At 46.5% G+C, this 107,958-nt stretch overlaps 5 protein-coding genes, 1 long non-coding RNA gene and 2 other non-coding genes across 15 annotated transcripts; 2 read left to right on the top strand and 6 right to left on the bottom strand.

The window, feature by feature from the left end:
• Window positions 1-6,098: 6,098 nt before the first annotated feature.
• Window positions 6,099-6,227, bottom strand: LOC116277759 (small nucleolar RNA SNORA40). Its single transcript, XR_004187228.1, has one exon. It is a non-coding gene; the product is annotated as a small nucleolar RNA SNORA40 (small nucleolar RNA).
• A 1,736-nt stretch (window positions 6,228-7,963) lies between these two features.
• TRNAT-AGU (transfer RNA threonine (anticodon AGU)) lies at window positions 7,964-8,032 on the bottom strand. Its single transcript has one exon. It is a non-coding gene; the product is annotated as a tRNA-Thr (tRNA).
• Window positions 8,033-13,285: 5,253 nt separating this feature from the next.
• Window positions 13,286-18,059, top strand: PCSK1N (proprotein convertase subtilisin/kexin type 1 inhibitor). Its single transcript, XM_072955792.1, has 3 exons — window positions 13,286-13,490; window positions 16,879-17,351; window positions 17,704-18,059. The coding sequence occupies exons 1-3, from the start codon at window positions 13,377-13,379 to the stop codon at window positions 17,894-17,896; spliced, it is 780 nt and encodes a 259-aa protein (XP_072811893.1). The 5' UTR covers window positions 13,286-13,376; the 3' UTR covers window positions 17,897-18,059.
• Window positions 18,060-19,010: 951 nt separating this feature from the next.
• On the bottom strand, window positions 19,011-22,873 carry ERAS (ES cell expressed Ras). The gene is made up of 3 exons (XM_072955791.1): window positions 22,830-22,873; window positions 22,542-22,641; window positions 19,011-19,993 (listed from the first exon to the last, which is right to left on the bottom strand). The coding sequence occupies exons 1-3, from the start codon at window positions 22,838-22,840 to the stop codon at window positions 19,250-19,252; spliced, it is 855 nt and encodes a 284-aa protein (XP_072811892.1). The 5' UTR covers window positions 22,841-22,873; the 3' UTR covers window positions 19,011-19,249.
• A 934-nt stretch (window positions 22,874-23,807) lies between these two features.
• Window positions 23,808-43,177, bottom strand: HDAC6 (histone deacetylase 6). 7 transcript variants are annotated; one of them, XM_015247276.3, is made up of 29 exons: window positions 43,062-43,177; window positions 41,813-41,935; window positions 41,602-41,730; window positions 41,377-41,465; window positions 39,190-39,274; window positions 39,046-39,086; window positions 38,219-38,315; window positions 37,976-38,073; window positions 36,880-36,984; window positions 36,687-36,755; window positions 32,174-32,300; window positions 32,003-32,068; window positions 31,854-31,913; window positions 31,684-31,773; window positions 31,253-31,359; window positions 31,096-31,163; window positions 30,676-30,847; window positions 30,464-30,592; window positions 30,152-30,320; window positions 29,687-29,820; window positions 29,101-29,169; window positions 28,818-29,010; window positions 27,272-27,421; window positions 25,652-25,826; window positions 25,129-25,541; window positions 24,940-25,044; window positions 24,661-24,807; window positions 24,436-24,564; window positions 23,808-24,231 (listed from the first exon to the last, which is right to left on the bottom strand). In XM_015247276.3, the coding sequence occupies exons 2-29, from the start codon at window positions 41,903-41,905 to the stop codon at window positions 24,163-24,165; spliced, it is 3,378 nt and encodes a 1,125-aa protein (XP_015102762.1). In that variant the 5' UTR covers window positions 41,906-41,935; window positions 43,062-43,177; the 3' UTR covers window positions 23,808-24,162. The 7 variants fall into 7 exon arrangements, with proteins under 7 accessions (XP_015102762.1, XP_015102766.2, XP_031528300.2 ...); XM_015247280.3 differs by lacking the exon at window positions 43,062-43,177 and adding an exon at window positions 42,663-43,024; XM_031672440.2 differs by lacking the exon at window positions 43,062-43,177 and adding an exon at window positions 42,663-43,024 and having other exon boundaries at window positions 41,602-41,727.
• Window positions 43,178-48,115: 4,938 nt separating this feature from the next.
• LOC116277753 (uncharacterized) lies at window positions 48,116-59,566 on the top strand. The gene is made up of 3 exons (XR_012067461.1): window positions 48,116-48,382; window positions 49,821-50,018; window positions 59,443-59,566. It is a non-coding gene; the product is annotated as an uncharacterized lncRNA (long non-coding RNA).
• GATA1 (GATA binding protein 1) lies at window positions 49,359-56,179 on the bottom strand. 2 transcript variants are annotated; one of them, XM_072955966.1, is made up of 6 exons: window positions 56,099-56,179; window positions 52,058-52,296; window positions 51,168-51,548; window positions 50,916-51,061; window positions 50,283-50,408; window positions 49,359-49,878 (listed from the first exon to the last, which is right to left on the bottom strand). In XM_072955966.1, exons 2-6 carry the CDS (start codon window positions 52,275-52,277, stop codon window positions 49,507-49,509), a joined length of 1,245 nt encoding a protein of 414 aa, XP_072812067.1. In that variant the 5' UTR covers window positions 52,278-52,296; window positions 56,099-56,179; the 3' UTR covers window positions 49,359-49,506. The 2 variants fall into 2 exon arrangements, with proteins under 2 accessions (XP_072812067.1, XP_031528307.1); XM_031672447.2 differs by lacking the exon at window positions 56,099-56,179 and having other exon boundaries at window positions 52,058-52,487.
• A 5,187-nt stretch (window positions 59,567-64,753) lies between the features above and the next one.
• On the bottom strand, window positions 64,754-72,654 carry GLOD5 (glyoxalase domain containing 5). Its single transcript, XM_006213450.4, is given in 6 exon segments — window positions 64,754-64,879; window positions 65,879-65,982; window positions 65,985-66,033; window positions 68,525-68,662; window positions 71,835-71,903; window positions 72,637-72,654. Coding segments are annotated over 6 exon segments (504 nt in total).
• Between the last annotated feature and the right edge of the window lie 35,304 nt (window positions 72,655-107,958).

Genomic DNA, 107,958 nt, shown 5'->3' with positions numbered 1-107,958 from the left:
ATAAAATGATCTTTCTCTTTAAGATAAATAAAACAAGCAAGCTCTTCATGTGGATTTCTGCCCTTCTGTTCTAAGGCATCTCTTGAATTAACAATCTTCTTTTAAATTGAAGTATAGTAAGTTACAACATGTCAATTTCTGGTGTGCAGCATAATATTTCAGTCATACATATACACGCATATACTCACTTTCATATCCTTTTTCATTATAGGTTACAAGATATTGAATATAGTTCCCTGTGCTATACAGAAGAAATTTGTTTTTTTTATCTATTTTTGTATATAGTGGTTAATATTTGCAAATCTTGAACTCCCAATTTATCCCTTCCCACCCCTTCCTCCTGGTAACCATAAGATTGTTTCAAATTACCAATCTTGCTCTTGGCAAAATTTCCCAAAGTGGTTACTGCAATCCCAAAATTTCCCTGGTGAAATTTTGCCAGTTAGAGAGATAAACATATGTGTTGACATTGCAATGAGAAAACATGAAGGAAGCAAGTGCTTGGCCTGGAAAAGTCAGTTTTATTTTAGTTTATTTATTATCTTTAAAATTTAGGTATAGTTGATTTACAATGTTGTGTTAGTTTCAGGTGTACAGCAAAGTGATTTTGTTGTATATATATATATTCTTTTTCAGATTCTTTTCCATTATAGGTTATTACAAGATATTGAATATAGTTCCCGGTGCTATATAGTACATCCTTTTTGCTTATCTAGTTTATGTATAGTAGTTTGTATCTGTTAATACCATCTAATTTCTTCCCCCCACCCCCTTTCCCCTTTGGTCACCATAAGTTTGTTTTCTATGCCTGTGAGTCTGTTTCTGTTTTGTAAATAAGTTCATTTGTATTATTTTTTATTTTTTATATTCCACATGTAAGTGATATCATATAGTATTTGACTTTCTTGAGGCACAATTTTCGACTAAGATCCCCTGAGAATTGCAATGTTCCATGAGGGTGGTGCTTGTGTGACTTGGTGTCTCCAAATTTCAGCCAAAGGCCAATTGTCACCAATCATGGGCCAAGAATAAAAACCTTCCTGATTCTGGGTAGATGAAACTTAAACAAAACAATTCTCAGGGATACAAAGACAAGACTGAGGAAGAAGTTCACATAAGATATATTTTTTTCCAATTTTTTTAGTGATGAAATACACATAACATAAAATTTACCATCTTAACCATTTTTAAGTGTCCAGTTCAGTCGTATAAAAGACATTCATAATGTTTAACTATCACCACCATTTATCTTCCTAACTCTTTTCATCTTGTGAAACTGAAATTCTGTACTCATTAAACAATAATTCCCCATTTTCCCCTCTCCCCAGCTCCTGGAACCCACCATTTTACTTTCTGTTTCGAAGAAATTGACTCCTCTAAGTACCTCATATAAATAGAACCTTACAGTAGTTGTCTTTTTGTGACAGGCTTATTTCACTTTGCATAACATCCTCAAGGGTCATCCATATGGTAGCACGTGTCAGAATTCCCTTCCTTTTTAAAGCCAAATAATATTCCATTGTATGTAAATGCCACATTTTGCTTATCCCCTCATACACCCTTGGACACTTTGGTTGCTTCCACGTTTCTGCTCTTGTGAATAATGTTGCTAATGAGCATAGGTGTACAAATATCTCTTCCAGACCTTGCTTCCACATCAGATTTTCTGATATTGATCCAAAGCATGTTTGTCCGAAGGATGGATGCTGATCTGAGAAGAACTTTTGACCCCTTGAGCCCCCAGGACCAGCTGGAGAATAGATGTATTACAGAACATGCTCATTCTGTCCCTATAGCTGTTTCCTTTTGTTGTAAAACAACACTCAGATATGTGACTAAATATAAGACTCATACTATACAAGCGCACAGAACGTAGGAACAGGTGGTAGAAAGATAGAAAAAGCATTGAGGGCTTGACCTGAATGTCAAGGAAGCCTCCATTCTTGTAAATGCCTGTCAGTTATAAAACAATGGGGAGGGGGTGGGTATAGCTCAGTGGCAGATCATCTGCTTAGCATGCGTGAGGTCCTGGGTTCAATCCCCAATACCTCCAAAAAAACCAAACAAACAGACAAACCCATCAGGAACACCGTAGTCAAACCAAGTTGGGTTTACTGACTTGCTGCAAATGAGGGAGACCACACACTATGGGGAGCCATAGAGTATCTGAAAAAGGGATGCTAGAAGTAAGTTATTGGATTTGAGCTCATGTTATGTGGTTTTGTCATTTTCAGTGTACAGGTCGTGAACTTATTTTGTTAAACTTATTTCTAAGAGTGTTTATTCTTTTTGAGGCTATTGCAAATGGAATTGTTTTCTTAATTTCATTTTTGGATTGTTCCTTGCCGGTATATGGAAATACAATTGAATTTGGCGATACTGATCTTGTATCCTGAAGCCTTGCTGGTCTCATTAGCTCTAATGGTTTTGTTGTGGATTCCTTAAGATTATCCATGTGCAAGATCATGTCATTTGCAAATAGAAAGAATTTCAGTTCTGCCTTTCCAATATGAATGCCTTTTATTTCCCTTTCTTGCCCAGTTGCCCTGGCTAGCACAATGTTAAATAGACATGGTCAAATGGTCAAGGGAACAGCCTTGTCTTGTTCCTGGTCCTTGGGGGAAAAGCTTTCAGTCTTTCACCATTAAGTATGATGTTAAGTTCTTTGATACATCCTCTGCTGGGTCTTAGGATGTGTGAAGGGATTGGTAACCCCTTCTCCACCCAGGATGGAAGGGCTCCAACAATCTTCAGAGAAGGTAAGCTTGGTTCTAGTTACCTTTTCTTTTCTTTTTTAAAGAAAACGATTTAATTTTTAAATTTATTTTTGGCTGATTTTTATTTTAGGGTTTTTTTTGGGGGGGTGGTAATTAGATTTATTTATGTATTTATTTATTATTATTATTTTTTATTGAGTTGTAGTCAGTTTACAATGTTGTGTCAATTACCAGTGTAGAGCACAATTTTTGCAGTTATACATGAACATACATATATTACTTGTCATATTCTTTTTCACCATGTGCTACCACAAGATCTTGTATACATTTCCCTGTGCTATACATTAATTAATTAATTAATTAATTAATTAATTAATTTATTATTTTTAATGGCAATACTGGGATTTGAACCCAGGACCTTGTGCATGCTAAGCATGCGCTCTACCACTGAACTATATGCTCCCTACTTGGCTGATTTTTGCACAAGGAAGTTTCAACTTCTCAGCCTTTTCCCCTGCCCAGGACTGCAGACCCTGAGTGGCCTAGATTGATCTGCAATCCCTCTCATTACCACATCCCTCCTTCCCCCAACCCTCTTCCTCCAGGGTCTGTCCATTTGTTACTGGCTGTGCTGGGGATTGGCGCCCAGGTGGCATGAGATTCCACTTGTGTAGAACTTTATTGGGTAAAGATTAGTTTCTTTTTTTTTTTTGGTGGGGGTGGGAGATGAAGATTAGTTTCTTGTGGGAAAAAATGTATGATGTTAGCTGTGGGGTATTTGTCCTTTATCAGGTTGAGGAAGTTCTCTTTTACTTCTAGTTTGTTGCTGATATGTTGATTCATGAATAAAAAAAAATGAAGGGGTGTTGAATTTTGTCATGTGCTTTTCCTGCTTCTATTGAGATGCTCATGTGGTTCTTGTACTTTATTCTATTGTTATGGTCTATTACATTAATTGATTTCAGATATTAAGCAACCTTACATTTCTGGAATAAATCCCACTAGGCCATGGGGTATAATCCTTTTTCTATGTTGTTGGATTTTGTTTGCTAGGATTTTGAAGAGGATTTTTGAGTCAATACTCATAAGGGATATTGGTTTGTGCTTTTCTAGTGTTGTTTTTGGTTTTGTTTTTGGCCTCATAGAATGAGTTGAAAAATGTTCTCTCCTCTTCAATTTTTGGGAAGAGTTTGTGAAGAATTGCTATTAATTCTTCTTTATATGCTTGGTAGACTTCCCCAATGAAACCATCTCAATCTGAGCATCTCTGTGGGAAGTTTTAAAATTATTAATTAATAATTAATTTAAATTATTTTGAATTAACTTCGATAGTATACAGAAAATTTGCTCCAATATAGCTCGGTTCCTTCTCTCCTCCTTTGCCCTATTATCGTCACACAAATGACATCTTTATACAATTGTAAGTCCACCAAAAGTTTTATAATTATTGCTTTATGCAGTTCTCTTCTAAATCAGATAACAGAAGAAAAGAATTACAAAATACATATTTATACAGTCTTTTGTATTTCCCCCTGTAGTTACCCTAGCCAGTGTTTTAACTTTTTCATGTGGATTTTTTGTCTTGTTTTTTGGTGGGGAGGTAGTTAGGTTTATTTATTTATTTAGTGGAGGTACTGGGGGTTGAACCCTTGTGCATGCCAAGCACACACTCTACCACTGAGCTATACCCTTCCTCTCTTCACGTGGATTTGAGTTATCATCTGGTGTCCTTTCAATTCCACTTGAAGTACTTTCTTTAGTATTTCTTGTGGGTCAAGTCTGTTTAGTGATGTTTTTGTTTACTAAACAAAATGTCTTTACTTCTCCCTCACTTAAAAATTTTAAAAATTGCTTGTGGTAAAATACACATAACATAAATTTTCTCCTTCTTTTTTTTTTTTTCTCTTCGAAGTTGCTGAGTATTTATTTAGTCCCGAGAGCAGTGTGGAATCAGACTGGAGACAGGAGTGAGTGGTCCTGTGTAGGTAAAGGGGCATTGGGAGCCAATGGAACAGTAGGCTGGGGTCACTGATTGTCAAAGCAGAGGGTGGGACCCTGGAGTTGGGGGAGGCCAGGTTGCACCCCTCCCCCAGGAGTCCCTGGGGCTTCTACCTGGTGGGGGAGTTGGAAAGTTATCATGATTGACATAATAGAGGGGGAGGGGAGACAGGAGTGGGTGGGTGGGGGTGTTAGAGTTCAAAGAAAGCTTAAAAGAGGGCATGGGTGTGGCTTTGGCCAGGAGTCCGGGGTCAGGGGCTTGAGGTGAAGGATCAGGGTGCTGGCTGTGACCTCACTTGGTCAGGGGGCTGCAGGGAATGCCATTGGGTAATGGGCCACCAGGGGTTGGCCAGTGTGTGTGCCCAGTGCCAGAGGCCAGCCCCACTGGCTGCCACTCCTATGGCCACCCTCCCAATGGCCACATTCTTGCCCAGCTTTTTGTAGTTCAGCAGAGTCAGCTCCACCTGGACCTTCTGGACATGGTCACAAGGCACCTCAAAGCTGAAGGTCTCAGTGTAATAGGAGTTCAGAATCTTCTTCTCCTCCTCCACCTCCTCCTCCTCCTTCTTCACTTTTTCTACAAAAAGTGTAAAGGTTTTTTTTTTTAACTGTGTAACATAGGCAGAATTATTTAAGTCAATAAATTTTTTAAGAATTTCACATGTTCTGATTCCTTCCACTGCCCATCACCTTGGTTCCTCCAATGTTTGAGTCATAATCTTCTAGATAGGCCTTTCAAAAAAGAATTTTTGCTCAATCAACAGTTGTCATGTCAGTCAGACCATAATTCTTTTAGTTGGGCTTCCTTGATCCCCAGTGGAACATGGACACACTTCAAAAACTCAGCACCTGTAATCTTTGGGATCCAGTTTCCTCAAGCAGTTTACTTTAGGGCTATATTTGGGGTCAGAAAAGATGGATCTGCCTGGTTCTGAATTTTAAACACCCTCTAAACATGCATTAGCGGGGAGTGTATAGCTCAGTGGTAGAGTGCATGCCTAGCATGCATGAGGTACTGGGTTCGATCCCCAGTGCCTCCATCAAAAATAAATAAATAAATAAAACTGATTACCTCCTTCCACCAGAAAATAAAAATAAATAAAAAATAAACATGCATTGAGTTCAAATAGTATTTACTCCTAAGCTTATCACACCCTGGAAGAGTACTGATCGTTGGGATATGCCAATACCTTTTTCAAAGTCCAGATACTGTATTCAAGATAAAAGCCATCTTTGTGTCATGTGAACATTAAAATTAGAGTATTAGATCAACATAGCTGATGATTTCTCATATCTTATGCTTTTAAATTACCAATTCTATAGTCCTAGGAGAGCAATCTTTATGTTTATCAGCACCCCATCACTTGAATCTGTTTTAGGTATCACATTCCTTCTTATATGTATCAAAACTCATACTGAACAATGAATTCTGGAGTTGCAAAAGGGGATTTATTTTTGCACCTGTCTACAAGTCTTTGTCCACAGATTAAACAAAAAGCAAACACAAGTGCTACAGAGTGTTCTGCTTGATGATCATTTTCTTCTTCTGCACATTTTCCTGCCCTGCAGCAGGTGGACCTTGACATATGGATCTGACATCCCTCCTACATCCATCTTCTTCAGGTTTTTAGCCTCCAGGATGTTTTTTATTGAAGTAAGTCAGAGATAAATTGGGAGTTCCAGATTTGCAGGTACTAACTACTACATATAAAATAGATAAACAACAAGGTCCTACTGTAGAGCACATGGAACTATATTCAATATTTTGTAGTAACCTATAATGGAAAAGATTATGAAAAGGAATATATGTATGTATATGTATGACTGAAACATTATGCTGTACACCAGAAATTGACACATTGTACAGTGACTATATTTCAATAAAAAATTAATAAACAAACAAAATTTTCTTTCAGATCACTAATTCTGTCTTCAGTGATGCCCAGTCTATGTATTCAGCCCTGTGTCTGCTGACTGCTCTTTTCATAGCAGCCTCTTTGTTTTGTTTTGTTTTGTTTTTTAAGATTCTCCTTTTTTAGAGCAGCTTTAGGTTCACAGCAAAATTGAGAGGAAGATACAGAGACTTTCCAATATCCCTTGCCCCCGCACATGGCCTATTCTTATTTTATGAGTGTATTATCATCAACGTTTAAGAAGTTTTCATACCCCTTTGATTATTTTTGTTTCCTCTCATTTTTTTCCTGTTCCATTTGTTCCTAGTCCTTCTGTTTTGTGTCACTGGTTATTCTTAACTCAATACTTTTCCCATACTTACTGAACCCCTACTGTATTCCAGGCATGGGGATGCAATGGTAAAGAAATCGAAGACTGTCCCTGTGAAACTCACCTTGTAGCTGGGGAGACAGTACATAGAGCAATAAAGGGGAGTGATTAAGTGCTATAGTGAAAAATAAAGCAGACTATAGAGACAGAGAACTTTATGTAGAAACATCAAGGAAGTCATCTATGAAGGGGTGATTGCTGAACAGAGACCAGAATGAAACACGGGAACAAACCACATACATACAAAGTGAACAGCAGGTGCAAAGACCCTGAGGTTGCAAACGTGTTCGACTCGGATATAGAACAGAAAGGAGGCGAGTGCAGGTGCAGAGTGAGTGAGGGGACAGCAGTGGGGTGGGAGGTCAGAGAGGTAAGAAGGTCTAGGTCTCACAGGGCCTTGTGGGCCAGAGGCTTTATGCAGGACCGTGGACTTTATTTTTTATTCTGATGGGAGCCAGGGAGGAGTTCTGAGTATATAAGGGACATTACTTGAGTTAGGATAGGATCCCTCTGGCTGCAATGAGGAAAAGAGACGGTAAGGGGGGCAAGGAAGGAAGCAGGGAGACTAGTTAGGGACCTTCTGACACGGTCCAGATGGCTGCTGGCGGTGGAGGCGGTGAGAAGAGGTTGGGTTATGGATCTGCTTTAAAGGTGGAGCCAACAGTATTTCCTCAGAGACTAGCTGTGGGGATGAGAAGAAGAAAGAAGTCAAGGATGCTTTTGTGGTTTTTGACCTGAGATGCTGGGTGAATGATGGGGGAGACTGAGAGAGGAGTAGAGTTTTTGTTTTTGTTTTTGTGGTGGAAGGGCAGGCCTTGGGGGCAGTCAATCAATAGTTCCATTTTGGGGGGAGTTAACATTGAGATGCCTATTTTTTTGAGGTTTGATTTTTTGAGGGAGTTAATTAGGTCTGTCTCTCTGTCTGTCTATCTATCTACCTATCTGTCTGTCTATCATTTATTTAATGGAGCTACTGGGGATTGAACCCAGGACCTCGTGCATACTAAGCACGTGCTCTACCACTGAGCTATACCCTCTCCCTGAGATGCCTATTAAACACCCAAGTGGAAATGTTGAAGAGGCAGTCGGATTTTGAATCTGCAGAGGCCCGGGCTAGAGATGCGAATTTGGGACTAACAGTAAATAGATGCTATTTAAAGGAATAAGAGTGACAGCTCTGGAGGAGCTCATACTGGCAGTTAAGTGCTCCCGCCTGAAGCAACACAGGCCGCTTCCACTCAGTCGTGGGGAAGTACAATCCCACCATGTTCCATGGTCCTGGAAGGGAGAAAGAAATGAAAATCTGATAATCGTAGTAAACAGCAGGAATGAGCACCACAGAGAGCCAGTGGACTTGCTTTGACTTCCACAAAAGTCCATCTCCATTCCTTGTATGTAGGTGGTGGTTCACTGAGCTCTTTTTTTCCCCATATGGCTTGATTCCATCTGCAATATCTCTCCTGGAGAATGCCTCAGAGTATCTGGTCCCTTGATGACTTTTCTTGAAAAGCACCACTGACGATTTTCTTCTCAGCGTATTTTTTGGGGTTGCTTTAGGGGGATTTGGGGAAGGAAGGGAGGCAGATGTGTGTGTTCATTAAACCATTTTGCTACACTCTCCCAGAAGGCTTCAAAATACAGCAAATCATGGTGGTGGGGGGGTCGTATAGCTCAGTGGTAGAGCAGGTGCTTAGCATGCACGAGGTCCTGGGTTCAATCCCCAGTACCTCCATTTAAAGATAAGTAAATAAATCTAGAAATATACAAGATTGATTTTAAAAAATACAGCAAATCAGAACAAGTCGCTGCTGTGCTTCGGGCTCACTGGCCGTACTTCACTTCTAAGGATGCCCCATGCTGCTTCTTACCTTAGATCCTTTGCTTGTGCAGCTTCCTCTGCCTGAAATGCTTTTCCCTTATACCCAACTCCCTGGGTAACTCTTCCTGGACCTTTAGTTCTCAGCATAGATACCCTTTCTCAGGGGGGATTTTCCCAAGCCCCCTCCTACCATGGGATACTTGACAACTCTGTTTGTCAAGGCTTCATTTGATTGAATACCGCCAGATGACTATCCAGAATGGTGGCTCAAGCCCAGACTCTCACCAACAGTACCTGGAGGTTCATATATCCTCACATGCCTGCCAACACTTTCTGTGATTCAACTTTTTAATTTTTGCTAATATGAAGGATGTAAGGGAATATTGCCCTTTTTAAAACATTTGCACTTCTTTAATCATTAGTAAAATTGAGCATGTTTTCATATGTCTGATAACCTCATGGGTTTCCTTCTCCTTGTGTGATTTGTCTGTTCCTATCCTTTGTCCATTTTTCTTTGGGGTGCCTATCTTTTTCTTGCCAATTTCTCAAAGTCACTTTTATATTCTGGATATTTAACCTCTTGTGAGTTCAGAGGTAGCAAATATATGTTCGCTGTTATATCTGTTAACTTTGTGTGTAGGGTCTTTCATTAAACAGAAATTGTAAACTTTTGTAGGAGGGGAGGTAATTAGGTTTATTTATTTATTTAACGGGGGTAGTGGGGGTTTAACCCAGGACCCCATGCCTGCTAAGCACGTGCTCTACCACTGAGCTATACCCTCCCTCCTTGTAAATGTTGATTATATATTTCAGTTAGCATTCTTCCTTGTGATTTGTGCTTTTGAAGTTTTGTTCAAGGAGCCCCTCCCCATCACTAGGTCACACTGTATTTTTTTTCTGTTAATTTATGGTGTTTCCTTTTACATGACAATCTAACCATCTGGAGTTATTGTTTGTGTATGGTGTGAGGTAGGGCTCTTACTTATTTTCCTCCAGTTTTCCAAACACCTTTCTGGCCTTAGAACACATTCTAATACCTGGTAAGTAAAATCCACCTTCTTTATTTCTTTTTCAGAATTGATTTAGCTATTCACAGACCTTTATTCTTTTATAAAGATATTTATTTATTTATTGAGACATATAATCTACATACCATAAAGTTCATCATTTTAAAGTGTACAATTCAATGGTTTTTAGTATATTCACTAAGTTGGGCAGCCATCACCACTGTCTAACACCAGAATATTTTCATCACCTCAGAAAGAAACTCTGTACCTATTTGCAATCACCCCCCATTCCATTCCCTTCTCCCCTCAGGCCCTGGCAACCACTAATCAACTTTCTAACTCTATGGATTTACCTATTCTGAGCATTTCACATAAATGGAATTATGCAATATGTGGCTTTTTGTGTCTTGCTTTTTTTCTTTTTTTAATTGAAGTATAGTTGGTTTACAATGTTGTGTTAGCTTCTGGTGTACAGCATAGTGATTCAGTTGTATGTGTGTGTATATATACATATATATATATTCTTTTTCAGATTATTTTCCATTATAAGTTATTATAAGAAATTGAATATAGTTCCCTGTGCTAGACAGTAGGTCCTTGTTTATCAATTTCATGTATAGTAGTGTGTACATGTTAATCCCAAACTCCTAATTTATCCCTCTCTTGCCCCCCTTTCTCCTTTGGTAACCAGAGTTTGTTTTCTATATCTGTGAGTCTATTTCTAGTTTGTAAATAAGTTCATTTGTATCTTTTTTTTAGATCCCACATGTAAATGATCTCATATGATATTTGTCTTTTCTTTTTAAATATACTACAGCTTCTAATTTTTTAATAGTCATTTTACAATGTTGTGTCAAATTCCAGTGTAGAGCACAATTTTTCAGTTATACATGAACATACATATATTCATTGTCACATTTTTTTCTCTGTGAGCTACCACAAGATCTTATATATATTTCCCTGTGCTATACAGTATAATCTTGTTTATTTATTCTACATTTTAAAATCTCAGTTTGTCCCTTCCCACCCCTCTGCCCCCTTGACAACCACAAGTTTGTATTCTATGTCTATGAGTCTGTTTCTGTTTTGTATTTATGTTTTTTTTAGATTCCACGTATGAGTGATTTCATTTGGTATTTTTCTTTCTCTTTCTTGCTTACTTCACTTAGAATGACATTCTCCAGGAACATCCATGTTGCTGCAAATGGCGTTGTGTTGTCGGTTTTTGTGGCTGAATGATATCATATAATATTTGTCTTTGTTTGATTTACTTCACTTAGTGTGATCATCTCTAGGTCCACTGGCTCTTTTCACTTAGAATATTTTCAAGTTTTATTTATGTTGCATCATGTATCAGTATTTAATTTGTTTTATGAATGAGTAATATTCTGTTGTATGAATATACCTCATTTTGTCTATTCATTCATCAGTTGATAGACATTTGAGTTGTTTCTATTTTGGGGCTGCTATGAAAAGTGCTACTTTTAACTTTCATGTATAAGTTTTGTGTGGACTCTTTATATACATTTAAAAATAAGTTTTGTTGATTTTTTTAAATAGTCAGCTGAGATTTAAATTGAGATCGTATTGAAATTATATATTAATTTGGAGATCATTGAAACACTTATAACGTGAAATAGTCTCATCCAAGAGCATAAAACGTGTCTTCATTTATTCATTTATTCAGATCATCTTTTATAACTTTAAATGAAGTTTAATATTTTCTCTATAGAAGAACTTATCATCGCATTTATGCTAGTTTTCTATTGCTGTGTGACAAACTCCTTGGCTTAAAAGAACATACTTACAGCATTATATCACAGTTTCTGTGGGTCAGGAGTCAGGGTTCTTAACTGGGTTCTCTGCTTAGGATCTCACAAAGCCGAAATGAAAGTGTTGACTAAGGCTGTTGCTTGACTGGGGAAGGATCTGTTTCCAAGCTCACTCCGGCTGTCGGCAGAATCCAATTCCTTATGGTCGTAGAACTGAGGATTTCAATTTCTTGCTGGCTCTCAGCTGGAGGCCACCCTCAGCTCCTAAAGACCACCTTCTGTTCCTTGCCACGTGAGGTTTCCCAAAGTGGCCACTTGCTTCATTAAAGCCAGCAGGGGAGTAGGAGTTGCCTCACAAGTTGACCATTTCAACCTCATTTTTAACATAATTATGTATATGTAATTACATATATCTGATCACCTTTGGACATGCACACACTCAGAGGAAGGGGATTACACAAGGATGTGAACACCAAAAGGCAAAGATCATGGAAGCCATCTTAATTGTGTGTCCACTACACCATGCTTGAGTATATAATCTTCAGATCCTTAAGGGGATGTGTATGAGGATTTTCACTGTAAAGTTGTTGTTTGTAATACTGAAGAGATAGAGGCAGTTAGAATCAATAGATTAGATTCCCAGCAACATAAATCAATATTTCTTTTTTTCACTTTTAATTTATGCGATTTTACCATACTTTGCTTTAATTCCAAAATGAAAATATCTTTATTTTTTTTTCATCTGAATAATAGTAATACATATTCATTGAAACTTTGTTTTTCAGACAGCAGAGAAGAGTGTAAAGGAGAAAGTGATAAACCATTAGTTATCTTCCCTGGTCTCCAGAAATAATCACTGACATGCCCTTCCCAACATTTTCTTCCCCTATGGATACACAAATTTTACCAAAATTTTATTTCCTTCCATGTATCGTTTTAAGTGGCTTGAAATCCTTTTGGAACAATATATGAGTAAAATCAATCTATCTATGTATTTATTGAAAAACAAGTAGATATAGGCAGCAAAATAAAGACAGAGACAGGAGGAGGGTTGTAGAGATGAAAGGAGAGAAAGAATCAGGCAGGGAGAGACAGATGGGAGTGGAAGACAGAGCTGTGGGTGCGTAAGTTCGAAAAAGAAACAGAGCTATGGAGAGAGGAAGATACTGGCAGAGACAAGGAGAGGATAGAAATGAACTTTTATTGAGCTCCTACTGAATGTCATTCTTATTAAACCTTCAGAGCCACTCTGGGGGTCAGTTACTATTAATCCCTTTATGCAGCTAAAGGGCTGCGCTTAAGAATGGTGAACTGACCTATGCACAGTCACACCACCTGGATTGAACCCATCATCCTGTAAAGGCCCTGGTCCATAGACCATCCGTAACTGTTTATCCAATAAACAAAGTCATACATCTCCTCCCCGAGGAAGGAGAGGTGGGGACCAGACCCGCATTCCACTCCACTGAGTCAATTTTTTTCTCCTGTCTGCTGTGGAGACAGCAAGGTCTGTTGCCCTGGCAACTGCCCTCCGACTGCCATGGCAACCGCCATCGAAGGCTCCAGCTCTCCACCTTGCCCCTTGGGCATCTCCATGGAGACGGGCGGGATGGAGGGGCTGCAGGAGTTCCAAGGCTGCGCCTGCGTAGAGTGGAGGGAGGGGGTGAGCAGGGTTCCCTGTCGTGCGCAGCCGCAGAGCATCTCAGCTCTGCCCTCTCGCCCAGGCGCTGCGCATTTGCCAGCCAGTCCGCCCGTCCGGAGCCCGGCTCGCTGGGGCAGCATGGCGGGGTCGCCGCTGCTCCGCGGGCCGCGGGCCGGGGGCGCCGGCCTTTTGGTCCTGCTGCTGTTGGGCTGGCTTGGGCCACCTCCCGCGCTCTGCGCTCGGCCGGTAAAGGTGCGACTCGGGTTAGGCGCTGGGTGGGGGTGGGGCGGAGGATGCTACCCGCAAAGGTCGGTGCCCGGCCACTGGCCGCTCATCCTCGCTGGCCTCAGCTCCTAGGACGTGTGGAGAGATTGGCCAGGGTGGCCCGAGGACCAGCCGCCAGTCCGTGTCCAGGCCATGCCAGGCTCTTGGGTGTGCGGGTGGCAGTGTCAGGGGCTCGACCGGCAGCCGCGCCCTGCCCATCCCTCGGCACCCAGCGCTGGGCCGGGCCTCGCCCCCCCCCCCCGCCCCGGTCTGTGGCGCTGTCCATGGGACTAGGGCGCATTAAGGCAGGGAGTGTGGCTATCGGTATGTGCGCACGTGATGGGATGACAGGGGCGTGAGGGTGTGCTGTGTGTCCCTGTGTGTGTCCTTTGATGTAAGCGCTTCCAAGCGTCCATAGAAAGATGCCATTGTGGGTCCGGGTGTGCAGTGTGTGATGCTGGGCGTGCTTCTGAGTGTGACTTTTCTCAGTGACATCGTGTGTTTGTGAATCCTATGGTGATGGCGTGACTTATGGGCGTGTCTTTCTGTGTGTATCTGTCTGTGTGATTTCGTTTTTGTCTAGGAGGGAGTGGTCTTTGCATCCCCGAGCGCGCATCCCATTTTGGTTCTGTTGAACTGAGGGACTAGGATTTTGTATGTGTGTTCATGAGGCTGTTCCTCCCTGTTTCTTTGTGGAGCTGTGTCATTCTGGGGAGAGGAGCCATGATGTCTCTCTCTGCTGCATTATGTCTTTAAGGGTGGTGCGTGCTCTTGCGTCTGGATAGCTTGACGATTGTAACTGCATGAGCGGCCCTATGCGTGAACATGTGCAGGTCCTTGAGTGTGAATGTGGCAGTGTTGGGTTGCATATGTGATATCTTAAGGCCTGTCAGTCCATATGAATGTGTGTGAGGCTGTGATTGATGTGTGTGATTCCCTGGGGTTTGAGGGGTGGTTGGTGTCAAGGGCATTTGGAGCATATCCTCCTCTAATGAAGAGTTCAAGGCTGTTTGTGTCAAGGATGGGTTTTTTAAAAAAATTAAATAATATCCATATGACATAATATATTTAAACATGTATGTACAACGTAAGGCATAATGATAAAATAATCAACCCGTATGTGTACCCATAACTCAGCTTAAAAAATTGAGCATGACCAATAGACGACCCTGGGTGCCCCTCTCCATGGCAGCCCCTCTCCTCAGTCATTATCCTGTATTTTCTGTTCATTATCCCCCCCCTTTTTTTTTTTGCAGCTTATCACATATGTATCTCTAAACAATATCTTCTCTAGTTTTTCCTCACAGAAATGGAATCATACTGGGCGTCTGGCTCCTAGTAGTCACTAGGGGTCACTAGGAAGTCATCGGGGTGTCTGGTAGTCGCAGACAGTCTGCAGTGGAATTCTGCGATTTTTTCTTTTTCTTTTTTCTTTTCCGCTCTACATTGGTTGTGAGTTTCATCCACACTGAAGTATGTGGCTGTAATTCATTTCTTTTTATAGCTGCATAGTATTTTGTCTGATGAGTGTATCACCAGCATATGAGTATGTCATGGTTTACAGATGCATTCTCAGTACATCAGTCCACATTTGGGTTGTTTCCAGGCTTTTTTTTTCTTTTTTCCCTCTCGCTTCACTTTTATGAATAGTGCTGCTGCAGTTTTTCATGAATTTGTGTCCAGTAGTATATGTGCAAAAGCTACTCTGGGGTGTAACACCCCAGGAGTGGGGCTTAGGCTGTATGCATCTTCTTAGGCATTGCCAAATTGTTCTTCAAAGTTATTTTGGCACTTGAATTCCCAGCAGCAGTGTCTGAGAGCTTCTGTTTTGTTGTTTTTTTTCCTACATCTATGTCAGCATTCAACATTATCAGACTTTTAAATTTTGGCAGTCTTTGGACGTATTTTGCATAGTGTATCTTACTGGCCTAGTGTATCTAACTTGCATTTTCTTGATTTCTAATGAGGTTCATTATTTTTCATGTTTAGTACCTGTTTTGGTTCTGTTTTTGTGAAATACTTGATCATCAATTTTGCACATTTTTGTATTAGTTTGGTTTTCCCTTACTGCTATTTAGACATTCTGTATATATTGGACACTAATCTTTTTTGTTTGTTTTTTGGGGGGGAGGAGGTAGTTAGGTTTATTTATTTATTTATTATGGAGGTGCTGGGGATGGAACCAGGACCTCGTGCATGCTAAGCATGCTCTTTACCACTGAGCTATATCCTCCCCCCGGACACTAATCTTTTATTGACTATTTGTGTTATAGGTATCTTCTCTCACTCTGGTTTTACTTTTCATTCTTTTTACAGTGTCTTGGGATGAAAAGAAATTCTTAACTTGAATGTAGTCAAATTTAGTTCTCTTTTCCTTTCCATTATCTTCCAATTTGGATCACTTGTTCCTGCATGATTTATTGAAGGAGTTGGTCCTGTCCCCACTGCTCTGCAGTGTCTCCTCTGTCATAGCATATGTCAGTATGTGTGGATCTGTTTCCAAGCTCTGTTTAATCCTATTAGTTCCTTCTGCTGTATTGAATCTGCCATTTAATTTGCCCATTTAATTTTTAATTTCATTTAAAATATTTTTCTAGGTGTTCTAGAGGTTTCTTTTTCAGATCTTCATGATCGTTTTAATGGTCTTTCATCCCTTTCTCATATTTTTGATACGCTCTTTTATTTCTTTGAACTTATTGAAATTGTTTCATAACTGCCTGAACTGAAAATTAGTCATTGGGCAATTTATTTTACAGATAGACTTGCACACATACCAAATGATATATGAACAAGGTTGTTCACTCCAATATTATTTATAAGAATAGCAAAAGAAACATCTGTTGAAGACTGGTTAAGTAAACTATTGGACATCCATATCAAAGGGATTCAGTGCAGAAGGAAGGGAGAGAGAGAGAGAAAGGATGCTCTTAAGGTACTGATGTAGGTATAGATTCTAAAAAGCAAGGTGCAGAACAGTCCACTACCTTTTGGATAAAATAAGTGGACAATAGGAAACTATAAAATGCAAGCACAGGTTCCCATTGTCCACAGCATTAATATAGAAGAAACTACAGCTGTCATATCTACCATCGCCACTCCTATAAGGAAACCTGGTCTTCAGCAGCCGCTGGGCAAGTTCTGAGTCACTAGGAAATAGTTGTGGGTGGGGAATCTAGGGGTCTTTGGTGGTCCTAAGTGTGTCTGGAGATACTTCGGGCTCTCCATTGGCCTTAGGGGTGTCTGAGGATATTTGAGGGATCATATGCCTTTGGTAGCATCTGGGGATATTTGAGGTCCATGGAGCCACCCGGGTTGGGGGTCCCTGGCCTGACAGATGATGACGACTTTTCCTTCCCACCACGTCGTCTTTCCGCAGGAACCGCGCAGCCTGGGCGCAGCCTCGCCGCCCTTGGCGGAGGCCGGTGCTCCCCGGCGTTTCCGGCGGGCAGCGCCCCGGGGAGAGGCGGCAGGGGCTGTGCAGGAGCTGGCGCGGGCGCTGGCGCACCTGCTGGAGGCCGAACGGCAGGAGCGGGCGCGGGCCGAGGCGCAGGAGGCCGAGGATCAGCAGGCGCGCGTCCTGGCGCAGCTGCTGCGCGTCTGGAGCGCACCCCGCCCCAACGACCCTTCCCTGGGCCTGGAAGATGACCCCGACGCCCCCGCCGCGCAGCTCGCCCGCGCTCTGCTCCGTGCCCGCCTAGACCCCGCTGCCCTCGCAGCCCAGCTTGTTCCCGCCCCTGCCCCCGCCGGAGCGCTCAGACCCCGGCCCCCAGTCTACGACGACGGCCCCACGGGCCTGGATGTGGAGGACGCCGGCGACGACGCGCCGGACGTGGACCCCGAGCTGCTGAGGTACCCCTGCAAGAGGGGGTCGGGGGCGGGCGCCAGCATCCTGGGAGGAGGGCGAGGAGCTGCCGGGGGGCTGCTTCAGGAGGTGGAGGTGCGAACCACTGGGTCCTGCGACCCTAGGAGGGACTTTGGTTCTGGACCCAGAGTGTGGGGGCAGAGATGACTGGGCGGGAGGACGAGTGGGAGTCGGGGAAACTAGTTTCAGGAATGGGAGGCGGGGACCTTCATCTCCTGAAAGCAGTGGGACGCCTGGGTGGGAAGGAGGCTGCCAGGTTCCCAGGCTGTAAGCGGTTGCGCGCCACTTAGGTCCTAGGGCCGGGGCGTTTTCACTGAATTCTGCTATGCTCCCCTGCAGGTATTTGTTGGGGCGGATCCTCGCGGGAAGCGCGGACTCCGAGGCTGTGGCTGCCCCGCGTCGCCTCCGCCGTGCCGCGGACCAGGATCTGGGTCCTGAGGTGCCCCCTGAGGGCGTGCTGGGGGCTCTGCTGCGTGTAAAGCGCCTGGAGACCCCCGCACCCCAGGCCCCCGCGCGCCGCCTCTTGCCCTGAGCACCACCTGGATCCTGCGCACCCTCCCGCCCAGGACCGCCCGACCCCTGACACCCCGACTGCTCCTCCCGCACGTCGAGAGCGGCTTATCCCGCCAGCCACTGTTGCTGCCCTCGAACCCCAAGATCCCCACCCCCACAATAAATATGATCTGAAGCAGCTACCTGTTTGTTTGTGTGAGTGGCGGTGTCGGGGCGGGGGGTGGGGTGGTGGTGGACTGGGTGGTGCTGGCTGCCCTTAGATGAGGGAAGAGAGTCTCTGCCCTTGATCCCCCACTTTTGAGACAACTCCCCTCCCAGCCTGTGCCTCTCCTCACTGGGGAGGTATCCATATGTAGAATGGCAGTGCCCACACAGATTCTGTGCCCCGTTTCTAGGCCTCCTTTAGGAATGAAGAGCCCAAACGGCTTTGAGGCGACTTTCAGGGCTTGCTGCAGCATCTTCCGAGGGTCCATCCTCCTAAGGACCAACTAGGTGGTCAAGGGGAGGCTGTTAATGAGGCATGAGAGTAGCGCTTGGGCTTGGGCCCGCATGTCCATAGCCACATCCGAAGGCCCCCTGAGATGGGGAGGGGCTACTGACCGGAAGCGAAAAGGGAGCGGGCTGCAGGCTGCAGGCTGCTCTCCCAACCTGGTCACCTCCTGGCAAGGTAAGAGGATAAGATATATTTTATGTTTGTCAGCTTGATGTATGTTTAAGTATTTAGCTATATAATACAGGGGCCACTCTATCAGTACTCTTACCCTAGCCCTGAAGATTATCAGTTGGTGTGGTGGTAAATGGCTTGTGGTCATGGCCTTTCCACTGGCAATTCCCTCTGCCCCCTTGTTATCTCCAAGTTTTTCCTCAAATGTCACCTATGTAGTCAGGCTTTCCTTGGCCTCTCTGTCACCGAATTACTTCACCTGCCTTTAACACAAAGTCTTTATATATATCTACAAGGGCAGCAATTTGTAGTGTCTTGCTTGACTCTACATCTTTTGTACCTCAAACAGGGCCTTGCACACAGTGGGTTCCCCCACATTTCCTGAATGAAAGAATTCTCACAATTTAAGTAACATTCTCTCCAGTCTCATTCCCACCCACATAACACTAGGCATGGAGGCAGCTTTGAAACTTGAGAACACCATTTATTTAAGTTTGCACAAAATCTCTCAACTTGACATAACATAACCAACACACTACAACTCACATTGTCAAAAAGCCCATCACCAAATGAAAACCTCTCCAGGAGAGGGTCCATCTATCCCCAGTACACCAACAGTGTCCCACACAGCTACTTGCTCTGGGAGTCTCATGTGAAGGAACCACCACCCTGGTTTGGGAGAGGGTCCACTTTTCTAGACCAAAATCTTCAGGCCACAGAGCAGCCACAGCGGCACATGGCCTTATGGTGCCGGGCTTTATCCCCACCTGGCCCTGTCATGGCCTCCTTTGCCATGGCCTCCCGGACTCTTTGGATCTCATGGATGAGCAGGGAAAAGGCCTCCTCCACACCTTGGCGTGTCTTGGCTGAGGTCTCCACGAAAGGGGCCCCCCAGCTCTTTGCGAGGGCTGCAGCCGCGGCATGAGCATCTCCGGTGGTGGTCACCAGGTCACACTTGTTGCCCACAAGGACGAGGGGCTGGGTGTGGTGAGGGCCCCAGGTGGCCCGCATCTGCTGCAGCTGGGCTAGAGACGAGGGGTCATCGAGGGCGAAGACACCCAGCACACCATCCCCAATCGCCACACACTGGTCACGCAGCGCCCGATGAGTGGCCTGCCCTGCCGTATCCAGCACGTTCAGAATGCAGCCTCCGTGGTCCAGGGCCATCTCCTTCCAGTAGGAATCCTGGATCGTGGGGTCGTGGTCTTCCACGAAACACTGGTGGTTCAGCTGGATGGTCAGCGCGCTCTTGCCCACACCACTTGCGCCTACCACCACTGCCTTGTACTCAGGCAGCTTTTTGCCAACACCCCTGGAGGGTGCCCGAGCCCTGTGGCTCTGCTCCTGGGAGCTGGGGCTCCATGTGCCCAGGCCCAGATCAAACATGCTCGGCTTTGTTGGCAGCGCCATGCCCCCAGTGGGCAGCTCAGGGAAGAGATGTGGATGGCAGGCCTGCAAGCAGGAAGAGAAGAAAGACAGCAGGGGTGAGGTGGGGCAGGAGGTTAGGTGAGACCATTTAGTGGCAAAGGGACTGCTGGGTGTCATTGAATCAACCTTTACTGAGTGTGTAGTGTGTGCTAATCACCTAAAATACTATTATTTATGTTGTTTATTCTCTCATTCCCTTTTCCAACATAAACTGTGTGAAGGCAGGGACTTTTTAAAAAATATGTTTTGACAGAAATAGACTCACAGACATAGAATATAAACTTGTGGTTGCCAAGGGGGCGGGGGGTGGGAAGAGATAGACTGGGATTTCAAAATTGTAGAATAAACAAGATTATACTGTATAGCACAGGGAAATATATACAAGATCTTATGGTAGCTCACAGAGAAAAAAATGTGACAATGAAAATATATATGTTCATGTATAACTGAAAAATTGTGCTCTACACTGGAATTTGACACAACATTGTAAAATGATTATAAATCTATAAAAAATGTTTAAAAAAATAAAGTTTTGAAGAGTGATTTATGTAGGTTTTTTTTTTGTGGAGGAGGGAGGTAATTAGGTTTATTTATTTATTTTTAGGGGAGGTACTGGGGATTGAACCCAAGACCTCCTGCGTGCTAAGCATACGCTCTAACACTTGACCTATACCCTACCGCCCCGTCCCCGACAGGGATTTTTAAAAACAGCTTTATTAATTTATATACTGTAAAGTTAATCTAGCCAAGGTGTACAATTCAATGCTTTTTAGTTCCTTCATGGAGTTGTGTGACAATCTCCATAATCTAATTTTAGAACATTTCCATCACCCGGAAAAGAAACCCCTCCTCCACTAGCAGTCCCTCCCCATTCCGGAGGGAGGGCAGGGATTCCGTCAGTTTTGATTTCAGATTGTGTCACTGTTGGATCCCAGCCCGGCACGGTGCCAGTCATAGTTTATCCTGAGCAACATTCCTGCCCCCAGGGAGTTTATGTTCTAAAAGGTGGGGACAATAAACCAAATCCGTAAGCAAATTATGAGGTCTGTTAGCCATTATCATTGCAATTTAGTCTTTATTACTCATGCAACACACAGCTATTGAGAACCTACTGTGTGGCAAGGACAAAAGAGGTGGGGAAAAAAATAAGATAACAAACCCCGTCTCTCAGGAACATGACATTCTAGTCAGGAAGACGGACGGACGGACAACAGCAAAGTTTCAGCAGTAGGTGATAAGCCTTGGGAGGTGCTGGGTTAACGTTAGGCATTTCTATTATAATTTAATTTTCTTTCATTAATTGAAGGATCTTCCCGCTCGCCAGGCATTGTGATGGGTGCGGGTGGGGGGCGGGGATAGGGCCCGAGAACAAAATAGACTAAAGTCCCTGCCCTTGGGGGGATTAGATTCTGGAAGTGAGAAAGAGACAATAAACAAGATAAGCAAGTAAATTACCATGTAGTTAGAAGAGGATGGGCACCCAGCAGGTGCTCAATTAGTGTGCACTATTAATAGCAAGTCACCATTAACGCATTCAATACACATCCTCGTCTCGGTTCGGTGTGTGGCCTCAGGAAATGCATCATAATAGCCGAGGTCCTAGTCTCCCGGGAAGCCCTGGGGCAGTGGCATCTGGGGTGGCGAGGGGAGGGGGGAGGTGTCCATGGAGGGTTCGGCCGAGTTTGGGATCTGGGGTCAGAGTTGGGGGGCCGGGTCCCAGGTGGGGATGTTGCCCACGCTGGCCCAGAAAGGAGGGGGCCGCGATGGGGAGATGTGAGCTGGGGACAGAGCTCAGGCGTTGCGCCCTGTGTGGGGGCATAAGATGTGGCTGTGAGGATAGCCTGGGTGAGAGGGAGGCACCTGCAGGAGAGGTGGATCTTGGGGACATTCTGAGACGGGCCTGACTGGGTGGCTGAGGGACCGGAGGGTGGGGAGGGGTCCGGACGGCGGGAGACGTGAGGCGCCCTGACCCGGGGCCGGGGCGGGCTGGGCCGGGTACGGGGCCCTGGCTCTGGGCGCCAGCGGCCGGGAACCAAGAGCCCACCCGCGCAGCGGCGGGGACCGGCCCTGGGTCACACAGCCCATTGCCAGGTGGCACGGGAACTGCGGGGCCAAGTGCTCGCGGAGCATCGTCGGGAACGCCTTCCCCACGGCCCGGGTCGGGTCGCCCGGACCCAGTCCCTGGTGTCGCCTCCCTGACCTCAGGGAAGCCCACCCCGAGAGTGGCCTCTTCCACCCCGTCCAGGGTCGGCCCGGACCCCGCACCACGTCGGTCACGCATCCCCTGACTAAGTCCGGGTGGCTGGCTGGCGGGGAGGGGGGACCGAGTTTCACCCTGAAACCGAGACCCGGTGCTCGGCCCAAGCCTCCCTGCCCGGCGCCCACACCCTCGCCAAGGCGGGTTCTTATAATGGCGGCCCTCGGGGGCGGGAAGAGGATGGTGGTCCCCGAGGCGGGGAGGCGGCGGGGGAGGGGTCCCCTCACTCACGACCTAGGCCGCACTCCCACAACCCTGAGTGGAAAGTCCTCCCAGATCGAGGCCGGGGCTGGGGGCCCAGGAGGCCCAGCTCACCTCTGTCCCGGGAAGGCTGGTGTCGCTGGGACCCGAACTCGCCGCCGCTCTGACAGGACTGACAGGGGAGGAGATGCTCGCACCTCTTCCCGGCGGAGGACTGCGGAGGAGGAGGGAGTGCGCATGCGCGGCGGGCTGCCCTCAGGCCCCTCCGGCGGGAGCACCCCCGCCCCCAGGTGAGCGCCGGGTCACCGCCCGCCCGCAAGTGTGCGCCAGGTGGTCTCGCGATGCGTCGTGAGCACGGACTCCTCTGTGTGCCCCCTGCATCCTGCTGCACTTCTTCCTTACCTTGCCCCCATCTGGGACGGGATTTCGTGTTTTTAGTGTGTGGAGGATGTCAGATTTTTGACCTGAGTGTCCAGACTTTGTGAAATGTTTGGAGAGGGCCTCTGAGGCCCCGGAGTTTGCACTGCCTCAAGCAGGCTTTTTGGTAGCTCGGGAGAGGGTTGTATCCATTCCTGGAGGGAGAGAGTTGCTAAGAGTTACTCTGTAAAGGCAGAAAAGAACCTGATTTGAGGTGGATGCGTCTCAAGCTAAAACATTTCTTAAGACTCCCTTGCAGCTATGACAGTCATGTGACACAGTTCTGACTAATGAAATGTAAGCAGGGGTTGTAGGGCAGGGACATCCAGAATGCTCCTTCAAAGGAGGATGACTGAGCTGGCCAGCAGCCTCCTTCCCTTTCCCCAGTCCCCTAGTCTTGATTGGGTGGGGCTCTGGTGGTCATCTTGGGGTCATAGGGTAGCCATGAAGAAAAGTCCAGGAAACCTCAGCCCAGGCTCCTTTGAGTTGCCAAAGTAATTCTTATTATGTGGGAGAAATAAAACCCCCAAATTATCCTCCAATTCCCCACCCTTGCTCAATAGTAGGCACTTCCCCCAGGAAGCTACCCATGACCACCAAATCTAAGTATGTTAAACCTGGACCCTTGTCCCTCCAGTCCCCAATCAAGACAGACAGATGGGGAGACTGAGGCCTAGTGACGACACTTTGTGATAGTTTTCTTGCCTTCCGAGCCCAGAATGTAGCTGGGACTGGCTGTGAGTTTCCTATTTGTAAAGCAGGCACTCATTTTCTCACAAGATTCCACCATTTACTCTCTTATGGAGCCAAATTGCTTGCTGTATTTCCAGTTAGTATTTCGGGGCACTGGATGAGCAGGGGGTCAACCCAGTAAAGATCCGTACCCTCATTTCTTCATTACTCACTAGCCGTGTTGGCCAGAAGTGTGGAGTTCTCTACCCAAAGTTAAAGGCTTTCTCCAGATTTGCAACAACTTGTACTTTATTACATATGCAACCCCGCCAATACCTGCCAGTTGATCCCCCCTCCCTCTAAAGTATCATCTTTATGATATGAGCCCTGTCTTGGGGCCGCTGAGCTGCCCCACTTTCCTTCTGGCAGAGTAGATGGAGTCCCTCGAGCAGGCAGGGGGAGATCTCCAACTGATCATCACAGTCTGCGTACAAGTATTTACACTTAAATCAGCACCCTTGGGGAGTTGTAAAGGGTCTTCAGGATCAGAAGGATTGAGGCTGCCCCTCATCCAAGATACAGGTTGGAATGAACTAAGGCTGGTCTTTCTTGGGCTTCAGAGGTGAAGAGCAGCACATTCTGGGATTTAGTGTGAGTGGGGCAAATCCTCCCCAAACTTGTTCTGGTAGGCGATGTTCTTCACGGCTAGGAGAGCCTGAGGAGGAGGCAAGAGAGTGGCGGAGTCAAGAGAGTGAGCACCCTCCTACTGCAGCCAGGAGGCTGCCCCCGCTCCAGCCCTTCACCGCCTTGTCTCTTGGACTAGCCCGCATGCAGAAGGGTCTCTATTTGCCCCTAAGGGTGTGTGTGTATGGGGGTGGGGGTGAGTGTGCACGTGTTAGAGGGTCTACCCAGGGCCCACCTCGTGATGGACATAGGCCTGACAGCGGTAACACCAGGCAGACAGGTCAGCATAGCTGAGTACCAGCGGGTGTCCCGAGCCTTCATGGTGTTGGAGCATATGGCCGTTGACGTAACGACCGCAGTAGACCTGAGGTTGGGGAGCAAGTATTGGGTGGGGATCAGCACCCACCTGTGGTTTGCTCCTGGGCCAGCCTCCACCCCATCCCCTTCCTTAGCTGCATACCTGATAGCAAGACAGACACACCCAGTTCTCCTGGTGTGTTCCACAGTCCTGACAGGGTTGGGTCACACTGAGGCCTGCTTCAGGTGTGGGGCATACTGCCACCAAATGGGGACACCAGGGGAGTGGCGTCACAGCATAAAACATGACCTGGGGTAGGTGAAACTGAGTCAGCTAGGGACTCCATCTTCCCATCAAATGTTCCTATATCACATGCGCCCAGGTAGAGGAAGAAACAGGTGAGAGAAGGGAGCCACTGTTCCCACCTCTCCCTGACCTCACCTGGTCAGTGTCAGCATGGTCTCCAAAGACCTGCGTCAGCACTGATTCATCCGTGTCCTGACCTCCAGCTGCCTCTCCTAGTAGCCCCTTCTCTTCGGGGGGTTCCTATACACACAGAGGTTAAGAGATGTATCCAGGAGGCCCAGTTCTTGTCTCTTCTTCCCCCTACCTGAGTGTGGTGGGCCTTACCTGAGGCTCACTGTCCAGTTCCAAGGTCCTGAGATTCCCAATCAGCTTACGGGGGGATCGCTCCTGGGTTGTGGCTCCTTGTACGGGTGAGGTGGGAGGAGTCTGGTTGACAGGGCATGAGGCTGGAGGGTTCTGGATCGGCTCAGCTCCCCCTGTTGCCTCTTCCGAGGTGGTCTGGTCCAGTGTGGCTCCTCCTATGGCTGCCTCTGAGGACTGGTCCTGAGTGAGCTCCACCACAGCTGTCTCTGAAGCGGACTCTTTCACGGATGATGCTGAGGTGGCCTTTCCCAGGCCTGCATCCAGAATGTTCCCTTCTGGCATGGTCAACCCTTTGGCTGACCCAGGATGGGCTGGTTGGGGTGACTTCTTGGTGATCAACTCAGAACTGGAGGGTCCCTCTTTGTCTTCGACCTCTGGAACCATGAGAGGGAGATCCTTGAGTGTGGGTGCTACCCTCTCTCCCGCCTCTAATCCTTGCCCTCCCCTGAGCCCCCACTGCCCTCAATTCCCCATGCCCACTCACTCATGACCCGCAAGCTGCGCCAGTATCTGCGATGGACTTGGATGGTCTCAGCGATCGAGGCCAGGGCCCCTGATAGTGGGGGCCGCAGGAGGGTCAGCATGGGGAGCGGATCCCCAAGGAGGGAACGGGTGCATGCAGCCATGGACTCCGAGATGGATGTCAGATTATAGCCACCCTTTGTTAAGGAAAAGAGGAGGGAAAGGTATGATTGCCAGCGAGTCCTCAGGGAATTTGGGAGACAAGATGACCTGCCTTCCAATCTCCCTTTGGGTCCACAGCACAAGAACCCACAATCTGTCAGATGGGCAGCACCCACTGTGTGAAGTGGTTGTTGAGGGGGATAAACTGTGATGTAAAGTGCAAGATAAAAACCACAACAATAGCAGTACTCACGGCAATGTTAGTAAGAGCTGACCTTCATTAAATGCTTGCTGTGTGCCAGGCCCTACTCTAAGTACTGAATCCCACAACCACATGTACTCAAGTTCCCATGGCCCCGCCACACAGGAGCCCTTGCCCTGACCTGGTACATGGACAACTGGTTTTCTCTCTACACGAACCTCTGTCCTAACCTGGTACAGGAACCCCCCCTTCTCTCACTCTATAGGAACCCCCCAGTCTCTGCTCTTTGCAGATTAAAAATCTGAGGCTCAGAGTGGTTAGATGGCTTGTCTGAGATCATGACAGCTGTTAAGAGGTAGCGCTGAGGTTGGAACCTGGGCCATGTGATTAAAGAGTCCACTACCCTGTCCCGCCACAAGCAGGCCTGGGTGCACAGTGGGACATTTTACCAGGCAGTTAATCTCTCTGTAACTTATTCTCCTTGTCTGTAAAGGAGTAAAAATAACAGCACAGAAGGTTGCTGAGAGGGTTAAACTAATGTGTGAACAATGTGTAAAAAGAAGCAGCCACAGAATTTGTATTGTGTTTTCCATATGCCAGGCACCCCTCTGTGATTAGCCAGCTGCACCTTACAAATGAGGAAACTGAGGCACAGAGGGTGGGGTACTGAGTAATTTACAAAAGGTCAGTGAATTTACTTTGTCTCAGGAACTTGTTGGAGGCAGTTCCAGTAGTGGTAAAAAGCATAGGAAAAAATATATTTATATACACACACATACATATATGTGTCACTGAATCACTATGCTATACACCAGAAATTAACACAACATTGTAAATCAGCTATAATTCAACACAAAAAAAAAGAAAAAAAAAAAGAAAAGACTCTGGAGTCAGGCTGCCTGGGTTCAAAGCCTGGCTCTGCCATTATTAAATATGTGACCTCAGGCCAGTTACTACACTTCTCTGTGCCTCAGTTTCCCTGATCTTGAGAGGAAAATGACGAGGTCAGCAGACCCTCCCTCATGAGACTGCTGTGTCGAATAAACATATTAATAATGCACGTAAAGTGCTGAGAAGTGTGTCTTGTACTTAGTGAGCGTGCAATTAAAGTTGCTACTGCTGGTATTATTATTAATGCCCAATGTGAGTCCACAAGCCCAGGTGGGGACACTCAAAGGAGGTTTTAGGAAACAGCCCTGAGTGTCGCGGCCAGTCAGTAGAAAGGGTAGGGCCTCCCGACCACCCTCCCACTGCGGGAAGAGGGACAAAGAGAGTTACCTCTAGGATCAGGATAATGTGGCCATTGGCCAGGCCCATCAGCAGGTGGGTGAGGTGGGCATAGCCCTCAGGTGACACCTGGCAGCCACCCAGTGGGTCTCCCCGGGCAGCGTCAAAGCCAGCTGAGACCAGCACCAGCTCTGGATTAAACTGCGGCAGGGAGAGAAGAGACATAGGGGCATGTGGGTGGGGGCCTGAGGACGCAGCAGTTGAGGGAGACCCAGAGACATGGAGACCAGGACAAATGAAGACAGGGAGATGCAAGTCAGAGAGATGGAGACATGGGACCGGGAATCCAGGAGACACAAGACCAGGGCTTCAAAATGAGGGAGGGGAGGACATGGAGACACAAGAGAGACTTGGAGACGTGGACACATCAGACCAAGACCTAGAGACATGAGATACAGAGATATGGAGACACCAGAAATGGACTAGGATGGATGGGGACATGAAGTAGAGTTGTGAAACATGGAGACTAAGATGTCAAGAGACAGTGACATGAGACACAGAGAAAGATATGTCCTCACATACATGCCCAAGTGTGAGACCAAGAGGCACATGCTCCCCTCCCTGGGTCAAACATGGGACACATGCACAACACAGGGCTTTATATACACAGCGCCAAAGAGAGGTGCAGACACACAGCACTATACATGGTACTAGTTACCTGCATGCATGCGCAATTTCTCAGGGAACAATAATCCACAGCTGCTCCGGCACAGACACAATCATATGCATGCCATCACCACAGTCACAATAGACACATGCACACTGTTGTGCCCACAGGAGGTGGTCTCTTGCACACAGTCACTCACATAATTTTACACAGTTACACACACACAGAAGGTAGTCACAGCCACTATGCAGTCAGACCCACGAACACATTTGAACATGCACACCTGCACAGAGGTCACAGAGATGGCACTCATATTCACCTGCCCTCTGAGTCAGCTATGGGCACATGATCTGCCACAGACACCCACACTTTATACACAGAAGGCAGTTACCTACAGCCACTCATGCAGAGTCAGGCAAATATACACAGGTCACAGGAGACAGTCGGAGAGATGACTGTCATACATAGCCTCCCCCACACAGAAAGTCACACACCAGCTGTCACAGAGAGAGCAATGTGCAGTGACATACAACATCACACCCATCACACAGAGAAATGGCAGTGACGAAGAGGTGCCTATGCAGTTTCACACACACTCGAACCCCTCCCCACCTTGCATGTGCATTTCCACAGGGATGGCCATCACATGCGGCCACCATCACAGAGACAGGCACTAGTGATGGTGTATACACAGGACACGTACGCAGCCAGGCACACCCCCAGGCAAGACCACTCCGGCCCTGTCAGAAGTCCCTCACAGTTACACACATAGAAGGTAGTCACTTACAGCCACTTTACACCGGCCCAAAGGCCCTCAGAGTCACATCGCCTCCCCCCAAACCATCACTACAGCCACCCACAGTCCCACCTGGGAGACGGACACATGCACACTGCTGCCTCCCACACAGTCACCTACATCCTGAACCGTACCTCATAGGCAATGGGAAGCACCAGACGATGCCAGGCAGCCAGGTAGTCGGTGTCACCCATGCGGGACCCATTCCAGGCCACGTTGACGGTGAAGCCAGTGCCTGCAGCCTGACCTATCTGGCTGCTGGCGCCCTCATCCCCCATGGGGAAGAAGGTACCATGATCATAGCGGTGCAGGGAAATGTAGAGCACGCTGCAGGGAGGGGGCAGGGAGGGGGCGCAGCTGGTTAGCCCCGGCACCCCTGAGACTTGGCCCGCCCACCTCCCTGCCCTAGCCCCTCACCTGGGGTCCTCCTCAAATATGTGCTGGGTTCCATTACCGTGATGGACATCCCAGTCCACAATCAAGATCCTGGGGAGAGGACAGCGTCTCAGTTACCTGGGACACTCACCTCCTCGGGGAGGGCAGGGGCTAGATCCCTGGAGTCTCTGTGCAGGAACATTTATTGTAGGTGGCAGGACCCTGGGTCCCTGGGGAAAGCACTGGGTGACAGGCTCGTGGGTTCTATCAGAGTCCTAAGGGCTTCATGGTGGGCCCGAGCAAATCCTCAGGGCCAGACCCCAGACCTTGTGTGGGTAAGCGCTGGGGGCTGGATCATGGGTCTTTTGAAGCAACGCCAGGGGCCTGGGCCCTGAGTTGTTGGGATAGCCATCAGGGGCCAGGAACTTGGGTGGCGAATCCTGGATTCCGTTTTATAAGTACCTGGGTGCCACAATCTATGGGTCTTATCTGGGTAAGCATTGAGAGGCTAGATCCTTGATCCTTTTCTGGAAGCGTTGGGCAAATGGATTCTTGGTGTTTCTGGGTAACTTTAGGGGCCACACTATGGGACCTGCTAAGTAAGCACCGGGCTGGGGGGGCCCCTCACCGCAGCGCATGCCCACTGATGGCCTGGGCATGGCGAGCAGCCACAGCCACTGAGTTGAAAAAGCAGAAACCGCAAGCAGCATCCCGCTCTGCATGGTGTCCGGGGGGACGAACCACGGCAATACCATTCAAAACCTGGGGGAGGGGCAGGCAGCAAAGATTAGACCACCCACCCTCACAGCTTTCCCTTCCCTTTCTTCCCCACTTCCCTTTCTCCTGCCCACCAGCTGCTAGGGGCTCCCAGCCGTGTGGCCCCCACCCCTCAGGGTGCACTTCCCCGTGAGCAAGGCCTCCAGTGAGCTGGGGGGGCCCCTCCCTGTTGAGGACTGCTCCCCTCTCCCTTTCCTCAGCCCCAGCCCAACTCTCAGAGCTGCCTCTTTCCCCAGCCCCAGCCCCAGGACTTCCTCTCCCGAGCTGGAGCCAGCCCAAACCCGAGCCCCAGGTCTCCTCCCCAAAGTAGACGCACCTCTCCCGCCAGCACAGCCTCTACCAGGCGGCACACGGCCCCAGTGGCCAGCTGCGCGCAGGTGAAGGTGCTGGGGCAGATGTAGATGGAGTCATAGTTGGCACTCTCGCGGTGCAGCTCCCGGGTTTTCATCTTCTCCGTGGCCCGTAGACGCCCCATGTACTCCGCACTGGAGGCACAGATGGGGGCACTCGTGGGACAGTCAGGTAATTTGGTCGCCTCCACATACCAGAGAGGCAAGCCCAGGCTCCAGCCCTTGGGGCGGCTTGTGAGGTCTGAGGCCCCCTCCCACCACAGGCACGGGGATCTGACCTGTGGCAGGTGAGCAGCTCAGCATCCGTGGCGGGACGTGCGGGCAGGGCCAGGCAGCGCCTGGCAAGGCCCAGCTCCTCCAGACGGCGCATGATACGCTGGATGCGCTGAGGCATCTCGGGGTGGTGGCTAGGAGTGCAGGGACCAGAGGCAGGGCTTAGTGCTTGAACGGGGGTCCCCCCACCTCCCACTTAGCCCGGCTGACTGCATACCTGTCCCACATGCTGTGGTGATCCATCATCTGTTGGTCGTAGACCAGCCCTGTGCGAGCCTGCAGCACTGGCCATGTCAGGATTGGGAGCTCAGGGGGCTGCCACAGTCCCTCCTCCTCCTTCTCCTCCACATCTTCCTCCTCCACGGTGTCCTCCTCCTCCGGGGTCTCAGCTGCAAGGAGAGGTCACATTTACCTTCCTCCTATACCCCTACCCTGGGTCCCCGTAATGCTCTGGAACTCAGTTTACCTAAACCTAAAAAGGAGTGGGAGGTCTGAAACCAGGGCCCAGGGAGAGAGAGGGCCTGACCTTCCCCCACCAAGGGGGCCCAGGAAAGTCAGAGTGGGGCCAGGAAGAGAGTCTCCTCCCCCAGCTCATTCCATGCCCAACCCCCCACCAAGCAGACTCCCTGCCTCCTACCTGATCTCACCAGGACCTCCCAGAAGGGCTCCAGGGCTTCCAGGGCGCAGGAGACAGAAGTCTGGGCACTGGAGGGCAGGGGGAGGGAAAATGTGACCTAATGACCCCGGAGGGGGCCGTGAATGTCCCGCTTCTCCCCTCCTCCATCTAGGCTCACCTCCGGCAGGGGGCGCCCGGGAACTCCAGCATGGGACAAGGGTCTCCCAGAAGGGTGTGGAGCGAGGCACTGACGCCTTCAGCCAGGGAGCGGAGGTTGTAGCCACCCTGGGAGGAGGTGTGAGGGAGGTCAGGAAAGAACCAGACATGACAAAGGAAGAGTAGTGATGATGCTAGGGTGCCGACTACATGTCAAGCAACAAGGCACCTGAAGGGTGACTTCATTTTGTTTACTGAACAATGAGGTGATTACCACTATTATGTTGCCCGCTTTCCATAAGGAAAGCAGAGGCACAAGGAAGTTGAATGACTTAGGTGAAGTTGTCCAGCCAGTAAGTGGAAAAGCTGGGACAGGAACTCCTGCCAGATGTGGAAGTCTTGTTCTTACGTCTTTCAGGATCCCCAGGCCGAGAGATGAAGTGAGACACTCACCTCCAGCGAGAGGATCAGCTTGCCTCCTGCCAGACCCATGAGTAGGTGGGTCAGCTGGGCGAACCCTGCCGGAGTGGCGGCCATCTCGCCCTGGGGGGGGACGTGGAGGGTCAGCTTGGCACTGTGCAACCACCTTTTGCCCACCTGCCATCCCCGTGAGCCTGCCTTACCTTGGGGTCCCCTTGGAGGGCATCAAAACCAGCAGCTACCAGGACCAGCTGTGGCTGGAACTGAAGGGGTAAGGAACTATATGAGGACACCTGCCCTCATGGCCCATCCCTCATCACCCCTGCCCCAGAATACCCCAGACCCCCAGGACCTCAAGGGCAACTGGCAGCAGGACGTGCAGGAAAGCGGCAATATAGTCAGCATCTCGCATCCCCACCTGCAGACAGAGGGGCATGATGGGGATGTCCTGCCATCAGCCCTGAACTGGCTGAAGGGCAGGGATGGGCCTCACTTTGGGGGCTAAGGGTGGACAGAAACTGACCTGGTTCCAAGGCACATTGATGGTGTATCCCTGGCCTTGGCCAAAACCTGTGGTGGACCAGTCAGAGGCCTTAAGGTGAGGCCAGAACCTACCCTGCTCATAGCGGTGGATGGAGAAATAGAGGACGCTGGAGGCAGAAGAAAAAAAGAAGTGGGGGTTGAGGAGAGAGTCAATCCCTCCCTAGACACACCCAACCCATAACTACCAGTTTACTCAACCACTCATTCTCTCATTAATTTCCCCATGAATTCTCTAATTCACCCATTCATTCATTCATTCTTCCATCCAGTTGCCAACTTATTCATCTTCTCATTCATTAATGCCTCCATTTATTTATCCATCACCTTACTCGTTCATTCATTTGGTCTCTTACTGAAACTCCTCCCTCAGTAAACACTGTTACCCCCTGCCTCGGTGCCCACCCGGTTCAAGCTCTGAGATCCTGAGAACTATCAGGTCTCTCCCACCCCCTAGGGCTCCTGACCCCATGGGGGACTCGAGGTCATGCCTGACCACCCACCTGCCCCTGTGACCCAGGTGGTGACAGCAGGACAAGCACTATGACGTTGGAAGCCCACAGGGGCATGTGGCTCTTAGTTGGCAGGAACCAGCTAAGACTGAAAAGAATGTCAGGCCAGGCCAGGAACCTTACTGTTTCCCCTGAAGGAAGTAGGGAGACTCAGGGTCTAGGGGTTAGGAGGGGTGGGACTTGGCTCTATATTTGGAGCTGGACTGGGGATGCTGACTGGGGCTCCATGAGGCCAGTGAGGGGGCAATTCCTTCTCCCCAGTACCATGCAGGCCACCTATAAATACTACTTCTATTTTCTAGGTGAGAAATTGAACACTCAGAGCAGTGAGGGGCACTGTCACAAAGAACAGATACTGAAAAGACACGATGGTATATGTTCCAAAAGTAAGCCCAGTAGGAGGGCTTGATTCTGACTGAGGCAATCAAAGTGAATAATCTCTCATCCACCCATCCATCCATCCATTTGTTCATCCACCCCCTTTCTTGTTCCAGAAAGGATTTAGGGCAGCATTTTTTTTTTCTTTTTTAGGGAAATGCAAGAAATAGTGGTAAGCAACGGATCTAGACAAACCTAATAGTCACATTTTAATAAATACTGATAATGTAGCTGTGAAATTAAACACAATTGACATAAAAGCAATTTTGAAATTGAAGAAAACTCTTGGAATTGGGAAATGAAATCCATGTGAAAGCTCTGGTCTTGAGTAGATGGGAGATGACTGTTTTACCTTTGACTCTGATAGATAAAACCCACAATAGACTGTAAAGATCATCACCAGGGAAAGAAAGGAATAAAGAGAAAACCTGAAGACAGTCTACTCAACAAGAAAGCCACCAGAATCAACAACCAGAACTAATACCCAAGGAAACTAAGTTTATAAAGCACACAGAAGGAGATCTTAAAATAAGTTCAACTGACTTCAAGTGAAAGAATGGTGAACTGACAGCACAGGTTTACCGCCTCACTCTCCCACAATCCTAGCGGAATTTAAAGGAATTTTAAACAAGTTATCAACTCAGAAAGACGGAGACAGGAGAAGGGATGTCAGACAATTAGAGACTTCAACAATCTCTGGAAAGTAGTCTGAGGCTCCTGGGGCCCCAGGGTGCCCTTTCCCATGCTGAGCAGGTTGGGGAGGGTACCCAAGATGATCTGAGGTTTCCCTTCTGGAGAAATCAAGCAAAGATCCAGGTCAATGCATACAAAATCAATTCTGAGTAGCCAATTCACTAAATTTATTTGTTCCTTTTCTTTTTTTTTTTAAATTTATGGCTGATGTTTTAAAAAATATTTTATTTATTATTGTATTATTTTATTTTGGTGGGGGGAGTAATTAGGCTTATTTATTTTTACAGGAGGTACTAAGGATTGAACCCAGGACCTCGTGCATGCTAAGCATGTGCTCTACCACTTGAGCTATACCCTCCCACTACTTGTTCCTTTTCACTACTTAGCTTTAGTTTACCTGTTTTCCTTCATAATAGTACTTTAAGGACTATTCAATTTGTCTCCACCTCAGGACCCTGCTGATGGAGTTAAGAGACTGAGAGATGGGGAGCTGGAAGGTTGAAGGGCATGGATAATTTTTTTTCATTTATACATTCTTATTCACAGGGAAGAATGCACTGAATATATTCACAATTCTTCATATTAATGCATATAGTCAGTAATATATCCACAAAAGAACACAGCTATTGCCTCCAATACATTTATTAAAACAAAAAGAATGATTAATGATATTAAGGAATTATTGTTAATTTTATTAAGCATGATACCATGGTTATGCTTTTTTTGTATAATACAAGTCCTACATTTTAGAGATATATTCTGGAATATTTACAGAAGAAATGATACAGTATCTGGGATTAACTTCAACATAATACAGGAGGGCAGCAGTGACAGCAGGTATAGATAAAATAAGATTGGCCAATGAGCTGATAAATGTTGAAGCAGTCAATTCAAGAAGCTAGAAATGACCAAAATAAAGAACATAAGAAGAAGAAACTTAAAAAGATAAAAACAGAAAAAATAATGAATATAAAGAATAAACAATAAAACAGTAGAGATGACCAAAAAAGCAGAAAGCCAGATTTGAAAAGATAAGTAAAATAGACAAACCTCTGGCAAGGCTGAGGGTAAAAAAAAAAAAGAGGTCACCCCAGAAAGAGACCCCCTTTTTTCTGGCATTTGGCAAGATCTCATCTCCCTTGCCCACTCTCCCTAAAGTTGTGACCTGTCAGTGGACATTTCCTGCCCCCATACCAAGGAAGTGCCTTTTAGGAATAGACCTACATGAACCACAGCAGAGCAGCCTCAGGACAGCCACCTGCAACAGCGCTTTGTTCTTAGGTTTAAATGGCCAAATAAAAATCCCTAGACATTTGAGAAAAACCACGAGTATGACAGAGAAGGACCAAGAAGAAACCAGTTCAGCCAGCCCCAGAATAAAAAGGCAATTCAGAGAACAGAAGAAATTTAACTCTTCTAATTAGTACTCTATAAAAACAGTATCAAGAATGAGAGGGCACAGACATAGAGAGGAAGAAAGCGCTCTTGGAGATTAAAAGAATGCATAAATACATCATTCAGCAGAAGGGCTGGAAGGTCAAGTTGAGGAAATCTCTCAGGACACAGAGCAAAGGGAGAAAGAGACAGAAGACATGAGAGAAAAAACAAGAGACATAGAGGATCAACCCAGGAAGTCTAACATCTGACTAACAAGGAGAGGCCAGAGAGAACACAGCAGAAGAAACCATCAAAGATCTAACAGAAGAAAGCTTCTGAGGATTTAAGAGAAGTGTAAAATATTTATCACTGGTAAGCAGAATGAAGAGGTGGGGTGAAAATTCATAACACCAGGGATAAAGAGAAGAACTTAAAACCTTCCAGAGAGGAAAATACATTGAAAAGAAATTAAAATCAGACTGATATATAGACATCTATCAGCAACATGGAATGCTGGAAAATAATAAAGCAATGTTTAGAGACCAACCAACCTAAATTAGAATGGGCCATAGGAGCTCAGTTACTATGGGGAAAAGTAGAATGAATGCAGTCGATTCAATAAAAGGCTGGACAAAACAACAACTGTTTAGCAGTGTCCTCAGTTGACAAGGACTGGCTCAATTACTTCCCTCTTTTTGGAGGGAAGTCTGGCAGTAGATCCCAGACTTTAAAGCACACTGACCCTCTGATGAATTGGAAATCCATCCTATAGATATACTCAGAGAAGTATAAAATCATATATTTACCAGACTATTTACTGTAGAATTGTCTGTAATAGCAAAAACTGTAAGTGTCCTGGGTTTAAATGACCAGAGGTATAGCCATACAAGGGAACACAGTACAGCCCTTACAAAGAACACAACGCTTTTCAGAGGCACTAACATGGAGAGGTCCACACCATGCTGTTAAATGTAAAAAGCAAGTTGCTGAAGAACATGTAGTGGCAGTGTGTTAATAACAATAATGATAATGATGACTATTCATACATCTACAGGAAAAATTCTGTAAGGATATCACAAACTATCAACAGGCATTTTTGAGGTGATGGGAATTGCAGAAGACCCACTACTTTAGACATTTCTATATTATTTAATTTTTAAAACAAATAATTTGCAGTATCGTCATAATCAGAAAAAGTAAAGTAGTAATTCAAGTTTCACTCCAGCTCCAGGGCAAATTGGTGAACAAGATCTCTAAATATTTGTGGGCTCAAATCTTGTCTCTTCAATTTCTCTGTGACCTCTTAACCTGTAAGCCTCAGTTCCCCCATCTGTAAAATGGGGAACCCAATAGTCCTTGCCTCTGTGTAAAATTAGGAGAGATAGCAGACAAACAGAGAGCAGCACAGAGTCTGTTCCCAGGGCAGGTCCAACAAATGTCAATGCCTTCGCTTCCCTCCCAGGCCCCTTTTGGCTGGGCCTGGAAAGGTTGGGGGTGGCTAGGAGCCTAGCATCGAGGCGGGTACTTGTGGCATACCTGGGGTCTTGGTCAAAAGTGAACTGTGTCCCTTGACCATGGTGTACATCCCAATCCACGATAAGGACCCTGTGAGTGGGAGAGAGGGGGACACTCTGTAAGAAGATCAAGGTGCATCGGGGGGAAACTTCCAAATCAGGATACCCCACCTCGTGCCACCCTCATTACACCCGCCCTGCTGCTTGCTGCTGACCTCTGAATGTCATGCTTCTGTTGAGCATAGCGGGCAGCCACGGCTACGTGGTTGAACATGCAATACCCATCCATAAGACTGTGCTGGGCATGGTGTCCAGGAGGTCTGGGCAGGACAGGGAAGGCGACAGATTGAGTGGAGGGGAGGGTCCTCCTCTGCAGAGATGGACTCTTCCCTGCTCTCTAATCCTGGACCACCAACTCCCCCAGTACCGATGCCTGCAAATCTGCCAGGAACTAAGTAATTAGGGCCATCAGACCCTCATCCCCACTCTAGTCCTCTCTCCAAAGGAAATTTGATAATGCTCGTTGAAATTAGCAATGCATACACCCTCTGACCAAGTCCTTCTGCTCCTGGGGACTTAGTCCACAACCTATATAACAAAAAGGGTGAAATAACATATTTATAAATGGATGATATTTGCTGCAGTATTTTTTGGAAACAGCAAATGACTGGAGATAACCAAAATGCCCAATGGTAGGGGGGCTGCTTAACTTACTCTACATTTGGACAATGGTAATCTACGTGGGTCTAAGCTAGACACTGTTAAGAGAAAAGCTTTCCAAGATGTATAAGTGAAAAATGAACGGTAAAGAAGGGAGTATGTCCGGTGCTACCACCATTTGTGGCCAAAAATGGGGGAGGGGAGGAGAAAAGCTATATCCTTTGCATTTCATCACTTGTGGGATGCCAATGATGATAAGCTGTACTGTGACTTTACATGCCAACAACAAAACAGAAAATGCTGCCAAAGGAATTCTGAGACACCGTTGTTTATAAGACACATCTGGATTTCAAGATGTTATAAATAGGAAAAAATATACATCTTAGAATCAACAAAATATGGTATTTAGTCAATGAATAGGCCCAGACTATTCCTGGGAGGACACGAGTTGTTGGTTACAGTGACTACCTCCAGGAGAGGAAGCAGGTGTCTAGAGAAAGGGGTGGGGAGGACTTTTACTTGTACCCGTCCCCCAACCTTTTTTAACATTTGATTCTCATACCATGTGAATATACTACCCATACTATTACCTTTTACATTTGAGAAAGGAATTTTTCTTAATGTAAAAAGCCAAATGCTATTGGGTCCTACCTGATGATAGCCATACCATTCCGGATCTCAGCCCCCAGGACTGCATCCACCAGCCTGAGGACGGAGCCTGAGGCCAGGCAGGCACAGGTGTATGAGTTCTGGAGAGACAGTGGGGAGCCACAGAGGGAGTGAGGGAGAGAGCAGCCCTACCCACTCAGCTGCTCCCCCCAGGGTGTGATGGATGTGGGAATAGGGGACCCTAGGATTGCCACCACCCTCTGCCCTCACAGTTCTCATCCATACCGGATGCAGATAAACTGAGTCATAGGTGTCTGCTAGGCCGCGGAGTTCCCCCTCATTCATGTACTGGGTTGTCTCCATCAGATCAATGTATTCTAGGCTGGGGACACACACAGGGGATGAGAGTCAAGGGCCTGTCCCCCTCCTTGGCCCTGAGCCAGGGCCCTATCCTGTTCCCAGCTGAGTCCTCCACGCACGAGACCTTTGGACAAATCAGGCCTCCCCAGTGGTCAACCGGGGGACTAGCTGGGATACAGGACACACTCCCTGTTCCTTCCGTAGCCTGCCTCATTTCCAGTGATATCCCTTGCCCTCTGCTCTGTCCACACTAAATCTTACCTCCAGGCCTCTGGCCAGACTGTTCCAGCTGTCTGTACCTCCCCTTCCCTCAGCCTTCCTCTTCATCTGACTCTTTCTCTTCTTAAAGCTCAGCTCTGATACCCATACTGCCAAGTTAACTTTCCTTGAGCCATTCCACACCCAGCCTCTTACTCTTGGGTTCCTGCAGCCCCGTTGGGGGGACCTCCTGATCACTCTTTCCACATATTACCATCTGTTCACACACCAGATTATAACAACAAAGTGCAGCAGGGGCTGATGATATATATGTCTGTCAGGCACCATTCTAAGCAGCCATATATCAAACCCTCCTGAGGAACTTATGTTTACTAGCTCCCAGGTTACAGGCGATGACACTGAGATTCAGAGAGGCTCAGTGACTTGCCCAAGGCAAGTCAGAGTCTGCAACATTCCTTCCCAAAGCCTCCAGCCTGCCCTGGTTGGCCCAGGGAAGCCTCCTCCCCATTCCTACAAGGCTCCCAAGCCTTCACCTGTGAACCAACATCAGCTCCTCCTTTTCGGCGAACCGGGCCTGGGGAGACATGAGGAATAAAGGGCTAAGGCTCTGGCTCCGGCTGTACTCAGGTCCTGCCAGCTGCCGCCCTCCACCCCGGGTGTCGGCTGGGGGGACTCACCTGAAAGGACACGCAGCGGTCCAGGAGGCCCTCCTGGATCAGCTGCTCCTTGATGGCATGGAGCCGCTCGGGGCCTTCAGGGAAGCTGGGTAGACAGAGATACAGATACAGATGTAGATACAGATATACGTGTATGACACGGGTGAGAACCACATCTGCTCCTGCACATCTTCCCCATCCACCTTCCCACAGGGGATGATGCCAAAAACTTTGGAGTAATCCCTGGCACCTGTTGGCCCCATTCTCACAATATATCCAGAGCCTGCTCCCTCCTCGTCACCTCCACTGCTGCTACCATAATCTCTCGCCTGGGCTGTTGCACTCAGCTCCTCACTGGCCTCCCTGCTTCTGCCCTTGCTCCCCTCATAGTCCTTTCTCTGCATGGCTGGCAGACATCGGTTAAAACTCAAATCAGATCATGTCCCTCCTCTATTCAAAAGCTTCTCATGGCTCCCATCTCATTCAGAGTAAAAGCAAAGGTCTTCTCCATGCCCCAGAAGGCTCTTAACGATCTGCCTCATCACCTCTCTGACCCCTATCTCCTACTGCTCTCGCTCTCCCTCACTCTGCTTCTCCTACACAGGTCTCCTCCCTGTTCTGCAATCAAGCCAAGTACGTTTCAGCGACCCCTTCTCCCTGCCTAGAACACTCTTCTCCCAGATGTCTCCAGCGCTCATTCCCCACCTCTTTCCAATCCCTGCTCAAATAGCAAGGCCTTCCCTGACCATCCTATTTAAAACTGAAGCATCCCTTACACTGCACTTCCTGCTACTCTCCCTCCTGCTTCAGTGTTTCTCCACGGCACCTCTCTTTCACACATGCTATATCATGTACTTTTTCTTTGTTTGTTTACTGTTTGTCTTTCTCCTCTAAAATGTCATCTCTACGAAGACAGGCATTGGTTTTGTTTAGTGCTGTGTTCCTAGCACCTCAGGAGATGGCAGATATGTATGTATTCAATAATGAAGTCTTTTGGGGGGAGGGTATAGCTCAGTGGTAGAGCGCATGCTTAGCATGCATCAGTTCCTGGGTTCAATCCCCAGTACCTCCTCTGAAAATAAATAAATAAATCTAATTACTTTACCCCTTACCAAAAAAAAAAAAAGTAATGACGTCTTTGGCCATTCTGAGTCTTCCACTGGGATAGGGGAGATAGATACTAAACTGGTAAACGTATAAATATAATAACGGACAAACAATGACGTGAGCTAGAAATATACCAAAGCTCAGGTGTGGGGGAAGGGGAGTGGTCAGGGAAAGCCCTCTCTGAGAGTCTCCTTGAGATGTGATGTTAACTGGGAGAGGAAACGGTGAAAACGAATCTCTGGAAAAGGGACTGGCCAGGGTAAAGACCTGAGATGAGAGAGTGCCTGGCAGCAAGGGGACCAGGGTGCGTGAAGTGAAGTGAAGCGAAGCAAATGAGGGGGAGGACTGGCTGCTGAGGTCACCAAGGTGATATGGAGCCAGATCACGTGGAACCTTCAAGGCCAGGGTAAAGAATTTGAACTTTACCTTCAGGGCAACAGTCTGCCCTTGAAGGATTTTGAGAGAGAGAATATCATCTTGTACATTTTTTTTTAGGCTGTTGAGTGGAAAACAGGTAGCAGGGGTGAGGGTGGAAGCAGGGAGGCCTCTGCATGTCCAGGTAAGTGATGATGGTGGTGGCAGTGGAGGTGGCGAGGAGAGGTCAGATAATGAACACATTTTGAACACAGAGCCAAAAGAATTTGCTGATGGATTATAACGTGTGACCAAATGGGAGATGTAATTCTTCCGTTTCAGCACAGACGTCCCTTCTTCAAGGAAGCCTTCTGGGAACCCTGGATGCTAATCTTGGGTCCTCTATTAAACACCCTTGAATCCCCGTTTTAAGCCCTCCTTCATTAAACACCTAACACTGCTGATGGCTGTTTAATGACCTGCTCTCCTACTCATCTGTCAGCTCCTTGAAAAGGAACCCTGTCTGTCTTGTCAGACACATCTGTATCACCATCTCCTGGCATACAGTAGGCCCTCAATAAATGTTTGCTGGCTAAATGAAAAGAACCCTTTCAAGCTTCAGCTCCATCTGCCTAAATCATCTGCTTCCAGTTTCTAGGCTAGAGTAAGAAGGATTTGTTTTTGCTAATGGGCTCTAAGTGTGTATATTTATGTGGTATGGGTATGGCCTGGAGGAGCCAGCCTCACCTGTCATCCCAGAGGCAGTGGAATTCATTGAGCTGCTCATCAAACACCAAGCCAGTGCCAAACAGTGTCCTGGCCTCAAGGTTCAGATCCTGCAGGGAAAAAAAAATGGGAGAAACTGATGCATTTTGGACCTGAGTCAAAAGGAACATCCCACAGTGTCCAGGATGGAGAACCTCAGGGTTTTGATTGTCATAGGAGGCTACATTGTGGCCAGGCCTCTCTCACCAGTCCTTGCAGCCCCACGATTAGGTCTTGCTCAGCTGCTTGGTTAAGCTTCTTCATTCTGCCTTTCTTCTTTACCTCCGCTAGATTAGGGCTGGAGCGGAGTGCAGCACCCTTCTTAACACCTCGCTTCTGCCAAACAGAGAAGGGTTAGAGTCCAGTGCATGGCTTGCTGCCCCCCCTCCCCCTCATCTGGGCTTCTCTGGGGCCTCACCAAGGTGACGCTGGAATCGTGGGGGGGCGAGTGGGGGCTGTGCCTACTCCTTCGCGGCCTGGTTGTGGTGGGATCCTGGCCAGTGGAGGTCATGGCTGGGGAGACTTCACCCCTGGCGCGGTTCTGGGAGGTGGGGTGGAGGTGACTGTGTAGGGGCCCGAGTGCCCTGAGGATCCCACATCCCAGCCCCTTCCCAGGCCCCGCCCCCTTTGCTAGTCTCCATCCCTTATGCTGTCTATTCCCCACCGCCTTCTAAACTCCGCCTCTCAAGGCTCTCTCCTTCCAACGGGATGTCCATTCCATCTGGTTCCGCCCATTTCACTAGGCTCCACCCCCTTAACACTATTCTTTTCCCTTTCAAAATCTTGCCCTTTCAAAGAGCAAACTAACTCCCCGGTTCAGTCCGTTCTAGAGCCTGCCCTTTCCAGCTAATCACCGCCCCTTCCGCTCTATCAAGCCCCATTCCCAGACCCTTCCATTCCTCAAAGCCTCGCCCAGACCCCACCCCTTCGCAAACCTGCCCTTTCCAGCCAATCTCCCGGGATTATCACCCACCCTTTCACTCAGCCAGACCCAGCCCGGGCCCCGACTCCACCCTTAACGACCCACTTAACTCCACCCCTTATCGGGCCGGACCGGCACCTTCCACTTGGCTAGATCCCGCCCCCAACGTTTCAAGGAGCCCAGCTCCTCAGGAGACTGCCCCTTTCCTTCCACCAGGCCCCACCCCCTGCCCAGGTCCCACCCCTAACGCTTCACCAAGTCCCTTCAGCCAGTTCCGAACCGCCTCCCGCCAGCCCCTCCCCCCTTCCCGGCCCCGCCGTCGACGCCGACCAATCCCTTCACACACTGGGCGCAGCTCCTTTCTCAAACTCCGCCCTTGTCTTGCGCTGCCAAATTCCCGACGACCTTTCGCGCCGCTGGTGCTTGAGCTCCGCTTTTCCATTGGGCTGGGTCCCTTCACAGCCCGCCCCGATACCGCCCACACTGGGGAGCCTGCCTCAGGACCACACCTCCGGCAAACTGACAAACGGCGCGCCGGCACGTCTGTCGTCAACGCGCGACGCGGGCCGTGCTGCGCCTGCGTGAAGCGCCTGCGTGACGCGCCCGCCGGCGGCTCGACACGGCGCTCGGGCTCAAGCTCGCCCCTCCCCCAACCACCGCGGCTGTCGTCCAGGCGGCCAAGGCCGCCGTCCCTCCGTCCTTGTCCAGTCATCTTAGGAGCCCTCCGGACCCCCGCCAACTGTACCGTGCGATGACTCGAGTGCACGCAAGCAAGCGAGGGAGTTAGGAAGGGGCGTCTTCTCCCGGTGGCTTCCCGCGCGACGCGCCGTTATGACGTAGCGCGGGCGGGCTGGTGGCTGGGCCCGGAGCTGGGTGGAAACTGGATGAGGCTGGTGGCGGCCAGAATGGGAGTGGTGATGATGATAAATGTGAGGATTTTCTTGAGTTCATATTCACTAAGGTGGTACACAGGAAGCACTCACCAAACGTTAGCTATTAATATCCTGCCGCGAAAACGGATGGCGGAGCGGAAGGGTTCTTAGTAGGGGCAAGGAATTGTGATGATAGCAAGTATTGTGTGACAGGCATTGAGTAAGCCACAATTCTATGAGGTAGTTCTCATTATTAAGGCTGCTTTGCAGATAAGGAAACTGAGGTTACGCGACTTAGCCATGTGACCTTGGGCAAGTTACTGAACATTTCTGTGCTTCAGTTTCCTCATCTGGAAAACTGTGATAATAGTGCCGAGGGCCAGAATGGACCTCGGGAAGAGAGGTTTTTTTGGGCCGAAGCTCTCCTTCTCGGCCTCCTCCACCGAAAAACCTCTGCTCCCAAGCTGTAATAGAAAGTGTGTGCCTGGAGGATTAACCCCACGCGCGTCCCCCAACTCCCTCCCACCCCGTGTCTAAATGTCTAAGTATCAGCCCCACAGGAGGCTGGTTTGTCCTCCTAATCTCCCTCTCTCATTCTTCACCATTTCCTACCGGGCTGTAGGCTGGGGCGGGAGAGATAAGCGGTCTGGGGTTCAGCATCGCTGACTAACCAACAGATTGACAGCCCTGCCACCCAGTAGCTGGGCCTGCTGACCCTATTGCAAACCCCAGTTCCAGCCTTTTCTTCCCTTCCACTCTTTTCCTACCTGAACATGTCTTTTGTCCCAGTGGAAGAGGGTCACAACCTTTAAACGTTTACATACACCAAAAAAGTACATGTACAATGATAAACACTGAGGAACATTCTGAGGTTGTGATGCTAGCAGAGTGAAAGAGTAGGGGAGTCTTATAAGGGCCAAGGCCCATTTTTTCTGTATAGTCAGAAGAGAGGTTCCTATAGAGCAGAGGTGGGCAAACTTTTTCTATGAAGGGCCAGATAGTAAATATTTTAGGCTTTGCAGGCCACATCTGGCCTCTGGCATTTTCTTTCTTTCCTTCCTTTTTCTTTTCCTTTCTTTTGTTTGCCATTCTTTTCCTTCTTCCTTCCCTTCCCTCCGCTCCCTCCCCTTCTTTCCCTTCCCTTCCCTTTCTTTTCTTTCTTTCTCTTTAAAAAAGTAAAAACAGGCTACAGTTTGGCTTTTGGCTTGAAGGCCATAGTTTGCTGATCCCCACTGTAGAGCGTCAGTCTTTGATTTCCTTTCTCTGGCTGGGATTCTTTTGCAGGATGAGTGCAGAGGTTCCATGCTTCCTGGGGAGAGGTATTCCTCTTGTGTGAGATGTGAGGACAGGGATTCATGGACAAGCTCGAGTCATTTCTGGTGTTCTACTGGATCAAACAAATGTTCCTGGATGGAGTGAGGTTATGTGTTGTTCCTCTACTGAACCAAGCAGGGGTTACTATACAGGACGAAGCAGTTGTTTCTACGGAGCTCCAGACTAGGGATTCCCATCCAAGTTCAGGATGGGGCTCCTTAGACTGCATTATGACAGGTTCCTATATAGAGATCAGGTAGCCCAATTTGGGGTCGGCACAGGTGTTTCTGTACAGGTTCAGAGCTGTGCTCATATAGACATAAGATCAGCTGTTCATGTCCAGGTTCAGTCAAGAGATTGTTACTAACTGGGCTAAATTATGCTAGGTGCTGTAAAAGCCAGAATCTCAGAGGCTTCACAAACACATGTTTATTTCTAACTCATGTGAAATCCAATATGAATATTACTGGTTATTCATGGACCCAGACAACTTCCATTTTGCACCTCTGCTCTCCTCTGAACGCTTGGAGTTCACACTATTCATCTGGTAGATGGGGAAAGAGTATCATGGAGAACTGTTTGAGAGACTTTTATGGGCCAGGCCTGGAAGTGTATGTTACTCTGCCCATACTCTATTGGTCAGAAGTCTGGCACATGTCCATATCTAACTGTAAGGGAGGTTGGAAAAGTAAATGAGCTCAGGAAGAAAGGGAACAGGATTGAAGAGCCTATAATTGTGCATGCTACAGGATTTTATAGACTGCAGAACTATGCTGTCCAGTGCAGTAGCCACTAGCCACACGGGGCTACTGGGCTCTTGAAATGTAGCCAGTCCAACTTGAGATGTAAGTGTAGAATTCACACTGGATTTCAAAAAAATTGGTATGAAAAAATATCTCCATAACTTTCATATTGATTATGTATTGAAATGAAATATAGTTGACCCTTGAACAAAACGGGTTTGAGCTGAGTCCACTTACGTGCAGTTTATTTTTTCAATAAATACTACAGTACTGCACTGTGAGGTTGGTTGACTCCATGGATGTTAAACTGCAGATATGGAGGAACCAAGAATACAGAAGGCTGACTGTAAATTATACATGGGTTTTCAACTGCACGTGGGTGTCAGTGCCCCTAACCCCTGCATTATTTAAGGGTCAACTATTTAAATATATTGGGTAAAGTAAAGTGTATTATCAAAATTAATTTTACCTATTTTTCCTCTTTTCAATGCAGCTACATGAAAAATTTAAATTACACATGTGGCTCGAATTGTATTTCTATTGGATAGCACTGCTGTAAGAGAATTCCCTTTAAAAGTATTGGGACAAGGGGGAAGGGGATAGCTCAAGTGGTAGAGTGCATGCTCAGCAACCAAGAGGTCAGGGGTTCAATCCCCAGTACCACATCTAAGTGGAAATCAGTGAAGAAACCTAATTACCTCCCCCTCATAAAGTATTGGGACAAGAGTTCTCGTGTAGGTGTAAGTAGGGCTTTCTCTTTAGGGCCAAGTTATTGTTTCTTGTCCGAGGTCAGGAGAATGATTCTATTTCCTGGTAAGGCAGGTTTGTAGAAAAATATGAGGAGTGGAGACATTGTACAGTGAGAGGGAAGAATGTGAAGGCATTTTTTTGTTGTTGCTGTGCAGATGAAGATTAGCTGCTCCTTTAGAGGCCAGGAGGGTGGTTTTCTGTAGAGGGTCAGGCCAGCGGATCACAGCATACTCAGGCCAAGTATTTCTATATGAGATCAGAGTTAGGCTCCTGGGGACAGACAAATCAGGTGACCCTGTTGGGGTTAGACTAGGGGTTCTTGTACAGGCGGGACAGGTGATCATGGTGATTCAGATTGTAGATTGTTTACCAAGGTCAGAGCAGAGGTTCCTATACAGTACAGGTGATTTTTATACTGGTTTGTTTCTTGGATGTCTCTCAAGAGCCAAAGGTTCCCGTTGAGTGTGAGGGTGGGATTTTCTGTACCAGCTCAGGACCCAAGTTCCTGCTGGCACTCAGAAGGAGGGGGGTCCTGTGCAGTGTCAGGACAAAGATCCCGTGCAGAGGTCGGACACTGTTACCTCCAGAGATTCAGGTTAGTATTTCTTCTATTGGGTCAGAACAGGGCTACTATACAGGGCGAGGGTGGGGCTTCCGGGCCAAAGCCAGAGCAGGGGCTGTGGTAGAGAGTCATATCAGGGCTTCCTGTGCAGGGTCAGGAGAGTGTTTCCAGAGGGGAAGGTTAGGAGTTCCTATAAAGGATCAGGTCGGAGATTCATATGAATGAGTCAGGTTAGGATTTCTGTTGAAAGTAAGGAAAAGGTTTTCTGCAGAGTCTGGTCAGAAGTTCCAATACAGCTGTAGGCAAGGCTTCCTGTAGAGGGTCAGGGCCATGGAGCTAGGGTAGGGTGAGGACAGAAATCCCTGTACAGTGTCTGGGAAGGGGGTCCTGTGCCAGGTGAGGCCATAGATGCCTGTATAGGATGAGATATGGACTTAAGTAAGGACCAGGACAGGCGTCTCTGACACAGCATCAGGAAAGGGCTTTCTGTGTAAGTTCAAGTTCATGTTGAGAGTTAGATCATGGGTTCCTGTGGACTCTTCGGGGTGGGTTGTGAGATCAGGATTATTGTGCAGAGTGATGTCGGGAGTTGTCATCTGTGGGGGGGCAAAGGGTTCTATACTTAGGGTTCCTGAAGAGGTTGAGGAAGAGGATTTCTACAGAGAGCCAGGCCGGTGGTTCAGAACCAGATTTTATTGTGAGTTAAATATTTAAAAAATGCTACCTGGAGGGCAGGGCTCCAGTACAGTGTGAGGACAGAGGTGTCCTGTCCAAGGTCAAGACAGGATTCCTATAAAGAGACTGAGGCTTTGGACAAGGATCAGGACAGGCAATATCTTGGGGGCAGTGCAGGGGCGTCCTTACAGTGGGAGTCCAGGGATTCCTATCAGGAGTAAGGCAGAGGTTCCTCCTGGGCAAGGGGAGGGCTGGTGACCCTGTCCAGGCTCAGGATGGGTTTCTTATTGATAATTAGAGAAAGGGCTCCCTCAGGTTCCAGAACTAGTTTCCTGTACCAGGCTAGGGCAGCTGTTCTAGGGGGTGAGGCCTGGCGTTCCTGAACAAGGTGGGATCAGGCACATTTCCACACAGGTTCTGAGAGGGGTTTCTGTTCCAGACGAGGACAGGGGCTCCTACAGGGTGAGAGGGCTTGGCTTCTGGGGTGGGGGCAGCTAGGCAGGAGGCTTTTACAGGGCCAGAGCTGTTCTGGACCATCCCTGTGATGAGGGTAGACTGCTGTGTTTCTTGAGTGGGCTAGTGTGATGACTTGCTGAAGGGGTGCTGTTCTATTGAGGACAGCTGCTCACCCCTGCTGTGTTCAGGGTGTGCGGGCCCCCAATCCCATGTCTGGGGCTCCAGGGAAGAAACTGTAAAGAGAAGGAGCCCATTAAGTGTGAGCAGGACTCTTTGGCGGTAGTGGGGGGTTGCCCGTCTAAAATCCACTCCTTACACTTAGTGTGCTCAGGGCAAATTATTCAGCACTTCTGAGCCTTGGGTTTTCATTAGTAAAATGAGGATGAGTATACTTTCCTCAGTGTCTTTTTTTTTCCCAGATATTCACGAACTCAAGCAACTGAAGCCCCTCAGCCATTGCTGACCCATAGTGGGCACGCAGTGAAAAGTGCTGCTTGCTGTTAGGAGTCACTGGGTAGCTCGGAGCCTAAGCCATGGAGCCTGTCTAGCCCCGGGCCACCAGCTGTGTCACCTCAGGAGACCTACTTATCCTGTCTGGCTTAGGACGTCCCCCAACTCAGCGCACACACACTCCCCTGAAAGGCTTTGTTAAATGGAGGAACAGATGCCACTTTTGGGGGAACACTTTACACAGGTGAGTAGGTGTCTTAGGGAGGGAGACGGCACATTGAGGGGCTTCCTGACCTGTGAAGTCTATCACCCCCAGAGGTTATTTTGTCCTCTTAGTCTCCTATTCTCATTCTCTACTATTCCCCATAGGGCTGCAGGCCGAGCTGGGCCGAGAGAGATAAGAGATGAGTGACAGAAAGGTCCATGGACAACCTCATGGTCCCACACTGGCCTTCTGACCTTCTTGATGGCCACCATTCCCGCCCCACCCCTTTCTCCCCTTCCTGTCCTGAACATGTCTTTTGTCCCTTGGGAGAGCATCCCCAGCTTACACAAACTGAAACTGTACACGTTGATGCTTGCATAAGTAAGTGTACACAGGGCTGCTCACATCGTCAGTGACTCGGAGATACTGACATGGCACACACCACATGATAAATTCACACACACACAGACTTGCCCAGAGGTATTGTTACCATCCCCTTGAAGACGTCATGACGCGTAGCCGCTCAGGGTCCCACTGTTACGCCTCACTCACCGTCATACACACATCTTGTTCAGCGTTCCAGAAATGTTTACAGATCAGCTTCTGTGCTGTGGTGCTGTCTCAAAGATCACCCCGAGTGGTGCACAATCACACGGACCCAACCCCACACGTCTCCTTGGCACACGCTGTCACCTGCACATTCCCACCTCCGCTCACACAGTCACGCACACCGTCTCATACAGCCTCATCCCCACCACACGTCACACACCATCTCTCCCCGTGACATGGGGACACACGTGCTGTCTCATGCAACCTGGATGCTGTCACATGCAATTTCACATATACTGTCCCAATCATCACACATAGTAACTAGCACACAACCATGAATCATTCCATGTGCCATCTCAAGTGGTCACACATTGCAGCCACACACTGTCATCGAAGAATCACAGACACTAATACGCCCCCGCCCCCATCTTTATTCAGTCCCACACAGACTCACACCTCCAATTTTAGGACTTTGGTGGTTTTATTTTACAAAAGCCTTGAAGATCCAGGCCAGGGGTTGTCTGGGGCCCAGAGGGTTGGGTTGGGTTTTACAGACTGCTGGCTACAAGAGGAAGAGGGACACCAGCCCTGCCCCAAGGCCACGCTCTGTGCCCTCAGGAGCTGAGTGGGGCCACCACTGTGGTGGTGGTGGTGGGAGGCACAGGGCCTGTGGGGAAGGAGCCTGTAGGTGAGCCCAACAGGGGTCCTGGGAAAGGCATGAGGTGGCTAACAGGCCCTGACAGCACCACAGGGCCCAGGCCTTGGTAGAGATGGGCAGTACCAGGGGGGCCCAATGTTAGGCCTGAGGCCACCTCCCCGCAATTCCCACTACTGCTGCCCCCAGCTACCACCATGAAGCCACCAGCTGGTCCTTCAGCTGCTCCTGTACCTCCCAGACTCGACCCCCGTTTCTTTTTCCCTTTTCCAGATGCCTTGCGGTTTCGAGTTTGAATACCATCCTTCCGCATGGTCAGTGGTCGGTTCACCTGCCAAAAAGGAGGCCATGGGTGTTTCCCAACTCCACATCTTTGCTGTATCTCCACTGGGGATGTTCTCTCCACCCTACTTCTTAAGACCAGGGAATTCAGTTCAAGGACTAGAGGAGTGCGCCCCTGGTGTGGCACAGGTATTGCCCTCAAGAATCCTGAGACTGTGAGGCTCTGAGCTTGGGGAGACCTCTGAGGCTGATGGGAGCTGCCCCCGGTCTAGGGGAGAGTGGGAGTTAGGTGATGGCCAGAAGGGAGGAGGGAGTAGAAGGGACAAAGGAGATGAAGGAGTGGAGGAGGGAGGGTGGAGATGGTGGAGGGTGGATGGAGGAAGATGGAGGGAAGAGAAGGAAGGAGTAGGAAGGGAAGTGGGAGGAGAGGAAGGAGGCTTGGAGGGGCCTCACCTGGTGTAGCTTGTAGTAGAGGCCGCAAGCATTGCACACAGGATCCCCGCTGGCGTTTCTCCGCCACAGTGTGGTGGTGGTTGTCTGGCAGTTGGTGCACTGGGTACCTGCCCGTTTGCTGACAATCTGGGGGAGAGAGAATGTGAGGATCAGTGCACTGAGGGGTGGAGGACCCAAGAGGTGAAGGTCAGGTTGAAGGCAGAGCTTCCTACAGGGTAGGGGCTGCAGGTTCTGTGTGGGTGAGGACAGGGTAGGGGTTTGGGGTATTGTGCGTGAGACTGCACCAGTAGTGCCCAACTTTGGCCGTCTAGTGGAATCACTTGGGGAGTTAGAAACAGTCTTGATGCCCAGGCAGCACCCCAGACCAATTAAAAGAGCACATCTAGGGGAGGACCTCAGACCCAGTGGTTTTAAAATGCCCCAAGGCGATCCCAGGGTGAAGCCGAGGATGAAAACTGTGGTGCAGGGGGAGGATGGGATTCCTGCTTGCAGCCTGTGAGAATAGGCGGTCCTGCACAGAGCTGGGTTCCAGGTGAATGGGGAAGGGGTCGGGGATGTGGGTTCCTGTAGAGCCTGAGGACGGAGATCCCTGCGCAGGGTGAGAACAGCAGGGGCGGCAGGCCTGGGTCTTACCAGGCGCTTCTTGGGCCGGATGAGGGGTCTGTTCTGCCCGTTCATCTTGTGATAGAGGCCACAGGCATTGCACAGGTAGTGGCCCGTCCTGTCCCGCCGCCACAGCGGAGTGGCCGTTGCTCCGCAGTTCACACACTCTCTGGCCTCTGTTGGGATGGACAGAGGGGAAGAGGGTGCCAGGCTCAGCCCAAATTTCCCTTGGATTCCCCCCACCTCACCTTCCCCCTCCCAGTCCCTTTTTGAGAACCTCACCACAGGGGGTTAGGGGCAGAGTTCCACGAAGCTTGGGGGAAGAATAGGCTGCTGGATTGAGGGGACTCCCAGTGGGAGAAAAGAAGGTACTGGAAAAGTCAGGGCCCCCATAAGCACTGCTGGGGGCGGGGATTGATGAAGGCAGTGCAGGCCCCAGTGTCAGTAGATCTGGACTCAGCCGCTCTGTCTTTAAGGTCTCCAGGAAGCTGCTGCTGCCGCCTTTCCCGTCCAGATCTTCTGGGGCCTGGGATGGGGAGTCCTCACGGGTAGGGCACACAGTCGAGGCGGGGTAGAGCCCGGTCTTGCCATAGGCCCAGCCAGCATATGGTGAGCCCCCTGGGATCCCCTCCATACAGTTGAGCAATGGGTACACCTGAAAGACTGTTGGGAAGGGGTGAGTATGGGAAGGAAGGAGGAAAGAAGAGGAGCGATCAGTCTAAAGTCATCCTGCTTTCAGTCTAATGCTTCCCCAACAGCCCCAACATGGCAGTCAAGTTTCCAACCTTTCCACAGGTGACCAGAACAGCTGCTGGCCATTGGGTGATCCCTGGGTCCTGAGCCCCTCTGGTCACTCTGGCAACTGCAGTAACCTCTAACCTTTGAGGGTAGCTTGTTGGAATTTGGAGCCCCATAGATCACTTGGCAACTCAGGCCACCACCTACTTCCAACATTGCTTCCCAGTATGGCTACCCCAAGATGACAGGTTAGGAGCACTGGCATTCCCAGGTCTGGACTCCACTAGGGGAAGTGGTCAGCACAGCCATGTGAAGGGTGACCTTCTGGCCATTTTCAGGGTGACCTTCTACTAGGATTCTGCCCTAGCTGAGGGCCTCCATGGCAAACCCAACAGTACGGAGCCAGTGCCAAGACAGCCACCCAAAGAAGTTACCTGGGGAGTGTCTATAGGCCTCAGCATCCCTGTAGTAGGCCAGTGCGGCAGCTGCAGCTGTGGCGGTGCTGGGGGCGGTAGAGGAGGCTGCTGTGTCCAAGCCCTCAGGCCCAGAGGGGAAGAAGACCCCTGATTCTGGTGGCGAGGACACCAAGGCCGGGTCCATAAACTGGGACAGGGGCTCAGAGGTCCCCAGGGCCCCCAGGCCAGGGAACTCCATGGGGCCTCTGGGGTTTGGCCTGTGAAGACAGGAGGGGTCCTCAGACAGAGAAACCCTCCTCTCCCCTCTCCACTCCTCTTCCCTCTCCACCCCTCTTCCCTCCTTTCTCCCTCCTCCCACTCCATCCCCTCAATTCTCATATTCCCCCTTTCCACCTCCCTAGTACCCTCCTCTTCCCCTCTCTCCTCCCTTATCTTCCACTCCATCCTCTCCCCATCATCCCTCTTTCCCCTTCTTTCCCGGTTATCTTTCCTCTCCTCGTCTCCCTCCTCTGCACCCTCTACTTCCTCCCTCTCATTCCCTCTCCTCTTCCTCCTCTTCCCTCTCTTCTCCTCTCCCTCCTCCCTCTCATTCCCTCTCCTCTTCCTCCTCTTCCCTCTCTTCTCCTCTCCCTCCTCCCATCTCTTCTTCCTCCCTCCTCTCAACTACCTTTCCTTCTCATCTCCCTCCTCTTCCTTCTCTTTCCATCCCTCCTTCTCTCCCTCCTTCCTCTTCTTCCCTTCCTCCTCTTCCTTCCCCATTTCTCTTTTTCTCTCAGGTCCCTCTTCTCTTCTCTCCCTCCATCTCTTCCTTCTCCCCCCCCTTTTTCTCAGCCACCTCCCCGCTTCCCCTTTCTCCATCTCCTCCACTCCTCTTTCCTCCTCCCCCTCTTCCCAACCCTCCAGCCCCTCCCCCCTTGTCTTCATCCTTCTCCTCTCCTTCCCTTTCTGCTCATCTTTCTCCCTCTCCGCATTTTCCTCTCCTCCACTTCCTCTTCTTCCTCTGCCCCCGCCCTCCCTCCCCACCCCTTCTTGAAGAGTCTAGGTGGGGTGCGCTGGGGTGCAGAACCAAAGTCCCTTGAACTCCTTGGTCACCTCCCAGACCTTGGGGTTCACCCTCCTGTGCTCCCCAACTTCATCCCTATCTGTTGCATCTTGCCTTCTGACTTTCTCAGAAACCCCATGGTTTCCGGCTTGACTCTCCCCTCCCCCACCTCCGTTGGGTCTGCAGACAGAGGGCCCCCTCAGTTCCTCCCTGCTCCATGGGGGGGTCAGTACCCCCCTGCTTATCTCTGCCATCCCCGCCCAACTTTTGAAATCACCCCAAGGCCACTGGCTTCCTCTGAGGAGGGGGACAGGTGGGAGGTGTTCCCTCTACCCATACCCTGTCCACTGGGGCTGTCTGCCATAGTTCTGCTTTCAATTTCCTTTAGTCCCCACCATCCTCAGGCCTCAGTTTCCCCATCTGCCAGATAAGAGGCAGCGAAAGGGGTCGAGCTAAGACCTATGAGATAGTAGCTGGGTCTCTCTGCCCCTTTTGCTTCTGTCCTTCCCTGTACGTATCTCTGCCTCCCTGTGTGTATCTCTGCCTCCCTGTGTCTCTTTCTCCCTGACGCTGTTTCTTCTCAAGTCTCACTTTCTGCGTTTCCCGCCCATGTTTCTATGCACCATGATATATCTTGCTTCTTTCTCTGTGCTTTTATAAACACCTAATGTTTTTTCCTCTCCCTTTTTCTGTTGTCCCATGTCTCTATCTGCCTGATTGTCTCTCTCCATCTTTTTATCTCTTTTTGTTTGTCTCTGTGTCTCTTTCTGTTTCTCTTCTCTCTCTCTCTCCACTGATCTCTCTCTGAACGTCTGTACATCTCTCCTCCCTCTGTCTCTTTCTGCTTGTTTGTCTCTTCCCTCCTCTCTCTCTGGGCTCTCTGGCCTTACTTCCATGTCTGTCTGACTATCCCCATATCCCTGACCATATCCTTCCATGTACAGCCCAGGATGAGGAGTCAAGAACCCTTCCCCTGCCCCTGACTTGCCCTGTTAATCTGAAAACCTCAGTCTGTCTGTTGGGTGAAGTGACAGAGACAGAGGAGAGGACCATTTTGCCTGCCTATGTGTCCCATTGTGTAGACAAGCTGAGAGTGGGGCCTGGGGTTAGGGGTTGTGCAGGGAAGAGATGGGCCTGTCAGCGTGCCTGCCACCAACCTCCTCGAGGCCGAGAGACAGTCCCTGCTGTCTCTCCCTGGTGAGAGTGTCTTGCCTCCTCTTCTCAGACTCCATCTCTTTTCCTCTCTGTTTCACCATGATTTTCTCTATCTGTGAGTTTCTTTCTCTGCGTTCCTGTCTCACTCTCCTCTTCTGTTCCTGGGTCACCCCTCTTTCCTGCTGGCTCTTTAGCTCTCTTACTCTTTCTCTGTTTGTCCTCTCTCTCACATCTCTGTCTTTTGCTCTTTTTCTCTCCATCTCTTTCTTTGTTTTCCCCTCACCTATCTCCCTGTTTGTCTCTTGCTCTTTTTGTCTCTGTCACCACTGTTCCTTTATCCCCTCATCCTCACCTCGCCACCCCCACCATCTCCCTCCAGTGCCATTGCCCCCCTCGTCCCTGCACCTTACACCTTGGCAGGTCCAGGACTGCCCACCCCTCCCATGGCAGGGGCCCAACCCCCCACCCCCAGTTATCACTCTCCGGACAGAGATAAAGTTTATCTCAAGGCTGGGGGATATGAAAGCTCCTTATCAGCTGCCCCACTAGAGTAAGTGCTGCCCCAACGGGCGGCAGGCAGCAGGCCGGCACCCTCAACTCTCCCTCGGCCCAGCCCCTCACCCCAGGTAACGTCCCTACCCCAGCCCCCAAGGGAGGGTCCCTTGGGACTGAGGGGAGCAGAGGTTGGATCTGGGGGCAGATGAGTCTTGGGAGAGTTTGAGGTGGAGTTTGAGGGTCAGATATGAGTTTGAGGAGTCAGAGGTTTGGGGAATAGCTATGGAGTTGGAGGAAGCAGATTTGAGAAAGCCTTGAAAGGTCACATTTTTGGATCAGAAATAGGTTGGGAAAGCAGAGACAGGGTTGGGGATCAGAGGCCAAGTTTGAAAGCAAGAAAGTTGAGAAGTTGGAGATACAGTTCAGGGGTCAGAGATGGATTCTGAAGATCATGGAAAAGTCTGAAGGTCCAAGGATTTTGCTGGACCAAGAGGGAGTTTGGACAGGCAGAAACATGTCTGATGATTAGAGATGGGTTATGGGAGCACAGGAGAAGTTTGAGAACTGAGATAGAATTAGGGTAGAGAAAGATTGCGGGGCAGAAAGGAGATCTGGAGGGGCAGAGAAATATTTTGGGGCTGAGATAGGGTTTAGGGAAAGCAGACATGAGGATTTATTTAACAGGACAGATTTGGATGGGTAGACCTGGTGTTTGGAGTGACAAAGACATTTCAATGCACAGACAAAGGGTTAGGGGAGAGAAATGGTTTTGAGAGGTCAGAGAAGTCACAGGGAACAAATACGGGGTTTGAGAGGCAGAGATGGGGGTAAGAGCATGTGTGGAGGTAGTGTTTGGCAGGCCAGAAGCAGTCTTGGGACGTCCTAGAGAGAACCTTGGGCCAAGACAAGGATGTTGTGGAGTAGACAAGGGCTTGGGAAGCAAAAATAGGTGTGGGGGATCAAAAGTAAGCTTTAGGGGAGAATTCAGAGACAGAGACTAGTTTGGGTGAGTAAAAATCAGATTTGGGGCAGAGGTAGGATTTAGGGGGATGAAGGCATGGTTTAGGAGCAGGGATAGGGTCTGGTGAGTAGAATAAAGGGATCAGAGAGACATAGCTATCTTGGAAGGAGTGGATGGGAGTTGGGGCAGGGAGAGGTGGGGTTTGGAGAGTATTTTGGGGTAGAGATTGGGGTTGGAAAGACAGAGGTGGTCTGGAGGAGCTGTCAGGGGATTCAGGGGTGGTAGACATTTTGGAGACCAGTGGTGGGTTGGAGAGCCTAGAGCAGGCTGGGGGAGTAGCCTTGAAGTAAGGGGCAGCAGGCCCGGGGTTTGCCTTGCCGGGGGCTCTTGAGGGGCTGAGACTAACCTGGGCTGGTTGGTGCGGAGGGTTCAGCTGCTTTGGGGATGTGGCGAGCTCAGTGTGATCCCAGGGGGTGTCCTGGCTGGCCTTGGCCTTTGAGGCTCCCTTCCTCCTTCCCTCCCTCCCTCCCTCCCCTCTCCCTCCTCCCTCCTCCCCAGGGAGTGGCTGGTGCCCCAGTGGGTGGGGCGGGCCAGGGGAGGGGGCGGGCCCCCTGCTGATGGGGCACCTCTTGGGCAGTGGGGGCCCTCCTCCACCCCACCTGCCCACCCCGTGGATTCTTGGACCCTGTTTAACTTGAACTTCTGTGGACTTCAGTGTCCAGCCAAACAAAATGGGCTGAAACCAAGATAAAATGAAAATAGCAGATACGGTTTCATGACTCTGCTGGGCTTTTCAGTGAGTGTTTGTAAAGCTCCTACTGTGTGCTTAGCCAGGTATGAGTTAGGCCCTTATGTATGTGTCTTCCTGGCCACAGGGAGAGGAGGGATGTGACCGCACCCATTTTGCAGGTGAGAAGAATGAGGCTCAGAGAGGTTTGGTGGAAATTTGAACTAAGATGTCCATGGGACATCTTCAGGACCCTGGCCCACCCCAGGGGCCAGGCCAGGATTGGCGGGAGGCTGGGGCACATTCACTCAGTGCCCCGCTGGGGCTTACGCCAGCTCCGGCCTGCCCTGGGGCAGCAGATAAGTCTTATCAGATGGAGGCCACTGTGGCTGTTGGCTCCGCGGTAACAGGCTGTCTTGGGGTGGGGGGCGGGGCTCGGGGGGGCACCCAGAGACAGCGGCCTCAACTTCTTGCCCGCCATGCGGCTTTGGAGGCGGGAAACAGGTGGGACCTAGGGTTGGTTCCTCTGCGGCTCCTTGTGGAGTAGGATAGGGTGGGGGAAGGGAAAGAGAATTGAAGGGAGAGAGGAGAGAGGCAGAGAGAGACAGAGAGATGGGATAAATAGACATAGAGCTGGAAGAAGGCAGAAAGAGGGCACAGGAAGAAAGGAGAGACAGGGTGGGGGAGTGGGGAGAGACACACAGAGAGAGCCAGAGACAGTTCAGGACAGTTAGAAAGAGGCAGAGAGAGAACGGGAGACAGGTAGAGTTGGACAGAAGACGAAAGATAAAGATTGGAAATGATAGAGGCCAAGGATGCAGGACGCAGGCGGAGAAACTGAGAAGGGAGACAAAGATGACGTTGTAGAGCGGGGGACAGTGACAGAGATTCAGAGACAGAGAGTCTTGAGAGGACGTCCATGAGACCCCAGGTGGCAGCTGGGCAGGACATCCAAGAGACCCTGGGCAGGTGGTACCAGGGTGGGGGGAAGGGAGAGGGTATGGATTGATGTGGACCCATGTGGCCTGTGGCTCTGCCTTCAGCCTGATGAGAGGGACCTCCAGAGAGTCACTGGGCCCCCGCACCTCAGTCCCCACCTTCTTGCCCTGTCCTACCTCCCTCTCCGAAATAACAACAACAACCAGTGTCTCATGCTGACACAGACCTGTGCCTGGCCTTTTCAGAGCACTTTCTTCATGTAAAATCATTGAACACACATGTATACAGTAGGTGTTCAACTTGGGTCCCTGTAGGACAGTAGGTAAGACAGCCCAATCATGGCCCCAGGACTCCATGGGATAGGGTGCTCTGCTGACCACCCATTCTATAGATGAGGAGACTGAGACCCACTGACGGCAGAGGGCGAGGATTGAGGCCTGGATCAGTGGGATCTGCTCACTCACTGGCCCACCCCAGAGGGAGTTTACCATCCTCATCTTACCTCTCTGGGCCTCAATGTCCTCATATGCAAAATGGGAGATTTGAGAAGGGAAGAGAACAAGGCCATTTATTGAGCCCCTGCTGTATGTCCCACTCTGTGCCAAGCCCTCATCAGTAAGAAGGACAAAGACTCCTATGACTCAAGTGGTGATGGTCTCAGGGCATCCTCTCTGGAGCCAGCACCCCCTCATTTATAGACCGCCCTCACCACTGACTGGCATGTGGCCTTGGGTGAGTTACTGTCCCCTCTGGAAAGATAGGGTAATAGTAGCAGGGTGATTAGGGTGACTAAATGAGATTTAATCCATTAAGTGATTTTAACACATTTGATTCTGAAATCTCAAAAAATGCTAAGTATTCTTACTTATTTATTGAGTACCTACTGTATATGAAGGATGATATTTGGCCATTTTTTATTAGCACTACTACTAATTCTAGTACTAGTGCTAATAATATGCTGACACCAATACCCATACTAGTTCTAATTACTAATACTAATATTAATTCAAATATTGATATTAACACTAATGTTAATTTTAACATGATGGTAGTAATACTAATTCTAATCGAACACACATACTTTTATTAATACTAATATTAATTCTAGAACTAATAATTATTATTCTTTTAATTCTATCAGCAACACTAATGGTAATACTACTACTACTACTAATTCTGATACTAATACTTTCCCTAGCACTTAATATAATAGCAACAGCAGCAGCATTATTTGCCCGGCCACCCCAGGCACCGTGCTAGTGCTCTCCCTACATAATTTTATCCTTTTCTTGCCTGGGTGGTGTAAGTGCATATAATTGCCCCCATCTTCTAGACTTAAGAGTAGGCGCAGAGAAATGAAGATGTTCGTCTGAGGCCCTGGGTTCTTGTCTCAGCTCTGACTGGTTTGCTGCGTGATTCTTGGGCAGGACACCCTCTGAGCCTCAGTTTCTTTGCCTGGAAAATGGGTACAATCATGGAACCCACGTCCAGCGTTGTTGAGAGGCCACTCATCACAGGGCCTGCCTGGCACACCGTAGATGGTGAGCTCCGTAATGGTAACTCTTTCATTGCTATTATTACTAGCAATAGCTGTTGCAGTGTCGCGGGTGAGGTAGGGAAATCTGCCCTCCTTGGGAAGGGCAGGCTGGAGGCCTGTCTCAGACCAGGGTTTGGCTGCTGGGCTCACAGTCCATTTCTTCATAACTGGAGCGGAGAAAGGGCTCAGGAAGGGAAATAAAGGGTGCACAGTGGGGGCCTCAGGGCTCTGCCTCCATCAAGAACCAAAACCCTGCGGCTCTGAGCCCAGGCCTCACCCCATTCCCTCCCCCATCCCCGTGGAGGGGGCACAGGCCCAGAAGTCTGTGGCGACAGTTCAGCCAGCAGGGAGGCAGCTGGGAGTGGGCAGATAAGGGAATCGGCAGGGCCAGGCCAGGCTTTGGGGGAGACTGACGAGGGCGGGGGCGGGGGTGGGGGTGGGGTGTCTGGGCCAAGCGTCCTTTCTGTCAGGCCTCCATTTAAGTAAGACTCAGTCCCAATGGCCTCTCTTCCCGGAAGCCTTCCCTGACTGATTCCCTCCCTCCTAGCATCTCCTGGGCTCCAGAACTTGGTCCAAACCCGTGACATTTGGACTGTTTTGCCTCTCGCAGACTGTGAAGTCCACCAGGGGTAGGACAGAGCCCGGCTCCCCTCTCTGTCAATAGCACCCAGAGAAACATCAACCTAAGTCTGCTAAGGAGTCAAACGTTTGCCTTAGAACCAAACCACTGTGGTTTTTAAGAGAAAAAGCATTCACCTTTGTTAAATGTTAATATTTTGTCCTATTTACTTCAGATCCTTTTTAAAAGAAATATGATATTACAGATATGGTTGAAGTCCTTGCACCAATTTCATTTCCCTCTCTCCTTCCACTGCCTTAAGTTTGGTGTTTATCTTCATCGTAAATATTTTTATTCCATCACTGCATATGTATGTATGCATATATAAGAAATGATACTGGGGGTTTGGGGCCTGTTTTTGAACTTCATATAAATGGAATCACACAGTATGTGCTTCTTTTTGCTCAGCATGTCTGTGACATTCATCATTTTTTAAATTGAGATGTAATTTACATACCACAAAATTCACCCTTTTAAAGTGTACATGTCAGTGGTTAGAACCTTCACAAGATTGTGCAGCTATCATCACTAATTCCAGAACATTTTCATCACCCCAAAAAGAAGCCCTGTGCCCATTAGCAGTCACTCCCCTTTCCATTTCCCCCTCCTCCCAGACCCTAGCAACTCATCTACTTTCTGTCTCTGTGGATTTGCCTGTTCTAGACACTTCGTATAAACAGAATCATACAATATGTGGCCTTTTGTGACTGGCTTCTTTTACTTAACATAAAATTTTCACGGTTCATTCATGTTGTAGCATGGATCAGTACTTCATTCCTTTCTAGGGCTGAATAACATTCCATTATATGAAAATTCTACATTGTGCTATCCATCTGATTAACAGTGTTGGCTCTCATGAATAATGCTGCTATGAACGAACATTCATGTAAACGATTTTACGTGGACATATGTTTTCAGTTCTCTTGGATGTATATCTAGGAATAGAATTGCAGGGTCCTATGGTAATTATGTTTAGCCTTTTGGGGAACTGCAAAAGTGTCCTCCATAGCAGCTGTATGAAGTTTCCGATTTATCCACATCCTCTCCAACACTTGTTATTGTCCTTCTTTTTGAGTCTAGCCATCCTAGTAGGTGTGATACGGTACCTCATTGTGCTTTTGATTTGTACTTCCCTAATGACTTACAGTGTTGAATGTCTTCCCATGTTTTTGTTGGCAATTTGTATGTCTTCTTTAGAGAAATATCTGTTCAATCCTTTGCCCACTTTTATTGGATTATTTGCCTTTTATTTTTGAGTAGTAAGAATTCTTCATATATTCTGGATGCTAGACCCTTATCGGATATGTGATTTGCAAATATTTTCTCCTATTTGTGGGTTATCTTTTCACTTTCTTGAGTGTCCTTTGGAGCCCAAAAGCTTCTAACTTTGATGAAGTCCAGTTAATCTATTTTCCCTTTGGTTGCTGGGCTTTAGGTGTCATATCTAGGAAACCATTGCTTAATCTAAGGTCATGAAGATTTATGGCTAAGTTTTCTTCTAAAAGTTTCACAGTTTGAGTGCTGACATTTAGGCCTTTGATTCATTTTGTGTTACTTTTTGTATATGGTGTCAAGTAGGGGTCCAGTTTAATTCTTTTGCATGTGTATATCCAGCTGTCCCAGCACCATTTATTGAAAAGACTATTCCTCCCCCTATTGAATTATCTTGGCAAACTTGTCAAAAATCAATTGCCCATAACATATGAGTTTATTTCTGGACTCTCAATTCTATTCCATTGATCTATATATCTGTTTTTATGCCAGTACCACACAGCCCTGATTTCCGTAGTTATGTAGTAAGTTTTTTAATTGGGAAGTGTAAGTCCTCCAACTCTGTGTTTCTTTTTCAATATTATATCTATCCTGGGTCCCCAGTATTTCCACTTGAATTTTAGAGTCAGTTTGTCAATTTCTGCAAAGAAGTAAGCTGAGATTCTGATAGGGATTGCACTAAATTTGTAGATCAACTTGGGGAAAATTGCCATCTTAACACTATAAAGTCCTCAGTTGATGAACATGTGATGTATTTTAATTTATTTAGGTATTCTTTAATTTCTTTCAATAATGTTTTATAGTTTTCAGTGAACAAGTCTTGCCTATCTTTTGTTAAATTTATTACCAAGTATTTTTTTCTGATGCTATTGTGAATGGAATTGTTTTCTTAATTTCATTTGCGGACTGTTCTTTGCTAGTGTATAGAAATATGATTAAGTTTTCTATGATCTTGTATCTTGCAACCTTGCTGAGCTTATTCACACACACACACACACACACACACACACGATGGCTTTGCTGTGTGCCCCTTAAGATTTTCTGTGTACAATCTGCAAATGGAGATAGTTTTACTTCTTCCTCTCCAATATGGATGCCTTTTATTTCTTTTTATCGCCTAATTGCCCTGGCTAGAACCTCCAGTACGATGTTGAGTTGAAGTGGTGAGAGGGTACATCCTTGTCTTGTTCCTGATCTTCAGGAGAAAGTTTTCAGTCTTTCATCATTAAATATGAAGTTAACTGCAGATTTTTTGTAGATGTCCTTTATCAGGTTGAGGAAATCCTCTTCTATTCCTGGTTTGTTGAGTGTTTTTATCATGAAAGGGTGTTGAATTTTGTCAGATGCTTTTTCTGCATCTATTAAGAAGATCATGTGGATTTTGTCCTTTATTCTATTAATATGGTGTATTACACTGATTGATTTTTTGTGGGGAGGGTATTAGATCTATTTATTTATTTTTAGAGGAGGTACCGGGAATTGAACCCAGGACCTCATGCATGCTAAGCATATGCTCTACCACTTGAGCTATACCCTCCCCAACATTGACTGATTTTTGTCTGTTGAATCAATCTTGCATTCCTGGGATACATCCCACTTGGTCATGGTGTATAATTCTTTTATATGTTACTGAATTCTGTTTACTAGTATTTCATTTACGTCTATATTCATAAGAGATATTGGTCTGTAGTTTCTTTCCTTGTCATGTCTTTGTCTGATTTTGGTATCAGGTAATGATGGCCTCATAAGTTCATTCCCTTTTATTGCCGAGTAGTATTCCATGGAGTGGACAACCATAGTTTGGTTAACCATTCATCTGCTGATGGACATTTGGGTTGTTTCCAATCTTTTCCCTGTTGTAGCAAACCTTCTACTTATAAACTCATATGCCTCTCTCTGTACACACACGTATGAAAGAGTTTTTCCCGGAGTGGGGGTATCAGTCTATCTATTCATCTATCCATCTACACACCCATCTATCCATCCATTGGCCCACCTCCCCATTCATTCATTCACCCATTTGCTGCCCTTCTTTCCTCCCTTCCATTCCTTCCTTTGCTCCTTCCTTCCTTCCTTCCATAGATCATCTGTGTCTAGGCATATAACATCTGGGTCTAAGGCAAGCTGTTTTATTTTTAATAGGCAGGAAACCTGCTACAGCTTTTGACAAAGCCTTTCGTGTGCTGAAACTCATATCCTTACACATCCTCTATTCCCAGCATTTTGGGGGCGCCCTGGGAGTTTACTCATAGGGCATCGCTGAACTACCACCTGGAGACTGCTGGGACACCGGAGTCCCCAAGACTAGGGGCTCCCTCACCTCCAAGAGACTCTTCTACGTGCTCCTCCATCCATCTCTTACTTGCTCGGGGAAGCCGCGCGATTCCCTCTCCTCTTTGCCTGCCTCATTTGCTGGTTCCTCCTCTGTTTCAGAACTCTAAATGTCCTTGGGCCTCTTCTCTAGTTGATGTTTTCTATCTTGGTGAACTCATCCAGTCTGTCTTCAAAGTATCTCTAGAATCTAACGACTTTTTATCACCCCCCCCCACTGCCAGCACTGTCATCGCTCGCCTGGACCACTGCTGTAGCCTCCTCCTCAGGGTCCCCCAGCTTCCACCCTCAACCCCGCTGTCTATTTTCCTCCCAGTAGCCAAAAGGAACTGGTTAAATCCTAAGTCAGATCGCAGCCCTTCTCTGCTCATGACCATCTGGCAGCTCCCGTCACTCAGAGTAAAGGCCAGAGTCCTCTCCATGGCCCACAGGGCCCTACACAGTCTGTCCCCCACCACCTCTCTGACCTCACCTCCTGCTGCTCCCCCACCACTCACCCTGCTTTGCTGCACTGGCCTTCTCACTATTCTTCACATACACACACACCAGGCCCCTTCGTGCTTCAGGGCCTTTGCACTGGCTGTTCTCACTGCTTGGTATGCTCTTTCTCCAGCTATCTTGGCGGCTCCCTCCCTCATCTCTTTGGGTCTGTGCACAAATGTCTCCTTCTCAGTGAGGTTTCCCCTGCCCATCCCATTACCCATTGGAAAATTGCCCCAGCGATTTTTATCTGTTTGGCGACCTTTCCATATTTTCTTTTTCTCCAAAGCACTTATCATCCTCTAACACACTTGATGTTTTCTTTGCTTAATTTTATTTCTTTTCTGTCTCCCACTAGAATGGCAGCTCCACCAACATAGATATGCTTATCTCTCCTGTTCAACACTGTCTCTCCAATGCCTGGAACAGGGCCAAGCACGCAGTAGGTGCTCAGTATACATTTATTGGGTAACTGAATGAGTGAATGGTGGAGGGAGGGGACAGAAACAGAGGAAATTTGTCCTTGTCCCGCCTACTCTGTCAGGAGCTGAGCCTCAGTTGAGATGAGTCTGAACCTGCCAGATCCAAAGATGGAAAATGCCACATTCCCTGGGGGTGAGACCAGCTAAGGCATTCCAGGAAAAAGGTAGCATAATCTGGGCTGGTCCTTGAAGACCCTGTGGGAATCATAGAGACCTTGGGGTTCAGTCAAGCCTATGGGGTAGAGGAAACGGCAGGCAGCACTTGGAAGAAGTGAGGTGAAAGATAAAGGGCGAAAAAGGATGGGCTCACCAACGAGGAGATATCTGTCAAGGGCCTGGAATCCCAAGGGGATGACCCTGGATTTGGTCCTCAGAGATGTCATACCCTGGTCACTGACCCCTCAAATAGCTCAGAGACCTCACATCCTCGATGAACACCCATACAGAATGCTGAGACAATAAAAATGAAGAGCTTACATTAATTGAAAGGTTATCAATTTACTGGATGGAGGACATTCAGACTTGTTGGTCCCAAATCCACCTCAGATCCCCCAGCAGGATGTGTGAAGTGCCCAAGTCCTCAGTCCTTGAAGGCTGGGCCTGGGTGAGGGTTTGCAGGAAGGAAGGGAGAGGGCGACATCGCAGGGGACAGAGAGGAGGACAGCCAGCCTCCGTCACGAGGAGATATAGTTGGACACCTCAATCAAGTTTCTGTCAGGGTCCCGAAAGTAGATGGACATGATGGGCCCCTTTGCCCCCATTCTGGGGACTGGACCCTCCTCAATGGGGACATCACAAGCCTGAAGTAGGAGGAGAAGATAAAAGTCATTCATCACAGTCCAGGTGTGACCGAGATGTAATTCCTTATAGTGGCCTAGAAGACCCCTGTATCTTTCTGACTTCATCTCCTACCATTCTTCCCTCCCTCATTCTGCTCCAGCAACTTACCAGCTGTATGACCTCAAGCAGAGTACCTAACTGTTCTCTGTACCTCAGTTTCCTCATCTGTCAAATGGGGATGATAACGTGCCTAGTATTATCTAGTAAGTGGCAGAGTCAGAACTGGAACCCAGGCAGTCTGGGACAGAGAAAGTCCATACACTTAACCCCACTTTATTTTCAAACCAGACTTTTTCACTGATATTTTCCAAAGAAGGAGTCCAGGTCAGTTTACCCAAAATATATTTAATACTTCAATCTGTGTTCCCCAAAAGGAGTACCAATGACCCTTTCACATGAAATCATTTTAAGTGTTACAGGGACACTAAAGTAAATAACAGCAAGTCAGAAATTATTCCCTCTTCAATCCTCTTTCAGTCCTTATGATACCAAGAAGAAAGTCTCTGGTGGATACTAAGTCCTTGGTACCTCCTTAACCACTTGCCAGATCTTTTGGAATATCAGGCCCAGAGAGTGTGGGTAACAGAAGTGGCTAGAATCTAATGACATTGTGATGCTTTTATAGCTGTTTGTTTTTACAATTACCTCCCCTTTATACCAAGATATAGTGGGTTTTCATTTACTTGGTTGAACATTTTCTTTTTACATAAATACATTTTAAGTATGTGTTTATGTAAAAAGAATTTAGATATGATTTTTTCACAAGGGTGATGGAGAGTTTTCTTGTAAAATACATTTGTTTACAGGAAAAAAAATGTCAGTAAAAATGATGAGTAAACAATTGTGTCCAGGCCTTATCTGGATGTGATGAAACCTGTTACGTCTGAAGTTTGAGTCAGGCTTCTGTTTTCACTGCATCTGCAGCAGCTTTCTCAAAAGAGGATGGAAATCTGACTCACCTTGAGATGCTGGACCATTTCCTCCAAAGGCACCTCTGTGATCAGACATATATCCAGGGATCCGGGGACTGGGTGAGCGGCTTTGGGTTCAAATTCTTTCCCACTTCGTGGAGGTTAAATTTCTGGTCTCCAAAACACAATGCTTTCCGGTCCCCCTATTTAGGGAGAGAAAACAACCTAGAACTAAACCTCTTAAGATGAGTGTGAGGCAAAGCACCCCCCACACCTACCCCAACAAGATTAAAAAAAAAAGATAGAAGAAGGCTTTGAAGAAAAACAACAGCCTGTTGACCCACCCTAGTCTCATTCCTTAGAGGCAGCTGCTTTCAACGTGTGTATGTGTTTCTTCTGGAAATTATTTCCATACCTCCAAACAATATGTTTATATGACCCATGGCAGAAACAGCCATTTGTCTACTTAATATGCATTTCTCCCCTTTACTTTTAAACACAACCCAAATTTCAGTGGGGTCTGTTGTGTGCCCAGCTTTCAAAGCATGCATCTCCCAGCATTCCTTGCTGGGAGGCCGCCTAAGATGGACTGGACAGTGGGGTGTCAGCAGAGGTTGTGAGCAGTACTTCTGGGAACCTCCCCACCCCACCGAGCTGGCGCTTTTTGCCCACTTACTTCCTCCTTCTTCCAGCCACTGCCCGAGTCCTGACTGCCTATCTCTGGACTGGTTGTTAAATGAAAGAAAAAGAAACCCACTGGTAGTTGAGTTTTTTCCCCACATGCCTCCAAACAGTTCCTAATCGATACGCCACTCTTTCTTGACTGGGCAACTTTAAACATTTTCTATCCTTTCCCTGCTATGATAAATGAGAATTGAGCTCATCCACATTACTACCCCTCCCAATAGAATTCTGTCATCATTTTTAGTTCCTCTTTTGGCTCCTTTAGAACTTTTCAATAACCCGCTTGCGTCTTTACATTTTGATGGATGGCCATAGCGTCTCCTTGGCCCAACTCTCTTCTTCATCCCGCCTCCCTCTCCTGTACCTCTCAACTTCTGCCATTTCTTTTACCATTTTCATGTTCCTTTTATATCACCATGACTGATACCACATCCATTCCATCAGAAAATGACTTTATTTCACTTGAACAGTAGTTCAGCTGAGTACAGAATTTGAGGTTATAGGTTATTTTCCCACAGCCTTATAAGTATGTTGCTTCGTTGTCTTCCTGAATCTGGTGTTGCTGATAAAAAGTCTGATGTTACCCTGTTTTTCAGTCTTTTATAGATGATACATCCACCCTCCACTCCTGAAGCTTTTAGGACCTTGTACTGGAATTTCGCTGCCATATGTCCAAGTACAGGAAGCCGAGGCTACACGTGCCTCATTATCATCATTGACCCATGCAAAGCCCCTGTCTAGTTTTATTCGTGTATTTATTCTTTTTATCCCCATTCTTCATTCCTGTCCCCACCCTAGGCAACTATTATAATGTGTTGGATGGTCATCCTTTGGTCTTCATAAGCTATTGTAAAAAGTATATAATTGTTTCATGTGTGTATGTTCTAAATGGTACCTTGCTGTCGACCTGACTAGACGCCTTCATTTTTCACTCAGCGTGATCTTTTTAAGACCTGTCCATCTTGCTGTGTATACATCCAGTCTGATGTCACATAGTTCTATTTTTATGCATAGTGTTCTATGTTAGTTTTAAAAATCTTACCCTGTTTGCCATTCCATGGGCCCTTTCAATTTAAGACATCTTCAGTGTCTCTGCATCTCTCACTTTTGAATTTGTTCTGAATTCTGAAGGCTAGTATTCAGACTCTGGAAACTTCCTTTTTACCTTGAATCTCTTTTTCTTGGGACCTTTCCTTCTCCTGATCCAAACTGGACTGATTGTTTTCTAGATATCTTTCTGGATCTTCCTCTTGGGATCCACTGTGTCCTGACTTTCATTGTCTTTCTTATTCCTTTTTTAAAAATTTATTTTGTTTATTTTGGGGGGGTAATTAGGTTTAGTTATTTATTTATGTTTTGTCTTTCTTATTCCTGGATTAATCACTTATTTTGATGTAGTGTATTCTTAAGTAATTTTCAAAGCAAGTGGGCAAAGTTTCTGGGTCTTCTTATGTCTAAGAGTGTTTTATTCTACATTCACATTGATTAATAGTTTGGCCATAGAATGTCTAGGTTGAAATGTTTTCCCTCAGAATCTCGAAGTATTTCTTCTATTGTCTTCTGATCTCTGATTCTTGGCAAATCTGATCTCTGCATATTTCCTTTCTCTTTGTAGTTGAATTGCTTTTCCTTTTAACCTTTCTGAAAGCTCCTAGAAGCTTTGTTTTGATTTTAATGTTCTGTAATTTCATAAGAACATAGATCTAAGTGTCAATGTACTGGATACTCAGTTAACCCTTTCCTTATAAAGACTGGAAAGTTCTCTTGCGTTATTCTGTGGTAGTTTCTTACCTTCCTTTCGCCCCATTCTCTCTCTGTAAAGGCCACTATTTGGAGTTTGGATCTCCTCCATTGAACATTTACATTTTTCTCACAGATCTTATGTGTGTGTGTGTGTGTGTGTTTGTGTGTGTGGCTTTTTTTGTGGTGGGGGGAGTTTTCAGTTATTTTTTTAAAGTAATATTATCAAGTTTATCCCAGCTGCAGTTTGGCATTTGGGGACATGATTACCTTGAAAGTCATGACCTCCATGCCCAGGATCTTGGAATAAAACATAGTGGTGTTTTTAACGCTCCTTACTGTCATCACAATGTGGTCAAGTCTGTGGATAAGACACGGAGAAGGGCTCTGACTGCTGTCCCTCCATGACTAAAAACAAACAGAAAAAAGTCAGAATGGACCATGCTACCACTGGTCACACCCATGTTTCACAAGAGCCCATGTGTCTGCCATGACTACTTTCCACTGTTTTCTTGGTCTTTTCCTCCTTCCAGAGGAATAGACGAGAAGGTTAGGGGAGGTGGCGACCAAGACCAAACCCTCCCTTGTCTTCCCCAAGCTAGAATACATCTCTTCTGTAAGAAATGACGCGACATAGAGGAGGCCCAACCCCATGAATACAAGCCCCCTCTTGGCCAGTTTAACCAAGTCCCCTCCTTTTTCACTCCACAGTTAACGATCACAGAGGATCACAGAGGACAGGACAAAAAGGTAGCATCTCAGATGAAATTAATGTTTCTGGGCGTGTGTGCTTACAGATCAACCTTGACGTCCAGTGGGAGGGCACAGCTTCCCACCCCTCACCTCCTGCCTTTGGCACATCTACCAGGTCTTTCTCTTGATTTGTGTTCTTTAGTCATTTGTATATTTACATTACATCTGCTGCAGAATTAGAAGAACCCTGTGCACTGTAAATTGCAGAATATAGTGGTTAAAAGAACAGACTCTGGAGCCAGACTGACATTTAATTACTCTCTGTGTGCCTTGGTTTCTCCTTCTGGGAAATGGGCCTGAATTTATATGTGTCTTATAGGACTGCTGTGAACAATTTTTTTAAAAGTTGTATTTTTAAGGGCTTAGAACCTTGCCTGACATAGCAAGTGCTGTAAGAGTTAATGATAATGACGATGACAATGATGTCATGATCATCTTGTTTATAATTTGGACTCTCTGCATTCACTCCCAATCTCTACAGCCTCATCCATTGCTCTTGAACTCCAAGCCACATTGTCCTTTTGCCTGTTCCTCATGAGGGCCATCCTTGTACCTTTAGCCTTAGGGCCTTTTGCACATGCTAATATCTGTCTCCCTGATTAGCATATAAGCTTCATAAGCATAGAGATTTCTGTTTTGTTCCCCACTGTGTCCCAAACAACCAGCAGATGTTCAATAATATTTATTCAACTAATGAGTGTCTACTACAGTAATTAGGCCCAGAACCTGGCACAAAGTCTGACTTTTCTATTCCATTCTATTCTATTTTATTCTATTTCATTCCACCCTGTGCTATTTTAGTCTGTTCTATTATGTTCAATTCCGTTGAAACTATTACATTTTACCATATGTGCTGCTGAAGCGAGCACTCAAACCATTACATTTTAAACAGTTGATTTCACTGAGCCCCAGCTTTTAAAAAAAAATACTGTGCTTTTCTATTTTCATGAGTGGCGGAGGCATTAGCAAAGTTGCTGACATCTGCTGTCCTCATGGATACAGAGAATCCACGTGGACACAGAAGCAGTAGAATGAGAAAGTGATTGACAGTTGGGCCCCACTGAAAATAAAGTCGTATGTTAAAAACATCTTATTAACCTTTCAATGTCTGTAGGGTTTATAATAGATAGCACTCCCTTTCAGTCCCAATATTGGTATTTTATATTTTTTCTCCTAATTTATTGAGAGAACAAAAATTACAAATTATTAATCTGTTCAAAGAACCAATTTTTGACATTATTTTCTCTATTGTATGTTTGCTTTCCATTTTACCAGTTTCTGCTCTTATCTTTATAACTTCCTTCTTTCCACTTTCTTAGGGTTCAGTTTGCTGTTCCTTTTCCAGATCCATGATCTGGAAGCTGAGGTAATTGATTTTCACCTTGTCTATAGGCGTTTAGAGCTCTGGACTTCCTCTAAGCACTGCTTTAGCTGCATCCACCAACTTTGATACTTTTTGGAAATCAACTCAACCTACTCCTCCCATTATTCAATCCCGTGCCAGCTCAGATTCACTAACCCCCCGACCCCCTCCAGCTTTGCAGATAGGGAGCTCCATCCTAGCAAATTCAAGAATAAGTAGAGCTGGCTCTTCTAAGGAACAAGATCCACGTGGCTTAGAATCTAAGCATGAGGGAGCAGGACCAGGAGGGGAGGGCAGGGCCACATCATGCAGGGTTTTCAAGGCTAGGTTAGAGAGGCTGGTTTAGAAAAAGATGATCAAGTCAACTGAAGAAAAATGCACAACCTTACAGTTGTGAGTTATGTTTTATTCAGGGTCTTACTGAGAACTGTAGCCCAGAAGGCAACCTCTCAAGACAGCTCTGAGGAACTGCTCCAAAGAGGTAAGGGAGGGGCAGGATATATAGGAGTTTTGGCTGGGGAAAAAACCCAAGTAGTCAAACATCAAAAGATTGCTGCTTATCACAAAAACAAAACAAAACAAAACCCAAAAAACCCAGACATCTCAAGTTAACGATTTTAGCACTTTTCTATGTATGGGAAGATGCAAGAGTCTGGGCTCATTGAAATTTTTCCTTTGAGATGCATCTCAGCTATCTAGGGCCAGTATCCTGTTTTTCTCCATCCTGCATTCCCCCAGGGCGCACCGTTGCGGGGAGGCTGCAGTGGCTGCCAGCTGGAAGGCGAGGAGCATTCATTGTTTGCTGGAATGGCAGGCAACACTCCCCTCCCACAACCCAGACGCGGTAATCCCCTACGCTTACTGTGTGCCAAGCCCTGTTCTAAGCACTACACAAAATATAATCCATTTTATTCCTCACAACAACCCAACAGCATGTGTGTATATAATATTAAATACATAAATATATATATATATATATACTGAAGTGCCTACAATACAATACTCTCACACCTGCCTTCTCCACAGGGAAGGCTTCTATCTTTCTACAAAGTCCTCTTCAAGGTCTCCTTCAGTGTGCCAGGGGTCCCTGGGATTCTTCTAGCAAACCTCAAGGTCAGTGCTGTGTTTCTCAGCCGCTCCCCACACCGCTCTAGCCTGAGGGCCCTGGCTTCCCCACCCCCAGCCGCCCCCCAGGAAGCAGAACAGCCAGTCCTCAGCCCAGGCCCACTCCTGCAGCATGTTGACAGCTGGTCTTGTGTTAGAGCACGGACCTCTTTCTGTGTCCCTCTGCTGCCCTCTGCTTGTCTTTGAAGGAGAAAGGAAAAGAGAGGAGGATGGGGAAAATGGATGACAGCGCTCCAGGATAGCCTGCGTGGAAGGGAAGCAGATTACCACGCCCGGCCGGAGACCCCTGCCTTGGTGCCAAGACCCGTGCCCCAGGCCCCCAGGGCCCATCCCATTCACCTGCTTCTCCAAAGTCCTGCTCCACATCCCGCCTGGCAGCCTGGAGGGCAGATGGTGCAGCAAGGTGGGCTAAGTGTCCTTGCTCGTGGGCCTCCAGGCAACCCTCTGGCTCTGTGCCCAGAGATCAAAGGGCAGGAGTAGGAGGGCCACGGACTGAGGACGGCTGGTGCTGACAGAGGTAGGTGGTGCACGTGCCAGGACTCTGACATCAAACTGGAAAGTAAAAGCTTAAGATATGTCTTAGCCAGCTCAGGCCGCCATTATATAGTACTATAGACAGGGTGGCCTAAACCACAGAAATGTATTTTCTCACAATTCCGGAGGCCAGAAGTCCAAGATCAGAGTGCCAGCATGGTCAGGTTCCGGTGGCAGCTCTCTTCCTGGCTTGAAGATGGCCACCTTCTTGCCATGTGCTCACATGGTAGAAAGAAAGAACGTGGTTTCTGGTGTCTTCTTATAAGGACACTAATGCCATCATGAGGTCCCCACCCTCATGACTTCATCTAACCCTAGATAAGCCGCCCAAAGCCACTCCTAATACCATCACATTGAGGGGTTAGGGCTTTTAACACATGAATTTGCGGGGTGGGCACAAACATTCAATCCATAACGAGGTGTATATGTGTAAGGGATTACTTTGTAATGACATAGGAAAAGCCACCCATCCCAAACTACTGGGGGGAACGTTATTTCTAGGGTGTGAGGCCCCTGATCTATTTAGGGTGTGTCTCTGGAGTGTGAGATCTCTGATCTGTTTGGGACTGAGCTCTGGAGTCCTCCCCCTTCCCAACCTCTCTCTCACCCCATCCTCACCCTCCATTGCTGAGAGTCAGGGAACAATCATCAGCCCTATTGCTGTTTGCCTTACCTTGAACTTAGCACCTCTCTCTCTTGTGGGTTACCTCTCTAGCCCCTGGGGCATATGAGTTTCAGATTCTTATTCCTAGGCACACCCCAGATCCCTAACAGACACACAAATGCTCTGTGCTATGCATATTATTTTTATCTTACGATTTTCCTTTATAAAGAGTTACACGAATACATGAAATGGGTTTGTATTAAAAGTTCCAACAAAACATCAAATATATGGACTATACAGGTCATCCCCACCTCCACTCTCCAAAAATGATCACTGAGGTCAGTTTCTGGTGTTTCCTTCAAACACATACACACACACACACACACGCATAAACACACACACACACACAGAGTCACTAAAACCATCTCCCACCTGCTTTTCCCTGTTAACAGCATGTCCTGTGGAAGGCACTCCCACCCCATAGGAACACACAGGTCCCACGCATTCTGTATCACGTCAGGTGGGTACTCTGTGGTATAACATAAACTCCCCAACTTTCATTTCACTCTGCAGCAGTCATTGTCTAGAAATGGACATTTATAAGGTTTTCCCAGTCATTTGCTCCTACCTGCCTGGTGCACACAGCTGTGTGTGTGTGTGTGTGTGTGCGAGTTAGAAGTGGAATTGCTGGGTCAAAGGGTTCTTTCATTCAGCAGACACCCAATGAGTGAGGTCTGTGTGATGAGCACTGTTCTAAGTGCTGGGAAGACATCAGAGAACAAGACAGACAAACATCCCTGCCCACATGGAGCCAACATTCCAGTTGGAGAGGAGGGTGTCCAATTTTTATTTAGATGTTTCACAAGCCCTGGAAGCTTTCACTGTCATCAGTGGTGTGGTCACTGGCTGCTTCTCCACTGCTGTCTGTGGGGCAGGGTCTGCAGCAGGAGGCTGGCTGCCTTGGCCTTTGCTCTCTACAAGATCTGCAGGGGCTGGGGCTGGGATGGTCTGTTTGGAGACGTGGATGCGAGTATGCCTGTGTGTGGTTGCGGAGGGGTGTGGAAACTGAATGGTCTACTGGAGAGAGAGAGTGAGGGGAAACAGGCAGAGACCACTTCCTGGTGTTGGAGGGAGCTAGGGACAAAGTGATCCCCAGAGGTGGCATGAGCAGCCCCTCCCGGGCCACATCCACAGAGAGTGGGCAGGAGCGGAGGCGCTGAGGTATCTAGTGTCGTCTCAGAACATACCATTGTGTCATTGTCATGTGGACACTTTTGGGGCCACATAGACAGGGGGTATGGCCACCACATGAGGTAGCCTACACTGGAGGTTGGACAGCCTTGGTTACTCAGACGGGGGTCTGGGCTTTCCAGAAGTCACACACACTGGGGAGTGGACACTCCTGGAATCACACACGCTGGACGCTGCACACTCTTGGGATCACACAAAGTAGAGTGTAGACACCTCTGGGGTCAGATGGACAGGTGTGTTGACATTGTTATAGTTAAACAAACTAAGGTGTGGACGGTCCTGGGGTCAGGTTTGTATGTGGACACTTCTGGGCTCACACACACTAGGAGGCGGGTACTTCTGAGTCACCCAGACTGGTTAGTGGATATTTGTAGGGTCACACACACACATACACCCCAGAGGTCAGATAGCCTGGGGTATGAACACTGCTGAGGTCACACAGACTGTAGCGTGGAACCTCTTGGGATCACTCAGACTGGGATGTACACATCTGGGATCAGACAGCTTAAGGTGTGGGCAACTGTGAGGTCATACAGGGTGGGTGTGGACAGATGTGGGGTCATGAAGATGAGGGTTTGGACACTCCTGGAGTCACTCAGACTGGAGTGTGGACAGACCTGAGGTCACTCAGGCAGAGGTGCGAACACTCCAAGGTCTCCCAGTGCACATACACTGGAGAGTAGACAGTCCTGAGGTCACACAGAGAGAGTTTGGAACACTCTTAAAGTTAAACACATTGGGGAGTGGACACTTCTGAAACCACACACGGGTGGACTGGACACTCCTTGTGTCACACAGACTGGAGTGTGAACATTCATGGTGTCCCACAGAGGAGGGAATACTCTTGGGGTTATAGTGACTGAGGTGGGGACAGTCCTATGGGCTGTGTTGTAGACACTCCTGCAATCTTGGTGAAAGCGGTATGGACATTCTTGTGGTCAAAGAAGTGATGAGCCGGCACTGCCGGGGCTGGAGATTAAGGTGTGGACACTCCCTTGGTCACACAGAGTAATTGATGGATGCTCCTCGGTATAGACTTGGGAGCAGACACTGCTGAGGTCACAGGCTGTGGTGAGGGTGGTTCAAGGGTCATATACATGGGTATTTGGACACTCATGGGCTCACACACAATGGGGAGTCAACAGTCATGGGGTCCCTCACATGGGGAGTTGAACACTCATGATCACATGGACTGGGATGTGGACATGCTGGTGTAACACAACTTGGGGAGTGGGCACACACTGGGATGAGGGTCTCCCTGGCATCACACACAGTAGTGTGCACAGTCCTGGTGTCACAGAATGGGGAGAGGATGCTCCTGGGGTCACACAGATTGGGGAAAGGATGATGCTGAAGGTGTGCGTTTGGAGACCACTGATTAAGAAGGGAAAGTTCAAATACCACCGGTTCAAGTAATTAAACAGGGAGGCCATTAGGTTGAGGTGGCTCTGATGCCTTGGTAGCCTACGTGAGCCAGAGTCAAAGCACCTGTATCTGAGAAATCAAAATTTAAGAAGAACCAGTCACAAACAACCAACTGGGTTTTCCCAAATAAGCACCCTCTTCCGCTCTAAACCAATCAAATAAGCTCGCTTTGCTTCTCCATCTGCCCTATAAAAGCCTTGCCCCAGCTCATGGTGTGGAGGGCTTCTAAACCACTTCCCAGAGCTGCCCAATTCCAGCGTTTGCTTAAATAAACTCCTGAAACATACACATGTGCCTCAGTTTATCTTTTAACACACCTGAGCCATGCACATGACAGGCTCTAGAATATGCGCTTCACTTTTAATCACCATGTAGGACCCACAGACTGCCTCTTTTTGTCACTGTCGGGTATGCCCGAGGAAGGGAACCGTCTATAATCTGTTGCTTGGAAGGTCTGCAGTGCCTGAGACCTGGGGCTTCTCACTTATTTTCAGAATTGGTCTTACTGTTTCTTTATCTGTGAAATGGGAATTGCTTGTTTCCCACCTCCTTTTTCAAGACATTTTGAGGATGAAGTGAGGGTCTCAAGTTAAAACTGCTTTGTAAAATAAAGCACCAGGCCTGAGACTTTTAAAATTCAAAGCAGTGAGCTGGCTGCTTCAGTGGCGTGGGGCAAGGAGCTGGGAGAGTGGACACCAAGTTTGTAATCATGGATCTAACTGACCTTGAATGAGTCGCTTGCACTAGCCTCAGATTCCTGGGGATAACTACCCATCTGACAGGGCGTCGCAGTGACAGCTGGCTGTCCCCAAAAGTCATGCTTTGTCTGCCCTAATGTTGAGCTGTTGCAAAGCAGCTGCCCAGCCAGAAATTACATCTTCCACCCTCCCTTGCACCTGGGTGGAGCCATATGACCAGTCCTGCCCAATGGGCTTGAGCTAAAACCATGTGAGTCCTTAAGAAACAGTGATGTTCCCTCCATTTGCCCTTTGTCCATCCTTTGGAGGTCTCGAGCCCCAGCAGAGGGGAAAGCCACAGTGTACAAGGAGCCTGGGGTCCTCAGCCAGCACATGGAAGTCCACCTATCAAACAGAAACACCCACATTATTCTGTGATGAGAGCAAGAAACAAACTTTTATTATTGTGTGAAACCACTGACATTGTGGGGTTGATTTGTTACTGCAAAAGAGTTAACTTCTGACTGCACATACAGTGTTGTGTGGATCGAATCCTCTGTGGAAATGGACTTTGCCAGCTGAGGAGCCCACGGACAGGGGAGCCTTCTTCCGGGAGGGTCTCCTGGCTTCAAGGAGCTGCTAGTCCTTCCTTTACAGCAGGCAGAGCTCTGGCCAGGGTGAGGGGCTGGGAGGGCATTGGCACCACCCTAGCTGGACACTGGCTCCACTGAGGGGGTGGGGGAACCCTGGACATGGGACTCTGTTCTTCAGAGACCCAGAGGTGAATGAGGGGCTGGTGATCTGTAGCTTGGCTCAGCTTTAATAATAGGCTTCAGAACTACTATATATAACGTAGATAAACAGCAAGGTCCTACTGGATAGCACAGGGAACTATATTCAATACCTTATAACCGCCTATAATGAAAAAGGATATGAAAATGAATATATATATATATATATATATATATATATATATATATATATATATGTAACTGAATCACTATGCTGTATACCAGAAATTAACACAACATTGTTAGTCAACTATACTTCAATAAAAATATTTTAAAATGACCAAAAAAAAATGGGCTTCAGGGTATTTCTAGAGTTGGCAGAATTCAGTCACAGCTTTCCATAGATAAATTAAAGATAGCTTTGATTTCACTAAATGACTCCAACAGCAGATTTCTTTTTCTCCTTAGAGTGAAGGCAGTTTCTGTTGAGTCGCCGAGACCCACTATGCTCCCTCCCCATCCACTGCTGGCCCCAGTGCTCCTCCTAGGACAAAGCCCCAGAAGAGCTTGTGGGGCAGCAGCCAGGGTTTCCCAGACTATGCCACCTTCAGGGCCATTTGATGCTCCTATGACCCCAGGCCCACACAATATGCTGGGACAGTGCTTCCTTACAAAGTGTTATTTCTACCCTAAAGAAAACTCCTGCCTTTCCACCAGATCCAGGGTTTGTGAGAACTTGAGGGAAGGCATTTAAACCACATAGGCTCTGTAACTCAGTTTCCCTGTCCATAAAATGAACATGCTAGAACCTGGCCTGGTCATCTCAGAGGGTAGTTAAGAGATTATGTGAAAAGGTTCTTTCTCAGTAAGGCATTCTTCCTGCAAGTAACAGAAAGCCCTATTAGAGTGCCTTCAAGTAAGGAGTTTATTTCCTCCCATTACCAGAAAATTTGTGATTGGCAGTCTCAAGCTCAATGATATTGTAAACAGGGTTGAATTTTCACTCCCCCTCTTCGCTTCTTTCATCTCAACCATCTTTAAGCATGCTGGCTTTTGTCTTCATGCTTATTGCCTTGTGGTCCCAAGATGGCTGCTGCACTTCCAGCCCTCACATCTGTATCCAATTCAGGAAAAAGGGATCAGAACAAAGGCTTTCTCTTAATGAAACATTCTCTTTTTATTTGAGAGGGACAGCCTTCACTATAGATTATCCTGTATTGAATAAGGGATAATTCCTCATTGACCAAAATGGAATCAAATGTCCCCCTCTCCAACTTATCCAAGGGAGGCAAAATTGCTATGATTCTGTTAGATCAGTCATAATCTATTCCCTTGGTCTTGTGGAGGAATTTAGCCTCCTTAAGGACAGGTAATCTCCATTACCATCTGAGAAGAGTTGGGATGGGATAGTGGAGAGGGAGAGAATGGGGGTGAGGACAATAGGGGAGGCAGTGGGAAGCATTTGCCATAGAACCACAGAATGGGAAGCAAGGTGAGTGAGGTTCTAGCCCTAGTTCTGCATTGGAATTGCTGTGTGGCTTGGGTTCTGTCTCTTACCCTCTTTGGGCCTTGGTTTCTCTTCTGTACTGAAGGGAATTGAGGTCAGAGGTTTCAAAGGCCACACTATATGTTGGTAGACCTGTGGCCTTGACCTGGACATGGGGGCTGGGCTGTGGAATTCACTACGTGGCAGTGAAGGCCCACTGCATCCTTCAGTGGGGAAGGTCCAGGGACTACTAGGCTCATGTCTCCTTCCAGCTGGCAGGGGCAAGGATCTCTCCTAGGATCAAGGCCATTTTGGTTGTTCTTGAAGATGTCACTCTGAGGGTGTACAAGGGTCTCCTGGGGCACAGCAGGGGCCCACACCTGGGTCCAATTTTCAGTTTCCAGTCTCAGCTCTGTTATATCACACTGGGTGAACTTGAACAGATCCCTGGCCCTCTCTGTGCCATAGTCTCTCCATTTGTTCAGTGAGGAGGTTAATGATGGTCTCTGCTGGACTTTACAGCCCTAAACTGCTGTTCAAGAAAGATGGAAGAGTCAATAAAAAACAACACAAAATAAAACGAGAAAAAAAAAGAAAGACAGTAAGAGAAAGGTGAGGTTTGCATGCCTAGGACCATGGGACGCCCTTAGAGGCAGGCAATGGGGGAGTCAGGAATTGCCAGGGAAATGTGGGGAGACCGCCTCCTGTAAGAGGGGAGCTGGAGCTGCCTTCAGTGCTAACACCCTACTGCAGCTGAAGCTTTGATGTGGATGCTGCACAGAGTCCTTGGGGAAAGGGCAGATCCTCTGGTGGTCCTTCCAGCCTCCCTCTGTCTGCAGTTTCACTGCCAACTGCAAGCAGGTCTCAGTCAAGGCTGTTCTGATCTTGTGGCCATTAGGGTTTTTCCCTACCCCTTCTCTCCAAGTAAAACCAGAACTTTTGTGGATGGCCTGTCTCCTTTCCTTCCTTTCTTCCCTTTTTATTATTCATTGGGCACCTACTTGGTGCCAGGTGCTGGGGATGTAACAGGACCATGGCAGACCTGTTCCTGTTCTCCTGGAGCACAGAATCTGCTGGGTGAGTCTGCAGTTAAACAAGCAATTAAACTTCCTCATCAGGAGTGTTCTAAAGGGGAGCACAGATGGGGACCAACCAGAGCCAAAGAGGGTGTCTTGGTTTCCTAGGGCTGTTGTAACAAAGTACCAAAAACATGGTGGCTTAAACATCAGAAATTTATTCACTCACAGCTCTGGAGGCCAGAAGTCCTCAATCAAGGTATCAGCAAGGCAGCACTCCCTCCAGAGGCTCTAGGGGAGAACCTAGTTGTTGCTTCTTCCAGCTTCCAGTGGCTGCCAGCATTCCTTGGCTTGTGGCCCCATCGCTCCTATCTCTGCCTCCATGGTCACATTGCCACCTCCTCTGTGGGTATCTTCACAGCTTCTCCTTTTCTGTCTATCTCAGATCTTCCTCAGTCTCCCTCTTAAAAGGACACTTGTGGTTATATTTAGGGCCTACCAGCTAATCCAGATAATCTCCCCATCTCCAGATCCTTCATTTAATCCCATCTGCAAGGTCCTTTTTTGCCATATAAGTGAAAATTCACAGGATCTAGTGATTAGGAGGTTGACATCTTTCGGAGAGCTATTATTTAGCCTGTGACAGTTGGGGATGCCAGAGGGGGAGTCCACAGGGAGGTGACATCTTGGTTGAAATCTGAAGGATAAGGAGTTAAGTTACCCAAGCAGAAGAAAGGGAGACAGAATGTGCCAGTGGCATGCGTAAAGCTCTTGGAGATGAGAACCAACAATAATAACACGGGGAAACCGAGCAGTTTAGGATAGCACATCATAGGGTGATGGGCGGGTTGCAGAGGCCCAGATTAGCCCAGCCAGGCAGAGGGAAGGTGAAGAAATAGCCTGACCATGTCTTGGTGCTTCACAGGCCACGTGGCTCCATGGTCGTGTGTAACGGACAGGCTGAGGGCTGGCCGGTGTCTGCAAGGCACAGTCCCTCATCACACCTGGGGACTTGGGCTGCCAGCCCCTTCTCACTCACTCACTCAGGAAGGCAGGCCTCTGGACTGGAGTTCTCCCACCAGCACAGGTCAGTGTGGACTGACAGTGGTGAAGAGCCTGGCTTCTAGAGTTGAGTGGCCTGGGCTGGGATCACAGCTCTGCCACTCACTGGCAGGATGATGATAAAAGAAATGTTCACATCTTGAGACAGATATAGGGAAGCCATTCTGGCTTATACATGAGTTAACTTGAATTTCATGCTAACTAAAATAGCCTGTTTGTGGCCAATCAAATATACACTGTACATCTGCTTTAACTAGGAAAGAAAAAGGCACATTGACCAGAAGTAAAGAATGTCCACGTTAAAAAATAAAGATTGGGGGTGAGTATAGCTCAGCGGTAGAGCGCATGCTTAGCATGCATGAGGTCCTGGGTTCAACCCCTAGTACCTCCATTTAAAAATAAATAAATAAACAAACCTAATTCCACCCCCCCCAAAAAAAAGTTTTAAAAAAAGATTAAATGCCCCTTTTCCTAGGACGCCAGTGCTGGTTCCCCTTTGATGGTAAGACTCCCTTCCCAGACGCCAAGGCCATATTGTACGTGCTGGTCTGTTTCTTTGGAAACCTTGAAGAAATGTATCCCTGACTTGTTTAACGTTCTTTGTTCTGAAAAGATAAAACTGCTGGAAGCCCTGCTTCTCTGGGGGCAGTTTCTCAGAGTAATCTGGGAAGCGGGCTTCTGGGCTAGTCCTCAGTTTGGCTGAAATAAAACCCTTTTCTATTCTTATTATTGATTGTTTACTGATTATTCTCATGGACAATGGCTTTGGGCAGGTTACTTAGCCTTGCTGGAACCCTCTCCCCGCTTTCCTGCCCTCCAGCTAGCAGGTGCTTTGCAAATGTTAGTTATTATGAACACCAGGAAGCACTGCCAGCTTTGGGATATTTCAGAGAGAGGCAGGAGAAATGGGGGGCCTCTAGGTCAGCATTAGCCTAAAGCCCACTTCCTCTTTTTTTTGGAGGGGGGAGGTAACGTTTCATTTATTTATTTTTGATGGAGGTACCAAGCCCAGGACCTCATGCATGCTAAGCATGCATTCTACCACTGAGGTATACACTCCCCGCCACTTCCCCTTTTGTGAGCTCATCTAGTCTCTTATTGGTCAAGCTGGTTCAAGTTCGTTTCTGTAACTTGCAGACAAAAGCATCTTATCTGATAAAGGTTTTTCAAAATCTTTTTTTTTACTTAGAGAATTATGAAAAAATTAAACGTAGAAGATGTTGTGATGAAAAATTTAGCTGAAGTTCAGTTTTTTTTTTTTTTACGTTTTGCATTCATGGCAGGCAGTATAATGGTCCCACCCCCAAAGATGCTCATAATTTCCAGAACCTGTGACTAGGTTATGTTACATAGCAAAAGAGAATCAAGTTTTCTGATGAAATTAAGTTTGCTAATCAACTGACCTTAAAATAAGGAGATTATTTTGGATTAGGTGGTGGACCCAATGTAATCACAAGGTTCCTTAAAAGTGGAAGAGGGAGGCAGGAGTGAGATGATGCGAAAATGCAGCTGACGTTGTTAACTTTGAAGATGGAGGAGGAAGGCCAGGAGCTGCAGGAATGTAGGGGCCTCTGGAAGCTGGAAAAATCAGGAAAACAGAATTTCCCCTAGAGCATCTAGAAGGGAATGCAGGCCTGCTGACACCTTGATTGGAGCCCAGTAAGACCCATGTCCGGATTTCTGACCTCCAGAACTGTAGGGTACTAATTTGTGTTGCTTTGAGCCACTAGCTTAGTGGTAATTTGTAATAGCAGCAATAGGAAACCAACAGAACATTCATTTATTTTTCTTCTGTTAATTTAATTGAAGAGAAACACAACACCTTTTAGTTCAACTAACTTGTATAACACAAGCCGATTTGTATAAATTGCTTTTATTTCTTTTTTGTTTGCTTGGTTTTTTTGAGGGGGGAGATAATTTGGTTTATTTATTTATTTATTTTAATGGAGGTGCTGGGGATTCAACCCAGGACCTCATGCATGCCAGGCATGCACTCTACCTCTGAGCTATACCCCTCCTCTTTCCTTCTCGCTGACTCTCCACCCACCAGTCTTGCTTCCTATCCATGAACATGTGGAGAAAGAACATGGCGAGAAAAATGGTTATTTCTTGGTAGTGGGATTTAGAATGATTTTTTTTAAAAAGAAGTTTTAATCTTTGTGCTTTTCTGCACTATTTTATTTTGCATTTTTAAATTTTTTGTGGTTTTTTGGGGGGATAATTAGGTTTATTTATTATTTAAAAAATTTATTTATTTAAAAAAATTTTAGGGGGGAGGTCATTAGGTTTGTTTGTTTGTTTATTTATTTATTTATTTATTTATTACTTTTTAAAGGAGGTACTGGGGATTGAACCCAGGATCTCCTGGATGCTACACAGTATCTGCTCTACCACTGAGCTATACCCTCCTCATCTGCATATTTTTTTTGTAATGAGCAGGCATTTTTTTTTTGCCAAAACAATAAGGCCATGATTACATACAATGTTCATTGCCAAAGCCCTTACTGATGCCCACGGCCACCACTGAGCAATCTATCCATGCATGTGAAGTCTCCCCACATGCAGCCTACTCCTTCCTCCTCTACCCCCATCTTAGACAAAGAGAGGAAATTTGTCTCTGGCTGTTATGGGTTGAACTGACCTTCCTAAATTCCTATGTTGAAGCCCTCATTCCCAGTAGCCCAGAATGTGACGGTATTTGGAGATAGGGCCTTCAAAGAGGGGATTAAGTTAAAATCGGGTCATTAGGGTGGGCCCTAATCCAGTCTGATTTATATCCTTATAAGAAGGTAGATTAGGACAAAACATAGAGGAAAGACCATGTGAGGACTCGGTGAGTAGGTGGCCGTCTGCAAGTCAAGGACAGAGGCCTCAGGAGAAACCAACCCTGCCAACACCTAGATCTTGGGCTTCCAGCCTCTAGACCTGTGAGAAAATACACTTGTGATGTTTAAGCGAACCAGTCTGTGGTATTCTGTTATGGCAGCTGGAGCAGACTAATACACTGGCATTACCCAGTACTTTGCTCCAAAGAAACAAGTTCTGTGTGATAATAATTTTAAAATATGTTATGTTCTCAGAGAGTTGATTTCATTCCTCAAAGATACTTCATTTTCACTGTCTTGTAACCTCCTAAGAAACCCGTAACAGATCAGAATGGTGCTTATGAGTCTTTATTTGACAGAAGGAAAAACTGGCCCATGGGGGACACAAGACTTGGCCAAAGTCACACAGCCAGACTGCGGATCTCCAGATGCCAGCCCTGGATGTGGCATAGAAACACTGAGATCAGGAAAATGTGCGAAGGGGGCCAAGAATTCTATCTTCTTGTCTAAGACAGTCCATCAAATCGTTTTCTTCTGGAAGAATCACATTTGATTTTGGCCCTGATAGTGAAGACAGCCTCATCCTATTGTTCAGAGAGCCTTTTACAAGTAACAAAAAGCATTGAAAACATTTTTAAAAATTTGCTAATGTGAATTTTATGGATACAAAACCAAACTGAACCCTTCCTGGCTCTCCCCGTTAACTCAAGTTTGTGAAATTTTAATGGATTTTTTTAAAAAAACATGCTTATTAGTCAGACTATGGCTTAATCTTTAAATGAGGATCTAAGCTGCTGATATTCCCATTAGGACTTTTATTTAAGCTGAGAAAATATTCACCAATCATACCTGGGCTTTACAGGCGAGTCTCTATGAGATGGTGAGGTCAGGGGTCATGCAGGGCCGTGGGGCATCAAGTGAGATATGAGGGGCTGGGTTGGGAGCAGGGGCTACAGGACTTGCCCGAGAGCTGTTGCTCCACACTGGGGATGAAGAATGGGGGAGCTAGTGCCAAACTGCTAGCCAACCTGCTAGCCAACCTGCTAGCAAACCCTCACCTATATTTCTCCCTGACCCCTCTAGGTTCACAGAGAGCCCAGTTGGTAGGGGAAGGTGAAGATGGAGTCAGGGGTGGCTACCCCAGCATGTCCCAAACTCAAATGCCTGTGGGGTTCAGCAATTTCATGAATGAAGCCAGACCGGCAGTGGGCACAGGGGGCTTTAGGGACACCATGCCTGATCTAGAAGGGCAGCCACCACCCAGCTCCCACCCACTGCTGCTGTACAGGTGGTCAGATCTTCCAGTATCTCAGTGAAAAGCCAGATACTGCAGTTTAGTAGACAATCTTTTACTTTTTAAAGGTTGATCACTAGTTAAATTAAAAAAAAATCCTTTGTTGACACAACATTGTAAAATGATTATAAATCAATAGAAAATGTTAAAAAAAATCCTTTGCAGCCAGTAGACAAGTGGGCAAAAGATTTGAACCGGCGCACCGTGGAAGAGGAAGCCCAAATGTTCAATAACCATGTAAAAGATATTCAACTTCATTATTCACTGGGGAAAAGCAAATTGAAACCACAATAAAGAATATCACACAATATCACATTGGTAAAAACAAACAAACAAACAAAAACAAACAAACAAATTTAAGATAATTCTTTATGCACTGCTGGTGGGAGTGAAACAGGATTCCACCACTTCGGAAAACCATTTGGAAATGCTTAAGAACGTTTAAAGATATACATCTCCTGTGGGGGAGGTTATGGCTCAGTGGTAGAGCTCATTCTTAGCATGCGCGAGGTCCTGAATACAATCCTCAGTACCTCCATCAAATAAATAAATAAATAAATAAATAAATAAACCTAATCCCCAACGCCGCCCCCCGCCCCCAAAAGAAAACCGAAACAAGGAAAAAAAATTTTGTGATCCAGAAATTCCACTTCTCCAGGCACACTAGGGAACAGAGAAACATTGTGGAATACATCTACTTATCGCTGGGTGATAAATGCCCAGTCCTTAAAAGACAGCCAGTGAGAAACCCTCCTGAAAGCCAGCCAATCAGAGACAGGCTTACGTTCTAGACAACAGCCAATCAGCAAGGGCTCACTCCCGCCGCCTGTTTCGAAAGTTTACTCCAGCGAGCACCAGAACACGCTGCGAAGTCCATCCCGTGCCTCCACGTTCCTACTTCTCTACGTCCGCCCATCCCTCTGGCTTCGTTCTGAAAACTATGCTTTACAACTTACTCGCTCTCACAGGTAAACGTGATGTTCACTTTATTTGCAGCAGACAGCAAGTTCACAGCCCTTATGGTCGGTTATGCATTCCCACGTACTACGAGATGATCACGTCCAATCTTTACAATTCTTGTGGTGGTTGCTATTAGCTGTTTTTTAATTTGTGTATTTGAACCCCCAAACGGTAGAACGCTGGTGTAAGTTTCGTGGTGAATTTACTAACATTAGGCTTTTTTTAAACGAGGGAAAAGTCGTTTTGAAGCTCTTTGAGCCGTACGGAATCGTTCCTTCAATATCAAAAAGTGGTAGAAAGTCAGATATAAACCAACATAGCACAGTTAAGTATAAGCGATGTATGATTTCTTCAAGTCGTATCGTAGAAACTGATAAAATAATTTTTTGATAAAGGAATTCATATTAAGAAGATGAATTAATCACGGCAGAAGTTGTAATCGCCGTACATTCTATATCGTTATTATTTTTTCAGCTTAAATCACTGTTTGAATGTACAGCTACCAGAAATATTTTCTGATTTCAAAACTACAAACTAATTTTCAAGTGCCGGGATGAAATCCACTGCGATAATAACAAAATATAATAGCTCCATTTCCTATTACAAATATTATGAAAGAGCTAAATACCTCACCTTTTTCTGATGTAACAGTGAATGCACGTAATCACAATGCAGAGGGAAAATGTCCCCTTTGCTTATGCAATATTTTTCTCATGAAAAAGTCTTGCTCATTAGGCCCTTTCTAGTAAAATCCTTTCCATTTGAGAATTCAGAAGCAATAGAAAATTTTTGCAGAGGCTTTCTTATTGAATTAGGAGTTAATGAAAAAAAGTTGTACTGGTTTTGGTGCTTTCACTTGAAAGAGACTTTCAATTTCATTGATGTTTTTCAGGAACTGACATTTGGCTCCATTGATATTTTTCTATTGTTTTCCTGTTTTAAATTGTAGTGATTTCTGTTCTTATCTTTATTATTTCCTTCCTTCAGGCATATTTTTTCTAGTTTCCTACATTGGAAATTTAGATAATTGATTTGAGAACTTTCTTCTTTTTTTAAGAAACATTTTAATGTTGTTAATTTCCCTCTCATCACTACTTTAGCTATATCCCACAAATTTTTATTTGTTGTATTTTCATTTTTATTCAATTCACAATAGTTTCTAATTTCCCTTCTGATTTCCTCTTTGACTCATGGATTATTTAGAAGTATCTTGTTTAATTTCCAAATATTGGGGGATTTTCCATATATATTTATTTTATTGATTTCTAGTTTAATTCTGTTATAGTTAGAGAACATATTTTCTGGGTTTTAAAACTTCTAAATTTGTTGACGTTTGTTTCGTGGCATAGAATATGGTCTGTTTCAGTGAATTTTCCATGTGCACTTGAGGAGAATTTGTATTGTTTGTATTCACTGTTGGTTGGAGTACTCTATAAATGTCAGTTAGGTCAAATTGTTTGGTAATGTTGTTCAAGTCTTCTCTATCCTTACTGATTTTCTGTCTACTTTTTCTCTTTATTACTAAAAGAAGACTGTTGAAGTCACTAATTATAACTGTGAATTTGCCTGTTCCTCCTTGCATTACTATCAGTTTTCACTTCATGTATTTTGAAGATTTGTTAAATGAATATACATTTAAGATTGTTATATCTTCTTGGTGAATTGACTGTTTTACTATTAGATAATGTCCCTGTTTATTCCTGATAATTTTCCCTGTTCTGATAGTTACTTTGTCTGATAGTAATATAATCTCTCCATCTTTTATCCATCCTTTTCCTTTTGACTTGTCTATATCTTTATATTTGAAGTAGTTTATTGTAGAAAGTACATCGTTGGATCTTGTTTTTAAAATACGTATATATAATCAGAAAGCTTCTGTCTTCGAATAGATGAGTTTTATGGCCTGTGAGCTGACCGGCTATTATTATAAATAACATTTTATTGGAACACAGAAAACACCCATCCATTGACTATTGTCTATGGCTACTTTTGCACTATGATAGCAGAGTTGAATAGTTGTGAGAGAGACTGTACAGCCTGCAAGCCTAAGATATTTACTATCTGGTCCTTTAAGCAAAAGTTTGTGGACCCTGGTTTAGACCATTGACATTTAATGTGATTATTGATGTGGTTGGATTTATTTTTCAGTGATTTTTTTCTTTTTTTAATTGAGTTATAGTCAGTTTACAATGTTGCATCAATTTCTGGTGTACAGCACAGTTTTTCATTTATACATCAATATACATATATTCATATTCTTTCATATTCTTTTTCACCGTGAGCTACTACAAGATCTTGAATATATTTCCCTGTGCTATACAGTATAATCTTGTTTATCTATTCTATATATACCTTCCAGTATCTATAAATCTCGAACTCCCAGTCTGTCCCTACCCACCCTCCTCCCCGCCGGCAACCACAAGTTTGTATTCTATGTCTGTGAGTCTGTTTCTGTTTTATTTTTAAGTTCACTTGTCTTCTGTTTTTTTAATTTAGATTCCGCATATGAGTGATATCATGCGGTATTTTTCTTTCTCTTTCTGGCTAACTTCACTTAGAATGACATTCTCCAGGGACATCCATGTTTCTGCAAGTGGCATTCTATTGTCATTTTTTACGGTTGATTAGTATTCCATGATGTGGTTGGATTTAGGGCTGTCATTCTATTATTTGCTTTCTATTTCCCCCTCCTTCTTTTGTTCCTCTATTTCCCTTTCTTATTTTCTTTTGGATTGTTTGAATACTTTTTAGGATTCCATTTTAATTTATCTATCAGACTTTTGGCTATATCTCTTTGTAATAATTTTTAGTGATTGCTCTAGGGATTGCAATGCATATACCTAATCTTTCACAGTCTTTTTAGAGTTGATATTTTGCCACTTCAAGTAAAATGTGAAAGTCTTGCGACCATTTATTTCCCTTTACCCTGCTCCCTCCTGTTACATTGTCATATTTATTACATCTATATACTCTGAAAACATCAACACTGAGGACATTTTTGCACAGAACAGTAATTCATATTTTAAAGAATTTAAGAGGGGGAAAGGAGTCTTCTATATTTACCCAGAGATTTACCATTTCTGTTGCTCTTCCTTCATTCCTGAAGTTCCAAGTTTCCCTCTGGTATCGTTTTTCTTTATCATTTCTTGTAGAACAGGTCTGCTGTTGACAAATGCTCTTAACTTTCTGTCATCTGAGAATGTCTTTGTTTTGTTTTCATTTCTGAATGTCATTTTGGCTGACTGGAATTCTGAGTTGACTGTGACTTTCAGTACTTTAAAGAAGTTGTTCCACTGCCCTTTGGCCACTATATTTCTGATGAGAAATATGTGGAATTTGTATCATTTTTCCCCTATGGGTAATATGTTGTTTTTCTCTAACTGCTTTCAAGATATTTATCTTTTGGCAGTTTGATTATGATATATTTCTTTGAGTTTATGCTGCTTGGGGATCATTGCATTTCTCGAGTCAGTTAATTTATGCCTTTCATTGAAGTCTGGGAAAGTTTTGGCTATCATTTCTTCAATTTTTTTCCACACCAGTATCATCCTCTATCTGAGGCTTCAATGGAATGAATATTTGACCTTGTGAAATTGTGTCATAGATTCCTGAAGTCCTGCCCACGTTTTCCAATATTTTTCTTTCTGTTCTTCAAATTGGAGAATTTCTGTTGACCTATCTTCAAGTTCACTGATTCCTCTGTCATATCTATTCTTCTATTGAGCCTGTCCCAATAAATTTTTATTTCAAATGGTATATTTTTGGTTCTAAAATTTCCAATTAGTTGTTTTAATAGTTTCTCTATAGTTTTTATATACTCTATAGAGTGTATATTTAAAATAGTTTCTTTGATGGGACTTTTAAAAAATTCTATTTTTTATTGAAGTGTAGTTGATTCACAGTGTTAGTTTCAGGTGTACAGCAAAGCAATTCAGTTATGCTATTTTTTTCTTTTCAGATTCTTTTCCATTATATGTTATTACAAGAAACTGCATGTAGTTCCCTGTGCTACACAGTATGTCCTTGTTGTTTCTCTGTTTTATATATAGTCATGTGTATCTGTTAATCCCCAACTCCTATTTTATTAAAAATAGTTTTAAGACATATTTCTCTACTGAGAACTTCTATCTTACCATTCATTTCAGTGTGTTTACCTTTGCTTCACGAGATATGGTTGACATAGCTTTTTTACAATCTTTTAAAACAATCTTTGAGAATTCTAACATCTGAGTCATTTCGTTTTGGTACCTGTTGTCTATTCTCTTGAGAATTGGTTGCATTTTCTTGGTTCTTCATAGGTACAGTAAGTTTAGGTTATATCCTGGACATTTAAAATCTTGTGTTGTTTAGACTCTAGGTCTTCCTAAGCTCTGAAAATAATAGTTTATTTGTTTTTTTATCAGACAATCCACTTGTTTGGGTTCAAACCACAAGTTTTGTCTTGCCTTCTGTGGGCAGTACTTCTTATGTCAGTTCCATTTTCTTTTTTTAACATTTTTTATTGATTTATAATCATTTTACAATGTTGTGTCAAATTCCAGTGTTCAGCACAATTTTTCAGTCATACATGGACATATACACACTCATTGTCACATTTTTTTCTCTGTGAGTTATCATAATATTTTGTGTATATTTCCCTGTGCTATACAGTATAATCTTGTTTATCTATTCGCGGAGGGTGGGAAGGGATAGACTGGGATTTCAAAATTGTCAGTTCCATTTTCAAAGCTTTGTCGTTCTGTTTGGATCTGCTCATGCAAGCCTGAGGCTTGTGTCAATTTACACACAGAATTAGGGGGTTCCTTTCTCTAGCGCTCTCCTCTGCGGAATTGCCCTCCACATCTCCAGCCTTCAGGGGCCTGTTTTCCTCGTCCTCTGGCCAAAATGATGCCATTTCTCCCGGAGATTCAGCTGCCTACACTGCTGCCGTAGAGTTCTGACCTGGGGCCACCATTAGGGAAAAGCCAGGAGAGAAAAAAGAAAAAAAAATCCCCAGAGATTCCCACTACTTCTTTCCACACTCTTCAGACTATAGTCGGGCATGTGGTTCTGGGTGGGAGATCCTTATACTGTTTGAAGATCGTTCTCCAGAATGTGTGATCTCTCAGCTCTTTAGGGGTTTTTAATCTGAATTAGGATTTATTTTAACTATTTGGGCACTTGTGACAAAGAATTTGGGAACTCTGAACTGTGTGTATGTGTCTGTGAACTATCTGTGTCTGTGTATATGGGTGAGGTCCCTGAGAACCTTTGGTTTCTGTGTCCCATGAAATGAAGTCCCTAGGTTGTTTGGGGTCTATTTCCAGGTATGAAGTCTCTATTCCTTTTGAGGGTATCAGTCCCAGGGTATGATGTTTCTGACTTGTTAAAGTACTGTTTCCAGTGACTGAAGTCTCTAAGCCATTTATGAGCCAGTATGCCAAGGTATGAGATCTCTAAGGTGTTTGTGGTTTGTGTACTTGGGCGTGGGGTCTCTGAGCTATTTTGGTGTCCAGATCTTAGGATGTAAAATCTCAGAACTCTTTTAGCATCTGTCTTGCATGGTGTAAAGTTCCTGAACCATTTGGGGGATGCTTTTAGGCGTGATGTTTCTGTTCTTTTTGAAAAATCTCAGTTCCAAGGCTGATGTCTCGGATTAATTAGAGCCTGGGTGATTAATCAGGGTATGAGTTATCTGGACTGTTTATCAGGCTGTGTCACAGGATTTGAGGTCTCTGGACTGTTTGGGGTGTGTATATCGTGGTATAAGGTCTCTGGAATATACGTGGATATGTGTCTCACAGTGTGAAGTTTCTCAGCTCTTTGGGGATCTCTTTCTGTGGTGTGAAGTCTCACAACTGTGGCGGTCTGTGCCCAGGGTATGAAGTCTCTGAGATGCCTTGTGGTTGCTGAGGGTCTGTTTCCCAGGATTGGAATCTCTTATATTTTGTGTACCAGGTTGGGAGACCACAGACCACGTACCAGCTCTGTGCCTTACGGTATGTTGTTTCTGAACTCGTTTGGAATGTTTGTCCAGGGGATGAGCTATCTGAAATTGTATGCATTTTTTTCTTAAGACTTTAAGGTCTTTGAACTATGTGTAGGGTTTTGTCCCATAGTGTGAGGTCTCTGCGGTGTTGGGCGTGGGGTGAGGGGCTCTGTCCCAAGGTATGAGGTCTCTGAGCTGTTTGGATTACTGCATCCCTGGGTGTGTTCCACAGTGTGATGTCTTGGACAGAGAGGACACAGTCCATATCTGTGTCCTAGCACATGAGGTCTCTGAGTTTCTCTGGGATGTTTGTTAATGGTACGATGGTTATGAATGATTTTTTAGTCTGAGTCCAAGAAATGAGGTCTTTTAGCTTTTTGGGGTTCTGAGCTGTCTGAATGGTATGAAGTAAGTGTGTTCTTTTGGGTCTGTGTTCCATGCCATGGAATCCCTGTGTCACCTGGGGTGTGTTCCAAGGTGTGAGGTCTCTCATGTTTTTGGTGGTTTCTGTGTAAGGGTGTGATGCCTCTTACTAATAAGTGGTCAGTTAGATTTTGATCAGGTTTGGGTCTCAAGTCGTGGGTTTGTTTCTTTACCAATCGGTTTCCATGAAGTTTGTGATTTATTTAGGAGCCTGTTTGAAATCTGCTACCAAGGTAGGAGGTTTATGAACAGTTTTTCTGTGGTCTGTGTCCAAGGTGTGAGATGTCTGAACTCTTGAGGTGACTGGTGATTGTGCCTAGACTGCAAGGATTCATTGTGGGGGGTCTGTACCCCATTGTGTGAAATCTCTGGAATATTTTTGGATCCTAATCCCAACATAAGAGGTCTATGAATTCATAGGCATCTGTGTTCATGGCCTGAGGTCCCTGAAATGTTTTATGACCTGTGTCCAAGGGTGTGAGTTCTCTGAACTGTTTTGGGTCTAGGTCTCAGGCTGTGAACTTTCTGAGATTTGGGGATCTATGTCCAGGGTATGAAGTCTCTGTGCTGTTTTGGGTTCTGTGTCACATGATGGAAATTCTGAGCCATTTGGGATATGTTTCCAGGTGTGAAGAGTCTGTTCCTATTGAAAATCATGGTCAAGGGTGTGATGTCTCTGACCTTGTTCTGTTTCCAAGGGGTGGGGTCTCTGAGCTATTGTGTATGACTGTGTAGAATCACTGTCTGTTCATGGGTTTGGGTTCCAGACCATGAGATCTCTGAGCTGTCTGGGGTTTTGTGTTCAGAGTGTCATGTCCTCTGAGCTGAGGTACTTGCCATCTGTGCCCCACAGAGAATTGCTTGGGCCATCAGGGTGTTGGGCATCCTAGAGTGAGAGCTGTCAGAGCTGTTTGGGGTAGGTGTTCGGGCCTGAAGGTCTGTGAGGTATTAAGATTCTGTGTGACAGGATGTGAGATCTGTTTTGGATTTTCCCTGAACTCATGAGGTCTGTGAGGTTGGATGGGAGGAGCGGGTGGAGAGAATGGTCCGGGTCCAAAGCTTAAGGCCCCAGAATTGTTTAATGCTATGCCCAGCATGTGAGATCTCTGAGCTCTTTGGGACACTGTGTCTCAGGGTGTGAGGTCTCTGCAGTGTTTCTGGGTCATTGTCCCAGCCTCTGAACATCTCCGAGCTTCTTGGGAATCTGCATCCAGCATACAAAGCCTCTGAATTGTTTTATGATCTGTGTCCTAAGTGTGTGAGGTCTTTGTGGTCTTGGCATCTGGTAGCATGGAATGAGATCGCTGAGGTGCTTCTATTCCTGTTTGTCTCAGTGTAAGTTTTCTGAGCTGTTGAGAGTGTATTTTTCCTAGCATGTGGGGTTTGGGGCTCTTCTGGGGTGTGGGTCCAGGGTTTAAGTTTTCTGAACTTTGTGGGAGTCACTGTCAAGGATATGAGACCTCATAGCTCTTATGGGTCTAAAGCCCATCACTGAGATCTTTGAGCCATTTGGCAGAAGTTTCCAGGTGTGAGATCTCTGATGTTTATGTGGGTCTCAGTTACAAGAATGAGGTCTTTTATTTATTTCTGGGTGTATTTCCAGAGTCTAGGGTTTCTGAGGTATTGTTGTGAGTGTGTATTGCCATGGTGTGATGTCTTTATGGTGTTTCAGAGTCTGTGTCTGACGTGTGAGGTCTCTGAACTGTTTGGGGTCTGTGTCCAGGGTGTGAGTCCCCAAAACTGTTTTAGCCTTTGTGTTCCAGGGCGTGAGGTGTCCAGACTCTTTGGATTCTGAGTTCCATGTGGTGACATCCTTGAACTGTTCGGGATGTGAAATCTCTTTTCCTTTCAGAGATATCAGTCCCAGGATGTGGTGTCTCTGTCCTGTTAGGAATTCCTTTCTTGATTGTGATATCCCTGTCTTATTTGGGGTCAGTTTCCAAAATTATTTATGGGGATGTGTCACGAGGTAGGACATCTTTATTTTCTTGGTGGGTCTCTATCCCAGAATGTGCGCTCTCTGAAATGTTTTAGAGGTCTGTGTCTAGTGTATAAAGTCTATCAGGTGTTGAGTACCTGTGTCTGGAGATCTGTGAATGTTTGGGTTTCTCGGTCTTAGTGTGCAGGTTGTCCAAGTTCACGTGCATCCTGAGTTCCACGATGTGAGGTTTTTGAATAATTCATTTCCAGGCATGAGTTTGCTGCTCTTTTGGGTGATCTCAGTTCCAGGGAGTGATATATCTGATCTATTAGGGTCCTGTGTCCAGGCACCGAGGTCACTGAGTTCTATCAGTGTCTCTTTTCCAAGGTGTGAGGTGTCTGTGTTTTTGAGTGTCTGTATTCTTGAGTATGAAGTCTCATTAGCTGTTTAGAGATCTGTTTCTGTACTATTTGGGGTTCCATGTCTTGTCCCAGGGTATGAGGTTCCTCAGTGGTTTGGGAACTTATGTGTGGGGTGTCACCTTTCTGAGCTATTTGGGGTCAATATCCTAGGGAATGGGATCACTGAAGTGATTATGAAGTTATGATTTGGGTCATGACGTTTGTGTCACAGCTCTCTGAGCTGTTTGGGTGTGACATCTCTGAACCCTTTGCGGGGCTGGTGCTCATCTGATGTCTTTGAGCATTTTTCCCCCACGTGCTTGCCCATTAACAGCAGGTACATGTGTCGCACCCTCATTCTGTTTGTGTCCAGGACTCTGAGTTGTTTTGTGCTCTATGTCAAGAGTCTGAAGTCTTTGCCCAGGTTTCTTATGTAGATCCCAGGTGGTGAGGTCTTTGAGCTCTTTTGGGGTCTGTGTCCATGGTATGAGGTATGTGAGTCTGTGATCGGATGAGATCTATGAATTAACTGGTTATCTGTGTCTTGTTACATGAGTTCTCTGATCTTTTTAATTTAGTTTAATTTTAAATTAGTCTTTTTTGGGGGGTGGAGGTAATTAGGTTTATTCATCTATTTATTTAATGGAGGCACTGGGGCTTGAACCCAGGACCTTGTGCACTCTACCACTGAGCTATACCCTGACCTCCTTCTCTGAGCTTTTTCGCCAGCTTTTGGCCAGAGTGTGCGGTCTCTAGGCTGTTTTTGTGGTCTGTGTCCACAGTGTGAGATTCCTGAACTGCTTTGGGTTCTGTGTCCCACGGTGTAAGGTCTCCAAGCTCTTTTGTGCTCTGTGATATTCCTGAGCCATTTGGGGCATGTTTCCAGTGTTGAGGTCCCATTCTGTCTCACAGCCAGCCTGTACTCCACGGTCTGACACAAATCACCTTTCCTTCCCTTAATTGTGTGCTCCTCCCATTCTCGTGCAGACCTGTGCGTGTGTATTTCCTTAGAATACATATTTAGAAGTGGAACTCCCAGGTCAAAGGAGTCATTTATTTAACAGATCCCCTTTTGAGAACCTACTGTGTGCAGGGCACATTTTTAGGCTCTGCAGAGACGCAGGGAAACTGGAAATCCATATATACACACTGGTGGTACTGTCATTCCAGTGGGGAGGGGTGTCAGTTTTTTATTTTGATAGATATAGCCACACAAATTCACAATTCCAGTGGCCAGGACTCTGCAGCAAGGGGTCGGATGCCTTGGCTTCGCTCTTAACAAGATCGTCAGATTAGGGGGCTGGGACGGCCCATTGCGGGGATATGCGAGAGGGAGAAGGGGATGGAACATGGGCAGAGGGGGGAGGAAGTCATGAAAGAATTTATTTAGTTGTGTTGGAGTGAACCAAAGTTTGAACGATTCCTGGGACATTGACATGAAACAACCCTTCTTAGGTCGCACACACAGAGAGTAAGAGGCGTGGGAATAAAGAGTTAAGAATGAGACACTGCAGCTCCAGGACACCATTGAACGATGCGAACATGGAACAGTCCGCTCTGGGAGGTACCACGGGAGTGGGGGTGGTCGTGTATTTTGGAAGAAACCACTGTATGTGTCGGGACACGAGAGGTCCCGCACGTGGAAAGACCCCCACCCTAGGCAGAGGAGCGAATGGTGATGCCCTGACCGACCTCGGCGCCGGGAGCTGGGATGGGGAAAATCCCACCCTCCGCCTTAGAGCCTCCACCTATCTGGAAGCCGCGATCGCCATGATTTTATATATCGCCCCACCTGGGTTGGCTCTACGGCTTCTAATCAACAGCGGAGAGGTTGGGGCGGGGGGGGGGGGAAATGGAAGGCGGCGGAGAGGTGATTGGTTTCTGGATGGGTAGGGCGGGATCAAATCCTGTCCTGAGCTCCGATTGGTCACTGCAAGATTGGCTACCCAAGCTCTTCCAGGGTACAGAGATTTTCCGGAATAGTTTACCGGCTGCAAGCCGGGCCCACCGGCTCCGGGCTGCCATTGGCTGCTGGTTCAGCGCAGGCGCTATGGCTCCTGGGTTGGCGTTCGGGGTTGCTCTGAGGCAGGGCTTTGGCTACTGGACACTGTAGGTTCGAATCCCATCTAAGAACTTCAGTTTGCGCACCTGTAAAAGAAGCTGGCATTATTGGCTGGCACAGAATGTGTCGGGTAATCTTTTCTATTCTCTTCTACCTGTTCTTTCTCGTTTTAAAACAATGCTTATTGCATCCCATTATATTGATTTCAGGATTCACTCACCATTCACAATAGCACTGAGAAAAATTCGTCTCCAGGGTTCCTGACATCAGGGTATCAGGCTGCCTCTGGAGGTCTGAGTCCTGCAGAGAAGGTTCAAGGTGATCTCATGATCCTCCTCCAAGCCATCCCCTCCTCCCCTCAGAGAGGATGACTTGGAGGTTTCCTGCCCCTCTCTGGACGAGGCCTGATTCGGGGTGTGTGTGTGGAGGAGTAGGGTGAGTGGCTGGGCCACAGATGCCTAGAGAGCGATGCACGGTTTCATGCTCTAGGACACAGGGATGTGTGGCAATTAAAAGGAGAATTTTGAAGAGGGGCAAGACTTAAAGGACTAAACTTTTTAATGATGGGATTTTTAAGTATCAGGCAGGAGAGGTGTTTGGCTGAGTGTAAGAGGGAAGTGGTTCTCAAGTCAGTCAACTCTCAAGGCAGTTATTACATGCCGTGTGCAGTTTGGAGGGCTGTCTCCAGAATGCGATATCTCGGGTTTGTTTTGGAATCTCACTGCAGGGTATGACATCTACGAGCAGATCATTTAGTCTCTCAGCTGCTTTGGGGGTCTGCTTCACAGGGGTTTAGGTCTTCCAGATGTTTGTGGGTCTCTGTCCCAAGATGTGAAGTCTCTAAGCTGTTTGAGGGTCTTTGTCTTCGGATGTGTGGGCTTTTTTTTTCTTAAACTTAAACTTCATTTTTGTTTTTTTTTGGCATTTCTCTGACTACTAAAGGGGTTTAATATTGTTTTCTGAGTTTGTGGAATGATGTATTTAAGTTTTATAACTTCGCTTTTATGTCCTTTGATCTTTTTGCTTTAAAAATTATTTTAAAATCATTTTAGACTTAGAGAAAAATGGCAGAAATAGTGCAGAGTTCTTGTATACCCTTTGCCCAGCTTCCCCTAATGTAAGGAACTTACATAACCCTTAAACAATTTTAAAAGCAGGAAACGAATGGCACTGTTGTTCATGAGCTTTTGTTCCCCTGTTTGGTGTGTGCTCAAGGTGTGAAATGTCAGATCTCTGGACTCAGAGCTCTCTTGGGTTCTGTGTCCCATGCTGTGATGTCTCTGAGCATTTTGGTGTATGTTTCTAGATGCTAGATTTTTCATCTTCTTGGTGGTTTTTGTCTCAGAGAATGATGTCTGACTTTTTAGGGGTCTCTTTAGGGTCTGTCTTCTCTGAGCTGTGTAGTGTCTGAGTTCAGGGTGTGATGTCTTTGAGCATTTTGGGGGTCTGTGTCCAAAGCTGTGTGCATGCTCAGTTCCTTTTTATTGGTCTCTAGCAAAGATTCTGAGGTCAGTAAGTGCTTTGGGGTTCTGTGTGTAGGGTAGGGTTCCTCAACCTCAGCACTGTCGACAGGTTTTGGGGGGTATTGCTGAAACTGATTATGTAAGTGAAATCTCAGACCATGAATCTTCAAATTATGGTATTCTAGGCTAATCTTCTGCAAATCAAGAATAAGTGGGTGAATAATACATTTTTAAATTGAAATATAATGAACCAAAAAAAGAAAAATATAATGGACCTACAACACCCTGTTGGTTCCAGGTATACAACACAGTCATTCAGTATTTCTGTGCATTCCCAAATGATCACCATGCACTACTGATATTTTGGATCGGAAAATTCTTTGTTATGGAGGGCATTGTAGGATGTTGTATTCATCTGCTAGGGCTGCTATAAAAAATAGTATCATGAACTAGGTATCTCAAACAACAGAAATTTATTTTTCCACAGTTCTGAAGGCTGGAAGTCCAAGGTCAAGGTGTCAGCAGGCTTGGTACCTTCTGAGGGCTGAGAAAGAGGATCTGTTCCATGCATCTCTCCTAGCTTCTGGTGGTTTGCTGGCAGTCGTTCTGACGTTCCTTGGCTTTTGCTGCATCACCCTGATCTCTGCCTTCATCTTCACATCGCCTTCTCCGTGTGTGTGTGTGTGTGTGTGTGTGTGTGTGTGTGTATGTGCATGGGTGTCTGTGCCCACATTTACCCGTTTTATAAAGACACCAGTCATATTGCATTTGGGGCTCACCCTGCTCCAGTATGACCTCATCTTACATCTGCAATGACCCAACTAAGGTCACATTCTGAGGTTTTAGGGCTTAGGACTTCAACATATGAATTTTGAAGGAACCCAATTCAACCTAGACCAGATGTTTAGCATGAGAAAGAAAGGAAAGGAGGGGGAGAGAGGAAGGGAGTGGGGGAGCAGCCCCCGACATCCAGAAGCTGTCAGAAGAGTCACAGCTCAGCTATATTACTCTCTTATTAGATATAAACAGTCTCACAGGATACTAACCTCAGACAAGGTTATTCTGAGACCATGCTAAAATGAGTCAAAGCAAAGCCACTTTATGTTGTCTAAGCACAGACAAAAACAAGGTCACTGCGCCACCCACAAGATGCCAGACATCCACCTCTTGTAGTTAAAATGAGTGACTGCTCCTTCTCTATCAATTTGAGCTTTATCCTCACCCTAGTCTGCCCTCCGTATAGATTTAGAGATTTATTGAGATACCCAATCATAAAATTGCCCTCGCTTTCTGACAGCATCCAATCTAGAGTGAGCCCCTACCTCCTTGGACCCTCCCCCAAACCACTCAACTGAAGCCCAAATCTTATGATTGGTTCTTTCTAACACCCTCTTACCAACATGTTCCACGGTTCCCATGTTCACCCTCACTGCAATCAGTAGTAAACCCAACTTGTTTAACTACAGCTATATTCCTGGGGGGAGGGTCTTTGGCTAAAGGGCACTGACAGGCAGCATCCCTGATCTCCACCCAGTAGATGCCAGTAGCACCGCTGCCCTCCCAGCCTTGACAACCCAAACTGTTCCTAGATATCGGCAAATGTTCCCTGGGGGCTAAGGTAGGACGTTTTTGAGTAGTTTGGGGTCTTTGTCTGAGGTTTGTGTTCTCTGAGAAAGCGTTTGGGTCTGTGTCTCAGAATGTGAGGTCTCTGGTCTGCCAACAGCGTCTCCTCCCCGGTGTTTGAAGGCTCTGAGCTCTTGGGAGTGTTGTATCAGGAATGAGTGACCTCATCATGTACCAAAATCCAGATGTGAGGTGTTTGTGGCACCTCCTCCAACCCGGGCCATATGCCAGTTCAGAAAGGCAGTGAGAAGTGGGGGTCACGTGATTAGTTGTGAACTCCTCCACATGGATTCACAGCAACCCTGGCTTCCTTGTCTAGACCGTGAAGTATAGGTGGTCCGCTGTCTTGCCCTTTGTTCTGGAGGTCACAGGGTCTCCTTGGACACCATTTGTGGAGATCGTGCTGTAGGGAGGTATTGGTTGTGTCTCTTGACACCAGCCCCAGAGTGGAGACCCCTGTCTCTCAGGATGGACGTTGCTTAGATGGACATTGGAGTCCATCCCCCCTCAGGGCTTGTTCATACCCAGTGCTACCAGTTTTCACCCAGTACACATGGGTTTTGGAGCCTGGTAGACCCTGTTTCAGAGCCTACAACCCCCAAGTCCTGGTTAGATGGTAGGAGAGTCTAGCTGTTTTGGATCATCTTTCTAAACTTTAACTTTCTGAGGTTTTACAAGACTTCTCTGAGTCAATAGGACAGGAGGACCACGTACAATCCACACACCTACACTCCACTGATTTCAGCCCCTTCTCCCTAATCACACATTCCTTCTCAATTCAAGGGCAGAGGGAGGGACACAATTCAGGTAGATGCCATCTCTGGTGGGGAGCCAGGGTGGGTCTGAGACTGTCTCAGTTGGAATGTAGTAGTAACGGGCAAATAACATTTGCTGTAAATGCATGTTGGGTTCAGGAAAGAGTAAACACTCTCCAGAATTGCATCTCCAGCTCTACTAAAACCACAATTTTACATCAGCTGCTCTCTTTTATTTTTATTTTTATTTTTTTTAAATCGAAGTGCAGTTAGTTACCATGTGTCAATTTCTGGTGTACAGCATAATGTCCCAGTCATGCATATACTTACATATATATATTCGTTTTCATCAGCTGCTCTCTTAAGAACGGATATAATATAGGCTGTGTACCATGAGGCAAGAGACATAGTGAGAAAAAAAAAAGTTCCTCTTGTGAAAACTGTAAATCTGGTTATAAGAGAGACAGTTTTGTGCATTTATGCAAGAGATAGGGTCTGAGCTCTGGAGAAAGGCTTTGGGGGAGGGTGCAGGGCCTCATTGAGTCAAAGAACCCTGAAGAGAAATTTCAAAAATAGTGTGAATTGAAAATGAAAATAAAACTTACCAAATTTGTGGATGCAGCAAAGCAGGGCTTACTTAAAGGGAGGTTTAAAAGGCATTTTGGCTTCTGCCTTGCTATTCCTTGGACCACTTGCTCTAGTGGAAGCTAGCCACCATGTTGTGAGGGCACTCAAGCAGCCCCCTGGGGAGAGACATGTACCATGGAACTGAGGCACCCCAGCCGAAAGCCAGCACTAACTCACCAGCCACGTGAATGATCCAACTTGGAAGTGGAGCTCCTGGCCCCACTCCAGCCTTCAGATGACTGCAGCCCAAGAGAGCCAAAGCCAGAACCATGCAGCTAAACTGCTCCTGAGTTCCTGACTCCCCAAAATGGTGTGAGCTAATTAATGCTTAGCATTGTTTTAAGCTGCTAAATTTGGGGAGTAATTTGTGGTGTTTCTGAGCTCTTTGAGAGTCTCTGCCTGAGGTTCCAGTTTTCTGAGCTTTTTGTGACCTGTATCCATTTCTGGGTGTTTTGAGCATTCTGTGTTTCATGTTTTTACGTCTCTGATCTCTTTGGGTCCTCTCTCTAGATTTTAGATCTCGGAACCATTTGAAGATCTATGTCCCAAATTATGGGAATTCTGGTCTCCTTTTCTGTTCATGCCCAGAATGTGATCATGACTGTTTGGGATCTTTCATCCCAGAATGTAATGTCTTTAAGATGCTTTGTACTTGGGTCCAGGATTTGAAGTCTTTGAGCCCTCTGGCAGTCTGTGTTCTGGGTGTGAGGGTGTTGAGGTGTTTGGGAATCTGTGTCTCAGGTTTCACAGCCATGAACTCTTTGGAGGACTGTGTATAAGTTTTGTTGTTCATTGAGGTATATGGATTTTTTGATTTTTTAAAAATGGAGGCACTGGGGATTGAACCCAGGACCTTGTGCATGCTAAGCACATGCTCTGCCACTGAGCTGTACTCAACCCCCAAGGTATATGGATTTTTAAGTCCCAGGAAGTGACGTCATTGAAGTGACTGGCATCCAGGGCATTGGGAGTGTGTCACAGCAGTTTGGGCCTCTAAGTTCCTGGATATGAAGTTCCTGTGGTATTTGAGGGTCTGTGTCCAGATATTGATATTACTGATTTTGAGGACAGAGGGGAAATCAGTGTTCCAGGGTTTCAGCTCTCTAAACTGTTTCTGGATATTATAAGGGTTCCGTGCTGTTTGTGGATGTATGTCCCAAATGTGTGGGGTCTGTGATGTGCCTGTGGCTGTATGTTGCATTATACAGGGTCTCTGTTCATGGGTGTATATTACCAGGGTGTGAGGTATCTGAACTCTCAAGTGTGTGTCCAAGATTATGAGGTGTCTCTGATCTCTTTGCTTATTTGTTGTCCAGGATGAGAGATTTCTGATTTGCTTGTGAGTGTATATTCCAGGATGTGAGTTCTCTGATCTATGTGGGTGTGTATGTCCAGAGTGTGAGGCTTCTGCTCTATTTTTGGGTTTATGCCCAATGGTATAAGGTTTCTGATCTGCTTGTGGGCGTACATTTCAGAGAGTGAGGTCTGATCTGTTTGTCATTGTATGTTGCAGGATGTGAGGTTTCTTTTCTTGGCTGTATGTCAAGAGTATGAAGTTTCTGAGGGGAGGGTGTAGCTCAGTGGTAGAGCATGTGCTTAGCATGCACAAGGTCCTGGGTTCAATTCCTAGTACCTCTGTTAAAAAAAATTGTGAAGTGTCTGATCTGTCTTTTTGCATTTATGTCCTTGTATGTTAGAGCCCAGATCTCTTTGTAGATGTTTGTGCTTATGTGTGAGCTCTCGGATCTGTTTGTGGGTCTATGTCCCAAGATATGAGGCCTCTGATCTCTTTGTGGATATATTTTCCTGGTTGTTATATTTCTGAGCTTGTTTGGTTGTGTTTCCTGGGGGTGTGAGTACTCTGATCTGTTTGGTACGTGTGTGTTGTACGATAAGAGGACTCTTCTGTCTAAGGGTGTATGTCCCACCATGTGAGACCTCTGCTGTGTTTGTGGGGGTGTGTCTCTGGGTGTGAGGTCTCTAAAATGTGTATGGGTGTAGTTCCAAAGACCTAACTTTCTTGAACTCTTTGTGCGTGTGTGTCCCAGAATGTGAAATATATCATCTATTTGTGGGTGTATGTCCCAGAATATGGTCTCAGGTCTCTTTCTCCCTGTATATGTCTCAGTATGTGAGGTCTCTCCATGGGTGTGTGTCAGGGGTGTGAGTGCTCTGATACTTTTGTGTTTGTGTGTTCTGGGGAATGAGGTCTTTGATCCGTGGGGGTTTTTTTTGTTATTGTTGCAGGGGGCGGGGGCGGTTTGCATAATATGAGTTATCAAATATGTTTGTGGCTCTGTGACCTATGATTGAGGTCTCTGATCTCTTTGGGAGTGAATATCCCATGATGTGAAGTCTCTGAGCTCTTTGTTGGTATATATCCCAAGGTGTGAGATCTCTGAGCTGTTGAGCGGTGTATTTCCCAAAACATAAGGTTTCTGATCTGTTTCTTGCTGTTTGGTAATATGCAAATCTGTCTTCACTGGTGTATGTATATCAAGGTCTCTTTGTGGGTGTATTTCCTGGGGTATGAGGTCCCTGATCTGTTTCTGGGTGTTTGTCCCAGAGTAAGAAGTCCCTGATCTGTTTGTCCACCTAAGTCTTGGTATGTAAGATCTCTGATCTTTTCATAGCTGTATCAAGAGCTTGAAGTACTTCATCTCTTTAGGGTGATAATTCCCAGGTGAGATGTCTGTGTTATGTTCGTGGCTTTATGGCCTGGAATTTTAGGTATCTGAGTTGTTTCTGCAATGTTCTAGAATGTGAGCTCTCTGATCTCCTTGTGTGTATAGGTCTCAGTTATGAGGTCCTTCCTGATCTGTTTGTGGATATATTCCCTAGAATGGAAGATCTCTAATATGTTTGTGGGTGTCTGTCCCGGAGTGTGAGATCACTGACTTGTTTATGTGTGTAGGTCCCAGGATTTGAGGTCTGTGGTCTGCTTGTCACTGTAATTACCAGGTATCTTTCATGGGTGTATGCCAAGCATGTAAGTTCCCTGATATGTTTGTGGGTTGTATGAACCTGGTTGTAAGGTTTCTTTCTGTTTATGGATGTATGTCTCATTATGTGAGGCCTGTGAGGTCTTTTTGGGTGTAGGTCCCATGGGGTGATGTCTTTTATCGGTTTAGGGGATTATTTACTGGTTTATGGTCTTTTGAGGTTTATGGCCTTTTTTGTCATTGTATGTTCCAGGAGGTAAGGTCACTTACATGGGTGTATGTAAAAAGTATGTAAAGTCTTTGCTCTATTTGTGGTTATATGTCCTTGGGTGTGAGATCTCTGACGTATGGGTTTAATAGAGTTTGACATTGCCAATCTGTTTGCAAGTATATGTCCCACAAGGTGATATCTCTGATCTTTTTTTGGGGGGTGATGTCCCACAATGGGAGGTTCTCATCTATTGCTCAATGTATTTCCTCAGTGAGAGAGGTGAGGTCTCTCACCTGTGTGAGGGTGTATGTCCTACGATGTGGGGCCTCTAATTTATTTGTAAGTATATTCCCAGGATATGAGCTCTCTCCTCTCTTTCGAGTGATATATTCCAATTTGAGAGGGTTCTACTTCGTTTCTGAATGTTTTTCCTGGTATGTGGGCCTCTGAACTGCTTGTGGTGTATACTGCAGGATTTGAATTCTCTGCTCTGTTATGCATGTCTGTCTCAAGTTGTGAGGTTCCTAATCTCTTTGTGGATGTCCATCACAGAATGGGGGTCTCCGATCTGTCTGTGTGTGTTTGTCAAATGCATAAGGTCTGATCTGATTGTACATATTTGTCCCAGGATGTAAGGACCCCAGCTGTTTGCAGGTGTTTGTCCCAGGATGTGAGGTCTCTGCTCTGTTTGAGGATGTTTGTCCAGAGGGTGAGATTTCTCATCCGTTTTTGGGTACGTATACCAGGATGTAAGTCTCTGATCTCATTGTGGGTCTAATTCTTAGGATTTGAGATCTTTGATCATATGTCCTAGAAAGCATGTTTCTCTACTTTTTAATGCACGTCCATCCCAGGTTGTGAGTTCTCTGATCTGCGAGGAGGATTATTTCCTAAGATCTGAGATTTTGGATTTGTTTGTGGGTACATATCATAGAATGTGACATCTTAGATCTCTTAGGGGGTGTGTGTCTGAAGAGTGAGGTTTGTGACCTCTCTGTGGTTGCATTTCACAGCGTGAAGTCTCTTCTCTGTTCATTCCTGTGTTTCAGTATGTGATGTCTGCTCATGAATTTTGTCAAGGATGCAAATTCTCTGATCTATTGATTTCTATTCCAGGACAGGAAGTCTCTGCTCTGCTTAGTGGCAAGTGTCCCAGAGCGTGAGGTGTCTGAACTCTTTGTGTGTGTATGTCCCAAGGAGGGAAGGTCGTGCTGGGTTTATGGGTGTATATTGTGAGGTTTCTGATCTGTTTGGGAGAGAATTCCAGCCAGTGACGTATCTGAACTCCTTTTGAGTGTCTGTACGAAGCTTTGAGGACTCTCACATGTTTATCAGCATATGAGCTGGGGTGAGAATGCTAATCTATTTTTGGTCTACCCAGGATATGTGGCCTCTGAACCATAGAGTCATGTGGCAGGATTTGAGGTCTCTGGTTTCCTTACGGCTATATTTCCCAGGTTTTTAGGTCCCTGATCTGCTTGTGGGTGTATGCATCAGGTGTGAGCTCCCTGATTAGTTGGTGGGTGTGTGTATCCCAAGATGTAATGTCTCTATCGGTCTGTGCGTGTGTATTTCTGGCTGAATACTGGCCCTCAACGATATACATGTGTCAGTCTCTGGAGCCTGTGACTAGGTTAACTTTCTGACAGAAGGGACTTTTCAGATGTGACTCAGTTAAGCATCTGGAGATTGAGACTTTATCCTGGATTATCCAGCTGGGCACAGTGTAGTCCCTAAGGGCCTTCCGTGTGGAAGGCAGGATGGTAAGAGTCAGAAATGATGACATGACGGTGCAGGATGAGTCAAAGAAGGTGACAGAATGATGGAAGCAGAGTCAGAGAAGGAGGTATGACGACTGAGCAGAGAGAAGAGAGATTGGAAAGACATTTGAAGATGAAATACTGCTGGCTTTGAAGAAGGACGGGGCCACGGGCCAAGGACTATAGACAGCCCCTAAAACTGGAAAACACAAGGAAGGGCCTTCTCTCTTGGAGCCTCCTGGAGGAAGGCAGCCCTGCCGACAACCTGATTTTATCTCTGGAAGACTCAATTTGGGGTTTCTGACCTGTAGAAATGTGAAATAATAGATGTGTGGGTTTTTTTTTTTACAACATGAAGATGACAGTGATTTGTTACAGCAGTGATGGGAAATGGACAGTGTCCCAGGTGGTGATGTCTCTACCTGGTTGTCAGTGCCCAGCCCAGGATGTGAACTCCGTCATCTGTCTGTGAGTGTGTGTCTGATGTATCTGAGTGAGGCCTCTGACCTACTTGAGGGTATGTGTTCCAAAATGTGTGACTGTTTGTTGGTGTACGTCTCAGAATGGGAGATCTATGATCTGTTTGTGTGTCCTAGGATGTGAGGTCTTTGAGCTGATCCAGAGTATATGTCCAGTGTATGAGGTCTTTAAGATATTTGTGGGTTATATTCCAGGCTGTGAGGTCTTTGATGTGTTTGGGAGGTATTTCTGATGATAATGAGCTTTCTGCTTTCTTTGGTGGTACATCTACTAGAATATGAGGTCTCTAATCTGTCTGATTATGAAGGTCCAGGGTATGAGGTTTCAAAGAGCTAGCTCACTGTGAATATATGTCCCTTGGCCCAAATCCTCTGATCTCTTTGTGGGTCTGTGCCACAAGATATTCCTCCTGTGATCTGTTTCTGGCTCTTTTTCATAGCGTGTCTGGTCTCCGATGTGCCTGTGAGTTTATGTTGCTGGATTTGAGATCTCTGATCTAGTTGTGGATATCTCTGGTTGTATATGGTCTCTGTTGTGTTCTGGAGTATATCCTACGATGTGAGTCCCCTGATCTCTTTGTTGGTAGATTTCTCAGAATGTGAGGTCTCAGATCACTTAGAAGGTGTACATTGCAGGCTTTGAGGTCTGTGGTCTCTTCATGGTTACGTGTCCAGGTTGTGAGGTCTCTAATCTGTTTGTTGAGGTGTATTCCAGAATGTGAACTCTCTGATCTTTGTGTGTGTGTGTGTGTGTGTGTGTGTGTGTGTGTAAGGTGGTGGTGGTGTATGTCTAACGGTGTGAAGACTCAGATCTGTTTTCTGATAAATGAACCAGGTTAAAAGACTCTTAAGGTGTTTGAGGGTGTTCTCCCAGGATGTGCGCTCTCTGATCCATTTCTGAACACAGGTCCTAGGATGTGAGGCCTCAGAGCTCTTTGTGGGGTGTGTATCCCCAGTGTGAGTTCCCCGAGCTGTTTGAGGATGTACATCCCAGGGCGTTAGATCTCTGATGCTTCTGGTGTTATTTACAAGCATATGAGATTTCTGATTTGGTTGCTCAAATATGTAACAGGATGAGACGTGTTAAAGTGTGTAGATCCGAGGCATGAGGTTTCTGAGCTCTTTGTGGGTATATGTCTCAGGCTTGAGGCCTGCGATCTGTTTGCAGGTATGGGTCCCAGGTTTGAGCTCTCCCCTCTCCTTGTGGATGCATGCCTGAAGATGTCAAGTATCTTTAGTTACTCTGTGAGTATTTCCCAGAATATGTGGTCTCTAATATCCTGTGGGTTCTTATTGCCGGGTTTGAGGTCTCTGAGCCATTTTTTGGTTGTATTTCTCAGATGAGGTTTCTGATCCGTTTGTGTGTGTATCACAGTATGTGAAGTTGGTTTGTGTTCTGTTGTCTTGTTCTGGTCTCTCTTGCTTGTTAGTCAAGGGTGTGAGGTCTGTCTATGTATATGTGTCTCAATTTGTGAGGTCCCAGGCCCATTTGTGGATGTATGTCCCACAATGTACATCTCTCTGCTCTCTTTTGATGTCTGCTTGAGGGTAGAAGGTCTCTGATCACTTCCTAGATGTGTGACTCTGGATGAGGGATGTGAGCTCTTTCTGGCACATGCCCTGGGATTTTAGGTCTCTTGAGATTTTGGAAGGTGTGTGTTTCGTGATGTGAGGTCTCTAATTGTGCATGTGTGTCTCTGCTCTGCTGACTTAAGTCCTCCTAAAGATGCCCGTGTCCTAATCCTTGAAAACTGTGAGGATGTGACCTTCCACGTTAAAAGGTACTTTTCAGGGGGAGGGTATAGCTCAGTGGTAGAGTCCATGCTTAGCATGCATGAGGTCCTGAGTTCAAATCCCAGTACCTCCATTAAAGCAAAATAAATAAATAAACCTAATTACCACCCCCCGCAAAAAATAATAAAAAAATAAAATGGGTTGCAAACTGGCAGCTCATGGACCATAA

The sequence above is a fragment of the Vicugna pacos genome, chromosome X (assembly GCF_048564905.1).
Source record: "Vicugna pacos chromosome X, VicPac4, whole genome shotgun sequence".
NCBI lineage: Eukaryota > Metazoa > Chordata > Mammalia > Artiodactyla > Camelidae > Vicugna > Vicugna pacos.
The sequence above is the reverse complement of the archived record's forward strand: the minus strand, read 5'-3'. Positions and strand labels throughout refer to the sequence as shown.

Excerpts from the sequence above, each read along its gene's own strand:
- PCSK1N (XM_072955792.1), top strand. The coding sequence starts at position 13,377 with ATGGCGGGGTCGCCGCTGCTCCGCGGGCCGCGGGCCGGGGGCGCCGGC. Across the intron at positions 13,491-16,878 it reads TCTGCGCTCGGCCGGTAAAG|GAACCGCGCAGCCTGGGCGC; the intron begins GTGCGACTCGGG and ends GTCTTTCCGCAG. Across the intron at positions 17,352-17,703 it reads GTGGACCCCGAGCTGCTGAG|GTATTTGTTGGGGCGGATCC; the intron begins GTACCCCTGCAA and ends GCTCCCCTGCAG.
- ERAS (XM_072955791.1), bottom strand. Across the intron at positions 19,994-22,541 it reads CCAGCCTTCCCGGGACAGAG|GCCTGCCATCCACATCTCTT; the intron begins GTGAGCTGGGCC and ends TCCTGCTTGCAG.
- HDAC6 (XM_015247280.3), bottom strand. The coding sequence starts at position 42,758 with ATGGAAAAGCGGAGCTCAAGCACCAGCGGCGCGAAAGGTCGTCGGGAA. Across the intron at positions 36,756-36,879 it reads CAGAAGCATGACATTCAGAG|GGTCCTTATCGTGGATTGGG; the intron begins GTCAGCAGCAAG and ends TCCCACTCACAG. Across the intron at positions 25,827-27,271 it reads ACATTATCCTGATCCTAGAG|GGTGGCTATAATCTGACATC; the intron begins GTAACTCTCTTT and ends TCCTTAACAAAG.
- GATA1 (XM_072955966.1), bottom strand. The coding sequence starts at position 52,277 with ATGGAGTTCCCTGGCCTGGGGGCCCTGGGGACCTCTGAGCCCCTGTCC. Across the intron at positions 51,062-51,167 it reads TCTGCCCCTAACCCCCTGTG|AGGCCAGAGAGTGTGTGAAC; the intron begins GTGAGGTTCTCA and ends CCATCCCAACAG. Across the intron at positions 49,879-50,282 it reads TCTACTACAAGCTACACCAG|GTGAACCGACCACTGACCAT; the intron begins GTGAGGCCCCTC and ends CCTTTTTGGCAG.